Raw genomic sequence first — 121,896 nt, 5'->3', positions numbered from 1 at the left:
TTATTGTCGTGAACTACCAGCATCAGTTGCATCTCTTCAATGTCATTGGCCTCATGGGATAGTAAAGTGTCTTTGGATGCTCACTTCAGGATTTTGAGGGAAGTAGTAAGCCATCTTACATTTCGCAGACACTTTTATGAATACTGTGAATTCTGACATATGGGGTTACGAATGTAACCCTGGTACCCTGAGAAAGTGAAAGAGACGCTGTGTCAGTTACTGAAGCTATGTGGACCCGCCCCCTTTCGGAACCCGTTTCAGCACGTGTAATATCAGACCGTTTAATGCAGTGCGACGACATTGCAAGGTGCGCCCCAGCGTATAAGAAGGGCGCCTGAGAACACATTATCAGAGTTGTATTGTCTGAAGGTAGACACACAGGTATCCCCAAAGCATGGCAATGTGACGCAGCATCTCGTTTCCTTTCCCAGAGTTACATGCATCACCCCAAGACATTCCCTTTCGAGGGAACTCAACGCTGCATCAGTTACTGATTCAGCGGGGATGTTATTACCAACTACGCCATGCTGACCAATGCCTGCTTGTAGTTAGAACCAATCTAACAACCTAGGTACTAAAACCCAGAAGGCCTCAGCCCTGAGCCAATAACGTGTCAGTGGGCGAGCTGTACACACCTTGCTCAACTAATAAAGCGATGTTAGGAAAGGCCCTGAAGCTTTTACGCTCAATTGGAATCTCAATCTAGTCCAAGTCAAGCTCCAGGAAATTCTAGATCCCTTAGAGCAGAGTAATCAGTATCAGTAAATTGACACTGGCTCGGCTAAGTCCATGACCCATATCTAGCAGTCCAACCGCAGGCTGGGGCATAACCTTACTTAAAATCCAACCCTGTAGAAGGTGACAGAGATCGTATAGCTACTGTTGTTCAGCCATCCCAAACATCTGTCCAGACTGGAAGAAAGGGAGAATAATAAAAGAATGAATAAGGGGGCTAGAGCTCCTCTCTCTTTTTCGCCGCATCCACAGCCCTCAGATCTGTGCGCAGCTTCCTTCTATTATGGCGCATTTGTCCCACACTCCTCTTGGGCAGCCACAGTCGCCTTCTGCTCTTTTCTCCAGGAACTTGTTTCTGGTAAGGGTGCAGACGATTTAGCATGAATCTGAACCCGGCGAGGGATATAGTTTCCAAAGGTGGCCAACTGTGTTCTCGCCTCTCTAAACCTGTCCACCACCATCTCAACAGCAGTACCAAAAAGTCCAGAGGGCATCGAGATATCGAGGAGGACAGCCTTATCACACTCCTTGATGCCTGACAAATTAAGCCACAGATGCCTCACAATCTGTTACTATACGCAGTTCAGAGTCCGCCTCTGGGGATCAACCCTCCCCTTGATCCAGGTCTTTGAGCAAGCCTGCCTGGTAAGTTTGCAGTACTGCCATCGTGTGCAAAGCTCCACCAGTTTGATTGGCCACTGCATACGCTCTGCCCACTAACCTCGATGTTGCCTGACATGGTTTAGAGGGCAAAATGGGAGCCTTCAGTGATGAGGATGTCCCTGGGGGAAAGGTAATTTGTTAAATCCTTCCATAACCCTGTTTGCCAAGCCCCTCTACATTAGAATAACTCGAAGCTGATCAGACAGAACGTGTTTTTCAGGTTTGAAAACGCTAGGCACATCGCACTGCCTTTTTTTGGTTGATGTTTTTCAATTTAGAGAAGAGCAGTGCGCTGCGTTTTTTTTATGTTGCTAGGAATTCCCCAAATCAGCTGTCCTGTCAGTCTAATCAAGGTAACAGTCACCACAACGGAAGGCCCGCCTCTCCCTTCATTTGTTTGTACAATAGAAAAAAATGCGATAATGTCGGGCACTTTTCTGCTCAGAGTTGATTTTTTATTTCAACTTTATGTGCTCAGAGCGCTCCTTCAAAAATGCGAGGCACAGCAGGCGGTTAAAATGCGGGGCGCCCGGTTGTATAAGCAGTGCGCAAAGCGCTCACTGCCAACAGAAAACTATTTAAAAAAGGCGCCTCTCACTGCAAAAACGCAATCTGTCTGATCGGAGCCTTAACCATGCGAGTACTTCATGGATGTCTCCATGAACCTGACACCTCAGTGTGCAGGTCTGAGAGAAGAGGAAGGCTCACCAGAGCTGTACACTTATGACTCTGCAGATATCATTGGTCTAAGCGACAACCTGCAGTCTCACATTTTAAACCGGACCGGTTCAGGCTTACTCGAGCTGTGGCATGAATCACAAGCTCCATTAGCTAATCGTATTTTGTATCTTTTAGATATATACGTCTCTACTGACATCACACCTATTTTGTCAGAATCATGGATGAGCAATTAATCCTGGTTTTCCATGGGAGAAGCCACTGAGCTTCCACTTCAGGCAAATGGACAATGGAGCCCACAATCTCGCGCCTCTGCAAACGCGGGGCAAGAGCCTTGGGGCTCAGCGGCTTGACTCTTTTCACTCATGAAGGAAGCCAGCCGGGAGCAGAGCTTTCTTGGTGAGAAATCAACGCAATGAATGCATCCAACCCCCTCAAGGACTGAATGTGCATGTGCCGCTCCCAGACTGATAACACACAGCTTGTGACCATCTCCAGGTGTTATAAAACGAGGGCATGGAGGGACACTGTTTGAACTCTCTGCTCGCTATTATTCTGCTTTCCTTCTCCCTTCTTTACACATACTGATATCTTCACACAGCACACAAACAAGCGGCTTCCTGAAAACAAAGAAGCTGATGACGTGAATATTCTTATATGCTGGGGTGCACCTTGCAACATCATCACACTGCATCGGCCAATGAATAGTGTGATGTTACACGTGCCTCACACACTGGGTTCCAAAAGGGCACTTCCCCATAGTGTCAGTAACTGACACAACGCAGAGTTCCCTCGAAAGGGAATTACTCTTTTCACATACAGTTTGTCAAATAGTATATAGTTAGTATGTGATTTGGGATGCATCCAGAGATTTGATCAAGTGGTGTTCTCTAGATTCTGTATAGGTCATACAAGATTGACTGCTTTTCTGCTCTTTTTTATTGGACTGTCCCACTTTTATTTCAAATAGACAACATTTTTGGTAGTAAGCACTCTTAAGGACTTGATTAGTAATATTTTACCAGAAAAGGTTTTAGAATTTTTTATCATATGTAAATGTAAAAGATGAATTTAGCTTTTTGTTTCGTTTTAATTTTTATTACATTTATGCAACTCTTGTAACAGCCTAAAATGCGGACATGACATTAAAATCTACTACTACAACTTCTACTTTTCTAGTCTAGTCTAGCAACTCTCCGTTGGCGTGGGAGCTGGAAAAACCAAACACTGGTCAGGCCAATAACATCGTGTATAGAGTCGGTGGGCGGGCTTAAAAGGTTAGTTCACCCAAAAATGAAAATTCTGTCATTAATTACTTACCCTCATGTCGTTCAACACCCGTCAGACCTCCGTTCATCTTCGGAACAGAAATGAAGATATTTTAGTTGAAATCGGATGGCTCTGAAAGGCCTCCATTGGCTCAATGGCACTTTACACTCTCAAAACCCTTAAAAGGTACTAAAGACGTCTTTACAAAGTCCATCTCACTACAGTGGTTCTAAAATAACTTTATGAATTGGCGAGAATAGTTTTTGTGCGCAAAAAAACCCTAAATAACGACTTATATAGTGATGACGATTTCAAAACACGGCCTCATGAAGCTTCAAAGCGTTATGAATCAGTGAGTCGAATCATGATTCGGATCGCGTGTCAAACCGCCAAACTGCTGAAATTTGGCGATCCAAACTGCTCATTCGACTCACTGATTCATAACGCTTCGAAGCTTCATGAGGCCGTGTTTTGAAATCGTCATCACTATATAAGTCGTTATTTAGGGTTTTTTTTGCGCACAAAAACTATTCTCGTCACTCCATAACGTTATTGTAGAACCACTGTAGTGAGATGGACTTTGTAACGACGTCTTTAGTACCTTTTAAGGGTCTTGAGAGTGAACCGTGCATTGTGCCAATGGAGCCCTTTCAGAGCCATCAGATTTCAACTAAAATATCTTCATTTGTGTTCCGAAGACGAACGGAGGTCTTACGGGTGTCGAACGACATGAGGGTAAGTAATTAATGACAGAATTTTCATTTTTGGGTGAACTAATCCTTTAACATAATGACGGCAGAGTTGTGGCGGTTCCGTGTGCTACTTGTAAACAAATAAGCTGGCTAACAGCGGTCTTTCAAATCGGCTTTGGCCGCGACTCTGGAAGACTTGGAGTTAAGCTTTTCTTTGAGAAAAGAACAAAGAGCGGCACTGAAGTCATTCTTAAGAAAGGAAGATGTGTTCGGAGTTTTGCAGACCGGATACGGCGAAAGTTTAATCTATCAACTAGCTCCGCTTCACCTTCCTCGTTGCTCTGGTTGGTTGTGGCGCTATCCTATTGCGTGCAGAGGGAATTTGAAAGACAACCGTTTATCCCGCCCCTCGAATTGAGCCCTGCCAATGGTGTGTTCCCAGAACCAACATCTTGATGTGGGTTTGGCTTGTCAGTCTACTACTTTGGATGCATCCAGTGTATAAATCAGTGAAGAAACCTAAACCAGCCACTTTGGCAAAAAGAATCAAAAGAGTCAGTGGGATGAATCAAAACCACCACTACTAGCTGTTAAGGCTCTTTATAGTTTGTTAATCGAGCATGAACACATTAGTCATGTCACTCCGTGATCTTAGAGTGGAACTGATTCATTCCCATTGGAAACAAAGATTCAAGACTCCCACCCGGCCTATCTTAGAAAAGAATGGGAAAGCTTGAACGTTTGAGGTCCGGGACATATGTGCAAGGGCAACTGTAGAACATCCATCTATTACCAGTGTATTAGGAGAACCGATGCGAGATATATCTGTGCGAGAACCCTTTTCAGTTTGTGTATGTAAATCAAGGTGAATGCTTTCTGTCCCATGCTAATGTAGAGACTAGCTCGGCCATGGCATTTGTAATGGAGGATGACAGGTTATTTGTACTGGTGTATCAGCCAGTGATTATTACTTATCTGTGCGGTAAGAGAGCACCACCATCCCAGTGTTTGTGTGAATGCGGCTCTTTCTAGCATGCTCATTTACCTTCTGTCTTTAACATATTCTGCGAATGTTGATGAATATGCACCGAATATAAATTACAAACAGATAGGCAGATATATTTCAAATGAGAGACAATCGCTTTGCTTCGGCAGATCCATCCTTCATTGTGTGGTTTTCTTATGTCACACAGCAAAAATAGATGTTCATACATAATTCATTATTAACACGCTCTATTATTTTGTATTTATGTATGTGCATTTATCAACGCAGTGTTGGATTTCTGCTATGAGTCATACTCAAGCATTTATTACTATGCTAGGGATTTTAGGAACACGTTTGAATGCTCTAATATACATGTTACGGTACCTGCGACATGAGACATTGCCCATTGTGCAATTGCACTGAGATTGTGATGGTTGACCTTCATGTGACAGGGTGACCTTCGGCTCACCACTTTCAGCTCAAAAGCAGCAGTGTTTTTGTAATTGCTAATCATTTTGCAGACACGTTACTAATTTGGTTTCAGCCGTGCACAAATTAGCGCCTATGCCAAAGTGAAAACCAGATATATCACACCTCTCAGTTCTTAAGTGGGTTTTTTGGGGGGGCATAACTGCTAAGCGTCATCTTTCTTGTCCCTCCGTTCCCTTTCTGTGAGTTCATCATGAGGGGTTAACAGGACCTGACCGAGTTTGTTTTTGCTCCTCAGCAAGATTTCTACTAAATTTAGCCAAGATATGCCACATCTGGGACTTAAATAAAGTCAAAATTCACACTCTCTATCATTATGTTAGTCACATGCCAGCCTGTTATAAAACACCATCTGTAATAAAATGTTTTTTACTTTATAAGTAGATCCTTAAATCACAAGAAAAGGTCCGGTTGTGAACAATGCATTATAGTACATTAATTTTTTAATTTATATACGGTATATTATATATGGTATATGATTAAATACTGTAATAAAGTAAAATAATCTGCCAAATAAAACACTTTGTTTTGTGTGCAGAGTGGGCTATACATTGTGACGACAGGAATATTTTAAAACTGAGATTGATTTTTCCAAAACACATTTTTCTGACAGAACTCTGGAGGAGGCAGAACAGTAAAATATGAGTATATAGCATATCTCAGCACCAACTGGTCACGTACAAGCTCCCATGATGCTTTTTTTCTCCATTGTTTCCATAGTCAGTGCTGCAGCAAAGCTTTGATGATGGTGGTTTTTGTGCAGTTTTTCTGTTAGAATAGATACTTTTTCCTGACTAAACATTTTCTACTTTTTCTTTACCAGCATTCAACTTTTTTTTTTCTTCTTCTTCTTCTTCTTTGTGCATATAACAAAGATGATATGTATAACGGGGTTATGATTAATAATACGTTTTCACATGGATAAGTTCAATTACACAAATGTGTGTTTTTGTGTATTTTAACCGAAATTAGAACTGTGAATTTGATCCTGCAAGCTAAAATGTATAATAATTCATATTATAATGAATAACATAACCATTTATATGAAAGTATAATAATTTCTTATAATAATATTTTAATATAATAATATATTAGTTGTTGCTTAAACAAGTAGACACAATAAAACCACACAGGCAAACACACATTTCATTAATTATTTTGTGTTTCACAATTGCTTTACCGTAAATTCTGCTGATCATTTAGCCATGTTGACAGCAATATTTGTTGTTAGTCAAGATATCTCAGCAGATCCCAGTCTGATGTTATTGCTTTCTGTTCACTTCTTGCCAGGAGGCTAATTTTGTACAAATGGAAAGACTCTTCACCGTCAACATACGGACACTAAATTAAAGATGTCATGTGTAACATACAATTGAAAAGGTCTGATGCTCAAATAAGTCAAATAAGAGATTATTTACCACTTGCCTTTTCTGACCTTTGTGGAGAACACTGCTAAAGAATTGATCTGAATCTACATGTTTATGTATTATTATTATTATTATTATTGTTTTTGTATTGTTGTTTGCGGTCTAACATACATGGGGTAACTTGGGGGGTCTCGCTCTCTTTTTTTCTCATAAAGTTGGTGGGGTGTTCTATTATGTTGTTCTATCCTCTTTGGTTCTTAAAGTTTTGATATTTAATGGATATTTTTCTTGTTCTCTCTCTCTTAAAAAAAATAAAATTAAAAAAAAAAAAAAAACCTTGATTAAAAAAAAATTTGCTTTAATGCCAGGTTCAAGTTCTACTCGAGAACCGAATCACTAGTTGCGATTCTTTTGAAACAAATCATTTAGTCCTACTTTCTGAACTGGGTCAACCAATTCACCAAAAAGATTTGAATCAAAAGAATGACTCGTTTGTGAATCAAACATTGATCTTTTCACATGGACGCCATAAGAGAGGCTATTTCAGTCTGTTTCTTACACAAAGCTATCATAAGGACTTAGAATATAGTGCATTAGTCGTATGGACTGCTTTTATGGTAGGCCTATGTTAATGGTGACAATTTTGGAGCTTGAAAGTTACCGTCCTTAAATTCATCTTTTTTTGTGAAACACAAAACATATAAGGAAAAAAAAAACCTATACAGATTTAGATTAACATAATGGTGAGTAAATATAGTGCTCGTTTTAGGTTAACTATTCCTCTAAGTAATATGGCTATACAGAAAGTGACTTCAAAAATATTCACTTGTGACAGTCTGTGACAACTAGCCCCGGTGTCCTGTAACTTCTCTGCAGTTCTTCCTTCATCTTATCTTTTTACGAACTCACTATGCCGTTTCTCTTTTTTCATACATCATCCGTCTCTCTCCCTCTCCCTCTCTCTATCCCTCTCTCCTCAGCGCGCGCTCTCTCGTTAAATCTCAGCAGTACCGTAAGAGTGACAGATCAGTGAACACGGTGCGCAGAGAATTTAAAGAAAACGTCACGAGAGAGAGAGAGAGAGAGAGAGAGAGAGAGAGAGAGAGAGAGAGAGAGAGAGAGAGAGAGAGAGAGAGAGTGTGAGAGGAGGACAGAGAACGAGGGAGGATATATTGATACAAAACGACGGTGGTTTCTCTTCAGTGTGTGTGAGAGAGACCATGAGTGGAGACAAGATGGAGTGCTTGAACAGATGAAGACTGTCATTGGGTGAGTGTGAATATGTGGCTGAATGCCTTTGTTTTTGTCCACCTGATAATGCAGGTTTGTGTACCAGCTTGACCACCTGTTAGTTAGTGTGTGTGTGTGTGTCCACATGTACACATCTGCGTGTGTGCTAGTATGCATGTTGCCTGCAGGTGTATTTTCTTGTGAGTGTACATTTTAACACATTTCTGCGTATATATGTGTGTGTTTATAAGTCATTGTGCACTAGTAGCTGTGTTTATCTGCACTTCTGCTTAACTCTGCATAGGATGTGTCTGTTTGTGCCAACGTGTATGTTATTCAGCCTGACAGCCTTTGTGTGCACGTGACAGTGTTTTTGTATCTTAGTAGCCTCAAACGTCATGAAATACCTGTCTTGCTTCACACCTGTATGTGCAAAGCTCAATTATTGTTGATTATGTTTTTGTGCAACACTTCAGATTTAGTCCAATAATTGAAGAGGCAAAGTAAAAGTGTGTAGGACAGTATGTGTTTGATATGTTAGACTTACAATAACATTCATTAGTGTGGCATTGCTAGCAATCACACAAAACAGAAAGAAAAAAACTTTGTTTTGACTCCTAACAGTGCCATTTTATCTCGCTCATTCTATTTTTGTCTTGTTAGACGGTCTAGTTCATGAGACAAGAATCTTACGAACTACAGGGAAAGATGTGAAAAACAGAGGTTGAAAGAGAATGTGTGAGACAGAGATAGATCGCACAGAAGAGGACTCGTATGAAACAGACACTATATCTCTGTCCTTAGGGAAGTAGTGTAATCAAAACAGCCGCATTACTGGTAATGAAAGATATTATCTGCACAAAGTCTGTCACACATATTTATCTGTCTGGATCAGGGGCTGTGGGGCATTCTTCTGTTTCATTTGTGTCACATCAAATATTTAATTTCAGTTTTGCTTGGGACAAAAATTAGCACCACAAATTTAGTTGGAATTGTGTAAGATGATAGATCATATTTTGAATTAAAGTTCACCTCATGTCTTTCCAAACCTGTACTTTTGTTTTTGCAGAACATAAAAAAGATATTTAGTAGACTGTCCAAGCTGCTTTTTCCCCATAATGAAAGTATGGGGAAATTACCAATTACCAATTATTATTATTATTATTATTATTATTTATTTATTTATTTATTTATTTTTACATTTATTTTAAAGGAAATTATTAGAAATTATATATTTTAATAATATTAATTATTATTAAATTATTAACTAATGGTAATTAACTATTTTTCTTTTAAAAAAAAATTGTTTAAAAAAACTTTTTTTAAGGAAAGAGGAATTCATCATTTTTTGGTCTCAAGTTTTAAGGATCTGTTATCTTATATTTTTTATAAGACATCTAGACAAAAAACAAACAGATTTTTGTGCTGTTTTTGGGGTGGGAAAGATGTACAGGACAGTCAAATGGGTCAGTGTTATATTGTTCTCTTTCTCTCTCCACAGTTCTTTCCAGTGGTCCCGATGAGCGTGTCCAAACCACCTCCGCCCCATTCCCATTTCCCCCCCAGCAACCCTTCCTCCCATCTCACCCTGCCTCCATCCTCCTCTTCCTCCACCTCTCCCTCCAACCCTCCCTCCGCTGCGGGTCCCCCCAGTCCCGCTGTGCCTCCCCCTCCCTCCCCGGTGAAGATCTCCATGCAGGAGCATTTTGCCATCAATGTGTGCCCCGGCCCCATCCTCCCCATCCCACAGATCTCAGACTTCTTCCCTCGTTTCCACGACTTCCCCATCACCCCCCCTCCACCCCGGGAGAAGCAGATTCTAAAGGACAAAGACAAGGACGGAGACGGGGACGGAGAGAAAGACCGCAAGAGGGAGAGAGTGCAAGAGGAGAATGGAGAGTTCGTCGACTCGGATGACGATGACAGTGAGTTTGCCTCGTGGCTAGTGACTGTTTCACATTTTTTTCCCTTTGTGTGTTTTAGGCGCCGTTCTTCTTCTAAGTAATCATTTTGCAGATGCATTTTTCACAAAGCTACTGACATCCCTCTGGAACGACCTGAGGGTTAAGTGCTTTTCTCAAGGACACAATGGTAATAGTACCTGGAGGAGTCCTTGTGGGTTTCGAACCTACAACCTGTGTCATTACTAGCTCAAATCTTTAACCACTAGACCACATCAGCCCAATCACTTTCTTTCGTTGCATGCTTCTCTATTACATAACTCCCCACATTAATCCATTGATATTTCTTGTTCTGGGTTCCCTTTGTTTGATTGACTGATTTTATTCACCAGTAAGCTGCCAATGAGGCATGAGCATCTCACACTGTTCAGTATTGATTGCTTTGTGTGGTGTTGGCCGGATTGGTGTGAGTGCGTGAGATAACTGAGGTACGCGATCGGAGTGTTAAATACTTCATTAGTCTCTGTAATGCTGCATAAACACTACAAGCCCTCTCTATGTGCACAGCCCTGATTAGATCGTTACAGGCAAGACTGCTTCCCTGCTAAACCGTTTGGGTTGTTATCGGCCTCTATCTTCGCTAATGTGCGTGCAAGACATTGAGTTGTTATTTTGTTTCTTTCAGCCTACCTGGGAACTCTGGAGTTCAACCTGCTATTTGACCAAGAAAATAACTGCTTGCACTGCACCATCCACAAGGCCAAGGTAGGTTTACGCACATACAAACACTACTGGGTGTTTGTTCAACTATAGGCATTTTTGGGCTTGTGCACTTTTCAAAATAAACTCTCTTAAAGCACATTATCCACATATCATTCACACACATTCCAGCAGCCATATCGCCCTGTAGCCCAAGACTGGTTTCTCACTGAAGCTAAGCAGGGCTGAGCCTGGTCAGTACCTGGATGGGAGACCAATTGGAAAAACTAGGTTGCTGCTGGTAGAAGTGTTAGTGAGGCCAGCAGGGGGTGCTCGGTCTGTGTGGGTCCTAACGCCCCAGTATAGTGATGGGGACACTATACTGTAACAAGCACCGTCATGGCCTCCTATTCATCCCCATATATATATATATATATATATATATATATATATATATATATATATATATATATATATATATTACATGATTGGGTTCATCACTCTGTCTCCTCTCCACCAATCAGATGGTGTGTGGTGAGCGTTCTGTCGCAATATGGCTGCCGTCGCATCATCCAGGTGGTGCTGCACATTGGTGGTGGATCAGGAGATTCCCCCCTTCTATGTAAAGCGCTTTGAGTGCCTAGAAAAGTGCTATATATATTTTTATTTTTTTATTTAACAATAACACATTCACTCGTTCTCTTAATAATGTCTTAAATTTGACTTTTTTGTTATTTTCTTCTGAAACTAATGAACATTTTCACTACTTCTCCAATGATGTATTGTGTTTAACAATATTTGATGGTGGAAATATTTTTGGAAACATTTTTGAAATAAAACAGACTGCTGTCTTGCTATGGCAAATTTTGTAGCCAGCATTATATGTATCCTAAATAAAATGTAAATAATATATTTTTTTATATATTTTATAAAAAAAACACAAAATTACAGCTTGATTGAAAATGACACACAATAAAAATATTCTGATCACAAATTATGTTTAACGTAACTTTTCTTCACAAAGCAAACAAGTGATTTTGAAAAGCCAAGGGAAATAAGCGTAAAAGTGTAAAAGTGTTTATTGTGGTTAAAATGAATTGGAAATGGAGGAGCAGTCATAATTTAATGGGGTGGGGTGGGGGGGTTAAAATGACTACTTCACATTTGTTGTAGATTATAATGCAGTAGTGGTGAAAAATTTAGAATGTAATAATGTATATTTTAGTCTTGGTCTAGGACAAGAGTAGAATAATAAAATAAGTGTAGAATAATAAATAATAAAAAAAAGAAAGAAAAAATGCTTAAATCAACCACTGGAGCATAAAATTGCCTAAAGCTGAAGAAACCCTTTTGCAAAATTGACATTTTGTTGGTTTTAGTCCCTGTCTATTGGCTTTGCAAGGGTACTTCATGAACTTGATATATTTACAAATTGTACAAATAATTTGTGATGTGCTAATTATATATACAGTGTTAATATGCTAATTATATATGTGTATGTGTGTGTTTAATATTGATTACTCATTATGCAACCATTTGCAAAATATTGTCCACTAAAATGCTGTCTTTAATAAGTATGTCCATACGACTACTATTTAAACAGCGAATTTACTAAACGCAAAATGGTCTGGCTTATAATGTGCCAAATGAAAATAACATACACACATACCTAACATTTTAAACAAAAAACCTCTTTAAGTTAAACAGTCTCGACTCTAACGTCACACGTGTCAGTGTTTCGAGGATTCGCCTCTGGTCCAGAAAGAGAACCGTGCTCCCTAAAGTGTGCATATCACTGTAAGGATATGATCCATCAACCTGTTACCCTGTCAGGACATGTGTGAACATCTTATGTGACACGAAGTCTGTGTGCTTTTGTGTGTTTGTTTGTGCCCACAGGGACTGAAGGCCATGGACTCCAATGGACTGGCTGATCCATATGTGAAACTCCACCTCCTGCCTGGAGCAAGCAAGGTCACTGCAACCTTCTCACATGCACACAGCATTGTTCAACTCTCGCAGCACCATCAGCACAAGTTGCGATTCCCCGACACGCGCACACACACAGTTCAACACGTTCATTGCACAAAACACACAGGCGTTATGTGTGCATGCAATGCCGTAGGGCCGGCTGTGAGCGCTGAAGCTGTTCATGTGGAGAACGTGTGGTAGAAACGGATGGATTCAGTGAGCGCTTCGGCATTCTCTTTCATTTACTCTGCATGTAACAAAGGCATGGCGCTCTAATCTGTTCAAAGGAGGACAGGCTGAGACAGGAGCAGCCAGAAGCGTCCTGTCTTCTCTCCAGCGGTTTTTACTCTTCTCCATCCTCCCGCGCTCTCGTACAAATCTCTGCCGCTATCTCTCTGTCTATCGCCACATGACCCACTTTGACCTTGGAATACCGACACAGCGTTGAGTGCAGGATGGGAGGGAGGGATGGAAAAAAGAGAGAGACAGATGAGGGGGGACAGCAGCAGGTGGTTGTCATGGAAACAGCACAGATTGTTACACGACTCACGTCAACAGAGGAGCGTATATGTTCAAGAGGGAAAGAGAAAGCGAGTGGCGTCACGTCTTGCGTATGCTACCACGCGCCAGCCTGGTAAATATCGACCGCGAGGATTATATAGACACCTCTGGGCTTTTAAAAGGTGTGCGAGCCGGAGGTGATGGACGTGTACGCGTACGCCCACCCCTCAGACGTACAGACACGCATGCTAGTATGTGGGTGTGCAGGCATTAAAAGAGCTCTCCCTTTGTCCTTTTACACGCTTCATGGTTTCATATGCGTCCACGTGTGATCTATTAAAGGAATAGTTCTTGAACAATTTGTCCTTTACTCACCCTCATCATGTCTTGCCGTATGACTTTCCTTCCTTCTCTGGAAGATGAAGAGGTCTGTTTTGTCTGTGTAATGAACGTGAATGTTGACCATGACTGCTTAGCAAGATTTTCAGTAGTCACGTCTTAAATTTCAATCTGTTCCTCACATAAAGCGTTGTATGGCTTCAGAGTACTTGGAATATAGTGTGTTGTAGTAAAGTAATATTGGCTACTTTTATGATGTTGAAGAGATGAAGATGAAGGAGCTTGACCCAGTGCTGTTTACTAAGACTGCGTTTACTCTGGCACAAAAAAAAAAAAGTACTGTCTGAATTTTTTTGCACACGTGTAACTGTAAACACAAAAATCCACACAAGATCAGATTTTTTCGCATCCATTCTGAGCCACTTCCAAATGTGGTTTTAAATATATCCAAACGCGAATAGAGCGCCGTCTAGTTGGGCGCTTGAACATTTTGAATCCATTCGTGCGTCTACAGCGAATTGGTGTAAATTGAGCCTTTGAAGCGAAATAGACACGCGTTCAAGGCGCTCCAGGAGAAATATGCCATAAAACACCTCTCTGCCTTATTTATTTTCATTAAAAATATATATTAAGCATTAATAGCCACACAAATGTAGTCCAGGCAACTCCTACATGATCTTCAATGCATGTATATTTAAATATCCTTAAAAAAAATAAAGTTATGAAACTTCTCTTTGCCCTCAGTCAAAACGATTTGGCAGACAACAAATGATAGATTCATGAGAGAAAAGATCGCCCGTTAGATCCACACAAGACGAACCACTACAGGACATCAGAGCCAGAGGCAAACGTCAGAAGGACTAGCCGTGGAAAGGCTGCTCTCGCCGGGGTTAATGAGCACTGAGCACCCGGTGATCGCCTGGATCTCACAACTCCAAAAACGCAAGACTATTTTTTTTAAATAGGCGCTCACTTTATAAATAAACCACAGATTTGAGCTTTAAACAACTACATTCTCACCTGAACAAGTCTTAAAACCTCATTTTGTGACACAGTAGTAGTATTTTTAAATTATGCAGGGTTTCTCATCACATCACTTTACCACGTGACCGCAGCGAGCAGGCTCCTGATTGGTTAACGCGGTGCGAATTGACGCCAAAGTTCCAATTTTTCAACTCGGGCGTCAGACGCGAATTTGCTTCAAATGCGTGAATGCACAAAAGCACCACTCGCGTGTAATGTGCGTATCGCACAAGACGCTCAATTCACATCATTCGCGCGAATGAGGCGGAATCGCGTCCATCATGCCGCGCTATACTATCCAGCGTCCATCGCGCCGCAAGACCTCCAGACGCACGTCAACGCGCCTTTCCATTGACTTAACATTGAAATCACTCGCTCCTGACGCTCTATTCGCGTTTGGTGTGAACGCAGCATCAAACAAGCCGACTGTTAACTGTTAAAGATTGCATTCGGAACCGTTTGGTACACACATGCACCGAACCTAAAGCCCAGTTCCCGAAACGGTTCGATACAAATACATGTACCGTTACACCCCTAATATCCATTATCTGGACATCCGACCTACGTATAAACACATAGGCCTATCCCTGATTTCTCTTTGAATCCAAGCCACCACAAGGTGAGAAAGCTTTTGGATGTATTATGACCAAGCGTGCCGCACAAGTCCTGAAAAGTGAAGCCAAAGTGTCTCGATCACCCCCATGTGGAGTATAGGTCATAAACTCCGTCCTCTCTGTGTAATGTAATGGGACGTGATACAAACTAAACAATCAAATTACACTTCAAATCATTTTTTTCCAAAGATGGTTTCTGTCATTTTAGGTAGCTTTTATCACACTGACGTCTTCACATCTCACGTGTTCTTTTTTTAAAAATAAATTTGGTTTTAGTTAGTTATTTGATGCTATATAAACAAGAGTGTGGCGTCATGATTGACAGCTGAGATTGACAGCTTCTCTAAGTGAAGTAGTCACTGAGGCACTAACTTTCTACATTTCCATTACTGTTTATTTCACACCAGCATAATGAGTTGTTCTGCAGTAAACTGTGCTGCGGGACTGTGGACGGGGTCTTGATACTGCGGCCCCACTTCACGCTCACTACTGCGCAGACTCAGATCCCAAATCAGTGCAAGATGTCAGGGACACTCTCCATCTTTTTTTACGGTCTATGATTATGACGCAGATGTGCCTGTATGCACTCACTTGCAACTTTTTTATTGACGTGGGATCTTTATAAAGGAAAGAAATTGCGTACATAGAAACATTCAGGAGCTGGTTTCCAACATCTGCCCTGTGAGTTTTATAAATAAAACAGCTTCACTACTGAAAGCTACATTATATTTCTCAGCAATGAGATGATAACTTCGCCGTAATTAAACAACAAGCTTCACTGCTACTCTTTCTACTCTCTCTCTCTCTCTCTCTCTCTACTTTATTTCACTTCAGTATTCTAGATTTAACGAGCCATTGATAAAATAAAAAATGCAAATTTATTAATAAATGCTATATAAACGCTCATAATAAATTAATTTTACGGTCTATATCCGTTTGGTCACATTTTGCGTGGCAAAACATCCATGACAGCTGTTATCTTGTACATGCTGGCAAATAATCATGGCCTCCCGACATGATTTTAATTGCAGGGCCATTCAAAACCAATTAATGTAAACACAGATATCGGATACCAGTCGTGTCTAAAGTGAGGATATGGTCAAAAGATCCGATCTGTGTATTAAGACTTGCAGTGTAAATGCACAGAATGTGTTTTCCCATTCTACTGCACTACTTTTTCATTGTTTTTCATTGTAAACACACACTACACGGACGCACTTGACACGTCATTCTAAAAATGCAGTGCTCAAGTTAAAGGGGTCATGAACTGCATTATTTTATAATGTTTCCTGGGGTCCACTTATAATGTTAGTAAGATTTTTTTTACATTAAAAATGGGCATAATTTAGAAATAAAAGGCATTTTTCCTACTCTGATTTTAGCCTTCTGCTCTGAACGCTCTGTTTGAAGGGGCGTGTCTGCTGAGACTTCAGTGTAAACGCCCACTGCTGTGATTGGCTAACATCTTTGCATATGGAAATAGCTAAGTATTACATGTGGAATTCTCTCGAAAACATCTGACTGTAGGCCTACATGAATCATTACATATCAGAAATCATTGGTCTCTGGTGATTTTGGACATGTACACATAATCCGTACATATCAAACGATCTGTAACAAAGCAATAGTGACAGTAAAAACTTTTTTACTCCCATAAGTGTGTTGCGCTATTCCTGTCGGATCCAATATAGAAGGTACAGCATCGTTTTTATTTATTTCAGGGTTTCTGCAAATCCAATGCGGCTACTGTGTTTTTCCACAACCTGGTACCGCACAACATTTTGCGCACTTCCAAGGCATTTTAATCGCTAAGTTGCTCGATCCAGTGTTGGTCACATTTGTTATTTACCTACTACTACTTGTCGTACTCGAATCAGTGGGCGAGGCTACTGAACTTTAGGGTTTGTGATGTCACCAACACAGGAAGAAGCTCGTTGTAGTCCCCTACTAGCCGTTTGTAGTACTTAAAAATCGATTTCTGTAAAAGAAAATATCTCCCTTTGCATTGAACTTTGAGCGTCATAACTTTGCAGATGTTTATGCTCAAACAACATTACATTAACTAAAGGTAAAAAAGTGTAAAATGTTGCCTTGATCTTTTGGCATATAAGAGGTCTTTCTACCATCAAAACTTTCTGCAAGTTTGATAGCTTAAGACGTCCTCCCCATTATAAGCTAAGCATTTATTTACAACCCCAAATCAGAAAAAGTTGGGACAGTATGGAAAACGCAAAAAAAAAAAAGAAGTGATTTCTAAATTTACTTTGACTTGTATTTCATTGCAGACAATATGAACACAAAGTTTTGTCTGGTCAACTTCATGTCATTTGTAAATATGCGTCCTTTCCTGTCATTCAGACCTGCAACACATTTAAAAAAAATTGGGACAGGAGCAATTTAGGGCTAGTAATGAGGTAAAATGGTTAAATAATGATGTGATTTGAAACAGATGTCAACAGGTGATTGTAATTATGATTTGGTACAAAAGCAGCATCCAAGAAAGGTCTAATCCTTTAGGAGCAAAGTTGGGCAGAGGATCGCCAGTTTGCCAACAAATACGTGAGAAAATTATTGAAATGTTTAAAAACAATGTTCCTCAAAGAAAGATAGGAAGAGATTTGGATATTTCACATTCAACAGTGCATAACATAATTAAAAGATTCAAGGAATCTGGAGGAATTTCAGTGCGTAAAGGACAAGGGCGCAAGCCTAAGCTGAACAACCGTGATCTCCGATCCCTCAGGCGGCACTGCATCAAGAATCGTCATTCATCTATAAGCGATATCACCACATGGGCTCAGGACTACTTTGGCAAACCTTTGTCAAGTACCACAATACGTAGTTACATCCACAAATGCCAGTTAAAACTGTACTGTGCCAAAAGGAAGCCCTATGTTAACAGTGTCCAGAAGCGCCGTCGACTTCTCTGGGCTCGGAGGCATCTGGGATGGACCATCACACAGTGGAAACGTGTACTGTGGTCAGATGAATCAGTATTTGAGGTATTTTTTGGGAGGAATGGACGCCGTGTGCTCCAGACCAAAGAAGAAAAGGATCATCCAGACTGTTACCAGCAACAAGTCAGAAAGCCAGGGTCTGTCATGGTATTGGGTTATGTCAGTGCCCTTGGCAAAGGTAACTTGCACTTCTGTGAAGGCACCATTAATGCTGAAAAGTACATAGAGATTTTGGAGCATAATATGCTGCCTTCAAGAAGACATCTTTTCCAGGGATGTCCATGCATATTTCATCAAGACAATGCAAAACCACATTCTGCACACATTACAAAGTCCTGGCTGCGGGGGAAGAGGGTACGGGTACTTGACTGGCCTGCCTGCAGTCCCGACCTGTCTCCAATAGAGAATGTGTGGCGCATTTTGAAGCGCAAAATGCGACAATGAAGACCCCGTGCTGTTGCCCACCTTAAGACTTGTTTGCAGGAAGAATGGGACAAAATTACACCTGAAACACTTCATCACTTGGTGTCTTCAGTCCCTAAACGTCTTTTAAGTGTTGTGAAAAGGAATGGCAGCATTACAAAGTGGTAAATGCTTTTACTGTCCCAACTTTTTTTGAAATGTGTTGCAGGTCTGAATGACAGGAAAGGATGCATATTTACAAATGACATGAAGTTGACCAGACAAAACATGAACTATTTTATGTTCATATTGTCTGCAATGAGATACAAGTCAAAGTAAATTTAGAAATCACTTCTTTTTTTTTTTTGCGTTTTCCATACTGTCCCAACTTTTTCTGATTTGGGGTTGTATTCAAGCTCCAAATATGGCTCATTGTGGATCCTATGGGGCAAGGTGACGTCACCTAGCACCAGTCGTTTGCATATGACCGCCTCCAACGCAAGACAACTAAGCCTAATTTTGCATCATCGGCATCACATCGTTGTCACACCCACAGGTCACTCGATGTGCAGCGAGTGGGTCTGAAGAAGTAGCTGTGTGTTTACAATAAGATTTGCGATGCCACGCAAATGTGCCGTTCATGGCTGTGGAAAAACATCATCTTTGCATTAAGCTGCCGAATGATCCCGATGTCAGGCTTTACAGACAGACTTTTACTATTTCTACAGCACCGCCACAAACATGTAAGTAACAGTGTTCATTCTAATTCCTGATCTTTGATCAGTGATTTTTGATGTGTAATTATTCAAGTTCAGGCAGATTTTCTTAGTCTCAAAATAGTGCAATTCTATTTATGCATCAGTAAATCAAGCCAGTGACTAGACAAACTTCACATCGTTTCTCTCAGTTGGATGAAAATAATCTGATATTTAAACTGTGATTTAAACTACAGAGAGTGATCAAAGAATGCTCCCTTTATAATGGCTGAAGCTGTCAATCAAACAGCACGAGTTTATCTGGACACTTGCCAAAACTGCCGTTATAATGAATGACGCTGTTACACTGCACAACAAAGCTCTTACTGTATTCAAAACGATATTGTGTTTGCTGTTATGATGGAAGCATTTTGTGAGAGAAAACGCGCTGCAATGATGAGATCACTGCATTCACGCGATCAACAGACTGTCTGTCATCTCCTCAATGCTTATCAATGCAGCCTTTTATGTGATAGGAATAGATCTAAATATAATGCAATAATCAACACTTTTCACGATTCGTTAATCTCGACAGCTGTAATAGTAAAAAACGTTGTAAAAGTCTTCAAGAGGGTTCCACATGTAATACATATTTCAAATGCAAAGATGTCAGCCAATCACAGCAGTGGGCGTTTCCACTGAAGTCTCACAGCAGACACGCCCCTTCAAACGTCTCAGGTTACTTGCGTAACCTATGTTCTCTGAGTAGGGAACGAGACGCTGCGTCACTTTAATGACGTAATGGGACGCCCTCTGGGTGTGCCGATTGTCTGAAGCCCTTATAGAATCACGCCAATTGATTGGCTGATGGCGCGCACGTCGCCCCACCTGACGTAGTCACCTATATTAGCGCGCACGCGCCATCTGCTCCTCAGATTTCTCTGCCGAAAAGGAAAGCCTGTCGGCAGCGCGAGGAGCTTGGCAGCGTACGCAGCGTCTCGTTCCCTACTCAGAGAACATAGGTTACGCAAGTAACCTGAGACGTTCTCTTTCATAGGTTCACTCGACGCTGCGTCACTTTAATGACGTAATGGGAACGATATACCAAACACGCCAAGCTAAAGCGCTGCCGTATCTGGCTCAAAGAACACCAGATAACCTGCATGACTAGGTTAAGCAGACAGGACATGCGAACCCGGAGCCATGTCGAGATCCAAACTATAGAATCTCACAAAAGTGTGCGGAGAGGACCAACCTGCCGCCACACAAATATCTTCCAAAAGAGCCCATCTAAAAAGTGCTTGAGAGGAAGCCACACCTCTGGTAGAATGCGCTCTAATATCAAGAGGTGAAGGTAAACCACGCACCTCATAAGCTAAGGAAATAGCCTCTGTCACCCAATGGGAAACCCTTTGCTTCGAAGCGGCAAGCCCGCGGCGGCCAGCACCGAAGCACACCAACAGCTGGTTAGATTTCCTCCAGCCGTCTGAACGGTCAACATAACACTTCAACGCTCGAACTGGGCAGAGCAAATGAAGTTTCTCGTCTTCCTCCGAGTCAAACGGAGGGGGGTGAAAGGAGTGAAGAGTAATAACCTGAGAGCGAAATGACGTGGACAAAACTTTGGGCACATAACCCGGCCTAGGTCTTAAGGTAACCTTGACTAGGCCAGGGGCAAAATCCATACAGGTCCCGTTAACAGAGAGAGCCTGTAGATCGCCCACTCGTTTCAAAGAAGACAGAGCTAACAAAAGAGCAACTTTGAGAGTCAGAATTCGCTCAGGAGCTGACTCCAAAGGCTCAAATGGAGCCAAAGTTAGCCCTTCAAGGACCACGGAGAGGTCCCAAGAGGGAATACCAGGGGAGCGTGCTGGTCTCAGGCGCCTAACCCCTCGCATGAAAGATGAAACCAGTCTATGCTTGCCTAGAGGGATTTCGTCCGACTCCCTACCGGCAGCTATAGCTGCGACATAGACCCGAAGGGTGGTGGCCGCTGCTCCAGCAGCAAACTTCTCCTGCAGGAACTCCAGAACTGAACCAACCGGGCAGTTAACTGGATCTGCTGCATGAGTCGAGCACCACGACTCAAAGACCCTCCACTTGGAGGAATAGAGCTTCCTTGTGGAGGGGGCTCTCGCATTAGCAATGATCTCCTGAACGTCCGCAGAAAGACCAGCGTTTAGTGTCGTTGGCCCTTGATGGGCCATACCCACAACTTCCAAATCTCCGGGTGAGGGTGCCAAATCCTGCCCTGAAGTTGTGTCAAAAGGTCCTTCCTGACCGGTATCTCCCATGGGGAGGAGTCCAGGAGGAGAACCATCTCCGAGAACCAAGTCTGGGATGGCCAGTGTGGAGCCACCAGCAGGAGACTGGCCCCACTCTCCCTTACTCTGTACAGAACCGCCGGAATCAGCTTGATGGGCGGGAACACATAGAGTTTCAGATTGGGCCATGGATGCGCGAACGCATCTATCCCCAACGGGGCCGAAGAGCTCAGAGAAAACCAGAGCCGACACTGGGACGACTCCTTCGAGGCAAAGAGGTCCACTTCCGCTTTCCCGAACATCTCCCAAATCTGTGACACAGTTTGAGGGTTCAGCATCCATTCCCCCGACCGGAGCTTCTGTCTCGACAGATAATCTGCAGCGAGGTTTAAGACTCCGGGTACATGGACTGCTCTCAGGGACAAAAACTTGTCCTGAGACCACAGGAGGAGTCGGCGCACATGCCTGTCCAGGGTGCGCGACCGTGATCCTCCCTGGCGCTTCGTGAAGGCAGAGAAATCTGAGGAGCAGATGGCGCGCGCGCTAATATAGGTGACTACGTCAGGTGGGGCGACGTGCGCGCCATCAGCCAATCAATTGGCGTGATTCTATAAGGGCTTCAGACAATCGGCACACCCAGAGGGCGTCCCGTTACGTCATTAAAGTGACGCAGCGTCGAGTGAACCTATGAAAGAAAACAGAGTTTTTAAGCCATAGGGCTAAAATCAGGATAGACCATTGCCTTTTATTTATAAATTATGACATTTTATGAGGTAAAAATCTTGATAACAATATAAGGGCACCTCAGGAAACATTAAATAATTTAAAATATCTTTAGATGGATTTTTTTTTTAAATAACTGTTTAACTTTAAGTACTGAAACTAAACCTGAAATAAAAATTAAAGCTAACAATATATATTAAAAAAATGTACATACAATTACTAAAACAAACTAAAATGAAAATATAAAAATTAAAGCCAAATCAATATATTAATAAATACTACAATAGCTAGTCCCCATCCACTTTCATTGTATGGAAAGCCACCCTGAACATTCATCAGAACGTCTCCTTTTATGTTAAACAGGAGAAATTCACAAAGCTATAGGACGACATGGTGGTGAGTCAGTTTTGCATGAACTATCCCTTTAAACAACTTCCTCTCGTGCAGGGACTCCATCAGCATCCCATAAAAAGTGCAGGAAGCATAAGGAAAAAAAAGCGAGAGGAAGGGAGGGAGAGATTGTGGGGCTGGAGAGTGGCCCCTTCTTAGTCGAGTGTGTGTGTGTCATCATCACACAGCATGGAGAATGAGATATCTGAGTCACACACACTCTCCCAAGCTGCTGCTCTGGGAATCTCACTGCTCTGGGCCAGATGGAGGGAGGAAAGAAAGAGAGAGAGAGAGAGAGAGAGAGAGAGAGAGAGAGAGAGAGAGAGAGAGAGAGAGAGAGAGAGAGAGAGAGAGAGAGAGAGAGAGAGAGAGAGAGAGAGAGAGAGAGAGAGAGAGAGAGAGAGAGAGAGAGAGAGAGAGAGAGAGAGAGAGAGAGAGAGAGAGAGAGAGAGAGAGAGAGAGAGAGAGAGAGAGAGAGAGAAGGGGGATGAGAGAAGTGGAAGATGAGGATGAAATATTTAGAATAAAATGCGATAGCACCGATTTGGCAGGAGCAGAGAGAGACAGGTGAAACCATATGCTGTTGCAAAGATGAGATGTGAGTGAGGAAGTTGGAGAGAAAATAGATGGAAAACAAGCAGGGGTATTTAGCCATTTTTTGTCAATTGAATTAATATTTGAAGGGCAAAACCAGATCGTGAGTGATCAACTAATGATTTGTTTTTAATGGCTAACTCAGTACTGTCTAAAGTACCATGTTTTTAGTCCACTTAACATCACTGAAGCTTAAAGTCAACATGAAAATGAAGTTTACACCATTTTCTTTTTTAATCCACATTTCTAGTCTTATTGTGAATAATTAATTAAAACACACTACTATTCCAAAGTGGAAATAAAGCTGTGAAGACAGGTTGGGGCAGTCATGGCCTAAGTGTTAGATAGTCAGACTGGTAACCCGAAGGTCATGGGTTCGATTCTCAATATCGGCAGGAAATGACTGAGGTGCCCTTGAGCCCTTGACCTTGCCCTATTCACTCTCCGGGTGCCACAACAAAATGGCTGCCCACTGTTCCGGTTGTTTGTGTCCACGGTTTGCAGTGTATGTGTGTGTGTGTTCACTTCTCGTAATGTGTGTGCACTAACTTGGATGGGTTAAATGCAGAGGACCAATTAGGACCAAACTTCATGTGCCACTTAAATTTGGGGTCAGTGAAACAGCTTCTCGAACAAGAAAAAATGGAGGGCTGAAGTTTATTTTGTCCATCGGGAATTGATTGGATCATTGGATTCTTGTGGTTTGTTATCACTGTGATGTCTTTCGAGTGACAGGTTGTCCCGCCCTCACACCAGTAAACAGCTCATCAGAAGAGAAGAGACATCACTGCAAGAGGGAGGGGAAGTTATTTTCTTTAAAGAATACAAAAGCCCATGAAGGTGCAGTGTGTAAATTTTAGCAGCATCTAGTGGTGAGGTTGCGAATTGCAACCGCCCACTGCTCACCCCTCTCTTTCGAAGCATATAGAGAAGCTACGGTGGCTGACACAGAACAAAGATGTCGTCGTCTGTGACAGCAGAGAGGAGCTAGCGCTCTGTTGAGCAGTTTGTCCGTTTAGGGCTACTGTAGAAATATGGCGGCACAAAATGGCGATTTCACTGTAAGGGGACCCACGGTGTATGTAGATAGAAATGGCTCATTCTAAGGTAATAAAAACATAACGGTTCATTATGTAAGATATTTATACACCACTGAAAACATAGTTATGTATATTATATTGCATTTCTGTCAATAGATCCTCCTAAATATTACACAGTGCACCTTTAAGAAAATAAATAATGATGTGCACAGATAAATCATTTATAATAAATGCTGCTTTAAAAACAATGTCAATTTTGATTTTATGGAGACTTTTAATTGACTGTGGATTAAAAGTAATAATAAAGACATTTATAATGTTACAAAAGATTTCTATCCTTAATATATGCTGATCGTTTGAACTTTATATTAATCAAAACTCAGCTTTTCCATAGCCGGAATATATATAATTATATGTTAAATATATATATATATATATATATATATATATATATATATATATATATATATATATATATATATATATATATATATATATATATATATATATATATATATATATATATATATATATATATAGAAAACCTTTATTTTAAAGTGTAATAATATTTCACAATTTTACTATTTTTCTGTGTGATTAAATGCAGTCTTGGTGAGAGTAAGAATCGTCTTTCAAAAACATAAAGTTACAGACCCAAAACTTTTAAACAGTAGTGTTTGTGATATTATTTTACTGTACAACTGCCTCACCCCACCATGTTTTGTACTTTTTATGCTTTGAATGGCAAATGAATACATTAAACCCTCAGTACCATAGTCTTACAATCTGAGGCCATCACTGTACCATGGTACTGCCAGAGTAAGATCCGCTGATGCATCTCTCCCTCATTCAAGTCCCAGTAGCTATTTGCTCAGCTGGTGCTGTTTTAATGAATTGTTACATGTATTTTCCGCTGATGTCTGTTGGAGTTAAAGTGTGTTTATTCATTTGCCGAGCATCCTCAGGGGGCGAGAAAGAGGATAGCCAAGCTTGGCTGGTTCCAGCTTCAAATGCAGCAGTGCAGAGAGTAGAGCAGAGCGAGTGAGAGAGAAATGAAATATGCAGAGAAGCAACATGTTCTTCAGGCGATGAATGACGTGGACTCGCTCTGTCAGGAGAGCGCGCGAGAGAGAGTCTGCGGTTTGGGAGATTGTGTTTGGGTCTTCACAGCCAGAGCGTTTCTTTGATTTAACACTAATTTGCTAAACGAGCTGTTGGAGGGTAATTGCCCAGTTTGGGGAGTTTAGTGTGCATGTCAGGGTATTTGAATGGGGTGAGAGCAGATTTTTAGGGAAGAAACAGGGGGTAATGAACTGTGTGTTTGTGTGTGGGGTCAGATTTGGCCTACATTGTAGAGCAAACGTCCCCACAAGCAGCGGCATCATTTTTGAGGGTGTACTGTCTTACTCTGTGCTCTAGGCTGGATAAAGCATGACTAAAGGGGGAAAAACAGTATTTAACTTGCTCTGTGTAGGAGTGGTACAGCTTTTGTGTTGCGTGAAAGGGGACTAGGGTTCAAAACCCGACCTAATATGTAGTTGTTGTTGTTGTTGTTGTTGTTTTTTTATATACTATGCAAAATTTCAACTGACCTTGACAGCCAGTGATCATCATGCATTTTTGTTGTAAGGAAAAGAGCAGTTTTGACATTTTATTCTACAGGGGGAAAAGGTCATTTCTGGAGCACAATGGATGTACATGAATGATGACAGATTTTTTGGCTTGATTCATTGAACTGGCAACATTTAGACAAAACACTTTAAATAAAACTTAAAATAACCATACAACTTAATTTGCATATTTTTACAAGACACATTTTTGGATTTAAAATTGGCATGATGCATGAAATCACCTGCTTTGTGGAGAAAACTAAATAAACATATTGATTTATGAAAATAATAAACGTATGATATAAATATAATACATAATAACAAATGTAATAAAAACATTAAAACTATTTAATCTATCCATCTATCATCCATTTATCCATCCATCCATCTATCATCTATCTATCTATCATCTACAGTATCTATCTATCCATCATCTACAGTATCTATCTATCATCTATCTATGCATTCATCCATCTGTCTATATGTCTGTCTGTCTGTCTGTCTGTCTAATAAATCATGAAAAAGGTTATTTTAGGTTAGTCTTATTTAAAAATAAATACAGTAGAGGTTTATAGTATGTCCTCATTTAGATACTGTAGTTAGATAAACAAGTGTATGTTTGTTAGTATGGGGGAGCAGATTTTAGGGTAAGACACAGAAGGGGTGATGATTTTGTGTGTGTGCGCAAGACAGAGAGGAGGTGAGCTGGGGAAAGCCTCCTGTCCTTTCTATCTCTCCTTTGCAAAGTAGGTGAGCAGATGTCTGCCTTTCACCTGAGGGAGAAAAGATAAATGATGTTTCCCCCTCTGTCCTCCCTGACTGACTCTCTCTATTCATCTCTCCCACTGTCATCTCTACCCAGATGCGTCATGCCCATTCAAACCGGGGACATGTGCGTTCTCAGATTTTAAATCCAACTTGCATAAAATTATTTGTAGTAAATTATTGCAGGTATAAAAAACACGGGCACATTCACATATCTAAATTTGGATAGTCTAGCTGAGTTGCACCTGTGTCTGACACAAAAAAACTAAATAGTTAAAAAAAAGTTTTTTTTTCTGCATCTAATCTCACCTTGGCCACAAAGGGACTGCAAGTGGTGCATGACAACACTGTCAAACTATTTTTGTAGTTTAAAAACTCTTTAAAGTTTTTTGCTTCCTAAGTTTCTCTTTGTGCTTTCTGTAATTAAATATTTAAGAAAGGATTTTTTGTTGTTGTTGGTGAATAAAAATCGTACCACTCCTGTCATTGATGGGTGAAATAATAAATGATCTAGCCATAAATATTTTTAACCTTGCACAATAGTTTTTTGCATTATATTTTATTATCCAGTTGAAACTGTTCAAAAAATCTAGCATTTTTTATTTGTATTTTTTTATGAGTAATGATGTGCCATTCTCCTGCCGTGCCCTAACCAGGTGCAATGAGATAAGATTCCCTTAAAAAAATAAAAATAATGGTCTGTTCTCTCTGAACACAAACATGTGGTGCAAAATCACAGCCATTTGATGATTAATGTGTGATTCTGAATTTATAAATATTTCTGTGATGTTCATACAAGATCAACAAAGATCCTCTAGTGCAACCTGTGATTGAGTGCTTTGTTCAAGGACACAATGATGATGAATCGCGGGTTGTACCTTGTAGGAACTGAACCAGTTTCTAGCCCAGAGCCTTAACCACTACATCACCACCCACCTCACAAAACTAGCACGGCTGAGCAGCAGCCGATTCTAACAGATTCTTTAACTTGACAAACTATATACAGCAGTGGTAATTTCTGCACAGATGGAGCTTGGGGTGTTAATTATTTTCCCCGAAATGCTCTTAAGTTGTGAAATGTGAAAGAATGTTTATTTTGGGGATGATTGTGCTTCTGGTTTAGTGGTGAGATTAGAGATCAGTTTCTTCATTTAAGATGTACTGGGGTAATGTGGTATAGTGGTTAAGGCTCAGGCTGTTAACCGCAGGGTTGCTTGACCATACCATCATGCCCTTGAGCGAGGAACTTAACCCTTTCTCCAGGAATTTTCCCAGTAATAATCTCATGGTGCTGCCCTACGGTGACATTGAGTGACATTGAAGTGTTTCAACATCACCTGCACTGAAAAAAATGTATTGCCGTCTTCAGTATTTTTGTCTTGTGTTCTATTAAAAACATCTAAACATCATTACAACCAGATAAATTCTTGTTTTCAGAGATTATATCTTAAATTAAGTTTATTTTTCTTACATTAGTAAGTATTCTCTGAAATATCTTTTAGTAGATTTATGTTGTTTAGATGTTTAAATATTGTTTCCTTTGCTGGTAAACAAACAACATAGCTAGACCATTGACCATAGCTAGCTAGACCAGTGTGTGTGTGTGTGTTTGTGTTTATGTTTATGATTAATAACAATAATAACTAGCTACCCCACAATAAATCTTACTTCAATTACTTTGAGAGTAACAAAAATGATCCATTATAGCTCAGTCTGAGATGTATCCTGCATAAAAAGGCAGAAAATATTGCTGTATGTGCTCATAGATATTTATGAAAAATCTTTAGACTGTCTTGATTTTGGCTTGAGACACACTTTCACGCTTTTCAGGCGTCCGAAATTGCATACTCTCTTGAGTAGGTACTTATTTTGAATAAGTTATTGATCACGACTGCTAAAAAAGTATGTTCTATATAGTATGAATGTGTGTAGTATGAATGTAATCTGGACATAATACATTCGCCATGTTATCATTATCATGTTATCATGTTACCATTCATAAATCCTCTCCCGTGGCCTCATGGGATAGTAAAGTGTCCATCATATGCACACTTCAGAATCTCGCTGGAAGTAGTAGGTACTTTTTGCCTACTCTTTTATGAGTATTGTGAATTCAGACATACTTCTTTTGTCACATACTGTTTCTCGCCTACTATATAGTAGGGAAGTATGCAATTTCGTATGCAGCCTCTGTCTCATGTTCTCACGCTGCCCAAGTAAATCTCACGGCAAATTAAAAAAGCTTTCGAGTCGCTCTCGTGATATTTTGATGTCATATTCCGGTCAGTCTGCGCAGTGCCGTAAGGTATGGGTTTTATTTAAACCACTGAAGATCTGCTACTTCTTGATTGCATCAGTCTGTATCACATTTTCCCCACACTGTGCAAGGTCACTATATATAAACTATATACCTGTGCAACGATCACCGAAGAAGTTTAGGTGGCTTTGTGAAACGTAGCATTTGTGCACACAAAGCAGATATACACTTCTAAGACATAATTCTCACTCCAAGCTGAACTCAAAAGTTGGCAACCATGCTTTAGAGAGCGTAAGGATATGTTTCTGGAGAGTGATAAAAGGCTGCATATGAGAGGTTGTGCGATAGCCCTTAAATGGAAATGTGTTGGGTGTGTCTTATGCTAATTACTAACTGTGTGCACACGTTCCCTCATTTACAACAATCTGGATTCATCAACATTAGACTGATGGTAAGAACAGGTTTATGTGCGTGCACAGCTGTTGTAAACCCAGCAGAAATTCTGCACGAGCAGCTTTTCTGCACACTTGTTTTGACCCATTGTGTCTATAAATTAAATTCGTTATCATTCTCAATACACTCTACCTCTCTCTTTCAGGCAAACAAACTGCGCACTAAGACTTTAAAGAACACGCTGAATCCAGTGTGGAACGAGACGCTCATCTATCACGGCATCACGGCTGCTGATATGACCACCAAAACCCTCAGGTACAGTACAACCTCCCTTTCCCATGATTCTCACAAGGATTCAACTATTTTTGGCTTTACTCACCCTTCCGAATTCACCTTTTGAACATATGGCTTTCTGTGTCTCCATCCAGCTTATTAATGACATTGAGAACATGTGTGAGTCTCATTTGTGTGTGTGTGCATGTGTGAATTTCATTACTTCAAGATGTTCAGGTCAAGCCTTGTCACGTGGAGCATATTGTGTGTGGGCATGTGTGTATTTGCGCATATTTGACAGCATGTAGTGACCGTCTCTGTGGTGCAATAACAAACATTAGCCTTAAGGTAACACCCACACTTGGGTCTAACCTTCTGTGTAGAGGTATGCTACAATTTGAGCAATAAAACTCAGAGGACAGAGCGAGGTGGGAGCAATTTCTCTACAAATGTAATAGAAACCCTTCTGATGCACAGCTGGGAAACAAACCTAGCAGGAGCTCTCATAGGATGAGAGAGGGGGAGAGATAAAGAGAGAGCGAAGCTGTTTGCCTTACTTGTTCCACTTTTTGATTGAGACGGTGAAAAATGCGAGTTTCATGCTGAAAGGGTTTTGAACTCAACCCCGATTTACCTCAGCACTGGAGAAAGACCTTCAATCCAGAGATTTTCACCTCCGCAGTATGCTGAGATATTGTAGAAATTGTTTAAAACAGAGGATTCTTGTAGATTAAGAAACAATTAGATGCAGAAATTCTGCCAAAAGTGACACGAGCCGAACAGTTTCTCGTGGCAAACATGGATTCTTGCCACTTTTGAATCCCAAAGGATGAGTTTGATTTGATGAATCTTAACGCTCTGTTACGCTCTGTGACCATCATCCTGAAGAGCAGGTTGTTGGAGCCCAAGGCGTAGATGGAGTATGTCACCACGGGCAGCGTCAGCACCTTGTCACAGTGGCTGTGTCTGGGCTATGACAGCTGGCTAATCTCAAACCGACTGCAGTCGTTCAGTGCAAGGAGAGGCGGCAGGGATGAATATTTTTTAAACTACAAACATCGTAATTCAAGATTTTGGAGATTTATCCAGAGCAAGTATTTCCACATTTACTGTATTTCCTCCCGTATGGCCCCCTGTAAATAAACATCCTTTCTTTCATCAGCTTTTGTCATGTGAATGTCATTTCTCAATGAGAACAGAGAATATTTTTTAAGAATGGCTACGTTATCAATAGTGCTATTGTGCCATTATAGGAAAGATCCTATGCTATTCAGGGGAGTCATTATCATAATGGATGTCTCAGAAGCATACAGTATGTGGTGTTCATTGTTTAATAGTAGACGGTGTGTGTTGAGCCTAGCTGACAAATTTGTTTTGCCACATTTTTTAAAACACCCTAACCAGACGTGACATTTCCAGTGCCATTTTTCTGTCCTCACTGAAAGTGAAAATGCATGATGCAACAATTACAGCTAATCAGAACAATTTCATGTTTTATATATAGTTGTGAAGAAAGATTTTAGAGCAATGAGATTTTACTGTTGGTGGAGGAATTTGATTAATTGTAGTGAATTGAATCTTTGAATCTGTCACTATTGAATACTCTATTATAATGTGCATAGCAGATTTAAAATTTTGTTAGAGGACCTATTATGCCTTTTTACAAAGTCTTTTGTTTGTGGCTCTACTAGAATAGGTTGTCATGCTTGAATGTAAAAAAAAAAACCCATATTTTTCACATTTTACATGGTTTCAGCACCTCCCTTTCCAGTCTGAGTAACACTCTGTTTAGTTCCTGTCTCTATGAAGCCTAAAAAGCGCAATGTTCTCTGATTGGTCAACTGGACCAGTGTGTTGTGATTGGTCAACCGCTTCCAGCTTTTTTCGGAAATGTCACGGCCCTTACCATAAGGTGGAAAAAAAGGTGTCTCTTGGACATACACACTACTTGCACAACTCAACCAGACCTTGGTCCCTTCATTTTTCATTTGCCTTGGGTGGGAATTATTTAAATGAGAAATATTGTGATGGAAGAAACCTTGAGATGTTACAATCAAGGTGTTTTAGAGAGTTCAGAAACAGTGAACATTGATATAGAGAATACCTTTGGAGTAGGGCTGTGCGATATTGATGAAAAATGCGATATGCGATATCCTTGTTAAATAATGCGATATTCGATATGCGATACGAAATTTAGCTTTAAGTGTGTAAAATCTATTTCTTTCCCCAACTGATATCTTTCACATAAAGCATAACCGACTGTGTTTACATGAATACTCATCAAGACAGCCCTTTTGACATAACCGTGTGTATTTGACAGTTCGAGTGTGTTACAAGAGATGAAAAAAAGAACGGCTTGTTCGGTGTGTGTGTCAGACAGCAGACAGCGTGAGACTGCAAGGAGTTGTTTTTCGCAAGTTATTGCGTTTAATAACTATTTTTAACGACTAGCAAGTCACATAAGTAACAGTCGTGTGCCCAGTCTATTCTCTGCTATATGCGTCAACCTAAAACGTACACTTTTCACAATGTTGAAGTAGCCTATTATAATCATTCAGATATTGCGTACCCTTGCGATATGTACATTTGCGATATTTCGATAATTTCAATATATTGCGCAGCCCTACTTTGGAGTGGTCCTCACTTTGGCGTGGACTTTGTGTGCAACTTTGCAGACATTCTTCCATTCAGACATTCTCCATTCTTCAGACAGCAACATTATACACTAAAGAAAGTTGAAAATGAAAAAAAGCATAATAGGTCCTCTTTAAAGGCACAAAATTTAAGATTTTTTAAATTAAAATATCCAAAAATCACTAGAAAATGTGTATATATTTTGTTGACATGTGTACATACATTATCCCAAATGTTTCCAAGAATGTTTAAATCCAGAGAAATAAGCCATTTTAGCCATTTGTCTATGCGTCGCCTATCAATGACATCATACCTGGATTACCCTTGATTTTTTATTTTGTAGAAACCATGAAAACACCGTAATATATTATGTGTTTTATTAGACATGTGAGAAACTGTTAGGATACACTCATCGAAAGAAAACTAGTCTTATTGCTTAAATCTCGTTTTCTTGATTTACCCAGAATACCCAGTTTTACCATGCCTAATATCCTAGCATCTAACTTACTGCAGTGTGCAACAAGTGTAGCATTACAGCATAACTTTCAACACACTCAAATGTATCTAATATGATAAATCAGCGCTGCGTTACCCCACATATGGTTGATATATATATATGCCCCACATATACCCCTCCCATGATTCTGCGAAATCAAGGCGTCATCAAGATACCCATTTGTTTTGAATAAGCGACCTCTAGCGCCAAAAATTACATATTGTGCCTTCAATAGGAAGTTGAGTGTACCATGTTATTATTGGTAGCTGAAATCATTCATCAAATTAGCATATGAAATACTTAAACATGTGAGAAACTCTGAATGACGAGCGGTCAAATTCTGCAGAAACCTGTGGAGCTTTCTGCGAAATACTGCCAGCACAGATTCTGCGTGGGCCTGCCCATGACTCATCTGACTCACACCTCAGTACTGAATAAACACTGAAGAGTCCCTTTCTTTCGGATGTCCTGCATGTAGGTGTGACTTCCACATGCATGCAAACTCTCAGTGTCAGTGACTGACATTAACAAGGAAAAGCTCAACCCTGTGAGTAATAAATAGCAGCTTCAGGAAGAATGATCCCCAGAACAGGAAGTGGAGTGAACCTGTTATCCACCTCCACACCAGTGTGTGTGTGTGCATGTGTTTGTATTAGCATGTGTACACACCTGGCTGGAAGGTATGACTAATCGAGCCCTAGAAGAAAGCAAGAAGCCAACAAGATCATGATGTCAGTGGCATCTGCTTACGTGCAGGCTCTTGCTCTCTCGCTCTTTGACACCCACATTAACACTTCAGTTCTTCAGTTCTAACACTTCTACATTTGTCTCCTCACCCTGGTTATTCTCTCATATATTCTTTCCTCAGTTTTTTATTTCCGTTGCATCTTTGTCACTGACGTAAAACTCATCTGTCTTTTCTTACATTGTCCACTTTTCTCATTCTGTTATTGTTGTTGTTTCCTTTCCTTAATCTCTGTTCTTTGTCTGTGTCAATACTAGAGGTTGAATGATAAACGATTTTGCAGGTTACAATAACTAAGGTGGGGGAAAACGGATTAACAAGATTTTAAACTTAATATATTTGTGAAAAAATAATTTAGCCTATTTTATCTCATCTTAAATTATACATATATACAGTATACATTACATATATATTAGGTATCTTGTATTTCATGATGTCATCTATGGAGGATATGTCAGACATGAGTCAGACATGAATGAATTTGTGATGCGGTTCAGTGAGTCAGATGTTAATTCAGTCAATAATCTGTGGATTCACTGATTCGATTGAATGATTCAAAATGAGTCTCTGCAGTTGTGGAGTCTTTCGACACAGTTGTCAATTGAATTGAATCAAATAGACTCATGAATTATTCGTTTCAGAATCAGACTGGTTGCACTGTATTTGCCATTTGTTTTTACATGTGCATCTAGCAAGACAAAACAAGATTTTTTTTTTCAGTGACCATGTCTTTTAAATCATTATGATTCAATTAGTTTGCAAGCTCATTTATTTCGTCATGATGCTGTAAATTCAGTAGCTCTGACATTGAATAGCGATGCAGGAACTGCTTCAAAATTAATGGTGTGACTATTTTTACACAGCAGTCTAGTCTTGCAGATTTGCTCAATTCATATTCAGAAGTCATTTTAATCGGAATTATATTTGTCACACACATTTCTAAGTAATTATAGAAACGATATCTAATCTTTATCAGCACCAATTAAATGGTCAAAAATTATATTTTGTTCAACCTCTAGTCGATACCACCTACTCCTCAGCTCAGAGACTCTTCTCTTGACATACTCTCTCTCTCTCTCTCTCTTTCTCTCTCTCTCTCTCTCTGGCTGTGCGTGCAACATGCTTAACACATTCTGAAAGTTGAGCTGAGGAGTTCTGAGTGCCATCTCTCTCTCTGTCTCTCGCTCTCTTTGCAGGCTGTGTGTGTGTGATATGGATCGTTTAGGACGGAATGAGTTCATAGGTGAAGTCAGGGTGGCCCTCAAGAAACTAAAGGAGGGAGAGAGCAAGAAATACTACATGGGCCTTGAGAGAATTGCACAGGTGTGTGTATGTGTGAGTCATTTTAGCTGTTGTGAGGTTATGTCCATTGGAATTTGTTCAATGCATAATTTAGTGTTTGGGTGTTTGCTGTATTATTAATAACCGTTCTACGGTCTTACAGACCCGGGAGGGTAACAGTCAGGCTGTGGATCCTGGGTCTCTTGTTGCAGAAGAGGAGGTAAAGATCCCATACTTCAGGCCCCTGCAAACTCCCTATTTACACTGAAACTGCACCAGAATGTAAAACACTCACATTCAGGGTACAATGAGAATAAAGCCCCAAGGATAAAAGTTTTTTTTTTTTTTATCTCAGATTTAGTAATTAGCAAACAAAGCACTTTCCAGAACACTTGTTTGTCACTTTGGACTGATAAACTGTCCTGCTCAATGAGGTTATCATATTCAGTGGCAAATAGCTGATTGTGAGGCAATTACTTTTAAAATAAGATTTAACATTTTTCAGATGTACTGTCGCTAATGAGAATTTCAATAATTATAATGCATATTTTAGATAAAATTCTTATAATTTTTTGCCTGTACTAATATTGTGTACAGTGTTCACCTACTAAATATAGTACAAGAGGATATAAAAGCCAAAAGATAATTTGTATATCCTTTGCTGACAGAGTTTAAGTATATATTTACACTACTGTTCAAAAGTTTTGTTTTTGTTTTTAAAAGTAGACCTCTTACGTTCACCTGCATTCAATGCAAGGATGCTTTTTTTTTATTTTTTATATTACAATAATAAAAAAAAAAGTCTCTATTTGAATGTATGTAAAGTCATATTCCTGCGATGGCAAAGCTGAATTTTCAGTATCATTAGTCCAATCTTCAGTGTCACGTGTTCCTTCAGAAATCATCACGCTGAAAAAAACATTTATTTTTATTATCAATGTTGAAAAATTAATGCTGCTTAATATTTTTCTGGAAACTGATTTAATTGATTTTTTTGTTTTGTTTTGGATTCTTATGAACAGAACATAATTTATTTCTAATAGAAATCTCAAAACATTTCAAAAGTTAGACATTATGAATGTCTTACTGTCGCTTTTGATAAATTTGATGCATCCTTTGCAAAATAAAATAAAAATAAATTGAAATAAAAAAATCGTATTGACCCCAAAGATTTGAATGTTAGTGTTTTTTGAAACAACGATCTTATAATTTTTGCCTATTCTAACATTGTCACTCTAGTATGCGTACTGTTTGTTCACTAAAAGTAGTTCTAGTAGTATATATTTAAGTATATTCTTAAATGTTGCTCAAAAAAATCTTTCCATATCTGAAATATTTAAGACTTAAATTGCTATTGCCTCAACTAGGGTGGCCCTTATTTTGGGACTTTTGAAATATTCTGCTCTCACCTGCCCAGTCACCTCCACTTCATGAGAAATGGTAACCAAATTCTGCTGAGATTGGACTGCGTTTGGGGTGTGCTCAACAAAATTGAAATCTTGTCTTAATGACCATAACAGCAAATTAGTGAATTAGGTTAAAAACGAGAACAGTGTTGTTAGTAGAGCTCCTTCATGCTCCTGATGCTTCACTGTTCCCCCTTTTCCTATTCAGTGCAGACATACTCAAAGAAGGCCAAGTATGGTAACCCAAACTCGCATTTAGCCCATGGCGTGCATTTAACCCTCTTGCCCACAGGAGCACACATTAGGAGTAAGTACTCTGCATTTAACCCATCCAAGTTCCTGCACACAAATTAGGAGAAAAGTAGTAAGTAGTGCACACACAAACACACACAGCAAGTGGACAGCCATTATGCTGTGGAGCTGGGGAGCGATTAGGGGTGAGATGCCTTGCTCAGTCATTTTCTGCCAGTACTGGAATCGAACCAGCAACCTTTGGGTTACCAGTCTTGCTAACCATTAGGGCACAAATTCCCCCATGGAAGAGGGCAACCTGATAAACTTCTCCTTGCTTCCAAGCAAGTACACTTCATCCTGGTTATGCAAAGTGGCCATCTGATATCAGAAACAATCAAAAGTGTATCAGTGAACGAAACCTTGGCTAATTTCACATCAGATATTGAAGTACCTGCTGATAAAAAGAAGTATCTGGATGGTATTTTGCATACATTACATACTTTTAATGGAGAAACAAATGAGGGGGTGAGAGGTTAAACATTAAACATTTTTACCCCCCAATAATGGCCACCCTAATATCAACGCTATCAATATAGCCTTTACTCCACACTCGGGGTAAAATGTCCTTTTTATTAACTTTTTTTTTTACATACATTTTGTTACTCCATCTGTATACAATGAAAACAAATAATTTTTGAACCATCAAAACAGCCCCCTTGTGGGTTGTAGCCCCATTGTACCCTACTGACATATATTGTTTAATGCATTATTGATGGTCTGAATATTGATCAGTGGAAACAATCCGACTGCAGACTGTCTCTCTTTCTCTGTTTCTCTAGCGTGGCCGTATCCTGGTCTCTCTGATGTACGCCACAGAGAAGAGTTCTCTGGTTGTGGGAATTATTCGCTGTGCCCACCTGGCCGCCATGGATTCGAATGGCTACTCGGACCCCTTTGTCAAAATGTGAGTGTTTTTTTTTTTTGCCACGCTTTTTTTGAGTGGACAGTGGCAAAGTGACAGGAATTGATAAAAGAGGCGGATGGGGTTACACTTCCCTCCAGGCCAAAAATAAAGTGGAAGCTTTTAGTCCAAATGCCTGTTTTGGCATTGCGAAAGTTGCATAAAAAGCCAGCCAATCAGATTAAACCAGATTTAGAAAAAGGCTCTCCAGCTTTGGGCGCAATATGCATCAGATCATCAAACGGACTGTCGTTTTGTTTTGTTGTTATTTCAGAAGTTTGAGATGAGACTCGTGGGCTTTGTGTGTGATGATGTGAGTCGACAACCCAAGACGAGGGAAGCTAATGTTGTAATCAGTACCTCAAAGCACCAATGTTGTTCAAATAGAGTTAAAGCAAATTAGCACAATCCCCAAGGCTCCTGTAGTGAGTCAACGGTGGGCATGATTATCTTTTTCACAGCCTTTATTTAATTTTCACATTTATTACGATCAAAAAGGCAAGTTTTAACAAGCAGAATTTGGTTTCATCCTCCCTCGAATCATTGCACAGCACAGCATCAGACGAACGTAAGTGCGTGTAACTGCGTTATGGCTCAATTCATTGCCATCGCCCTCCTCCTAGTTAGCATCATGGATTTCATTTCAGGGTGATTTATTTCTCGCTGTACCTCCGGTTGATCATAATTTATCCCCCTGTGGGTTCTTGCGCAGAATAATTCAAAGTCCACCCACACAATGAGATTTTATTTGGAGGCAGAGAAAATTAATGGGGCATAGAGATGGATGCAGAGAGTCAAGAGGCAAGCGCAAAGTCCCAAAAAAAACTCGGTCGTTGCTTTTTAAAAAAAAATCTTGCTCTCTCAGCTTTAGCTTCCCACCCTCGGCTTCCTACACAGCAAGGCTCTTTTATCATTTGCCATACCTCTTTTTCTCTACTCTATCCATTCCTCGCTCTCTCTCTCTCTCTCCTCTCAAGTCTGATAAAGCATGCATAATCTCGGACCACTCTCTTTCTGTGGATGGGGTCCTGTTCATTCTTATCGTGGATATATTTTGATGTTTAGTGTGATGGAGAGGAGTTTTTTCCCGCTATCTGCTCTGAGGAGATAGGATTTCCTTGTTTATCGTGCCAGTTACAGGCACTGATGGGCTCACTAGAGCAGTGGAAATCTATTGTTGGAGAGTGGACTGCTTCTATCCAGCAGGATAGACTGCTGGGAGTGTGCGTGTGCGGTTGTGTGTGACAGGTGCTTTAGCGCTTGTTTAGGACTAGACTTGTCAATATAGTTTAGGATAAGGTGGAGATTTTGACTCTATCTCTCGTGACATGTGTGACGGTATGGCAGAGGCTTGTTTGGATGCTGGGTTGTTTGTGCATTGTGACCGCTGGACCAGATGTTATTTGTCTTTTTTGTCCGCTGAGATTGATTCCAGTTATGGCTGGATTTAGCTGGAATTTATTGAAGCAGCACTGTCGTTTTATTAGTCTGGATTTTCTGCATCAGTCACTCTTGTCTTTTTAATAGCAATAATTGTAATTATTAAATGGATTCTGGAAAACTAACATAAGATGACATAATTGGAATACAGCAATAAGTGTTTTCAGTGTCACTAATTAGCTCATTTATATGTATGTGCTTTTTAAAACGGGTCAGTAAAGCTTAAAGGCACAATATGTAATTTTCACCACTAGAGGTCGTTTATTCAAAACAAAGGTGTATCTAATGACCCCTTGATTTTGCGGAGTCTTCATCTCAACAGCCGGTGGAAAAGTATCCGACGGGACTTGGGCAGAAATCCTATTCATGACCAATGTATAAAGATTAGAGATGCACCGATTGATCGGCCAGGGATCGGAATTGGCCGATTTTTTGCATGATCGGCCTGATCGGTGATCGGCCGATCAGTCTCACGTGTCTCCGATTTTGAGCCGATCCGTCTACATGCGGCTGTGAGCACGAGCGTGGCCGCGCCGTTGACGTCAGAGCCACACTCGCGCTCACAGCCGCATGCAAACACTAGATGACACTAATTATGCCATTTGTAAAACTTGTAAGGCTAAACTAAACCGCGGGGGAACCACCAGGAAAGCGCACAACACGACAAACCTAATTAGACACTTAAAACTCCATCACCCCGCGGAACATGCCCAGTTTGAAGAAGGTAGCAAAGGTAAAACGGCTAAAGCTGGCCAGAGCTCAGAGCCAGCCACAGGTCTGCAGCCTCTCCTATCTTTTCTTGGTATAAGCAACGAAAAGACCAAAGCAATTACAAAGAAATTATGGACTTCATGGCGCTGGATGACCAGCCGATCGCATAAACCGTCACTTCATGAGAATTTACCGTTTCATTTGAGAGAACTCTCATATCATGAACACAGACACTTAAGGGCAACGGCAACCCGTCAAAATATCATCATCCCTAGCTGGCAACATTTATTACCCAAATTACTGAACTATTTGGAGGAGTACTGTACACTTCAGGTTTGTTCATTCATAGGATCTTTTGTACTTTAGTAAAAAAGAGAAAAAGGTCAATTTATAATGTTTTGTTTCATAAAGCAACTGATTTTCAGTTATTTGTTATTTCTATTTCTTTCCAGGCACAGAACACTTATTTTTTGAGAGTTGTTTAAGTGAGAGAAGATCCTGTTGTAATGTTTAATAATTTATTTTAGAATAAAAAAAATTTTGCTTTGATTTTTGTTTGTATATGCTGTCAATTATAGTTCTTAGAAAGAAAATCGGAATCGGCCAAAATCGGTATCGGCCGATCTCATTAACAAAAAATCGGAAATCGGAATCGGCCAAGAAAATTGTAATCGGTGCATCTCTAATAAAGATTTATTAAAGTTACTGTATATGAAGCAGGGTGGAGCGGAACGAGGCTGATGGAGCGATTGCTGATGAGCTTTTATTATAACGCAGATTAGCGCTTACATTTCTTCTGGTCATGCGTATGGGGGGTAATGCAGCGCTGATATTTGACAGGGCTGTACAGTGCGACATATATGCCTCACGTGCTACAAAAAAATTGCTCTGTGCAATGAATACATTTACCCCAGTAGCACGCGTGCGATACAGTTTATCATGTGAGACAGAGCTCGTTTGAGTGATGTGAGAAATTGTTTTGTGCTTGTGTGATGTTATCTAGGGCTGTACAATTGACTGAAATTAAACCAAAATCACGATTTGGCTTAGTGAGATTATGAAATCGCAAAGGCTTCAATTTATAAATAAATATATGTGCAGGTGAAGCGCAGCACTGTTCAGGGCGGATCGATCGGTTCACAGTACATCTCTTCAAGCACTGTGAGAAAGCAATCGGGCGCGTAGTTCTTCAGGAATAAAAGTAACCAGTACGTGTGTTTTAGCCAATTGCGATTGTATTTAGTTCAATAAAACACATGTAAGGGATGATAGTGTTGATGATTTACCTTAGTTACAAGCGAAAGTGAGTCTACAGTGTATTCGCGCATAGCGAGTGGAATCAGGGCAGCGAATCTTTCCTCTAAAGAGTCCGTTTGCAAGCAGCAGAAAGCCAACTTCATGCAATGCACGTACAGTAAACCCATGGGTTGTTCACTCAGCTGCGCATAATAGCACCACATTCATAAAAAACACAATATATTTACCCCGATTTCTATCATGCGCCGTGCACGTTTGTGACGAGATGAACGCAAATGCACCAGGGTTTGATAGAATCAAGTTGAGTGTGAAACAGACCAACGCTGCGAAAAGCCAAAGGCAACATGTGCCAAACATCTTTCCAAACTTGTTATGAGAAGCGTGTACAAACCTGTTGTCCAACCAAAGAGAACATTTAATCGAGTGTTTGAAATAACCTACTTTTAAAGATCAGATGTGCTTCACATCACAGAATGAGGCAGAAATTATATAATTTTACTGTTATTATGTAAAGTGATTCGCTGTGTAGAGAAATGTACAGTACTTTTTTTTCTCTCTCATTGAATGCATAAGGTTTCCTGACAAAATTAAGATATTAAAGTCACAGTTGTATTCATCATAATTTAATATTTTATAATAAAACCTTAGACCGTTCTAACGATTTGTTTTCTGTAAAATATAATAATAATAATTGTTATTATGTTTATTCTTATAGCAATTTTCAGACTTGGTAACAGACGTATTATACATGTGCTACAATTGACCTATCGTAAGCCCCTCCCCTCGAACGCAGATGAGCCAATAGAAGTCGAGTATCAGTTGCGCTGGGACCAGAACTCGGACATCTTTAGGCGTCAGCGCCATAGAGATGCATTGGAAAATCCGAAGCTCTCATCGGTTTGATGGTGTTTATGCTACAAAAATCCTAAAATGTCGTGCCTGAGGTACTATAACACTGATTCCAGGGATCCTGAGAGGATTTTCTGTTTGTCATGCTCTCGTTAAGTTACAATTAAAGTCCCTGCTAACATACAAACCGTAATAACTAACTGTTCTCATGTCATGTAACACTGTAGATCAAAAACACGAAGGTCTACATTTCCGTGCCTCTCCATATTAAACTGGTTATATGCAGAGATGTATAGTAACGAAGTAGAACTACTTCACTACTGTACTTAAGTACTAAAAGGCAGTATCTGTACTTTACTAGAGTATAATTTTTTTCTCATACTTCCACTTTTACTTCAGTACATATTTTCGATGAGTTTAATACTTTTACTCCGATATTTTCGTATGTGCTGCATCGTTACTCGTTACAATTATAAAAATGTTGTGAATCATTCCATTCCAAACCCACATTACCGCGCATGAGAGAGAGAGAGAGCGCGCGCGAGAGTGCGAAAGACAGAGCGCGAGAGAGAGAACGCGCGAGAGAGAGAGCGCGCGAGAGAGCCCCGCGAGCGCGCATTCACTGTCTTTAAAACAACACGAGCGTCTTGCGCTCAAATTGCTCTCTATTTGTTTACATAGTTAATGTGCACTGTGAAGTAACATATACAAACAATGAACAGCTGTATTTTTATTAACTAAGATTAACAAAGATTAATAAATACAGTAACAAATGTATTGATTATGGTTAGTTCATGTTAGTTATTAGTCTAATACATTAACTAATGTAATGTTAACAAATCAAACCATATTGTAAAGTGTTACAAACAAATCATTTACTCAGAACATCTCTTGAAATGAGAATATAAGTGTGCTTACCCCATTTTTTTTTTAGTAAGAGTGGTTATAGTAAGATTTAATCTTAATGAACTACAGTATTTTCAGGTTATTTATATGACAATATGTAGAAAAATTACCTACCAACATTGTGATTGTCCTTTAGCTTAATCATTTGAAATAATAAAAACAATATGATGTTCAAACGTTTGACTACTTTCTTTAATAACTACATAACACAATACTTGTACTTTTACTTTCAGTACTTGAGTAGTACATTTTAAAATAAACTACTTGCAATACTTAAGTACAAAAAATGTTGAATACTTTAGTACTTCTACTTAAGTGTGGTGCTTAAAGAGCACTTCAACTTCTACTCAAGTCACTTTTTTGATAAGGAACTTGTACTTTTACTCAAGTATGTGTCTCTAGTACTTTATACATCTCTGGTTATATGTAAATTAATTTAATTTTAGATATGTCTAAGGTCTACATTATCTGTCCTACTAAGGAGGACTCCTATTTTGATGGGTATTATAGTCTACGGGTGGTGAAAGGGAGCGATCGCACGCTGTTTATCGGAGTTGTTTTGTAGATCATACAAAGTGTACCAGTTATTAACTGCACCCTCGAAAAGGCATAAGCTCTGTGTATATGTTTGTTTACTGTTCGTTTTATGAGTGTTTTTGTGTAGTTTGCTGTGTATGTTAATGGTAATGCAACGGTGAGAGAAAGTTTGTGAATGAGACGTTAGTGCGCACTTCTTATGCTTTGTTTGTTCAGCTCTTACGATGATTTTTTTGGAGTGAAAAATGACATAATAAACTTGATAAACCATCAGAAAAGTCTGGCCATCATTTGGACGGGGTATACGCTACATTCTGTGTCCAAAAACATCTTGGGATAAGGTTTTCACACTGACGGCTGTCATTGTAAGATATAGCAACTCCGTTTGTTTGTCCGAGTTAGCAACAGTAACTAAGGGGGGCGGGGCTTACCGATAGCTCAATTGTGTGGCCAGTGCTCCAAAACTTTCAACCTCTGTAGCATCAGTGCTATGTGCAAAAAGAGTTAACTTACAGCCCTGAGATACATTTGAGTGTGTTGAAAGTTATGTTATGATGCTACTCTGTGCGTTCATTCGGCGACTACAATGAGACACTTGTTGCGCACTGCAGTAAGCTAGATTGATATTAGGCATGGTAAAACATGGTACAACTGTGTTGAGCTATATAAAAATGATTAGTTTTCTGTTAATTAATGTATCCAAACGTTGCCCACCTGTCTTATAAAAAACATAATATAATAAAGCATATTTGGTGTTTCCATGGTTTCTACAAAATAAAACCAGAACCGCGTTATTATGTCATTGATAAGCGACGCTTGGACATAGTTTGTGTCCTGGTTAAAATGAATAATTTATCTGGAATTCTTTATTCTTGAAACATTTGGGATGATGTAAGTAAACAAGTCAACAAAATATAACATTGTTTTAGTGGTTTTTGGATATTTAAACAATAACGTTTTTTTGTTTGTTTAGATATTTCTTTACCTATCCAAACTTTTTCCAATGTGTACATTGTGTACACTTTTTTTTCACGTGTTTTTATGTTTACATGATTTATATTTATATTTTTATTAACCATTTTCCTTATTAAAAACATTTATAAAAAACAATGAAAATGAATATTTTAAGGTTTTTAATAATATCTGGGAATTATACAGCTATAATTCAATGAATAAACTCCATTACCGTTATAAATTCCTAAATACACTTTTGTTTTAAAAAGATGGCATATGACTCAAAACATGACTAATTGGTTTGTAATTCTAACACATTTTTACAGATGCTTCTCAGTCGAGTTATTCTCTCAGCCTTCAAAACTTCATCAGCGTCAGTCAGCTAACTCTCTCAGTCTGGCCCCGGATCAGCAGGCCATTGTTATTGTTGAGGCCTGGACTGGCTTATTCTGTAATAGAGGGAACATGGAACTGGACACAAGTATGGATTAAGTGTAGAGGGGAACTGGGGGCCAATCAATACTGTAGTCATTCCGTAGGAGGAAAGAGAAACTAAATCTCTAGATTTGGAGGGGGGCTGCTAGTGACGTTCATATGTTTTTTCTCTGTTGAGATGTTTTTCTCAGACAACAGAGTGTCTGGTTTTAACAGAAGAAGCTTAGGCAGGGAAGCTTACCCACAACACTCTCTCTCTCTCTCTCTCTCTCTCTCTCTCTCTCTCTCTCTCTCTCTCTCTCTCTCTCTCTCTCTCTCTCGCTCTCTCTCGCTCTCTCTGCTCTCTGTATGTGAATGTAATCACCATATCCAGGTTGCTAGAAGGAAGACCATTTAATCAATGTGTAGCTAAGGCAAGGCTACAGGCATTTTCAGATAAATTCAGGAAAGAAATTTCGATATCTGAGATTTCAAATGTAATTTACCAAGCAACTAACTGGTAGACAGTGATTTTTAGAGCAAACAGTGATTTAGTTAATTATCTTCAGCAGAGATTATGTGTGTGCAGAGGCAAACACTTTCCACAAATTGCTAAATTCATCCCCTTTTTGGGAGATTATCTGTTGATCTAATGATTATACTTTAAAGAGGATTATTTTCTTAGGCTGCAAAGATGGAAAAAAAGAGTAAAATTATGAATTAAAAGTTGATGAAACACACTTGAAAACCATTTTTCTTCCATCGTGTGATTGATTTCCTTGTGAAACAGGATATTTTATGATACTTGATTAAATCATGATTTATGATTCATGACAGGTTATTTGATATGATTAGTTTGTTGACATTAGCCATAATTAAAAGATGTTTCAAAAGCAAGGTCTTGTTTAAAGATTTTTTTTTCATTTTGAATAACATGCACCAGTAAATAGAACAGGAATGTTTATCAAAAAGTAAATGGGGTAAATTATTATCTAATGTTGCAGAAGCATCCGTCAATCGGTTGCTTTGATAGTAAAGAAACACGCCAATGGTAACATCAATCCAGCTGAGGCTAGTATTCACGAACGTCTGCCTTTCAGCAAATCCATTTGGGCGAACATCACATAACATAATTAATATTCATGACTCAAGTACGGCTGGCACCGTTGCGCTGAGTTGCTGACAGAAAGTAAACTTCCTGAGGAGAGAAGAAAAGCCGTCTTTGACAAAAAAGAATATGCAGATTTATTTTATATGTTCACATCATATCTGCCGCTACAATGCTGTTTCTGGAAAGTTTAGTTTTATTCTTTTTTTTTAAAGTACTTTATCGCATGAGTGTATCCGTGGCAACTAGGCATTTAAAACTGATGATGTTTCTAATGTGATGAGATTTTAGATATGCCCCCACTTTTCAGATTGTGTGTGCGTGTGTATATGCAATGATTATGAATGAGACCCTGTAGAGTTCAGCTCTATTTTCATCTGGCCCTCGGCATCACCACATAATTAGAACAGACAAGGGAATGCAGATATTATTGCACATGCTCTAATTAATGTCATTACACGGGACACGATTTCAATGGTTCCGCTTTCATCTGAACTTGCGCAGCGAGACATTTAGGCTCACATTCGAATGTTTATTCAGACGCTTGGCGTCGTGCACAGACTTGAATGTGCGTTTTTCACTAATTGCAGAAACGATTTAGTCAAAATGTAATTAGTGACTAATTCACAGATATATAGATGCAGGTGCACATTAAAGCTGAAGTGTGTAATTTGCTTGATGTTCAAATACTCTCACATGTCAGTTTAATGTTCAGAGTCAACTATAGCAGGTTGATTTCCAGGAAAAATGTCAACACTGGGACTCTGTGCTGCTTTCAGAACATTGCTTTGTTTGTTTCAGCGATATGAGCATCCCAACAGAGCAACATTGGCTCAAGCAATGGTGTGAGCTAGGGGGAGGACTTTCAGTTTGATTAATGAAAGATGGGAGGAGTATTCGGGAAATGCGGTTGGAATATGTACTTCATTAATTAAACAACCATTAATAAGAGTTAAACTTTACCATTCAAAATTTTGGGGTCAATAAGATTTTTTTTTTTTTAAGAAATGTATACTTTTTATTCTGCAAGGATAAATTAAACTTAACAAAAATTACAGTCAAGACTTAGGCTGTTACCATATTCTATTTCAAATAAATACAAAGTTCTGTTATGAAACTCTAGATGGCACAGGTTTAACTCAAACTGCTCGCAATCACATTATTCTCTATAGGGCACAGCTGATTGGTTCCTGCTGTATCAGTAGCCAATGAGTTGATTGAGCACGCAGCTCAACCTTCAAATACTTGGTTAGCATTTGTCTTAGCAGTGCAGCTCGTTTTCAGAAACCCTCCACCTTCCCAAGTTTTCAATTGTGCTTATAAGAAATGTTTCTAGAGCTGCAAATCATCATATTAGAATGATTTCTGAAGGATCATGTGACACCGAAGACTGGAGTAATGAAGCAGAAAATTCAGCTTTGCCATCACAGGAAAAAATTACATTTTAAAATATATTTAATTAGAAAAAAATTTGTTTTAAATTGTAATAAATATGACCGTTATTACTGTATTTTTGATCAAATAAATACAGCCTTGGTGAGTGTTTAGTTTTATCACGTATAGTCAATAGCTATTGACTCTGCAGAAAGTTGCGACTTCTGCACAGTGTGCACCTCAGCATGTGCTGACCCCGCTCTGTGATTTTTACATGGCCTACCACTTCATGGCTGAGTTACTGTTGTTCCCAATTGCTTCTACTTTGTTATAATACCACTAACAGTTGATCGTGGAATATTTAGTGGTGAGGAAATTTCACAATTTCACATGGACTTATTGCACAGGTGGCAACCTATCACGGTACCAGGCTTGAATTTCACTGAGTTTTAAAGCAACACTAGGTAACTTTTGGCGCTCTAGCGGTTAACAAACAGAACTGCAGGCGTCTTGCAGAAGAACATTGTAGCCGGAGCTACTTCTCTGTGTTTATGTCTATGGCGAGTCACGCAGGTACTGGGTTACTCCGCAGTGGTGGCTACCCCGACCGGACTAAAGTAGTCCGAATATAAACACTTATTATAGGTGTACCGTACCGTATTATAGGTGATTCAAGATGAGACGACAACACAGTTTGAAAAATGGATTCATGATATACTCACTCATTATATACATTTTGTAAATCTTGAGCACAAAAAAATTACATAGTGTTGCTTTAAGTAATTACGCATGTGTATGAATTCAATATGGACATACTACAGTACAAACAACATGTTGGCATTGTCATGTGACCAGTATCTGCATCACTGTTTCCAACCATTTATAAATATGACGCTTCTCCCTTTGCCTCATTGGAGAGTAAAGTCGCACTTCTAAATTTCGGCGTTAGTGGTGGGTCTTTCAGAAATTATTTTATGAAAAATGTGTATTCGGTTATAATTTGATGATTTTTGAAGTTCACGCATTCTCCCATGGAATTGAACCCATGACCTTGGCTTTGCTACTGCTTTAGCTACACGGATGATAATTACATGCACTAATTTAATGCTTCTTGCACTAATTACAGATGACACACTTCAGCTTTAATATATGTAAATATTAAGTAAAATGTTTGTTTTTTTTCATCCGCCATGCATGTTATGAACCGAACTTGCTTCAAGAAAAACTGTAGGTCTGTATGCCTAGGACTGAATAGACAGGGGGTTAACATATTGAAAATGTCATTCTTATTGGTCTGAATTTGCCCTCACTACACATTGACTTTAAATACTCAAGACTCGTTATAGGCGTAAACATTCTGTCCATGCTAAATTCCTTCTTTCATTCAGGACTGACGTTTGTCATTGTAGACAGGCTCTTCTGAGATGACATTTATTCTTTTAATTATCAGATGATGACAGTTGTTTCTTTAGGGTTAGATCTGAAGTGAGCCCCATGGTGTCAAGAATGAAATTTCCTGCAGCTGTTCTTCAGAAGGACAGTATGTGCCTCATCATGTTTAATGTAATAACATGCTTCCCATCAGTTAGTTTTAAATTAAGTTTATCCACTTTATAACTCTTTCACAGTATGATAAATCAATGATGTCTTTATCACAACTTTCAACGTAGGAACATGTCCCAGGCCCTGTGAGAAGTGGTTCCCACTAAGGTCCTCTATAGTGTAGTCTACTCAGGGGTCCGTATAGACCAATTAATATCCAACACTTATTATGGGATATGTCAATAAAAAATTTATAGGATCACATTAAAAAGCCATTAGAGATGCAAAATCATCCTGTCAGTGACATAAAACTTGTCACACAGAAATAAAACATCATTAATATTCTGACTAAAAGTCATTAGGTGAAAGTTACTGATTAATTTCTGATTGATATCCAGACATGTACCAGAAAATCAGTCAATTAATATCTAAAGATTGGCTAATTTTATATCGGATCACCATTCAAGCATCTATGAATAGTTTCAATAGCGAGTCATTAGTCTAGTTGTTATCATCCAGTGATAAATCATTTCTGACACCAAACACACTCAGTGTTAAATGATAATCTGTCAATATTGTCCAGTTGTCATTATAATGGAAACCCAACAGCGCGATTGCAAGTGTGATATTGCTTTTAATTATATTGCTTTTAACAGTTCAATAAGTTGATATTAAGATATTAATTTAAGACATAGTTACAGGACCATTACGCATTTCTGAGCAATGCACAGTTGTGTAGTGAGAGTCGTTGAAGAATGATTTGTTCATTTTGACTTGGGAATAATGAGTTGTCTCAGAGACAAATTCGTTCATTTTGTCGTGACTGCGCATGCACAGCACCTTCAATCCGAAGATACATCTTCTTCGATCCAAAGACCTAGTAGGGACTTGGGATGTGAAAAAAATAATGTTTGTTTCTTGTAATTTATCTTTGGCTGAATGTATTCCTAATTCGGAATAAGATTGTGTATGTGGACGTTTTGTTTCTGAATGAATCAGTTTTCTGTGAAATGAACGTATGATTGACTCAATCCCTGAAAAACGTACTAGCATAAGTACTCTTACTACAGTATTCATCTTTCTATGGCAGAAATAGTAAGAATAGTTTGCAGGGACGTGGTTCAGAATTCAGCAAATGACTTTTGTGAGTTATATTATATTAGAATGAATTATTATTTTAATCATATAAAACATGATTAGATGTATGTATTATTCACCAAGTTCAGTGCTGTTTGCCTAACACAATTACTGTTGCATTATTTAAATGGATTTTACCTGAGAGATTTTTGTATTTGCATCGTGTATTTGTATATGCTCTGATAATTTTCTATTGATCATAACAGCATATATTCATCAAATGATGAAGAAAAGCACCACAACCAGCATTCTTCCAGACGTACGGTGTAGTCGAGTGTGCTTTCGTCATTCAGGTGTCTAAATTGCAGTTGCCTGATTTATCTCTGCCTCTAACAATGCAATGTCACGCAAATACACACCGGCATTTTTCTCAGTGAATCTTGTGTTGTTCAACCTTTTAAGTGCTGTTTGGGTATATTCAACTGTACTATGTAACTGCCTCTCTGCTTTGGTTCGTCATGTAGATGGCAATATGTCTCTTGCATCATATCCCCATGTGTTTTTTCACCTCAGACATCTCTCTCCTCTGTAACATGTTGTGTAGGTTGATACCTCCCATGAATAATAAATGATTATCCTGATTGATAATCCACTGACGACTCCATGAGCCACAGACCTTATGGATGCATCATCTGTCCTCCAACACCCTCTCAATCCATTCATTCCATCCATGCTCAATTAGAGATTATCATCTCTCAGTCTGTAATAGATTGAATGAATCACCAAAAACAACACCCCACTGTCACTATCTCACTCTCCAAGGTCTCTCTCTCTCTCTCTCTCTCTTTAAAATTGGTCATGCTCTAAAATGGGCTTGCCTGTGTTTTTTTCTGTTTTGATTGTGTCGTGGATGTTTCGAGAGCTTTAGACAAACCAGGCTAATGATGTGCTTTGATGTTTCAGAAGTTATCAAATTCTCACTGCAGAGCAATGATTCATTTCTGGTTATTTCTCTTTATCAGTATTTTGCAGCCTGACATGGGAAAAAAGTCCAAATACAAAACCACAGTGAAGAAGAAGACTCTAAACCCAGAGTTTAACGAGGTCAGCTATTCCCATTAAAGGTGTGGTCAAACAAAACTGTACAGTTAAATGATATTCTCACAATTAATTAATCGTAAAAAAAACCTGATTCCTTTGGGCCTACATTTAATTCTGATGAGACAAAATGTATTTTTTGAGCATTGTAACCAGTCACAGTCAAATGCAGTCATTTAAATCTAATAGATTCTATAGGTCTTATGAGAAAGTTAAAATTAGACTTTTTAATCAAAATGAAGAATCGCAATTAAAGTATCAGGGGTAAATACTAAACAATTAGAATATTGTCATAGTCATGCAGCCCTTTAGACTCTCTGTTCTACTCAATTACATTCATATTCATGTGAACGTGGGTGAGTGGAAACGCAAGCACAAGTGAAGATGTTTCTTCATTGGATGCATACCAAATTCAAGTTTGATGAACTTTGACCTATGAATTTGTATAGTCAGATTGATCTCTTGACTCAAAAGGAAGAATAAAAAACTTCAGCATGGTTTGCAATTCAAGCAGAGAAGCTGGTATATACAGTATGACCATTTGTAATGTATTCTTTTTTTGTTACTTACAATTTTATGATTTATTTAAAAACAGAAGCCCTAGAATGTGATATAATATCTTGTCGCTCATAATTGTGCATGCTCAAAAGTTGAATGTGACCACACCTTCACTCAATACAAATGTTGTTATGTTTGCCTCTGCCAAAACTGATTAATGCCCTTTTCAACCCAGGAGTTTTCCTATGAAGTCCCACATGATCAGCTCGCCAAGAAAACCCTGGAGATCTCAGTCTGGGACTATGACCTGGGCATGAGCAATGACTTCATAGGTGAGTTTTACAAGCAAAAATATAAGTCTTTGAGGCAAAGCAGTTCACTAATCGTTAAAGTACACACTGTTTCAAAATGAAAGCCACAAATCGTTGACCAGAAACAGTTGTTTACATGAAGAAAAATGCTAAAAGGATGATGTAAACAACTCTACCATTCAAATGTTCACCTTAAAAGTTGTTGTATTTCCTATACTAGTTATATTTTCTATATTTACACTATATATTTTTATTTCTATATTTACACAAAAAATTGATGCAACATTTATTTCCATCAAGAAGTGCATCGATTTTCGGTCAAGATTTTTCATCTTGACAATGAAAGAGTCCAGCACTCTGTAAAGTCTCCTCCAGCACATCCCAAAGACTTTCAATGAATTTAAGATCTGGACTCAGAGGCGCCAATTCATGTGTGAAAAAGATTCTTCATGCTTACTCCCAGCCATTCTTTCACAGTTTGAGCCTGATGAATCTTGACATTGTCATCCTGGAATATGGCCATGATCTGTCTTCCTACATGGTTGTTTAAGAAATGAAAAGCTACACACTCCATTAGTTAGGGTTAGAAGAACTGTTGCCAAACATATAACATGCTAGAAACATAATAATCACTGCAATAATGATCCAATCATAGATTCCTATTTAAATCCAAACCGTGAATCTTTTTTTTACCAGGCTGTGTGTGTGTGTGTGTGTGTGTGTGTGTGTGTGTGTGTGTGTGTGTGTGTGTGTGTGTGTGTGTGTGTGTGTGTGTGTGTGTGTGTGTGTGTGTGTGTGTGTGTGTGTGTGTGTGTGTGTGTGTGTGTGTGTGTGTGTGTGTGTGTGTGTGTGTGTGTGTGTGTGTGTGTGTGTGTGTGTACAGTACTGTAAATGCAAACATCAAGTCAAATTATTATCGCTGGAATTGTCACGGAGCTTAACTTATTTTGACGTGGATCTTTCCTTTAAGATGATGCTGTTTTGATGCTTTGCTCTTGTAGAACTGAATAATTTTTTTTTTTCATTTTATTTAAATAGATAGTTCACCCAAAAATCTTTTGCTCAACCTCGTGTCCTTCTAAACCTGTATGACTTTTTCGTCATTACAGGAGTTTAGCAGGAATGTCTACTTTCCATATAATTGAAAGTGGATGGGGGACCAGGACTGTCAAGCTCCAAAAAAACGGATCATAAAAGTAGTCCAATATGAACCATACCATAGCTTTGTGTGAGGAACAGACTGAATTGTAAGTTATTAATCACTGAAAATGTCACTTGACAGCTGCGGTCTCTGTTCACTTTTAATGAAAGCGCAGCTCAGACATTCTGCTATAAATTACTGCTTTTGTGCTCCACAAATACAGGTTTTGAAAGTCATGCAGGTGAGTAAATGATGACAGAATTTTCTGTTTTGGCTGAGCTAACCCTTAATGAAAAGAAACCGTGGAAGAGTCAATAACAGAAAAGCGCTTGAGCTTTGTGCTGCGACATGTTTATTTATGATTGAATGACACGTGTGCTGTGTAACGATTGGGACAGTGAGAGTAATTGATGTCAATGTTACTGATTTAGAGGGAATGGCTGAGGAGCGGATGAGGGGGGGATCAACAGAGAAGTGTGAAGAAATAAAGGGATGTGAATGAATCTAGGCTTGTGAGAGACATCCAGGCGTGAAGGCACATGGAGTACGTAGGTCTCGGATTGACAGGTGCAATGAAGCTTAGAATTTATTTAACATTTTCTTGGATCTTTTCAACACATTTTTTTCCCCCACTCCTGTCTATTTCCTTTCTTTTTCTTTCATTCCCCATAGTGGGGATGGCATGCGTAGGGTTCATTTGTCATGGCTTGCTCGTGGCCATGAACATGTGGTATTGATGCGAGGTGTGTGTGTGTGTAGGAGTGATCGAAGCGAGGCAAAATCTCAGTACGTGAGGGGCCTGATGAAATGAAACGCAGCTTGTGTCCACAGACACTCACATGCAATTTCATTATTTAGAGCAAGTTCAGGTATTAGACTAGGAGACATGTGTCTAGAGCAAAGGTACTCAACTTCAGAAGCCAAGAGAGTCACAGTCAAACTGCAACAGATGCAAAGCATAATATACTCTATATTCCAAAAAGTATTGGGACACCCCTCCAAATCATTGAATTCAGGTGTTCCAAAGGTGTATAAAATCAAGCACCTAGGCATGCACACGCACACGCTTCTACAAACATTTGTGAAAGAATGGGTCGCTCTCAGCAGTGGAGACGTGTTCTCTGGAGTGAAGATTCACGCTTCTCTGTCTGGCAATCCGATGGTCGGGTCTGGGTTTGACGGTTGCCAGGAGAACGGTACTTGCCTGACTGCATTGTGCCAAGTGTAAAGTTTGGTGGAGGGGGGATTATGGGGTGGGGTTGTTTTTCAAGGGTTTGTCTTTGCCTCTTAGTTCCAGTGAAAGGAACTCTTAATGCTTCAGCATACCAAGACATTTTGGACAATTTCATGCTCCCAACTTTGTGGGAACAGTTTGGGGATGGCCCCAAACAATAAAATATGTATTTTCACTGTAATTTTAGTTTTGTTTTTTTCAATTTGTTGTGCTTTTGTTTACTATTTTTCATTGATCATAATTATTCAATTATTCTTCTTCTTCTTCTTTTTTTTTTTTTTTTACAATATGTCCATATATTTCTTATGAATTATTGATTCGTTTTAGTTTATTTATTTTTATTTATTTGACTTCCAAGTTAAACTAAATGAAAATAAGAAATGTTGGTAACTAGCTGACAAAAATAATTTAATGTTTTTTCTTTATTTAATTTTTTTCAAGTAATGAAAATGCTTTTATGTGGTTTTAGCTTTAGTTAATGATAATAATGTTAATATTACTGATACAAAAATCTTACCTTTCAAAAAAGTTATATTTTATCAAGTGGAATGACACCAGAAAAAAGTATTGAACACACTAAGAAAAAGCAGTACACCTTTTGTAAGGAAAGGCAAGGCAGCAGCTGATTTCACTAATTAGTTCTACCTCCTACCTGTGCAAATTAGAATCAGCTGGGTTAATGCAAGTTGATAGGTTAGAAAAAGGCTTACCCACCTCTGAATGCAAGTATACAAACTCATGATGGGTACAGGCAAAGAGCTCTCCCAAGACCTTTGCAACAAGATTGTTGCGCTACTTACGGCACTGATTACCATCGGATTTCGCAAATCCAACTTCCTTTAAGCATCCTTGGGGCCAATATCCGCAAGTGGAAGGGACATCCCTCCACCATCAACCGGCATCAACAGGATCTTCTTGCAAAATTTCTGATCAAGGAATCAGAAGGTTAGTCAGAAGAGTAACCCACGAGCCAAGGACCACTCAGAAAAAGCTTGAGAAAGACTTGGAGGCAGCAGGTAAAGTTGTCACCGCCAAACCATGCACGCTTACGCCCCAAAGGCTCCATTATTGAAGAAAAGGCATATTGAAGCTCATTTGAAATTTGCTACACAACATTTGGGAAAGCCTGTGAATTACTGGGAGAATGTAGTCTGGTCAGACGAGACAAAAATCTAACTTTTTGGCAATAATACCACACGCCATGTTTAGAGGAGAAATGTCTCTGCATATGACAGTAAAGTTTGGAGGTGGAAGCATCATGGTATGGGGCTGTTTCTCTTCTCATGGTACTGCCAGAATCCATATTATTGAAGGGAAGATGAATGGAGCCATGTACCGGAAAAATCTTGAGATTAATCTGTTGTCATCCACCACGATGATGAGGATGAGACGCGATCCAAAACATTCTGCCCAGGAGACTGAATTGGTGCCAGAGGAAGAAAATAAAGTTTTTGGAACGGCCCAGTCAATCACCAGACTTAAACCCAGGCCCCCCCTGGAATATTCAAGATTTAAAGACAGTCTGTTTAGAAGAATGGACCAGAATCCCACCTGAGCACTGCGAGCAAGTAGTAATTACAGGAAGCATCTTGAAGCTGTCATTGCAAACAAAGGCTTTCCCACCAAGTATTAAATACACTATTGGTGTTTTCAATACTTTTTTCCTGTCATTTCACTTTATTATACATAATTTTTTTTTATGGATTGTAATATTGTGATTGATTTATTTAACTGGGTAGATTTCCTGAGTTAATTCCAATGTCTAGTCAAAATTTCTGTTTCACTTTATTTTGATGGTTCATTTAACACATTTTGTTGACTATAAGTAAGGTGCACCTACATGTCTACTAACACTCTAAGAGTTAGTAGACATGTAGGTGCAACGTTACTTGAGTTTTAGTAGACTGGTAGGGTTAGGGTTAGAATAAGTTGACTTGTACTTGCAAAGGTACTTATAGTCAACATAATTTTTAAAAGGGACCATCAAAATAAAGTGTAAATGTGAATTGCTGCATTGGAAATGTTTAAAGGAACACGCCAACTTTTTGGGACTTTATCTTATTCCCCATATCCCCCAGAGTTAGATAAGTCCATACAAACCATTCTCATCTCCGTGCGTGCCATAACTCTGCCTGACACACCCACCGCTAGCCTAGCTTAGCACAAAGACTGGAGGTAAATGGCTCCAGCTAGCCTACTGCTCAATAATTGTCAAAATAACGCCAACATTTTCCTATTTACATGTTGTGATGTGTATAGTTACATTGTATACTAAGACCGACAGAAAATTAAAAGTTGTGATTTTCTAGACCGATATGACTAGGAACTATACTTTCATTCCTGCGTAATGATCAAAGAATTTTACTGCCGTAACATGAGTGCAGCGGCGCAATGATATTATGCAGCACCTGAAAATAGGCTAACTTCCATCAACATAACCAACGTGTAACAGACTTCATTGTGATTTATCTTATAATTTGTTTTTTGTTTACATTTTTGACATTTCTGTGTGTTTAAATAGGTTTAAGGTCTGCATTATCTGTCTTAATAAGTAGGGACTTTTATTTTGACGGATGTTGTAGTCTACGGAAAGATACTGAGAGCTCGCGGTTCATCGGAGTGGTTAGGCAGTTTGCAGTTTGTTAAGCACCCCCCGAGAAGGCATAAGGTGTGTATGTGCTTTTTTACTGTCATCTGTAATGAGTATTTTTGTGTATTTCGCTGTATGTTAATGATAATGCAATGAAGAGAGAGAGTTTGTGTTCGAGGTGTTAATGCGCACTTCTTTGCTTTATTTGTTCAGCTCTTACAGTGATTTTTTTGGAGATCAAACGGTTTCAATAAACTCCATGAAACATCAGTAAAGTCTGGCCATCATTCGGACAGGGTCTGCTACACAACGTGACAATCTGCTTTTTTGTTGTTGTTGTTGTAACGTGACAATCTGCTTGCACAGAAAGCGCTGGGGACTATTTTCAGGTGCTGCATAATATCATTGCGCCGCTGCACTCATGGTACGGCTCAAAGTTCCTTGATCATTACACAGGAATGAGAGTATAGTGCCTAGCCATATCAGTCTAGAAAATCACAACTTTTCATTTTCCGTCAGTCTTAGTGCACGATGTAACTATACACATCACAACATAAATAGGAAAATGTTGGTGTTATTTTGTCACTTATTGAGCAGTAGGCTAGCTGGAGCCATTTACCTCCTGTCTTTGTGCTAAGCTAGGCTAGCAGTGAGCATGTCAGACAGAGTTATGGCACGCACGGAGATGAGAATGGTATGTATGGACTTATCTAACTCTGGGGGATACGGTGAATAAGCATAAGTCCCAAAAAGTTGGTGCGTTCCTTTAATAAAAAAATTAACATGTTGAGTATTTATTTCCCCCACTGTAGACAGATCAACAGTGATAGTAAAGAAAATTTCAGTTTAAAATAAATTGTTCTTTTGAATGTACTTTTTGAACTTCTTTTTTAACATCACAATCTGTTTTCAACGTTGATAATACACCCACCCCCCATCATGCAGCCATGCAATTTTTCAGTTGAGATCTTATTCTCTCTCTCTCTCTTTCTCAGGTGGAGTTGAATTGGGGATTAACGCAAAAGGAGATAGACTGAAACACTGGTTCGAGTGTCTGAAATACAAAGGAAAGAAAGTGGAATACTGGCACACACTGACACAGCAAGGAGCCCCTAGCAGTGACTAAAACAGACAATTCTCTGATAAGTAATACAAAAACAATGAAGTAATAATGATAAAGAAATGCAATAATGCTCAGTATGATGATGGTGATGATGTTCGATATTAATGCGTGAGAAAAAGCATAATAATCTATTGTACAGCTAAGTGTCACATTCTTTTGTGATGAGAAAGTTGTGACGCACAAATAATCGACCCCTTTTTCTGGTCTATACGTCACTTATGTGAAATCGTACTGTGTTGTGACTATGCCACAGGAGCTCATGCCATATTATAGTGTTATTGTTTATTACATGTTAAACGTGTAATAGCATCCTGGTGTTTGTTACAGTTGGTGGTGCCGTAATTTTGCACACTCGTCAAAGCACAACACATCCAGCTGACTGTAAATGTCTATGTGTGTACCTATGTATTTTGTGGTTTGTTACGTATGAAAGTTTACAGTCTCTTCCAGCCCGCCAAAAACATGAAGCACAGGAAAAGCACAAGGGACGGTGCACAAATAAACTTTAACGCAATGAAAGAAAACCTTGGGATTTCAACGCTCGCTCAAGAACTGCCGCCTGTCACTCCGAGCAGAACTAAACGACAGCCACCTCAACGATCTGCACAACGCGAATGTGCGCGTCTGTTCGTTCGTGTGTGTGTGTGTGTGTGTGTGTGTGTGTGTGTGTGAATGTCCTCGTCTATGTTTTTTGTCTTTGTACGTATCTCTGTTGAATGTGTGTACAGTCTCCTACAACAACAACAAAAAAAGAATCATTGACAGACTTTCTCTCCGGCGTCCTCTACTGGTTTAGAGGTCTAACCGCCAGGACAGTTCCAATATGGAGGGTGAATGGCCTCTGGCGGGCCTCATGCACAACTGCACGCCCCATTAGGGGTTAAATTAGCAATCAAACAAAGCCTTTAAAGGACGAACTACCTGTCGAAGGACATCTACAAAAGAGTCAGAACACAAAAACAGGGCTGTTAAGCAATTAGAGGACACACTTGCTTTGTAGTCCTGACAATGTGTTGCCATGAGCTCTGTGAAACGATGCATTTCTTGCCATGGGTTGGACTTCCGCCTATAATTGTATCCGTGTGATTGCATTCATTAGCTATTTATTAGATTCAAATCCTTTACCACCTACCCGGCTCTACTTTCCATCTGGTCTTAACATTTAATTGCACAACTTATTGTTAACCTCATCCTTCTGTGGCTCCCTCTGCCATTCTTGACCCAGAGTTCTGCTTTTTTCTTTTTGAACAAGTGGGTTTAATGGCCTAAACGGTGTATAATTATCAAATGCTATTATAAGCAGCTGCATGCCAAGTGAATGTCACATATGCTTTGATGGACCACCGATCTGCAGTGCTGATGTTTGTCCTAATATCCATCATCGGCCCCATTATTTGTTTTTGCTCAGTGAACTGGGACAATCCATGCTACCTTTTTAATGAAACAGCATGGCGTTTAGATAATGGACTAGCACCACCTGCCAGCCAAGATGGGACTCCAGGGTGAGCGTTAACGAATGAGGGGTCAAACTGAAGGAGGATTATTCAAGTCTCGCTCACTTGTCCTCGTTGACTGTCTGTGTGGAACATGTGATGTGACTGCCATCGTGTGTCGGTCTTTGTAACTGCGTCTCCGAAATAAATTGGTGCAACAGTGGCTGTTGGAAACGACAGCGAGTTTTGTGCGTTTGAGCCCCCTTTCATTCGTGCAATGGATTTCTTGATTTCATGTAATGGAAAAAAGGATGAACAGCATTAAACCACGAATGCATGATGTAAAGTACATCTTTATTGACAGAGATTCTGCATGCATTCTTACTCTATGCATAACATGATATTGTTACATTTGCATTTGTTTGTGATAAATGAATGAATGTACAACAGAACGTTTCAGTATTTTTTTTTTGTGGCAGAACACTGCTGTGATGTCTTTTTTTCCTCTCTCTCTCTTTATGGATCGATAATTCTTCCCATGAAAAGAGGAGCGCCAGCTTCGTCGTTCCACAGAATCAGAACGAAGGGCCGCAGAGCCGAGAAGGTAGAGAAGGAGCGAGAAAAAGAGATGCTTGTGGCTGCGGCGGCCTCCACTCCCTTCTCCGTGAGCGAGAGAAAGGCGCTGTGACGAACATCTGAGATGAATGATTCAGAGTCCTCCGGAAACATTCCACACAAGTTAGGCTTTGAGAAGAGATCTGACAAACCTGAGGAGAGGAGAGGTGAGGAGAATTCTGTCATGATTTACAAAAAATACAAAATAAGAAATTTTGAAGTATACAATGACAGTTCATTGCTCCAAAAAGCACCATAACATATCATAAACCTATGATAAAAGTGCTCCATTTGATTCCTGCAAAAAAATTTCAGGTATGTTTTCTGTCTTTCCCTCACATGAAGTTACTGTAGTGCATCATTTTCGGATAATATTTTCATTGTATGTAAAATAAATCTGCATATTTGAACAAAATGTCTCCGACTGAGACAGGCTTGGAATGACATGAAGATGAGTAAATGATGACAGAATTTTTATTTGTGTGTGAACTATCCCTTTAGACATTACATTCTAGCTCCCCACAGCATTGTGAAGTAAATAAAGCAACATTCTTACCCAGACTTCTCAGTAAATCCTCCAATGGCGTGGTCTCGGCCAGTTTAATTATGGGCAGTGTGACCTCAGCAGTTTGGACTGGGCTTTTGTTAATTTCAGAAACCATGTCTTCAATAGTTGAGTGGTTTATGTTGTTCTCCATCAATAAGAAGTCTTTTTCTGACGATGTAGGCGGGAGCAGTATGTACAGGCTGTTTTTGCCTGTAAGAGGGAACTTTCCAACCTGGAGAAATAGTTCTGCAATTCATGTGTTTGTACAAATACAGTGCACATGCTAGTTGTTTATTGCAGGAAATTGTGCATATAAAATGTTATTCAAAAAAAGTATTATTTATTATTTGTAATCCTTTGCTATTGGTTGGATTTTTATTATTTGTTTATTCATTTCTCAATCTATTTAGAATATATCATTTAAATTTAATTCTTCATTTTATTAATTTGTTTTTTATTTTATCTATTGGCTGATACTTAAACTATTCAAAGCTATATGATAAAAACTGTAAAAACAAAATCATACCACACAGATTGTATCTAGTAAGTATTACTACAAATACTACAAAAAAACCTGGAGAAAATCACTTTCATTTTTCCCATAAGTTTGTAATACATTACATACCTTTCTATCAAAGTTATCTGACATTAAGATAGACTTAACTCTTAAATATGTAATATAACAAGGATCAAGCTGATCATTCTTTATCTCTCTAAATACACAGTCGAACCAAAATGACCTTCAACATTTTCTGACATTATCACTGTTTATTTGCTGTCGTTTAGAAAATGGTAATTAAATATCACAACAACTTTGTCAGAACAAATTCATCTTGATAATGTCAGATAACTTTGATAGAAAGGAATGTAATGGATTACAATCAACCAATCAGCTGACAGCTGATACATTTAAGTACACAATTAGATAATACCAATGTAGGTCAACCAATGACCAAGCAATGCTTCATTTTGTTCAGTCAGTGGTGTAAACGGTCGCATTAGCAATTAAAGAAAAAACACTGAATCAAAACACGGTCAGGTCAAAGTGTCTGAATCATTTTGGTCCCAAATTTGTATACATTTTACTGGTAGTCCACTGTATGAAGAATTTTTGGGAATTATATGTCACAGTTTACTTTATTTTGCTATCCTCATTCCTCACTTACATAGATGAACTATAGTGTCCTGCAGTAAAAGATTATATCTGATGTCTGAATAATTTTTGGTTTGATTGCATATAAATATTATTTTATATTGTGAAGGCGAAGAATGTTTTACTTTGCATTATAGACTAAACAAGATAAATCTATAAAATATTGTGATTTAAGTACAGTATCCTGTTAATAATATCAGGATCAAATGACCTTTGGTTTCCTGAGAATGACCCGTGTGCATTCAGTGTGACACTTACCTCAGCCTTTAGATTTTTGACGTAGCCCATTTGAAGGTTGTATTTAGAGCTGTAGAGAATCATCACATCTTTGGTCTGATCTGAAAACATAGTGAACTTCTCCCATTTGTTTGTGAACTCAAATACTGTCTTCCATTTACCTGTAAAGCACAACGAAACACAAACACAGTCTCATAAAAAAATAAATGGGTACAGTATTCAGAAGCCCATATAGTGTCACTTACCATTGAAGTAGACGGCATTTAACAGAATAAACGAGGTGGAGGAATCCACATCTTCAATTAAGTCAGTGATTTTTGTGTTCGTCTTATCTGCCACCCAATCATTGATGAGCTTCACGTTAAGATTGCTGTCATTGGTCAGCTTCTGTGGTATGGCATCATAGAACTCCAGTGATTGGTTAATAAAAGCTTCTCCCAACTGTTGCTCTATATGGAAATAAAACTTTTCAGTGCTATGATGAACATGATAATCAAGCAGATATGTTATGACATCTTGCTATATTAAATTAGGCAGTATCAAAATGAAATCCAGAATAAATGATTCTGATTTTACTACAGCAAAAGAAGTTTGCTTAACTGTTATTTTAAAAGTATATTTGGTAACACTATTTTAGTGTCCTTTCCTTGTTACATAGTTACTGTAGTAATAACTATAAATTAAGCAGAATTACATGCAACTAAACAAAATCCTACAGTAAGTGCATGTATTTTTACACTTCTTTTGTGTACAATTAATATTACTCATTACAGTGTAATTATACATTTAAGTACTAAGTACACTTTAAAAAAGTGTAACCGTATACGTTTAAAAAAAACTGTACTTGCACGGAATATAATAATAAAATAAAAGATCACTTAAGTGGTCTTAAAGAGTACACTTTCATGACTGTTAACATACTTACATAATTGTAATAATCAAATAATTTTTTTTACTGTAAATAATCTTTTGTCATGCTTTAAAGTGGATTTATTTTGATATTGACGAACATACTAAAGCACATGTTAAGTATTTGATAATAATTTTAACTGAAATGTTATTTGATATTACATTTAAATATAATTTATATGTATTAACATTAAAGTATATTTTAGTTTACAATAAATGTATAGTTTAAGTGCAGTGTACCATATTTCAAAGATAACTGAATTATGGAACGTATAAATATGTAAGTGGGTCAGAAAAGCACTAATTGCATTTAATATAAATGTAAACTATAATACTATACATACTGGACATTTTCATTTCATTGTAAATAATAACATGCAATTCAGTGTCAGAAAACAATACATTCATCTCGCACTTAAGAATATTCTTTTAAAGTATATTATTTCTGTAATAAGTTCTCTTTTTAAAAGTGTGCTTATTTGTCACAAGTGGAGTGCTTATCTAAGCCGATCGGTATCAGTGTGTACTGTGGCTACCTGGGGAATAAAACATGGCTGAGGCCATTTTCAGTGTGTCCATCACTTGTTTCAGTTTCTTTACTTCAGAATGCAGGCAGGAGAATTTTGGAGGAAGCTTGAGAGCATCTTCCAACTGTGTTCTGGTCTCAGCTCGAGCACCTTGAAAAGAGGGCAAAAGAAAGAAGAGGCTCAGCAGGTCAACAAAGAACAATGTGTAGCCTTTTGATGATTGTTTGATGTTCTTTGAACATTCTTACCCAATAGCAAGTTATAAAGAGCTGCGGCAATGCTGACTGGGGAGAAGATCAAGTTGGTGTTGGGTTTTGAACCTTTAAGTTCGCTGTACACAGAGGCGGAGAATTCTCTGAGTGATTCCTGCAGAATTGCCCTCCCTGATCTGCTGTCTTGATCCAAACAGTCTTCCCATGGGTCAGTGTGGCCATGGCAGAAGGGCGGAGGAGGGGCTAAAGAATAAAACAGTGGGAAAAGGTTACCTTGATGAGAAAAATAAGGGATTTTATTCTAAAAGGATGTGATTTAAGATTCAAAATGCTCTGCTCTGAAACTCATATGCCCAAAAGAAAAACTGATTCCAGTTATAAACCGATATTCTTATATAACATCGATTTTTAACTAATACTTTTAAACTAACTAAATAAATATTTTACTGCTAAATAGTAAGAATAATATTAAAGCACACAATTTATAAATACAATTTATTTTAAAATGAATGTCTATTTTATTCTTAAGTAAAATGTAAGAAAAATAAAACAGACTTTTATAAATGTTCTTAATTAAATTATTTATTACTAAATAAAACGTAAGAATAAAGTTAAAACAATTTATATAGATTTTATTTTAAAAATTGTTAATTAAGTTAAATGTAAGAATAATATTAAAACTGACAATAAATACAATTTATTTTATAATTTATTTAATTTATTCTTAACTAAAATGGAAGAAACAGACTTTTCTTTGCATTTTCTTGCATTCTTTGCAACAGTCATTTCTTTATTCCTAAATAAAGTGTAAGAATAAATTAATTTATGCACATTTTATTTTAAAAATGTGTTGTTATATGTAAGAATATTTAAACAGACATGATTTATTTAAAAAATGTGTCTTAAAGGAGTACCTTGCACTTGCAATTTATGAATAAAATTTATTTAATTTAAATAAATATTTTTATTTTATTCTTAAGTTAAATTGAGATTAATATTTAAACAAACAGAATTTATCAATATTTTTTAAATAAATATTTAAAATGAGTACCTTGCACTTACAATTTATGAATAAAATATTTTTTATTTTATTGTATTATTCTTAAGTTAAATTAAGAATAAATATTTAAACAGACAGAATTTATAATATTTTTCTAAAAAAAAATCTTAAAGGAGTACCTTTCATTTGCAATTTATGAAACAATTAATTTTTTTAAAGAAAGTATTCTTAAATTAAATTGAGATTAATATTTAAACAGACAGAATTTTATAAATATTTTTTGAATAGATATCTAAAATGAGTAGGCCTACCTTGCACTTACAATTCATGAATATATATATTTATTATTATTAAGTTAAATTAATGTTTTAATTAATTTATATATATATATTATATCTTAAAGGAGTACCTTTCATTTGCAATTTATGAATAAACATTTTTTTAAGTATTCTTAAATTAAATTGAGATTAATATTTAAACAGACAGAATTTATACATTTTTTAAATAGATAGCCTATTAGATTTTAAATAGATATCTAAAATGAGTACCTTGCACTTACAATTCGTGAATATATATATATATTATTAAGTTAAATTAAGAATAATATTTAAACAGACAGGATTTATAATAAAAAAATGAAAAAAAATGTATGTGTCTAAAAGGAATACCTTGCACTTCCAGCTCGACCAACAGTGTCTGAGATGAATTTATGACACAATGGTACATCCCAGCATCATCTTCTCTGACCTGACTAATTTTAATCGCCCAGTCCTGTTCCTCAGGCCTGTCCCAGAAAACCCTCTGAGGTGTCGTTTCATGGCGGTCTGTGTCTTTGTCAGGCTTGAGAAGCACCAAACCTTCTTTCTCTCGTTTCCAGACAGGGGTTGAGTTTGTTTCTCTGGAAGAGACCTGGCACGGAAGCGTCACATCACTCCCAGCTTCTATTTTGATGACCTGCCATTCCTGATAGGGTGGGGGTGCTGAGAAGAAGAAAACAAGTTTTGTTTATTAATTGACCTCAGATTAAAATTCACTAATGAACTGCAAAGAAAACCGTCTGACCTTCCACACGTATGGTGAATGTTCTGCTCAACCTCACACGATCCTCTCCTTTATAGCCTTCCTGCACACACTTGTACTGTCCGCTGTCAGAGTTATTTATGCTTCTGAAGTTCAAGATGTTACCCTTCTCCTCCAGTGTGTGCTGCTGCTGTGTCTGAGCAGACGTGAAGCTCCAGGTGTATTTAGAGTCAACCAGCTTAGGGGCATTGTCAGGAAGACATGGAAGGGAAATACTGGAGTTCAGCAGAACAGCGATGTCGCAGGTAGACAGGGAAAGCTGAAGAAAGGGGAGATTGTAAAAGCACAATTACAGTATCATAGTGATCCATATGTTTTGTGATAGGCTATGTAAGTCCTATGAAGCCAATAAGGAACAGGCTGAAATTGAAATAAATTTCCACTGAACAAAGTCAAACTAGTTTGTAACAACAAACTGAGGTGAGTACATGACAAGAGTAACGTTTATTTTAGGGGCTTCCCTTGTTAGCGACACCGGTGGCGGTTAAGTGAACTGCAGCCAGCAACTTTACTGCTCGTGCTCCCACACGTAACGTGAACTTGATTCAAGGCCCCGAGATACTCACTGCGAAGGTTGTTTTTCGTTCTTCACTTCTTAGAAGTTATAAGAAGTTGGTAATACCTTTGCAGCGATAACCTTCCCGATGGCGTCCACGCGGCTGAAAGCTGACCGTATGTAAATATGTAACGTTAGGTTACTGCGCAATTTCCTCTCAATAACAAAATAAACAACAAAAATGGCAGGTGGAGAAAGTGTCTTCAAAGCGATGTGGATAGCCTATGTTTGCACCAACTCAATTTACTGACATCATGTCGACAGAAGCAGGTAAAATTACACTATGATATTTTGACTCTAAAGTATTTTGCCTAGATCTGGCTATTAATCCCTTTTCTTTTCATGACACATTGCCATTACAGTCTTTATGCATTTTCCTCAAAATGCTAATACTGCCTTAAAGTGGTATCGCGATATGAACGCCCTCGAGTCAAAATTGGATGTGATGAGCTCGTAATCACAGAAGTGGGACATTTCCAATAGCACGTGAAGGCAGCATAAGCATGCGTTTGTGTCAGGTCAGAACCAGTGCTCGCAGTGGGGCGGTACTCACCGCTATTCTACATTTTACTCTTAAAGGGGGGGTGAAATGCTGTTTCATGCATACTGATCTTTTGGCACTGTTAAAGACTTGGATTCCCATGCTAAACATGGACACCGTTTCATAAGCTAAGGTGGACGTTTGATGGGAGTATTTCTTTGCAAAAATTAGTACTTCCTGTTAGTCATAAGTTTCGGAAAGTTTTTTTCGATCATGGGTCCGCTTGACGTCAACAGGGCGGAATTTCCTTGTATGGGCCGTATGGACAATTCTACCGGAAGAGCGCGCGCGAGAGAGAGAGAGAGAGAGCGTGAAAGCAATAGGCAACGCCCATCAAAGCGCTGGCTCGTACAGATGGAATTTGCTTTTCCGGATCAACAACTGAGTTGCGCAAATATTTATGTCTGTTCCCTGCATTTCGGTGCCGATTGTTTTATAAACAAGGCCCAGTTCGACGCCGGATTTTCAGATCCCTAATACTGAAGGATGGAGCGGTCCCAACGATAAAGGTCCCAACGTTGGAACCGCAGGTTTGACTGCTTCAAATGTCTGTTTTTGCCTATGCCCATCAAGTAGCCCAAACATGATCACGTATTGATCAATGGAGCATGCGATGTATAGTGTGTGTACATTTGTTTAGCTGGCCACTATATGTGTATGTTTGTGTATTGTAAAAGCACTCCAAACAACAATACACAAAGAATGGGGAAATATGTTGAACTAAATAAGCGCGCTTCTTCATTCAAATGCGCTACTATTCCATGTCTTTCTATGTAAACACTAGCCTGACGCGCAAAACCAGTCCGCTTACTACAAATCATGTCTACACAAACCACGCGTAAACACACACACACACACACACACACACTGTAACACTCGCGCTTGACATGGTGTTCTAAATAACACAAGCCGCTAAACATATTATATAGTTAGTGTAACTTATACCACATAGTTGACGTCCTGCTCTAGTCGTTTTTGCTGCTGCTCCTGTTCAACTTCAGCCTCTGGGTCTGATTCCGGATCATAGATGTATGGATGTATCCGATTAAAAGCCATTTTTTATGTTGAATAAAGTTTTTCCCCGCTTTTAGGGATGACGCAGCTTTCAGACGAACTCAACACAGTAACAGCGGCGCGCGCTCGACATTCTTTAGCTCCGCCCACACGATACGCCCCCAGCCGCACGGCTTTTTCCGGAAAGACTCGGAACAGCGCATCTTTCTTTTATAATTATAATAAAAATAAAGACTTTTCGGAGATATGCAGGATGCAGTGCTACTCTATAGGTACTCAAGATTGACATGAGACTGACTGAAACTGAGTGTCCCCCCCCCCCCCTTTAAAAGGTTAGTTCTCCCAAAAAGAAAATAATGTCATTTATTACTGACCCTCATGCCGTTCCACACCCGTAAGACCTACAGTGGTTCAAACATTAGTAGGCTACAGTGGTTCAATATTAATATTATAAAGCAACTATAATATTTTTGGTGTGCCAAAAAACCCGAAATAACGACTTATATTGGGATAACCGATGATTCGACTCGCTGATTCGATACACTCCGAAGCTTCATGAAGCAGTGTTTTGAAATCGGTTATCTCTATATAAGTCGTTATCTTGTCTTTTTTGGCGCACCAACAATATTATCGTCACTTTTTAATATTAATATTGAACCACTGTACTCACATGAACTGATTTAAATATGTTTTTAGTACATTCATGGATCTTGAGAGTGTAAATTGCTTTGGTCCCTATGGAGGCCTCACTGAGCCTTCGGATTTCAACAAACATATCTTAATTTGTGTGTTGTTGTTATTGTTTGTTCAAGTGCGAAAGAAAACTCTGTGTGTTCTCTTCTGTCTTGTCGCGCTTAGATGGTTTAAAAGCATTTAAATGAATAAGAGCGTGATCATATAATGTAACGCTAGGCAAAAATAGATATAAAAACGAACGTTTACAGTTGAAACGTTTACAGCCTGGTACAAATTGTGGTTTTGGTCTATACAGCAAATTTTGCCCTTCATGACAACTGTGAGGGGGTGAATTTTTTTTGCAACTCATTAGTTTACATTATATAAAGCATTAAAGTTCTGCATAATTACGGTCATGGCCACTTCGAGTGACAGGTGGATAGCCATTTATCTGCTGTCTGTTAGTCATTGCGTCACTTCAGCTCTGCCCAAGTCCCGCCTTTTTGCCCATTTTCTGTTATCAGGGAGTGACGCGCGATGACGCACTGCCAAGATGGCAACAGCCAGCTCGACCCTACTTTACGCTTCAAAACTGCTCTTCAGAATCCTATGGGTGACGTCACGGACACTGCGTCCATATTTTTTTACAGTCTATGGTTAAAATGAGAAAATTCATCGCCCGCGTTAATTTACAAACAATCCCCCATAACCACACAATTCACTGACTGGCCACTAGGGACAGGCTCCAGAAGGGAGCAGAATCTCATTGAGCTCATGTTAAAACGCCCAATTTTACAGCAGAATAAAACATGTTTACAGCCTGGTACAAATTGTGGTTTTGGTCTATACAGCTAATTTTGCCCTTCATGACAACTGTGAGGGGGGGTGAATTTTTTTACAACTTATTCATTTAAATTGTATAAAGCCTTAAAGTTATGCATAATTAAAGGGTTAGTTCACCCAAAAATGAAAATTCTGTCATTAATTACTTACCCTCATGTCGTTCGACACCCGTAAGACCTCCGTTCATCTTCGGAACAGAAATTACGATATTTTAGTTGAAATCTGATGGCTCTGAAAGTCCTCCATTGGCTCAATGGCACCGTTCACTCTCAAGACCCTTAAAAGGTACTAAAGACGTCATTACAAAGTCCATCTCACTACAGTGGTTCTAAAATAACTTTATGAATCGGCGACAATAGTTTTTGTGTGCAAAAAAAACCCTAAATAACGACTTACATAGTGATGACGATTTCAAAACAAAGCATCATGAAGCTTCGAAGCGTTATGAATCAATGAGCCGAATGATGATTCGGATCGCGTGTCAAACCACCAAACTGCTGAAATTTGGCGATTCAAACCGCTGAATCGACTCAGTGATTCATAACGCTTCGAAGCTTCATGATGCTTTGTTTTGAAATCGTCATCACTATGTAAGTCGTTATTTAGGGTTTTTTTGCGCACAAAAACTATTGTCGCCGATTCATAAAGTTATTTTAGAACCACTGTAGTGAGATGGACTTTGTAATGACGTCTTTAGTACCTTTTAAGGGTCTTGAGAGTGAACAGTGCCATTGAGCCAATGGAGGCCTTTCAGAGCCATCAGATTTCAACTAAAATATCTTAATTTCTGTTCCGAAGATGAACGGAAGTCTGACGGGTGTCGAACGACATGAGGGTAAGTCATTAATGACAGAATTTTCATTTTTGGGTGAACTAACCCTTTAAGAGCGTGGCCCCTTTGAGTGACAGGTGGATTGTCGGTTGTCTGCTGTCTGTTAGTCATCACGTCACCTCAGTTCCAGCCACGTCCCGCCTCTTTGCCCATTTTCTGTCATCTTGGAGTGACGTGCGGTGACGCACTGCCAAGATGGCCGACTTTGAGGCTTCAAAAACTCTATTCAGAAACGTATGGGTGACGTCACGGACACTACGTCAGTGTGACACTATGTACAATATGTGTCTGACATAATTGTACCTCTGTGCAGCGTTTACTCCAGTAAAGTTCGAGTGGATCAGGTGTTGTGGTGTGATTGAGTGGAGGCGGGGCTAATTTGCATATTCATTAATCCACATATAGGCTACTAAATGAAGAAAGGGTGTAGAGTTATATTCAAGCTATTTTAAGGCATGAAGAAATTATTTTCACAGGAAAAAACGTATAAATATGTAATTTTGGTTATAAAAGATGAGTTTTAAAATGATTGACTACAGTCAATAACGATAATAACTCTGGTCGGAAGAAGCGCATGGACAAGGCTAGGTCTGAAATAGAAGGCTGCGGGTCATCCTGTGTTCTGTCTTTGCTACACAACGCTACGCAGCGAGAATCTCAATTCATCTGATATGGGATGGTCCTACTGGCTTTTGACGCAACACAATGCTCCGCTTGCACCTGTAGGCTGAGCGATAGAAAACTGCTTCATCAAATAGTAAAAATAGTCACTTGATTAGTCAAATTTCGTAAGAAGTCACACAGAAACATTGAATTGTTCTACTAAAAATACTGAGTAAAAAGTTATTTACTTACACCTGCACAGAGCAACAGGAGGATGCGGTACATAGTGTTGGATTCAGTCCTAGAGAGAAAAGAAAAACACATAAGTTATACACACACACACACATCTAATGTTCACCGTGTTTATTCTCTGAATAACCTTCCAAGTAAGAAGAGAGCATGGACAAACAGTTTTTATTCATAACAAATGTACATATGTATGAGTAATTCTTCCTAATATAAATCCAGTTTAAGAAAAGGGAAAATATATAAAGCAAATGTCCTTGTAAGCAATAAAGAAAAGCAACTTACGCAGATTTACGTTCAAATGGAAGAGGCTTCAAGCCCATGAAATGTCTGTCTGTTTGGTGTTTCTGTCTAGTCCCCGTGCTGTTTTCGTCCCACTGATAATTGATCAATCATTACACAGATATTTGCTAACATGTTGATTCTGTATTTACATAGATCCCGGATCAAAATCTGACTGATTTACGGAAAATCATATGTCCAAAGTCTCTTTAACAGATAAAAAATACAAGTAGGTCATGTTCGTTTTAAACAGCTAATTCATTAATAGCCTAAACTCTAAACAGTCAAATCCGCACACCATGATATTGTTGTTTACTCAATAATATTTTCTATTTAGGATGAATATATGTGACTTTCTTAGCTTTTTCTCATTTAGCTGCTGTCTCAGAATGGTTTTTGGCCTATAAAAGGACCTTGAGAGGTCATCTTTTTCTTTTTAATTTGCTCACAAGGTTAAGATTTTTCAGTCAGTTTTGTCTATTTACATGCTTTGACTTTCCCCGTGGAGCTGGGAGGTGACAATGAATAGATTGTTAAAATGCTAATTAATTCAAATGTTTCATACGATTCAGATAAAAATCTGCCATTTATGTCCCTGCACCTCTGTCTGAAAACTTTCTCAAAGAATAATTAGTCATGAACATATTTATTAGTTTTCTAGCAGTTTATTTCTTCAAATACCATTTCACCAATGCTAATGATATTAAATGCAAAAAGTGGCCAATGTTACCTGGTCATTTTTTTTTCCAGAGTTAAAAGGGCATGTTTATCCTGGCCACAGTGGTCAGTGAGTTGGTCCGTCTCCAGAACGGGAGAGTGAGCGCTGTTATCAGACTCTGACGCAGGAGAGAAAATTGAGGATTGTGATGCGGCTGTATTTCTTATCTAAGACTGAAGCAGCTGTAAGTTTGTTTCAGCGTTATAAAACCATCTCCAGCAATCGCATCTGAAAAAAAAAATGTGATGCTGATATCGCAAAAATGGTCAAGGCCTGGGAAACACATTTGTTGAAATACTACTCTGATGATTACAGGCTTCAGCCTCTTCCTGACAAATCAAGATTGACATTTACACATGAAAATTATATATTTATTTTAAATAATGCTTTTATTCAGCAAGGATGCATTAAAGTCAAATAAATGCTGATCTTTTGAACTTTTTGTTCATCAAAGAATCCACAAAAAATATTAAGCACAACTTAACTGTTATCAACGTTGATAATAAGAAATGTTTCTTGAGCAGAAAATCGGCATATTAGAATATGATCTAATATTAGATGATCATGTGACACTGAAGACTGGAGTAATGATGCTGAAAATTCAGCTTTGACATCCCAGGAATAAATGACTCTTTAAAATAGTATTATAGAAAATAGTTTATTTTAAATTGTAATACTATTTCACAATATTGCTGTTTTTACTGTATTCTTAACCAAATAAATGCAGCCTAGGTGAGCATTAGGGACTTCTTTCAAAAGCACATTACAAACTTGCCAACCTCAAGTGTGTAAGTAGTGTGAGTTCAGCTCCAGAAAACTAGTAGATCCCACGCAGTAATCAGAGGTGACGAATTTAGACACAAATGATGTCAGAGCTCTTAGATTATGCAAATCTTTTTTGATATGCAAAGAAAACGCAACTTCATAAATTGATAAACTGAACAGACTGTATGTCACTTAATGATAACTTTTACTGTTACAATTATGGATTTAGCAGATTGTGTGTGTGTGTGTGTGTGTGTGTGTGTGTGTGTGTGTGTGTGTGTGTGTGTAGTATGTGTGTAGTATGTGTGTTGTGTGTGTGTGTGTGTGTGTGTGTGTGTGTGTGTGTGTGTGTGTGTGTGTGTGTGTGTGTGTGTGTGTGTGTGTGTGTGTGTGTACTGTATGTATGTGTGTGTATGGATGGATGTGTGTGTATGTACTGTATGTATGTGTGTATGGATGTATGTATGTGTGTGTATGTATGTATGTAGCTACCAGTAAGTATGGATGGATGTGTGTGTGTGTGTGTGTGTATGTACTGTATGTATGTGTGTATGTATGTATGTGTGTGTATGTATGTATGTAGCTACCAGTATGTATGTATGTATGGATGTGTGTGTGTGTGTGTGTGTGTGTGTGTGTGTGTGTGTGTGTGTGTGTGTGTGTGTGTGTGTGTGTGTGTGTGTGTGTGTGTGTGTGTGTGTGTGTGTGTGTGTGTGTGTGTGTGTGTGTGTGTGTGTGTGTGTGTGTGTGTGTGTGTGTGTGTGTGTGTGTGTGTGTGTGTGTGTGTGTGTGGATGGATGCGTGCGTGCGTGTGTGTGTGTGTATGTAATTATGTATGTGTATATGCGTGTGTGTTTGTGTGTGTGTGTGTGTGTGTGTGTGTGTGTGTGTGTGTGTCTTAGAAGGCTGGAGATTTGTCACCTGTGAAGCTCCAGATAAACTCTAGCAGTCCTCTTATCACTGCTCAAGGGCAGAGGAAGTGCGTTTTCAGCTGGACAAACCTCACATAAAACGATACATGACTAACTTTGTATCTCTGCAGTGTTACATTAATTGAGTTCCTCTCATCAATGAAATGACATGCAGCGTTTCCTGTCCTTGGGGAGTAATTCCAGTTTTTATTAGCAAATGACAGACGCTAATACTGTCACCAACAGCAACTTATGAGCAGCAACTGTAACATTTAAAAAAATGTGAAAAAATTTATTTTGAACATTAAATAATTAAATATGAATATAATTTAAAGTATCTATTTGATGACTTTGTAAAAGCTGATTTGAGTATTTCTCTTGAAACATTAGGTGTGTTCGACTTCAAGTGGCGCTGTCCATATCAGTTAAAGTACAGCGAGAGCGATTCAAAAGCAAAGAGTTGCCTTCTCTCGAATCGTTCTCGCTGTACTTTGATGTCTGATCTGCACAGCGCCACTTTAAGTCGAACACACCTAAAGTACTGCGAGAGCAATTAGAGAGAAGGCAACTCTTTGCTTTTGAATCGCTTTCACTGTACTTTGATGTCATACACCAATCGGTCTGTGCAGCGCCACTTCAAGTCGAACACACTTAAAGATGTGCTGAAGACTTGACGCATTCTACGGAGCCACTAAAGGGACATGGTGATGGAAGAAAGATTTAAATGCTTTCACATTCTCTTGCAATTATATTGATGGGTAATTATTAGGGGTGTAACGGTACATGTATTCGTACCGAACCGTTTCGGTACAGGGCTTTCGGTTCGGTGCGCGTGTGTACTGAAAGGTTACGAATGCAATCTTTAACAGTCGGCTTGTTTTAAGCGCGGAATACACTTCAATCCGAGTTTCCACACAAAATATTAAGTATTCTGTCCATTTTATCACGAAATTCAAACGATAAATGCCGTTTTGACGCTCTTTAATGTGTGGACTGATCACTGTAGGCACGTCAGTTGAAGCGGCCGCGGCGCGCGCGCGTGTGAACGCGATCACCTCTTCCTAAAGAATAAACATGAATTAATATCTTACGGTATGTTGAGGATATATTAACACTTACTGAAAGAAACGTATCATATGTCATGTAATGGTTCAATCAGTGTTTCAACGGCGGAAAGACCTCAATATTAAAACAGCTTGTAAATAATGTCACGCAGCATTACAGGAGTCATTCAGTGTGCACAGCTGTTAGTTCACTAGAGAAATTTCGCTAAATATATGCACTATATTAGCCTATATATTAATTCTACTTAACCTGTTAGGGATGTCTTGATTATTTAATGTATGTTTAAATAAATCTGTCATGAAAATGACAGCCACTGTGTATAAATGATTATATTTCAACAACGAATTGGAGAAAAAACATAATTTTATAATTAGATTTAGGAGTTAATGCAAAACTGCTATGTGAAGTTTACATGTTTGCATGCAATGTGTTACTTGAGTGTTGATTATTACATCGTAAAATATATAGCAACTGAATTTAGGCTAATAGTTTGGGCTCTGTTGTTAACCTTTAATATTAATGTGCAAGTAAGGGCTCCCTATATAGGCTACAGCATTATCTTTAAGAACATTTTAGTTATAATTTAATTAATTTAAAGACAGACAATTTTTTACAGTAAACCACTGTTTAATAAAAAGAAATAAAAAGCAATTTTGTAAAACTGCTGTACCGAACCCATACCGAACCGTGACTTCAAAACCGAGGTATGTACCAAACCGTCAGTTTTGTGTACTGCTACACCCCTAGTAATTATATTATATTTGCTGGCATCATGGAGTGGCTATCAATATGCAGGGTATTGGAATCGCTTTTGAATGCTCGCTCGCTTTTTACTTTCACTTTCCAAGTCGAGATCACAGGTAATCTGTGTACAGCAAGCGGTAGTACTACTGACCACATATTTTACAAGATCAGATATTTGTCAATGACGCTCAGGATCTGTTGCGTATTAAATCCTCCGCCATCCTCATCTCTGATGTACTGTAATGTAACTGTCTACCACAGTAAGCCTAACCATATCACTTTAGGGGCCGCATAGAAAGTGTAATTTATTTTCAGTGCCTTTCCAAATTCGGATTTAGCACATCCTTAAAGTCAATCTTGGGGTACAGTTTTACTCAACATGATGTAATAAAACAGAAGAGTTTTTCCTTAAAGGGGTACTTCAGCGCTGGGAAGATGAATGTGTATTTAAACTGTGTCCTTTATGTAGTAGAAATGTGAAATTATTTTTGAATTTGGTGCCTTCTAGACTGAGAAAAGACAGAATATGTATTTTTGTCTCATGGATGAAAGACAACAACTCCCAGAATGCACTTGCTTTGCTGCCCTACTAGGCCACTCCCTACACCGCCCCAGTGTCGTTTTGATCTTCATAATAATACAATAATTTTGTTCAGTTAGAGAATAAACACTACAATTCAAAACTGAATGTGTCTTTTCAATAAAGTGTGAGTGAGCCGAACGAAAGTACGGCACGGGAAAACGCAGCAGGAGTCTGAGCAGAGCTGAGGTAAGCGCGGCTGTCATTCTCAGTGCGTGTCTTGTCTGGCGCGTTTTCAGATCGCATATGGAAGCTTAACTTTCATAGGAATTCATTGAAAAGTTGAAACACTCACTTTGCTCTGCACCGCTCCGTTATGAATGCCAGAGGCAGAGCCGAGCGCATTTACATTCTGTGCGTGAGATCTCTTCCCTGTGGGTGAGTTGAAAACATGCGGAACAGCTCCTACTACTGGCTGTAGTTTTTAGTCTCTGGCCAAAAAAACCTCAGATGACACAAAATGACGATATTTGCGTCATCGGAGGAATTTTTCCAGAAATAAAATGCATAATTCTCTCGTCTCAGGGGGATATGAGGGGGGAAAATACCATAATTCAAATATACTACGGGGTTTATACTGATGCAAAGCTTAATGCTAAATCACTGAAGTTACCCTTTAATAAAGTGTTACCAAATGATCCAGCTCACATGGATCCACAAAAAAGGTTAAAAACCCTGTATTATTCATGCCAGGCCAGTAGTTGGCGATGTCACTGTGTAAAGAAACACTACGCGCCTATAGACTGAACACGTAATACGCATGCGCATGACGTCACCGTTTTCAAACATTCGCGTTTTCATAGTTTACTGTGAGACGATTACGGTAACACTTTGAAACAAAAGTTTACATTTTCATGCCCCCAAAACACTGTTGTCTTGTAAATGAACGGCCAGAAAAAAAGTGTGCCATTTTTTGTTTATAACAGTGTTGTGTAAATGGCCCCTTAGACTTGCTCTAAACACGTTATTCCTTGCAATTATAGACTTAAAGGAGCTGTATGTAGGACTGTGGCCAAAACTGGTACTGCAATCACTTTCAAATTACTGTAGAGCGGTGTATCCCCTCCCCCTGACTCGAGGTTGCCAGCTAGGCTGCAGGATCCAGCAGGAACGTAGGCTGCTACACGGAGCTTTCAATGGCAAGTGACGTGTCGTACACAGTAAGTTTTTTTTCTTTCTGTTAATTATGTTTATGCTTCAAGAGCGATGTTTTGTGAAGTAATTATGAATCGCAAAAATGTACTAATGGCGATTAGCCAAATATAATCGTAAGAAGGCTCGTATGTGACAGTACATTCCCACATGAAAAAATACTATAGTAAAATTACAGCAAAGCTAAATAACATTAGCAATGGTCATACAGGTCCACTTGCAGCATGTTTTGTCCACTATATATGCGAAGAACGAATGAGGAATAATTTTTACTGTGGTAACGTTAGGCTACAGTCTCAAATACGTTTTCACATTGCCATATATAGGCGTGCTAATGTTGTTTTCCTCAGCGTCCCAGCATCATGACAGAGAAACGGGCTCTGATAATGCATTACTAATGTTAGCAATGACGACTCGCCGTTTTTATTTACCAAACAATTCCTTAACATTACCTTTTCAATTCAATGACCCACCTCCTCCATCTGCGCTAACCTAATGTTACTTTGCACGAACATGCATAACTTTGTTCGACTGTCATGAATATTTGAAATGTCCATTTACATTAAGTACAAGTTAGCCAAACATAGATGAACCTTACCTGGCTGTCCAGGAGAAAATTAGCAACATTGGCATCAGTCTTCAAATTATTCTCCGTTTTCAGCCGTCTCCATCTTTCAAAGGCATCTCTTATACAAATCCTTGTTTTATCTCGGACACTGTCACGACGTTTTTATGATTCATAACGAGGCCGTTTAGGTTTCGTAAAGTTAGACATTGTTTATCCAAAAAGTTTGTAGCTGCAGCTGTGGTAACTAGAGCAGAGCTGGCAACCCGAATGCAGAAACACTGACTTCGTGATTGGTAGATAGGTGGAGGGTGGCGCTTCAGGCATGACACAACATGTCAACATCAACATCAGTTGAGGGCTGCAACTTCATTTTTAAAATGACAATATCTTGGCCTGACAACTGTTGTCAGTGATATAAGTATTTGAAATTAACATGATTTCTTAATGTCTAGTGACATATCTGGGCCATTTTATGATTAATTGAAATGCATTTCTTACATACAGTTCCTTTAAGAAATAAAGTGTTATAAAACAAAAGTTATTGCACATATGTTTCTTATGTTTCCCCGCGTTTCACCGCAGGAACTTTCCCCAGGAACTAGGAACTTTGGGGTGGTACTCAGTGTGTTTCCACCGCAGGAACCAGGGTCTAAATGAAGTTACGGGTAAATATTTCCCCCTCCAACCGGCCCTGTTCGCGAGGTAGTACTTTTTTTTTTAAAGTTCAGGAACTTTCGGGGGTGGGACTTGGGTGCTGATTGGTTGAGTTCACGCAGCATTTTATTTCAACCGGCATTTTTAAAAGTCTTGCGAGGTTCGTTCTGCGTTCAGTAAATATCAGTCTTGCTCTTTCTGTCTGATGGCGCGCGTTTGTCTCAGCCATCTCACGGTCAATGTCCATAATAGCTGATAATAACATACGTTGTCTTATTTTAAATCTAGCTTTAGGAGCTTTCAGAATATGCTTTAGTATCAGTGCTCATCTCTTTTTCCGCCATTTTGTTAATTACCTCTTTAGTAAACCAATACATAACTAGCAAAAGCAGCGCAGCTTGCATCTCCTCCATACTTGTTATTGTTGCAGACAGTAGCCGCGTTTCCGCAAAACTGCAATGGAAACCGTTTTTCCGAATTTACAGGTCACCTGGTACGGTCATGCATTGCTCTCACATAGGGCCTACATATAATTTTTCCACTCAAGTATGTACGAGATCTTATGTCGTTAAAACGACATATATAAGTGGCGTAACTTTATAATGACGGACCCCGGTGCAACCACAAATATCATAACTATCTATAGGCCTACTGTAATTATGACATATATTCAAGAATTGATTAAAACAGAAAGACGCTATAGTTTCAGCCTTGCTCAAAGACTAGGTCAATCCATTCCCGACGATCTTGGTTTGCTTCTTATTTATTAAATTTAGCCTACAGCCAAATAGTTGATTAAACATTGATCAAAATTAAAATACAATTTATACAAAACAAAATTAATTTTAAAGAAAGACTTTCTAGAAAACAATTCAATTGTGCTCAAAATCCATGTCTCCAGACATATGCGCATCTGATTATGTAGCCTTACTCATGCTGCTCACTTTTCATAATAAACATATGAAATTAAAAGATTATAATATTTAGACATAGCCTAACTATATGAAACTAAATAGGCTACGTTTTCTTTAACCCTCTTTCCGACGAAGTCGTTGTCGCCTTTTGATGAATTTTTTCCTTAGGCTATTCCAGCGGAAACTTAAAATACTCCGTCATTTTTAGCCATACAGATGAGTGCAAGACATAATTATAAACTATAAACTGTCTACTTTTATTTACCCCTTATTACTCACTAACTTATTACTCCCTTTTATTACTCATGATAACAGCAAAGGCCGTGGACTCAGGGAACAGATTATTTTGCACTCCACTCCAAACACTGTCTTCATTTCAAAAATATATTTTGTTTATTAAACGCAAAGTTTTTCATTTCAAAAGCATTTCTAAACTCAGTTTATATTTCCAAAAAAGAAATTCCGAGCCAAAATAACGAAGTGGTAAAAAAAACGTTGAGTTACCACCATGCAAATTCAAACTTTTCGTTCGTCTCTGTATGTGGCAATGCGTCACAATAACCTGACTTATGTAAAAGTCGATCATTCTTTACAGATGATGGTATGTTTGGACAGAAGACGAGTTCTTTATTAAACTCATAAAAAAACAATAGAAAATAAAATGCCACAATTTATCATAACACCTCATATGTGCCGCTCAAGTATAAGGTGCTTTCCTTGCCATCAGTGCTACAACACGCACGTCTCTTTCCATTAAAAATAATGGCGTGCGGTGGCTGGGATATACATAAACCTAACAACATACGTAGCATGATTTTTGGAATGATTTATCGCGAGAGGAAAAACATTTTTTTAGTCGTATAACATCAGTTAATGGAAACGCGGTCATTTCGCAATATTTTTTTGTCGACTTTTAGAAAATATCGCAAACGTTTTGCGCAAATCTGTAATGGAAAAGCGGCTACTGTCACACAAAAATGATTACTGTCCGTCGGTGACTGGTAGGAACAGTCGCACGCAGTCCCACATCTCTGGACTAATTTGCCTAATCTTCACGGTACTTTAGACCGCAGTGGAAACACAGACAGTAGCAGGTCTGGGGGAAAAAAAGTTCCTGGTACAAACTGTTCGGGGTAATTTCGAGACTATACTAAAAGATGGCAAATGTAAAAATACTCTCAGTTCCTTTCTATTCCTTAATGGAACACAGCGACTTTTTGGGACTTTAGCTTATTCACCCTATCCCCCAGAGTTAGACAAGTCCATACATAACATTCTCATCTCCGTGCGTGCCATAACTCTGTCTGACGCACCCACCGCTAGCCTAGCTTAGCACAAAGACTGGAGGTAAAGGGCTCCAGCTAGCCTAATGCTCAATAAGTGACAAAATAACGCCAACATTTTCCTATTTCCTAGTGCCATGCTCTACTGTTTGAGCTACAGGAAAGCCTACAGGAAATTGTCCCCAGCACGCTCTCTGTGCAAGCAGGTTGTCACGTTGGTTATGTTGACGGACGTTAGCCTATTTTCAGGCACTGCATAATATCATTATATCATAGAGGAAAATGTTGCCGTTATTTTGTCACTTATTGAGCAGTAGGCTAGATGGTGGAATAAAAGAGCCAATTTCCATTTGGTAAAGTCATTGTGTCACTGCAGATGCTTTGAGAAGCTCTGGTTGCTACAAAAAAAGTCAACTCTTAGGACTGCAAGTTTTTAGACACGATTTGAGCATTGACAAACAACATTTATGAGACCATTGGTGATGTCAAATATAAAACATAATAGTAAGTTTGGTGAACAGCTTTAGAGAATGTGATATTTCCCCATTCAAAGAGATAGGAGCTGCACTTGCCTGACTGAAATAGCTGTCCAAGAGGCGTTTCAAAGATGGCCGACGAGTGAAATTAATTACCTTAAAGGGACTTTGTTTACACATCTTTGAACTGTTTTTTTTTTTTTTTTTTGCCCTGTCCTTGTTCTTCTTGCGTGTTTAACTCTCTTATTGTTGCTGTGTGCTGCTCTCCTGCAATGTCAAAAATGCCTCAGCTTTGCTGACTGCACTCTTACTAAAGACCTTTGTGAAGAACATCCAAGTCATAACACCAAACTGCACCAATGCATACCAAAAAGAAACGTATTCCATGTTTAAAGAGTGATAACACACCAAGGCTGTGATGATATTATTTATTCACCGTAAACAGACTAATGTTCTTTTCTTAGAGGTCATTGGGACGATGTATAATACTCCAAAAGAACCTTAGAAAGCTTTCAGGATTCTACAGCTCTCACTATAAAATCTGGGGTCTCGTTTTTCAAATGCTGTGTAGAAACCATCCTACATTTATCAAATGTGCGTACGTGTTTCAAACAAACAAACGTACACACACAAAAACTTACATTCGCCACTCTTTCAGAAGTGAACTGTATCAATTGCAAATGACTTTGAAATGGTGCCCAGAATGTTTTCAGATCTCTGCCTTGTAAACACCGCCAAATTAATGTCATTAACATAAAAAGAGCCACAGTCAACATCCAAATCCATTTCTAGAGAATGGAGAGCGGAAAGAATAGCTCAGATTTCCAAATGCCTGCAGAACTCTGGCTCTCTGCCACTAGAAAAAGTGTGTACATCTGCTTAGACCATGACGTGGCGCTAAGCACTTTTTTATGTCAAAGACCATTTTTATGAATATAAATGTTGCTGTGGATTTTAGTGTACGCACACACTGGGCCCTATTTTAACGATCTAAGCACATGGTCTAAAGCACACGGCGCAAGTGCACTTAGGGTGTGTCCGAATCTACTTTTACTAGTTCAACTGCGGGAAAAATGGTCTGCGCGCACGGCCCATGGTCTAAAAGGGTTGTCTCTATTCTCACAGTCTCATCTCCCATTCCCTTTAAAAGCCAGTTGCACTTGCACCATGGCGGATTCGCTATTTACATGGCGGAATTTGTAAGCTGAAAAACTGAACACTTCTCTAGCAAATCTGCTTGTCGCCTGCTTGCACGTCATTACTGCAAATTAGTGCTGGGAATCCATAAAAAAAACAAAACGAATTAATCACATTTTTTCTGTAATTAATCACGATTAATCACAAGTTTTTAATATTTCGATATTGTATTCATTTCAGTTCCTCTCCAAATTAATGAAGCAACAATTTAAAGACAGCATATTTTAAATATGTGTTGTAATGGGATCTTTTTATGAATGAAGGCCAGTATCGCTGATACTTATTTCTCTATGAAACATCAACGACATTGCATTACAGTATAACTGAAAGCTACCAATTTCAACATTAATTAGGCTTTAAAAAAACAATAACTTGTCATTTAATTGAACTTAAAACAATCTTTAGATAAACCCATTATAATAAATGTTATATTTACTTGTGGCCTTCCCTTTTAGACATATACAGAAATGTAATAGTTATCAAACACCTGTCTTAACTGCATAAATAATAAATTAAATATGGATTAATCATCATTAAAGCTATACTTTTCTCTGTTCCCTTTGTTCTTTAATGAACATTAATGGCAGACATCATTGTTGACTGCTGTGACTTTAAGATCGGCCGCTGCAGAACATGATGCGGATCTGACGCCCTCTCACGCCAAGGGGGTAGTCCAGCACCCGGAAAGCGTACCTTCCATAGGGGCAGCCATTGCTAACCGAGCCATCACCTACTGTTAGCATCCCATTGACTCCCATTCATTTTGGCGTCACTTTGGCAGCGAATAACTTTACATCTGAGGCTTTTAAAGACTCCATTTGTCCATTGTTTATTTCTAAAGAAACACGACAATGTATAAAAGGCTCCATTACATTGTATCTTACACTATCGCCCCGTAGAAGCCGTTTTTGTAAAAATAGGCTAACGATTGAGTCATAACCACGCGACAACCATCGCACAGTAGAGAAATTACCGTATAGACCCGTATAGACAGGAGGAGAAGCTTGCAGGCAATCTTTTACTGTCTATGAGGCAGTTTATTAAAATAAATAAATACTATGCAAAATGACAAAATAATTAATCAGAATACTTACCAAAAGCTCTCCGTCTCTGCAAGATTCGGTGATTCAGATTTGACTTTGCACAACTACTAGAAGGCTTACAACTGTCAGACAGGTTGCTCACGTCACATCTACGCCGTCAAGCTAGTCTGAGGCAGCGCAGTACATCAGCCATCAGGAAGTGAGTGCTTCTAACTGACTTCACTTTTCACAGTGGAAGTCTATGGGGTCACTGTGTCCATTTATTTTACTGTCTATGTGTCACCTGCATATCATTTTCTCATGTTCATTTCTCAAGGTCATTTAAGAGGCTATTTAACTCATTTAAGACTCCTAATATGCGACAAAACTGGCATTTTGGCAACATTCTCTGTGTTTTTGTTATTGTTTGTTCAAGAACAAAAGAGAACTCGATGTGTGCACGAGACTTGTGTGTGTGTGTGTGTGTGTGTGTGTGTGTGTGTGTAAAAAAAAAGGATAACTGCGTCGGGATGAAACTAGCAAAAACACTTGCGTCGCGCCTGGTGCCACATTGCACCGGGTGTATGATGGGGTCCTTTAAGTTCAAACGGCTGTGAACTTAAAATGGCATTTTATAAATGAGGCCCCTGGAATCTGTCAGTGCATCGTTTAAACTTATAAAATATTGCCATAAAGCATGTAGTCCTCACAATTGTTTTTAATTTAAATTTATTTTCCAAATCTGCTTTGATTTGAATATTTCACAAGTATTAGAAAAACCTAATTATATAGAAATATACAGACCATAAATTAAACATAAAAAACATTTACGAAAATATATTCACTGATATCAGTAATCTTTCATAAAAACACACGTCACATTTACATTCAAAATGACTTGCTTAAGCCGTCAGTGTTCCCATATAGAGTCTTTCAAGACTATAAGAGTAGCATACAAACACTTTCAACTTGCACCCTCAACTTGCTTTGAACCCATTTACCCAAATACAGAAGTCAATGCTAGAAGGGAAGCTGAAAACAAAATGAAAAAATACAATTCATGTTGTATTTGACACATGTGAAACTAATACAACCCATGTTCAGGTACACACACACACACACTCTTCACGTTCATGGCACCTTGTCTTCTAGTTTCTTTTAAATAGTCCTCAGTTTATACTTGTGCAAGGACGGAAAAGTCTTTCTTAGAAAAGGATGATTCATAGAGATCCCAAAATGAGCCATGACTATCGGATGTGGGAGATAAATGTTGGCCTTGATGACGTTCTCTCAGTTGAAGGATGTCGGTGTGTTGAAGGGGGTCGGTTGGGTGTGTTGGTGTTTAGTAATATTGAATCTCTGTTGCTCCACTGGTAGAGCGCCCGCTCTCTGAGTCTTTGAGACGCGGCTTCCTCATCTCTCTTCATCTCTGCATGCTTCTGGTATCGCCGCTGAAACACCAGCCTAAACTGATCTTCCTGGAACAAACAAAAAATGGATAGTGTATAATTCTCATTGAATTTGCTGTTTTACTTGCTGAAACTATTGGCTATGTTAATGCATGTGACTTTCTTTCTCCCTTCAAATACCACACAAAAGTAAAAATTTTGAACAATATCTTGAACACTGTTTTTTAAACGTAATCGAAATAAAATGACTATGAAGCATCATATGACTCATGCGCTGTATTGCAAGTCATGATGATCACCCTCAATCGAACTTTAATGATGGGCTTCAGATAGCATATAAACAACTTAAATGACACTATAATTTAACGGACAAGAGTGACCAGTATATATATATATGTATATATATATATATATGTTCACACTTTAGGGTCCAATTCTCACTATTGACTATTAACTACAAATTTTGCCTTAATAAACTCCTAATTACTGCTTATTAATAGTTAGTAAGGTAGTTGTTAAAGTCCCTGTAAAGTCAAAACTAAACATGTGTTCTGAGTTTCTCACACCACAGATAAATGTGTTATTAACCACCCAGCCAAATTTGAATCATTAAAAAATCCGCCAAGTACATAAAATAGCTTATCAAAAACTGATGCGAATGTGCTCTAGTTATGATCGTGTTAGGGGAGGAGCCAGGCTCGGGGGCTCCAGTGCGTCATCGAGCCACCGTTTTAGCCCCGCCCAGAAAATCCTGAACACAGCAACGGTGAAAAACAGTTTAACGGTCTAACATCTGAATTCAGTACTACATAGTTCAGAGTCTTTGTAATTTGTTTCAGCAATACATTTCTAACATTTATAATGTGTTTAGAAAAAAATCTCAGAATTGCCTTTACAGGGACTTTAAGTTTTGGTTAGGATTAAAGGATGTAGAATATGGTCATGCAGAATAAGAATAAGGCATTAATATATGATTTATTATGTTTTTGTAATATGCATGCTAATAAGCAACTAGTTAATAGTGAGAATTGGACCCTAAACTAAAGTGTTACCATATATATATTTTTAAATGTCTCATTTTCACAGAAGAAAGGAAGTCAAATGGGATTTTTATTTTAGCCAGAAGCCTTCAACCCTGGTCCTGGGGACCCACTGTCCTGCAGAGTTTAGTTCCCACCTCGTTTAAACACCTGAAGTAGCTAATCAAGGTCTTCGGGATCGCTTGAAATAAACTTTGCAGGACAGCGAGTCTCCAGGAGAAGGGTTGAGGACCTCTGCTCTAAGCTTTACAAAGGCAAACTCAGTTATGTCTGTCTATAGAGTTGAAGTCTCACCAAAGTCTGTTGCAGAGATGCTGGGACGTCACGGCGCACCCTCTTGGGTTTGGCACAGTACGACTCCAAATGCTGGAGGTCACATCCCCGCACGCAACACTGCTCGACGATCCCTTTCCCACGAGAGCGAGGACCGCCGCTACGGGCTGCTCCAGGTTTGCCTAACCACCAACAGACACAAAGGACAATATTGAAGGTTTTAATGGCAGTTATGTTAATGAGAGTTAGTTGCGACTGTTAAAATGGGGTGAACACGCTTACACTACCATTCAAATGTTTGAGGTCAGTACTTTAGTATACATTTTTTTTTTTTTTTTAAACAATGTATCACAAATTATTCCACAAAATATTAAGCTGGCAAACTGTTTTTTAACATTAATAATAATAAGAAATGTTTCTTGAGTCACAAATTAGCATGATTTCTGAAGGATTATGTGACATGTGAAAATTCAGCTTTGCCATCACAGGAATACATTACATTTTAAAACATTAAAAAGGAAAAAAAGTTGTTTTGAATTATAATAATATTTCACAATATTACTGATTTTATGGTATTTTTTTTATTAAATAAATGCATACTTGGTGAGCAGTAGAGACTTAAAAATATAAAAACCTTACCAACCTCAAACTTTTTGAATGGTAGTGTATGTACGTCTGTAAATGACAAACAATTCCATTTTTTTATGAAATTGTTGAAATAAGAGTCACTGAGTCCATGTCAGATTGTTCCTTTTAAGAAAAGGAGTGAATGAGAAAATGGGAGAGAAAAGTATCAAGGTGGCCTTGGATATGGAACAGGGTGAAAGGGTCTCAGAAAATGTTGATATCAACAACCGCAAATCAAGAGTACATGTTGGTGCGGTAACTTGTATTGTCATTTATGGAGTGTTTATTATAAATAACTATAACTTCAGGCCACCCACAATAGAAGACGGTTACTGTTTGCTATTGGTTATGATAATGATAATGGCTTGACTTGATACCGCTGTCTGTATCTTCAGGGCAAGGCCACTTTTAATACACTGATATTCATTGTTATGAATATGATATGATGGTGCGAGTTAGATTAAAGATTTAGAGACATGCAAGTCACTTCTATATCACCATGTCCACACCAAACGGTTTGTCCGCTTTGACCCACACAATCATCACACACAACTTTGAATTAGTTACTGCAGTATCCAAATACAGGACATCAGAAATGCAAGATAAAGATTGTAGGCGACTCTCACCTCTGTAAAAGCCACGGTCTCCACACACAAACTCCAGGTCAGCAACTAGTTCCCGTCCACATCGCGCTTTGGCCGCTTCGCCGGCGTCTGGCAGAATCAGGACGCAGTATAGGGAGTAGAGGACGCACACACTTCGCCAGCTGGGCACCTGCTTCACCAGAAACAACAAACTCTCAGCCACCTGCATCTTATCAGAGATGCACTCCTTTTTTTCAAAGCAATGAATACAGCTCTTGACGCATGACGTTCGAAATAAATTTTGTTTTGCAAACTACTGATTTGAGAGCATGTAGGAAAAGTCCAGATGGCAGTGCTCTGCAAGATCTTTTGAAAGGCCTGTCTTATTAAAAAAAGAAGTAAGCTTTGAGAGTGATGCCATACACTTAAAAATAAAGGTTCTTTATTGGCATCTCTGGTTCCGTGAAGAACTTTTAACATCCATGGAAACTTTTCATTGCACAAATGGTTCACCGAAGGGTTCAAAATTGGTTGTTCTATGGCATCCCTGTGAAACCTCCCTTTCAGGGCCTATATTTAAGAGGGTAGAAGAACCAATCAAAAGACCCTTTCAGAGAACATTTTAATAAGCTCTTCCACTATAAAGAACCTTTTGTGCAATGGGAAGGTTCCATGGATGTTAAAGGTTCTTCGTGGAACCACAGTGTGTCCACAAAAACCTGCTGACTCAGAAAATGGCTTTACAAAAGCATTAACCGCTTTGACCTTTTGATACAATGGCGTGCATTACAGATCTATATTTTCCTACAACCCACACGACGAAGCAACGTCATAATAGCTCCCTAACATGCAAACCTGCATTGGAGGCAGTAATTGTTGGTCACAAAAAGGTAATTTGACTCATCCATGGAAACTAGTCATTTAGCACACAAAAAAAAGGAAAGTTGTTTTCACCATCTTTTATGGAGTCTTACTGTCAGTGGAGTCTTTCTAAACACCTCAAAACAAAAAAGCAGCATGATGTGGTCTTTCCCCCTTAAATCCTACATCCAGATAACATGCAACAGGTGTAATGGGCTTTGATTTGAAAGCCTGATTCTGGTGCATCCCATACATGTTTCTAGATAAGTGCATGCAGAATCTTACCTTCAGCATGAATCCTCGAAGAACCTGCAGGCGTCTGGCATGACAGGCTGGCATTCCGTCTGATGGCATGTCTATTTTTTTGGGTTTGGTCTCTCTAAAGAGCTACTGACGTTCTTACTCCCGTGTGCTCTTATAGGAGGGACCAGGAGGGGACGGGCCAACTGCACGCACCCGGACACATCCTACTCCCTTCCCTCTACACACAGACGACACCTAATCGCAAAGCTTGTCTTTTGCTGAAGCATAAAACTACAAAAGAAATCTGATTAATAAAACAACAACAAATCAACATTGACGTGTCTATCTGAATGTTAATACCGAAGTAATGTAAAAGGAAGGTGGTGCATGAATTTATCTGACAGATATTGTCCTTTTTGAAATCCTTCATTATGTGCAAGCATGTATAAATTGAATTGTCATCATTATCTTATATAACGCCGGTTTTGAGATTCCCTGCAGCATGACTTTGAAATCCATCTTAAGAGTGACGGCAAGAGAGAAGTTATCAGAAGTATATATCAGCAAAAAGCCGGTTCAGTGATTTTGGAGTGTGTAGGCTTCAGCTGAAACGATAAAACAAAGGAACGCATTCACAGCCATAAAGATAAAATAAAGACAAAACGTTATGTTACCAGTCAGATGTGTGGGTACAATTGGAGTTACATTGTACTGCAATCGGTTCACAAAATAAAACGACCAATTCTTAGTTTGACACAAAACCTTTTTATTTGAACTATGAAACAATAAATGAACCAACTGACTCAGAGCCATTTTAATTTTAGCAGCTAAAGTACATACAAAACGATTTTGTGATGCCTGTGCAAAAGCAAACACTACTAAATTTGTAATTTATTTTACTGCACAAAAACATGTCTGGCAATTTTTTTTGCCATTATTATTTTATTTAAATTACAATATCTGAGTTATCAAATAATGAACAACTAAAAGGTTAGTTCACCCAAAAATTAAACTTATGTCATTATTTTCTCACCCTCATGTCGTTTCAAACCCGTAAGACTTTCGTTCATCTTCGGAACACAAATTAAGATATTTTTGATGAAATCTGAGAGCTCTCTGTCCCTCCATTGACAGCTACGCAACTACCACTTTGACGCTTCCAAAAGTTCATAAAGATCGTAAAACTAATGTAAATTGAATGGTTTAGTCCAAATTTTCTGAAGAGACTCGATCGCTTTATATGGTGAACAGAATTAATTTAGCCTTTAACATTTATTAGGGAACATAAACAGAAGCTCAACTGAACCTGTTTAACGTGGGAGAACAAACCTCATTAGTTCTCGCACGTCAAGCAACTGATGTGTGAGTTGATGAATGTTTATACGTGAATAAAGCCTAAATTTAATCTGTTCACCATATAATGCAATTGTGTCTCTTCAGAAATGTTGGACTAAACCGCTCATTTCATGTGGATTAGTTTTACGATCTTTTTGAAGCGTCCAAGTGGTAGTTGCGTAGCTGTTAATGGAGGGACAAAAATCTCTCAGATTTCATCAAAAAGATCTTCATCTGTGTTCCGAAGATGAACGAAAGTCTAACAGGTTTGGAACGACATGATGGTGAGTAAATAACAGAATTTTCTTTTTTGGGGGAAGTATCCCTTTAAATTAATGAACTTCCTCAAAAAAGTTTTCAATATTTCTTCTGCCGCTCGAATGAAATTATGCTCAAGGAACTTTGACACCGCTTGGACAGACATCTTTGGCAAAGTCCGATCCTCTAAATCTGATCCGTCGGCTTTGAATTAAAGATGCTGAGGGCGGCTTCCTTCTGTCTCAGCCGAGCACGTAGGTTGTTGATTCTTTCCTCCTGGGCCAGTTGTTCAAAATCAAACGCAAGACCGCTTTCAGCTCTGGGGAGCAATGCGGCCTCTAAACACTCATTGATATCCTCGTGCATCTCTGTTTCTTCACCTGCTGCTTTGGGCTGGTCTGAGACGCTAGGCGATGCCTGGATGATCTGGGACTGCAGAAGGATATCGGGCTCCTGACTGGACTCCAGATCCTCAGGAGGTTTGGGTGGGCTACTCGCTGACCTGGACTCTGAAGTTGCCTCACCTTCCTGTTAATTCAAAGGCAAAATTAATTAATAAACATCAATAAAATGGTTTCTGAAATATTTTAAACTGCACCTAATCATGATCAATTTGTTTTTTACACAGATTTAAAGATACTGTAAGGGATTTCAGTTATTTTGCAAGTGACCCACAATCATGGTTTAGCTGGTTAGCATGGTCTAGTTAGTTCATTGACAACCGTTTAAAAGCCGTGTATTCTAGAGAACTTTTAAAAAGTAATTTTCTATAAAGTAATTGGCTCAAAAACAAGAAATGCTACCAGGGGTGCCACCAAATAACCAGGTTAAATGATTGACAGGCAGTGAACATTTGTGATTGGCTAAGTTTTTCAATTAGCCACAAAAGGCTGGACCGCCAATGTGGATTTTTCAGGACACGTTTTAGTTCTTAGGACATTTTCTGCATGGCCTTTACAGCACTTTTAATCATGTACAATTATCATGCCAATCTTCAAGACTTGCTTTACACAGAGTAAAATTAGAAAGATTAAAGCTTGACCTTTTGACACTCTACGCCTGTACAGCATTCCTCAGGCATTTCTTCAGAGACTTTGTGCAATTTTGGTGAAATGTGCTGGTTAATGTCAAGATCCGTTAGTGGAGCCTGGTCATCCTGAGTCTGTGGATTGGAAAGAGGCACGCAACAATCAGAAATCCAATAAAGGACAAAAACAAAGGCCTGAAGCAAATAATGCTCAATATACCACAAAAAATGAAGAGAAGAATATTTTTATTTTGGTAACTTTATTAGCTATTAGTTAATGTATTGACTAACATGAACTAACAATGAGCAATACATTTGTTAAAGTATTTATTCATCTTTTTTAATGTTAGTCAATAAAAATTGTAATAATGTATTAGTAAATGTTAAAATGAACATTAACTAAGATAAATAAATGCTGTAACTAAAGTAGTTAACTAATGAAACCTTATTGTAAAGTGTCACCTTTATTTTCTAAACGTTTATAGCTAAGTAATGCAATAGGGATGTTGAATTTATCGGACAGATATTGTCCCTTTAGAGATCCTTCATTATGTAAAAGCATATACAGCTTTGAATTGTCATCATTATATTATATAACGCCACTTTCGAGATTCCCTGCAGCATGATATTGAAATTCATCTTAAGAGTGATGATGACAACAGAGAAAGAGGTTATCACAAGTATATCTCAGCAAGAAGCCAGTTAAGTGATTTTGGAGTGTCATATTCTTTAAAAAAAAAAAAACATCTTTGAGTATCAATGAACCATTATAGTTTTATTTTATTCATTTTCTTTACTTTGAATATCAATAAACTGATTTCAATTTAACCATGCATCTACAATTAATCCAAATAGGTTTAAATTTCAAAATATTTGAAATTTAAAGTCAATTTGTTACAATGAAACAAACCTGACCCAAGAATTTCATTTAATTTCCTGTTTATTTATTTAGAGCTTTATACAATATAGATTGTTTCAAAGCAGCTTCACATTAATAAAGATTAAAATAACAGTGTTAATGTTGTAAAATTCAGCTTTACAGAAGATAATAGTGCCATAATTAATCTGTATTTAGTTGAATGTTGTTTAAAATCAGTTCAATAACTGTTAATGTTGCTCTGTGCAGAAGGCAATGGTGTCGTTATTCCGCTCAAATCAGTTCAATAACAGAGTGGATGTTGCAAAGATTGTGTGTTTGAGTGTTGTTATTCAGTTCAAATCTGTTCAAATTTTGTTCTCATCCGATAGTGTCAGTGCAGTGCAATATTACTGAATAGGAATTGTTTTCTAAACCTAACTGAGAATCATCACAAATCGATCACTTTTGGCATTCATAGCTTCTTCAGGACCATAACAAAAGAGAGAAAATGTCCTACCCTGCTCTGTTGTGAAGTGTCCGGGAGCGGCTGTGCTTGACAACTAGATGAAGAGTTTATCTGTTGACTGGGAGAAACCGCACACACACCTGAAGGTGCCGAGGGAGAGTTTTGCGGTCTCACTCGCCTGCAATGTGACTTCCTCACTGAGAGGAAGATCTGGCCGTTAAAAACGATGATGGCGTTTCGCTGAAGAGGATCCCTGATGGTGGGCTGAGAGGCCGCTTCAGTCTCCAGCCCTGAAAACTGTATTTTAGGCTTATGTGTTTTTAAAATCGTTCTTAAGACCTTAAAGGCAGTGATGCTGGAACTCACAACAGGCAGCAAAAACTGGCCTGGAGTTATTTTGGTGACCAGCGGCCTCTGGCCCAGTGGAAGCGTTTCTCTGCTGTCCTTGCCCACGGCCACTTCTTTTTCCCGCAGCTCAACTGGGCAGATCCACGTCACTGTCTGAGGCGTCTGTTTCTCTGATTCATGCTGAGACAGAGCCACACGGATCTTCTTGGCCGTGGAGTTGGACAGGGACTGCACGGGGATGTTTTTGACACACGTTCCTTTGGGAATGTAAACAACAATGTTCTCCATGCAGGACATGCTGAATCACGGAAGAGTTTGAACCTGTGGGACTGGTTGAATAAAGCTTTCATATTATTGCAGTCTGCTGAGCTTTTATATATGTCTCTGCATTTCATTATTACTAAACAACTAAATTGCCTACTCAACATACAGAGGTCGTAAACTTAAGATTTTAGCTCATAAAATACTTATGTTCAATAAAATAGCTTTTAAAGAAAGGTTACGATTGTAACTAGCTTCATCCAACATTCTAGCTAGCTACTTCCGTTTTTGTTACTATATTACTACTACCATTAAAGGGGCTATATGTAAGAATTGTCATGTATTAAAGCCACCCTATGTAGTTTTCATCGCTAGAGGTCGCCTATTCAAAACAAAGGTGTAGCTTGATGACGCCGAGATTGAGCACGGATTCATGGGAGATGTCGTCTTCACCTCAGAGCCGGTGGAAAAGAATCGGGATGGGATGCGGACAAAAATCATGTCCATGGATGAATTTATTAACATTAGTGTAGTATGAAGCAGAGCAGGGCCGAGTGTTGTGGGAGCTGATCGAGGCCGCTGGAGCGATAACACTGTTCTAGTGGTTTTGGGATATTTTAATCCAAAAAATCTTATATAGTGTGCCTTTAATGCCAATGTGTAAACGAAAATTTAAAAAATAAGACCTCCTATATTTTCTATGAAAGCCTTTTGACTTGATTAATATGTGAAGGACTCGGGACGTTTTTGCTGGGAAAGGCTAAAGGATGTTAGGTATATGCGCGCTACTGAGTTCAATGACATACAGTGCATCCAGAAAGTATACGCAGCACTTTACATTTTCCACATTTTGTTATGTTACAGCCTTATATATTATTTTTTTCCTCAATTCTACAAATAATACCCCATAATGACAACGTGAAAGAAGTTTGTTTGAAATCTTTGACATGATTTTTGTCGTTTTTTATTTTTAATGAATTTGCAATGTCAGAGCACAAACCAAGCCATGAAGTCTAAGGAATTGTCTGTAGACCTCTGAGACAGGATTGTATCGAGGCACAGATCTGGGGAAGGGTACAGAAAATGTCCGCAGCATTGAAGGTCCCAATGAGCACAGTGGCCTCCATCATCCATAAATGGAAGAAGTTTGGAACCACCAGGACTCTTCCTAGGATGACCACGAGGTGACCAAGAACCCGATGGTCACTCTGACAGAGCTCCAGCGTTTGTGGAGACAGGAGAACCTTCCAGAAGAACAACCATCACTACAGCATTCAACCAATCAGGCCTGTATGGAGTTTGCCAAAAGGCACCTGAAGGACTCTCAGGAAAAACAAAATTCTCTGGTCTGATTAACCCTTTAACTGTCACCCCCCTTTTTGAGAATACACATGAAAATGCACTATCCAAACTGAAGGGCTGTAATTCAAGAATGCTTTGGAATATAGACCAAAGTTTGGTCTCGTTTTAAAGACGACATTCTGCAGATTATTGCTGAAGTGAAAGCAATTCAAAATATGAAAGTATGAAATAGTTATGGAAGTTTAAATTTACTGTAAATGAAAAATACTGTACTAAATATTTTTTATTTCATATAAAATATATATTTTACAAAAAAGAATTTACTCTAAAATTACTATAAAATCAAAGCCATATGTCTAACCAATTTGTGTTCCAAATTTGAAGTTGATATCACAAAAATTGAAGTCCCCATGAGATTTTGTTTAGGGTGCTGTACCAAAAATAGCCACCGGGTGTCATTCAAATTCCATTTATTGTTGTTTTGATGCATTTTCCTGTAAATTTCTGTCCAAATATTACTTCCATCACAAAACAGTCACCAAATATGGACCCTTGAGACTCAGACCTTTCCGACAATATGCGTTTTGTCAAGATTGGAAAAGATTTTGAATATAAAGTAGTTAAAATAATTGTTGTAATATGAAACATGACAGCGCCCACTAGGGGAGGAGCCAACTAGAATAATTTAGAGTAACGTTTCCATGGCAACACAATGTCCGATTTCAAAACGGTTTTCACAGGATGAATTTTGAGTTTGTAAGCTTTCAAATGATACCTAATTTGTGATAATTACTTAAATATATGATATGAAAAAAAGGCGATCAAAAAAAGAGCACCAGGCGTCCCACCTGTGGGACGGTGACAGTTAAGAGGTTAAACAAATCAGACTCTTTGGCCTGAATGGCAAGCGTCATGTCTGGAGGACACCCAGCACCGCTCATCCCCTGGCCAATCCCTACAGTGAAGCATGGTGGTGGCAGCATCATGCTGTGGGGATGTTTCTCAGCGGCAGGAACTGGGAGACTAGTCAGGATTGAGGGAAATATGAATGCAGCAATGTACAGAGACATCCTTGATGAAAACCTGCTCCAGAGCGCTCTGGACCTCAGACTGGGGTGAAGGTTCATCTTCCAACAGGACAATGACCCTAAGCACACAGCCAAGATAACAAAGTGGCTACGGGACAACTCTGTGAATGTCCTTGAGTCACCTAGCCAGAGCCTAGACTTAAACCAGATTGAAAATCTCCGGAGAGATCTGAAAATGGCCGTGCACTGACGCTCCCCATCCAACCTGATGGAGCTTGAGAGGTCCTGCAAAGAAGAATGGGAGAAACTGCCCAAAAATGTGCCAAGCTGTAGAATCATACTCAAAAAACACTTGAGGCTGTAATTGGTGCCAAAGGTGCTTCAACAAAGTATGGGGCAAAGGCTGTGAATATTTATGTACATGGGAAAAATAAATTTTATTTTTTGTAAATAATTTGCAAAGATTTCAAACAAACTTCTTTCACATTGTCATTATGGGGTATTGTTTGTAGAATTGAGGAAAAAAATATGAATTGAATCCATTTTGGAATAAGGCTGCAACTTAACAAAATGTGCAAAAAGTGAAGTGCTGTGAATATTTTCCGGATACACTGTATGAAACAGAATAATGCTGAAAGAGAGAGCCTACTCTGCACTTTAATGTCAATATCTTGCGCACAGAAACATAATTAATTCAAACTATAGTCTCACATAGCCAGATATATAGTCTATGGTCTCAAATATAGTCTTTATAATCAAACTATCATAAGAGTGTAATTGTAATTACCTCTTCTGTCCACATGATGAGTGAGAATTGCAGAGCTTGTGAAAAAAAAAGTGTGCAGCAAATTTACATATTCATTCAAGCATCGCTCTCAGCAGCGTGGACAGTGTCGGGATTTCCGTTAACAGTTTATTGCTACAGGTATTTCCAACTTCTATTTACCCCTAAATGAAGAACGAAAAATAACTTTGCAGTGAGTATAATATGTCGGGGCATTGAATCATGACGTTCAGTCTAATGTGCTTTAAAGCTGATTTAAACTTATGCATCTGACCTGTGCCATAGCCTCTACGCCGTAGGCTACGCGTCGATGAACGTACGTTAAATTTTCATTTATACTTTTGCGTCCTTGTCCGCGACGTGCCGAGGGAGCATGTGTACCCCAGAAATATAAATTGGGCTTTACGTGTGTACGAGCGTGCACGAGCAGCAAGTTGCTGGCTGCAGTTCACTTAATGGCCGCCGGTGTCGCTAAAAATAAGGGTTTCTGAATTCTACATATAGCTCCTTTAAACAATAAATACAATGACAGAGAGACTGTAAACGACCTAAACACTTTTAAAAACGATGCTGTGTAAACTTATTAAGTATTTCTACAGCGTTAACTGAAGGTATTTTGTCGGGAAATGATTGTTACCATTATGAATTTAATGGATTCTGTCATTCAGCTGACAAACGTAAACAGGAAACGTTTACCAAATCAAACTAAAAGCAAAAGTTGCCATATACCTAAAATTGGTCACTTCAATCGTGGCAAAAGCGGTACAGTTGTGTCTCCACAGCAAATATCACAAATGAAATTCATACGTTTTAATTTTTAAATGAAATAAACCTGTTATTGAACCTCTGCAGGTAACGTTAGAACTCTCAGCGCTCAGCGAAGACTTCCGGAGAAAACTTCCGCAGTTTGATCTTTAGTGTCAAAATAAAAGTCCTTGTTAGATAAAAGTTTAATGCAATTCGATATAGAAGCTGACAAAAATAAATCATCTGGTATCGTTTAAATGAATTGTTAATTTAAAATATAACTCCTGTTATATAGCCCTTTACTCGCTGATTAATCATTCCAAATAACTATATAAACTTTCTGTTTATAATAAAGGAGCGCTCTGCTGATGTCATCTGGTGCTTTAAATGCTCGAGCTCTTTTTATAGTCGGGCACTTATGATGTTACAAACATCAATGGGAGCTATTAGCTCTTTCGATTTTCTTCCATACATTAGTGCTCTTTATAAATTACTTTTTTACAACAATAATTGTAGAATAGTTTAATTCTGGCTATGATGTTTTTTTTTAAATGGGAAATTAGTTTTCATTTTTGCTTTAAATTGCACAATTGTACTAGCTTTCAGTTAAAATCTGATGGATGGAATAAATAACTTCAGATACCAAGTCAATCTCTGGCAGAGTATGTGCACTTTTCTAAGAAAGAACTGGAATAATGCAGTGAGATGCATAAACAAATTAATGGTAAATGATGCAAATGCTTTGTGAATTTGTATGCAAGTAAAAACGGGAAAAGGGCTCCACGTGATCTGATTTGGTCAAAAATCTTTGCTTGTGTGTCTGAAAATCTATACCGACAAACATCATACTGTATTTTGGACACCTGTACTACTGACAGTATAAGTTATATTTCCAGTCAAGGTTGTGTCTCGTATTTCTTTTCCAATCTGCCATTTGACCATATTTGTCATTTTTGTCCTTTTAGGGTTTGCTGATCTGCTTCACTGACATAATACACCATACTGGATGACTTACAACCATCATCTTTGAAAAATGTAAGTCTCTTTTCTTTCTTTTTAAACAGTGGATTATGTGGTAAATGATGCTTTTTAAAGACAACACAATGCGCTTGCACCATTGCCTGTCATTTCCAGGAAGTATTGTAAGATTTCCCTCCAATGGTTAGATTTTATTTTATTTATGCTGCTGATATATGTTCTTTAATTTCTTTTTTTTTTCTCAAATTGGACATACACATCACACTCTAACACAGAAAACAGAGAGAGGGCCACGTGTGGAACCAATGAGAACATAGACACGGATTTTAACAACAGCAAACAAACAAACAAATACACATACATACAGACGTCCGTCATACATACAAACGTAGTTATATAAAGCTAAACGATGAAGTATCATAACTGGAGTATAGCAACTGTAGTATTAATTGTCGTAGTTTTAGCAGAAATGTAACCACTATAATAATTGGAACAATTATGTTATTAATTAAAAGGTGAAAGGAGTTATCCCCAAATAAACTTTTTTTTTCTCTTCTCCATTTGTACACTTTCTATAGGCTCACAGTCTTTTGAAAATTCTTTAGTCAGAGTCCAATCCTACACACACGTAGATCCTCCTCGTCATTTTGGGTGCTTGTTCAAGTGCAACATACTGTATGAGAACATAATCGGTCACTTTCATGCGGAGCGGGATTGTCTTTGGGTCACACAAGATACTGTAAAGAACCACTGAAACATTTTGAAGCAGTGAATCTGTGATAGTGATAGGAACAAAGATTAGGTACAGAAACATCCTAACTGTTTCTCGGCCACACCAGTCCATCTGGCTGGCAGTCTCGACTCGCCGACCTCTGACCTTCCTTCAGAGGCATGTCTCCAAGCTGTGCAGAGGGCTCGCGGGGCAGGGGGAAACGTGCGGCGCCCCGTTGTTGCTCGAGCCCAGGTAGACGCGGCTCTCGGTTGCGGCGTTGTTGTTGCAGTTGAGGGTGACCGGCAGACTCTGCTGCCTCAGCGGGCGGGACGGGTAGCGGGATCGCGGGGGCCTCTGGGGCTGAGAGTGAGGGACGGGGTGACGAAGCGCCACACGCACGTGGTTATGGTTGGAGCGTTCCGATTCGTCGTCCACGTCCGTCTCGTCGATCAGGGGGATGTTGTGGACTGAGTCCGTGATGATGAACTCCGGGTGAGCCTGGAAGTCGTGAATGGAATTCCGCGACTCCGGCCGCTCGATGCCGTCATACAGGGAGCTACGGAAAGCTTTCACCACCCGGATCTATACGTCAAGGGTGCGGGGTAGGAGATGTCAAAGGGAAGAAAATGGAGGGATCGAAAGGGACAGAGAGGTGGAGAGAAGTTTAGTCCCCCTTTTGAACCACTCGCACACTTTCAGCTGGCTGACCTGCGAGAGCTGAAAGTTTCACATCCATTAAGGCCTTTGGTGCAGTAGGCCTTTGAAAAGAAACAAAACTCCACAGCCATTCTATAGGCCTCTATAGAATGATGCCCAAAAACATAATCGAAATCCGAGTTGTAATTACAAGAGGAAAAGGAAAATCTCAAGATGATACAGTCAAGCTAACACAAGACGGCAAACACAAATCGTTCCAATACCATAAATATCGAGAATGTGGTCTGTCAAAGCAGCCTTAGCCCCCTGTCTGCTTCTCATTTAATGCGTGGATCTAATGAATGACACACCAATTTCAGCTTTTTTAAGTTAATTTCTTTTCTTTAACCTCTGATGCGAGACATGCCGAATTAGTGAGTACAAAAAAATTACTAAATAAAAATCAATAAAATAATACAAATTCCAAAATAGATTTACAACTTTCACTGTTGCCAGTTCAATACCAGGTGATTCAAATTCATGGAACACAAAGAAACATGCGGACACCAAAAAAAAACAATGATTTTGAAGGCACACACATACACACAGTGTAGACAGTACACACACACACAGGAAACACACGTTTAGAACATAAAAAGTGAGGTTTACACAACACGGCTGTGCATAGAACGCACAAACACAAAAACAACATACAGGAAATAAAGACATGCGTATTCACATACTGTTGGTGTTGACAAACTCTGTAATATGGATTCAACATTCTTGAAAAAACAGATTGCATTAGTGACTGTAAGCATTATTTATTGTTCTGACATCATCAGTTTTCTATTCGTTACATTTATAGGGTATAGGTCTTTTTTTAAATCCACTTTCAATAAATCAATGGAAAAAAATGATATAACAAAGCAAGGTATCTGATTATATTAGCTCAGTCTAATATGAGGACATTTAGAAGTTCTTGATTGCCTTGCTGTTTTTGAAAGAAAAAGAAAAACCAAACTCTCTATGCCCTCAAAAGTATAAACACATTAAATGGGACTTGTCTCCCATGCACCCATGCACAATAATTCAAGTTTCCTCTTCCCGTTCATGCATGGCATGCAAGTACACATTCAATAGGAAAGAAAAAAAAAATCAATAATTGTTCCATATTCGTTTTTTCTGACGTCCTCGTTCTCGTCATGTGTGGTTTTACAGCAGCCGTGGTGAAAATGCATCTTCTTGAAAATAAACCATTCGTGTGTGTGTGTGACCATGCATGTTGGACCGTTACATTCATCGGACAGGATTTTTTTTCCCCCGCTCTCCGCATTCTACATGCATAGCCAAACCACGCTTGGGAATGACCACAAAGCAATGTGACTGACAGAGGGAGGGGACTTCACAACAATGGACACAACAGCACTTCTGCGGCTTTGTTTTTCCAAAGAGCCATTCGTTTTGTGGTTCCTGCTTAATTTAAAGCCGTTTTCTTTGCTACGCAGCAATGACATTGTAAACTTTCGAGTATAAGGCCCAGAATTCATAATGGCGTAATGGTTATGATATCAAAGAGGAAAAAAAAAAAAACCATTGTAAATTAACTGCACTGAGGAATCGGCTAGTCTTTTGGAATTCAGGCACTGGATGGAAAAACAGAAAAGGGATCGTGTTTGAACAGCTCCAAACACATCACATCAGAACTCCTCATGACAGACGGCAGGAGAAGGGAGGTGAAACACAGACGTTTGATGGATGGAGGTCTAATCCTACGGCACAAAGTCATTTTCTTTTGTTGTGGCGCGACGGCCCAACAAAAGCTTTTGAGAAGCAGCCCTCTTGTGCAACAACATCACTTAAGAATGTCTACATTATTACTATTAACTATAAAACATATTGAATGAAAGTCATTTAGCTGGATCTTTCCTTTCTCTGTTGGATAACATAGCACAAAATGCTACAAGACGATGAAACGAAGACAAACGGAAAAGAAACGCTGGACAAGACAGGATAAGACAATAAAAAAACCTCAGGAGGACAAAATAGAAACTCGTTCATTTTTAAAGGTTCATAAATAAAAGCAACAGAAGATTAACACCGAAGGGGAAGTGATAATGAAACCGAGGGGGTTCCAGCTGGGCTAATGCTTGGTGGTCTCTTTGAAGGGATTTGGAAACGCTAAGATGCAGCTGTTTTCTTTGGACCACGGAAAAGATCGCTTCTGGCACCTGGAGGGCAATGTTGATGTTATACTTGGTGCATTAAACCCTCATAAACAAATCTCTGTCTGTGGGAATGACTTTCAAGAAGATTGCGTCCAAACCTACAGCTGTTTTGTGACAATAAATCATAGCAGCAGACCGTAAGAAAGATTTTCTAATGTGTAGAAACTCAAGCAGCAACAATTATAGCAGGACATTTTCATTAGATGACAAGTGTGGCGGGTTATGACGCGAAACCTGTGAAGAGAGAGAGGAGAATCTGAAAAAGGCGCACAAAGACAGTGCAAAAAAGACATGAGCAAAAAACATGGCTGCTTTTAGTCCTGAACGGGATAGAAAAAATGTTAGCACTATTAATGCTAATATCCCTAATATGAAAATGGCAGCAGAAACCATTTTGGGCTTATACTCGCAGGTTTACAACAGTCAAACATTGCTTTTGTTGTTCCCGTGTTGTCAGCTTTTGATTTAGCAAACAGATGAATCATCTCCACTTTAGTTTCTCAATTGTTTGGCTCTTTCGAGTGAAATCCTGGTAGCCCTTTATGGCAACATTGATTTGAGGGTGAATTATTGGCAAATCAAGCAATGGGAGAATAAAAAAGGCAACAAGAAAAAGAAAACCATATTTGCAGCATTAAGCCAGAATAAACAGCAAGAGCAAGAAATAAGTTATGAGGTAGCAAGTAAGGAGGAAAGAAACTAATAAGCAAAACAAACTAAAAATGCACAAGTAGAGAGATAAAGCAGATGCTCTGATGATAATCTGCTCTCTCTCTCTCTCTCGCTCGCTCGTTCGCTCTCACACACACTCAACATTCAGCAGACTAGGTGCGTTTGAAGGCAGGCAACAATGCACGTGTGTGTGACCGTATATATGCTAAGCCATCTGAGTGCACGGGCTCTACGAGGTGCCGTTAACGGAATGTAAGGACTCACTCCCGGGGGCACCAGTTGCATTGGCAGTGGAGAGAACTACGTGAGAGGGAGTAGAATTATTGGTTACGTCATGGAGTTGGCTGAGCACTGAAGAGCGGCGTCTCACTGCACCCTGAAACGAACCACTTCTCTTGAAGGTACTCACTACCTCCATCTGCAGGAGAGAGAGAAGGACATCACACAGACAGGCGAATGAGCTCAATGAAATGAACAGGACTGACTGGGGGTTTTGGGGAGGAAGGTCTTGCAGGAAAAGCAGCATTTCATAAACTGTTAATGTGCATGCCAACCGTGTTTAAGGGTGTTTCTTCAACTATGAGCACTTTATTTGATTAAAAACCAATGGATTAAAATTGTCTTTTTGTTAAATGAAACGCGCATTAAAACTGGATTGGAATGTATTTTTAAAAACAGAAATTGCATTGTTCTATCCTTGAAAGACCCCAACTCCTTCATTAATCTAATCTAAGTGAAGTAATCATAAATCATTTTTGAATATTTATATATTTTCAATTATACAGATTATGACTGTCCCTCAAGTAGTGGATTAATTTCCATCGCAACCAACAAATTTGTCACTAGTTAGCAAGGAGACAACAGTGTCAGTCAAAAGCATGCTTAAAGGGGCACTTCAGTGCTGGGAAGATGAATGTGTATTTAAACTGGGTCATTTATGTAGTAGAAATGTGAATTTGTTTTAAATTTGGTGCCTTCTAGACTGAGAAAAGATGGATGAAAGACAACATCTCCCAGAATGCACTTGCTTTGCTGCCCTACACCGCCCCCACCGTCGTTTTGATCTTCATAATAATACAATAATTTCGTTCAGTTAGAGAATAAACACTACAATTAAAAACTGAACGTGTCTTTTCAATAAAGTGTGAGTGAGCCAAACCAAAGTCACGGGACAGACGCAACAGGAGTCAGATTTCATTCATCACGAGAGCGAAGTGAGAGCTGATGTAAGCGCGGCTGTCATTCTTGGCGCGTGTCCAGTCTTTCAGATCACATATGGAAGCTAAACTTTCATAGGAATTCATTGAAAAGTTGAAACACTCACTTTGCTCCGCACCGCTCCGTTATTAATGCCTGATCCGAGCGGCCGTGCGCATTTACATTCTGTGAGTGAGATCCCTCCGCTGTGGGTGGGTTTATAACATGAGGAATAGCTCCTTCTACTGGCTGTAGTCTTTAGCCTCTGGCCAAAAAATCCTCCGACGATATTTGCGTCATCGGAGGATTTTTTCCAGAAATAAAATGCATAATTATCTCGTCTCGGGGGGATATGAGGGGGGAAAGTACCATAATTCAAATATACTACCGGGTTTCTACTGATACAAAGCTTAATGCTAAATCGCTGAAGTAACCCTTTAAAATAATGAGAAATACGAGACATAAACAGAAACATTTTAGTGTTACTTATTACAAGCTGTAGTTTTGTGAAATTGTGTAAAAAGTAAGAAAATATTATTTAATTCTGTCTATTTAACAAGGAAGTCTCCGGTTTGAGTCCTTTCTGTGTGGTGTTTGCATGTTTTCCCTGTGTCATTGTGGGTTTCCTCTGGGTTTAATCCAAAAACATGCAATATAGGTGAATCAGAAATGCTAAATTGTCCATAGGTGTGAATGTGTGAGTTCCAAGCCATGTATTAGGGAGGGTTAAGGAAAGACCTTGCGACCTACACCGGAAAAATCATCGCCAAGATGGCCCATAGAATCACCATTCACCAAGTCTGATATGACAGAAATGGTTAATGAATGTATGAATTTAGGATACATAAATTGCTAGCCATGACATTTTTATTATTAAAATATTTTGAGATGTGGAGGAAATTACATTTGTTGGTTCAGAAAGTAAATGCAAAACTTAAGTGCCTATACTTGAAGAAACATTGTGCATACAAACCACATTAATATTTAAAAATTCAAAAAGTCCAATAATAGTTACCAAGGACTGACATAATACATGGAGACGCAAGTAGAAGAGCAAAAAGGACTGAATAAAACAGCGTGATCAAGCAGCAGAGAGAATAAAGGATGAAGTGAGGGAGAGAGAGATTTACAGCACAGAAAGCTTGTTAAATATTAATATTTCATCAATTTATAAAGGCTGAAGAAAGAAGAAAGAAAAATATGTTTGAGTTATGAGGAAAGTAAAGTTTGAAAAAAGTGCGCAAACTAGAGCATGTGGCACAGAAGGCATTTGGTATATTTTAAGGCAGTATGTGTCTACGCGGGAGCAGCTGTCCCTGTCAGAAACGATGGAAAAGCAACATTAAAACAGACAGGAAAAGACAGAGACTGAACGTCACCTGCGTCTGAATTCGGTTGAGTCCTCGGAACCACAGGATCTGTCCTCGTCTCAGCTCTCTCTCGGCATGGTCAATCTCATCCTCATCATCAGCTAGATCTTCATCCATCATCTCGTCTGGAGCCGGCCCGTGGCCCGCTTCTTTCAGACACCTCAGCTGATGTGTTGGCACCGATGATATCACCTATTAAAAAAACAGTACACTAAAGTCAAACAAAAGCTGATATTTTTGAAACTCTTTCTGTTTTTGAGAGCATCTAGAATGGCAAAGCGGTCACTGCAGAACTTACCTGTCCCCAGAGCAGCTCTCCCATTCCCACAAACAGGCACCAAAGCCACTGCTCCACATTTAAGGGGGAACAGCTAAAGGGTTTCCCACCAAACTGCACAATCACAATCTACAAATCACAAACAGAGATATAGGAGTGGAGTGGTTTACTTTCATCTGTGTGTATAGTACAAATGCATCGTATATAATAGATACAACGCCCGGCCAAAAAAAGTTTCTGTTTGGATTTAAGGCAAATGCTTAAAAGTCTATTATTGAAACATTATTGCAGTGATTATTACGTTTCTAGCATGTTATATGTTTGGCAACAGTTCTTCTAAACCTAATTGATGGAGTGTGTAGCTTTTCATTTCTTAAATAACCATGTAGGAAGACACATCATGGCCATATTCCAGGATAACAATGTCAAGATTCATCAGGCTCAAACTGTGAAAGAATGGTTGGGAGGGATTGCCAAAACAAGATCTTAACCAAAAATGTATGCACTTTTTGATGGAAATAACATCACATTCACAACATTTATTTCCATCAAGAGGTGCATCAATTTAAATATTAATAGTTTATTTCTTAATTCATGTGAGACCATAAACATGGCATTTACATATTAAAATGTATGATTCATAATGCTATACTTTTAAAAGAAGTATAGCATACCACACTCCTTAAGATTTTATTTCAGCTACCTAAACTATCGTTCAAAGATTTGGGGTGAGCACAATTTTTTTCAAAGCTTTTTTTTCAGTACTTTTATTAAGCAAGGACACATTAAAATGGTCAGAAAAGGGATTAGAAAAACTATTTTTAAGAAATGTTTCTTGAGTAGCAAATCTGTGTATTAGAATGATTTTTGAAGGATCATGTGACATTGAAGACTGTAGTAATGATGCTGATATTCAGCTGTCATCACAGGATTAAATTACATTTTAAAATATATTATAATAGAAAACTGTTTTTTTTAACTATATATTACTGTTTTTACTGTATTTTTGATCAAATAAATGCAGTTTTGGTGAACATAAGAAACTGCTTTTTAAAAATCTTTTAAAGATTCCAAACTAAACATTTCAATGGTAGTGTGTATAGATTGCATTCAATTTATAAAGACCAATTGACAAGTAGAAATTGAAATAAAAGTTAAATATCTATTTGTATGTGTTCACCTGTATTGCAAAGGTCCCCAGTACGATTGAACAGAAGATGGGGTTTGAGAAGATTCCATCGAACACGTTCCTCTCTCCGTGGATCTTACGGGCATTGATCTCATTAAAGAGTTGCATGAGGACAAATGTGTTAAAGATGATGGTGTAATGTTCGGAGGGAGGAGAGTGAAGCGGAGCATTACGGCCGCTGTCTATATCAAAGATCCTCTCCCCTGCACAAAAGGTCAGGGAAAGATGAAATGAATATCCAAAGACAGTATACAATATCAGCCAATGCTGATAAATAAAAACGGCAGATAACAGAGTATGATCCTTGTAGATGTTAAAAGATAGAACAGAACTTATGTGTGCAAAGGAACGTACCTACGAACAGCAGAGAGAAGATGATGATGAGCTGGTAGACTGCATGTCCGAGGATGTTTTTCATCATGGTTCTCGATATGAGGGGGTTGTTTCGGCCGTAGGGCTTCCTCAGGAGCAGCGATTCAGTGGGCGGCTCCGTGGCAAGAGCCAGAGAAGCAAACGTGTCCATGATCAGATTGACCCACAGCATCTGCACAGCCTTAAGAGGTGAATCCTACACACAAAGAGAACAAAAATAAATAAAATCACAGATTAAATATCAGGTTTTATATATTCCCACCAAGGCTGAATATCTTTGATCATAAATACTGTAAAAACAGTAATATTGTGAAATATTCTCACAATTGAAAATAACTTTTTTTATTCCTGTGATGGCAAAGCTCACATGATCCTTCAGAAATCATTCTAATATGCTGATTTGGTGCTCAAAAAACATTTCTTAATATAAATATTGAAAAAAGTTGAGCTGCATAATATTTTTGTGGAAACCATGATTTTCGAAAGTTCGAAATGTATTTATTTTAATCCATTTAATGCAACCTCTCTGAATGAAAGTATAATATAATGTAGTATGTAAGTATGAATATAATACAAAAAAAAAATAAGAATGGAAGTGCGTACACATAAGTGTATGCATGTACCTGCGTGATGCAGGCACCAGTGAAGGCTACTATGACAGCCACCACATTCACTGTGAGCTGAAACTGTAAGAACTTGGAGATGCTGTCATACACGTTCCGTCCCCACATCACGGCCTTTACTATGCTGGAAAAGTTATCATCTGTCAGGATGATGTCAGAGGCCTCCTTGGCCACATCTGTACCAGCAATGCCCTATGCAAGCAGAAAAAGAGCATTCACACATCTATTAATCTGGTTTGTTTCATTTTAATAGTGAATTTTAAAAATAAATATCACACCTTTGTTTTCACACTTGGGGCCAGATTTACTAATAGCTTGCACCAGCGCTTAGTGTTAAAAAATTACTGTCAGGATTTACTAAAGACTGAAAAGGTGTGGAGGGGCTGACCTTGCATATGCATTTGTAGGAGTTTCCCTTTCAGACAAAAAATTATGGGAGGAGAGTATTTAAATGAATCATGAAAGGTGATTTGCTAACGTTTGCGCTTGACAATTTACTGGTGTTGCGACCATTATTTACCACCCCAAAAAAAGCATGTCTTAAAGGTGCAGAGTGTAGTATTTATGAGGATCTATTGACAGAAATGCAATATAATATACACAACTATGTTTTCAGTGGTGTATAAATACCTTACATAATGAACCGTTATGTTTTTATTACCTTAGAATGAGCCATTTCTATCTACATTCACCGCAGGTCTCCCTCTGGCTTGGCGTGCTCAGTTGGGGACACTACATTTTTCAACTTAATATTGAAATAAATCTAATGATTAAACTATATTAACCATATAAACTAAATTACTGATCTAAAGCCCACACTGCCACTGTATGATAATTGAAATGAACTGATGACATAACCGTTTTCTCCAGAATGGCTAGACGTCTGAATAAAGTTTTGCTGCATTATTCTCCTGTTTAACACTGTAAAGCTGCCTTGAAACAATCTGCATTGTTAAAAGCAACATATAAATAAAGTTGACTTCACTTGACTTACAGTGAAGTCACCATTTTGTGCCGCATATTTCTACAGTAGCCTTAAAAGGACAAACTTCTCTACAGAGCGCTAGCTCCTCTCTGCTGTCACAGACGACATCTTTGTCCTGTGTCGGCCACCGTAGCTTCTATATGTGCTTCGAAAGGGAGGGGTGAGCCGTGGGCGGTTGCATTTCGCAAGCTCACCACTAGATGCCGCTAAAATTTACACAGTGCACCTTTAAATTAGATGCTAATTTTCACTGCTCTTGGTAGATTGTGTTGGTCATTATGGAAATTATCCATCTACGTCTGTGTTCTTTAATCTGTGCGTCGTCAGTAGATCACACGCAGAACTTTCCACTCCCATCTTTGCTTTTTTGGAATTATACTCTTACTAAAATTTGCCCTGTTTTGTAAATCTGGCCCTTGGTATATTCCCATTCTTAAATTTCCCAGTTGAAATGCTTTGATGAAATGCACTGCAGTTAGTTCATATGAACTTTTCAAATGAACTTGAAGTGAGGTTTAGAAGATGGCTTTTAAACTAATCAAAGAAATAAACCTTACTGTCACTCAAATCTGAGCCCCACAAAAAAACGTAAGTGTTCACTGAATGTCTCATATTTAGCTGCATTTGGGTTTATCATTACACTTTGTGTAACAGAAACAGAGCCTCAAAAATATATGGACTTCTCGCAATTTTTATATATTTAGTGGATGGATCTTCTCACCATTGCAAACCCCACATCAGCTTTCTTCAGAGCAGGTCCGTCATTTGTGCCGTCACCGGTGACTGCAACCACCTGCCTTTGTTCTAAAACGGTGCTGTCTATGATACCTGAACACAAGGCACACACGAAATAAACATAAAAATCTTAATAATCAAGATCAAAACATTTGTTCATCCTCATCAACATCAGTAAAAGCTCTCTGCTCAAGTCACCATAAATGTCATCATATCATTTTTGCAATGTCCTGCATATGATTATGAGAGATGTAGTCATGTCCAGAGGTACAAAGGATGAACGCAACTGAGGGGGAGACTCACCTTTGACAAGTGTGTGTTTGTCTGTGGGGGAAGAACGAGCAAGAACTCTGAGCTTGGGCCAAATTTTATCAATGCGCTCTTGCTCAATCTGAAAAAAAATTGAAAAGAAAATTAGATATATCTACACTACCATTCTAAAGCTTGGGGATGGAAGGAATTTTTTTTTTTCAATGTTTTTTCAATGCATTCAGAATGCATTTGTTTGAGGAAATCTTTTGTAACATTATTAATGTCTACTGTCACTAAATTTATTGCATCCTTGCTGAATAAAAGTATTAATTTCTTTATAAAAAAAACGTACTGACCACAAATTTTTGAAAGGTAATGTATGTAACAACATGTATCGTCACTCATCTAGACATTTTTCACTGGCTGTTATGTATTCCATTGTTAATTTTGTGCATGTTGTGTTTTGAGAATGAATCTTGGCAATAAGGTAAAGATTTATAGTAATAATTCCTGTATAAGCTCTGTACATAACTATAAAACCTGGAAGCACGGTATACCTCTCCTTTCTCATTCCTGATTCGCCTATTGAATTCCTTCCCATCTATACACAGGAAGTCATCGCCAGGACTGATGATGCCACACTTGGCAGCAATGGCACGCGCAGTGTTTATGTTGTCCCCCGTCACCATACGCACAGTGATGCCTGCTCGTTGGCACTTTTTGATGGCATCTGGGACCTGATTAGAATTACAATTAGAACAGATATCAGATATCTGAACAGATATCGGTGTCATAAATATCCTTCATATACAGCATGATTATGATTAAAGATTTTTAGAGGTTATAGAGGTAGGTGTAGTATCTTAGATAAGAGAACTGCAGACTGCAAACAGAGAAAACACAAACTACTATCTAAGACAGGTCTGCATACCTCCGGTCGAACAGGGTCTTCAATGCCGACCACGGTGATGCAGGTAAGGTTGGAGACAATGTCTGTCTCGTTTTCCCAATCTGGCATGGGGTCAGCTGGAAGCTCCCGGTAAGCGACGCAAATCGTACGAAGGCCATCGCATGCCATCGGTTCAATCACTTTCTTCACCATCTCATCTTTGTCCCGTGGCTTAAAAACACGAACCTCACCGTCGCGGCCTAAGATGAACGAGCACCTGGGATGAAGGCAGAACGGTTTAATTTCTTTTTACACTGCATTTTTTGCATTCCTTTTAACACTATATTTATTTCAAGCACTCTCTTTAGACAAACTGCAGTCAGTAGAAAAAGAAAACTTTGTTTAAAAGGGATTAATAATCAAATGAATGGCAACCTTAATGCCACATGCAGAACACAACATTTAAACCTCCGAACACTCATACTCTCCATTCTGAGAGCAGTGTGGGGTTAAAATAGTCTCTGAATTAAATATTTATTGATCAAGGCTATTTTTTCTGTTCTATTTGGCACTTTTCACAAATTAGGTTCAGATTAGGCCTTAAAGAAACATAGTCCTTAGTTTTTAACTTTATCAAATGGCCAGTGAAATAAGCTTTACAAAATGTTGATTATCAATATCAGAACTAAATATACTATAACTATTATGCCTTTCAAAGTAATATACCAATCAAAAGTAATATTTGATAAAAAAAATACAGTAATTGTGAAATATTATAAGTTAAATTACTTTTTTAAACCCCTTAACTGTCACCGTCCCACTGGCGGGACACCTGGCACTCTTTTTTTGATTGCCTTTTTTTTGTATCATATATTTTAGAAATTATCATAAATTAGGTATCATTCGAAAGCTTACAAACTCAAAATTCATCCTGTGAAAACCATTTTGAAATTGGAAGTTGCGTTACCATGGAAATGGTACTTTAAATTCTTCTAGCGGGCTCCTCCCCCTAGTGGGCGGTGTCATGTTTCATATTACGGTACAACATTTATTTTAACTACTTTATTATCAAAATCTTTTCTAATCTTGACAAAACACATTGTCGGAAAGGTCTAAGTCTCAAGGTTCCATATTTGGTGACTGTTTTGTGATGGAAGTGACATTTGGACAGAAATGTACAGGAAAATGCATTAAAAAAAACAATCAATGGAATTTCAATGACATCCGGTGGCTATTTTTGGTACAGCGCCTAAACAAAATCTCATGGGAACTTCAATTTTTGTGATAACTTCAAATTTGGAACACAACTTGGTTAGACATATGGCTTTGATTTTATAGTAATTTTAGATTAAAACATTTTTGTAAAATATATATTTTATATTAAATAAAAAATATTTAGTACAGTATTTTTTATTTACAGTAAATTTAGACTTCCATAACTTTTTCATCCTTTCATATTTTGAATGCTTTTACTTCAGCAACAATCCGCCGAGTGTCTGCTTTAAAACAAGACCAAACTTAGGTCTATATTCCAAAACATTCCAGAATTACAGCCCTTTAAGTTTGGATAGTGCATTTTCATGTGTATTCTCAAAAAGGGGGGTGACAGTTAAGGGGTGTTAAAAACATTTAAAATATAATTTATTCCTGTGATGGCAAAGCTGAATTTTCAGCATCATTACACCAGCCTTCAGTGTCACATGATCATTTAGAAATCATTCTAATATGCTGATTTGGCGCTCAAGAAACATTTCTTACCGCATTTAAAAATAGCTAGGCTGATTATTTAAGTGGGGAAACAGTGATATAGTTTTCTTAGTGATCTTAAACAAAAATTTTGAATAGTAGTATAGCATAAATATGTTTGAATAGTTTTTAGTACATTGAATTTCATATCAGTCCAACTTCATTTTATCATTACAATTTAATTATTGTGATTTTTAAAAACACAGGTAGGACAGGACAAATTCACCACGTACACAAAGACAACGGAACGTACTTTTTGAGCAGGATCTCAGAGGCTCCTTTGCTGTATAAGCGGAAGCTTCCATTAGGCATCTGAATGACTGTGCTCATGGATTTTCTAACAGAATTAAAGGTGTAGACTTTATAGAGCTTCTCTTCAGGGATCTGTTCCCTTACAGCTTGGTAGTCCTGTTTCAGATCCAGCACGAGTGCCAGCAGAGCACACTCGGTCTTATTACCCACCTGTTTGGGCAGCCCACCTTCCTTATCTGCAGCCTAGGGGAAGAGGTGAAGAGAGAGGAAGGAATGTGAATGAAAGGATGAAATGAGGGTTGTAAAACGTATTAAAATCACTGTAATGCATGGGCTTTCTTGCTTTATAGCTTTAGTAAAATCCTCTCACCATTATTTTGGAGGTGTAGGCGCAGTTCACAGCAATAGCACTGCTGATGAGCTCCAGTGTGCGGGGGTAAATCTGATCTGGTGTTGGGATGTCACGGAAGTGCTGGTCCAGTATATAAATCTGCACCACTGTCATCCGGTTTGTGGTGAGGGTCCCTGTTTTATCTGAGCAAATAGCCGTGGCATTGCCCATAGTCTCGCAGGCATCCAAATGACGCACCAGGTTATTGTCCTTCATCATTTTCTGTGGAAAGACATTAATAGGAAGTGTTCAAATGTGCATTCTTCGACATAACGTTACAGAAAATGCCAATTATTAATTTGTAACTAACCTTTACGGAATAGGCCAGTGATATGGTGACAGCCAGTGGCAAACCCTCTGGCACAGCCACCACCAGAACTGTAACTCCGATGATGAAGAATTTGACAAAGTACTGCACATAAATAGGTGTGCACTCCGTCAGCCACACCCGTCCCTGAATGACGAATGTTTCGATCACGAAGTACAGCATCAGGATAATCACAGTGATGGCGGACATCACCAGACCTGGAATAAATCATACATCTGTTTGCTTAGAAATTATTGGCACACCTTCTCTTCAAAGAGGCGAAAATAACTGAAGACCAAAATGTACACTGCCGTTCAAAAACTTTGGGTCGGTACAATTTATTAATGCTTTTGAAAGAGTCTCCTATGCTCACCAAGACTGTAATTATTTGATCAAAATCCAATAAAAACTAATATTGTGAAATATTATTACAATTTAAAATAACTGTTTTATATTTTAATATATTTTAAAATGCAATTTATTCCTGTGATGGCAAAGCTGAATTTTCAGCATCATTACTCTATCAGTGTCACATGGTCCTTCAGAAATCATTCTAATATGCTGATTTGGTTCTCAAGAAACATTTCTTATTATCAATCAATATTTTTGTGTAAACTGTGATATGCTTTTTCAGGATTCTTTGATAAATTGAAGTTGAAAAGAACAGCATTTATTTGAAATAGAAATAATTTGCATCATTATAAATGTCTTTACTGTCACCTTCTAAAAAGAAAATCTTACTGACCCCAAACTTTTAAAATGGTAGTGCATCACATCAGAAATTATGAAAGTGACATAAATGTGGTAACTGAAATAACACCATTCTTTATCATGGAAACAACTTATATACACATAACATAACAAAATATTAATTTATACTTTGGGTGATTTTTTTTTTTAAACGATGGATTTGTTTACAAAAAGTATTAATTTCTTTAAAAAAAAAAAATCTTGCTAACCCCAAACTTTTGAACGGTAGTGTGTAATTTAGAGGTTCGGTGAAACATTTGACTCTAAGTATGAGCAAAAGTAATAGTGAAGAACTAATAGTAGACCTCCCCACCTGCTTTCCCGATTTGCACTGCCAGCTTGGTGAGTTTTCCCTGAAGAACTGATTTCTCCTTCTTGGGCACACTGGCTTTTTTCTTCTCTTTCTCCTCCACTTCCCCACCTTCTGCACTCTTCAGAGGCTGCATCTCCATGGCAACAGCCTCATCCTGTTTCTTAGCTATAGTGGGTGGAGACGAAGTGATCAGGCAGTCAGAATTGCAGGTAACTGTTGGAAATGTTTAGAATAGCACTTATGGCTCATTTGCACCGAGCGGTACTGTTCAGTACAGAACAGAACAGTACGGTACACAATTATTTGCATTTTGATTGACAGAAGTTGTGAATGGTACCAAAAACTTGTCTGGCTATCAGCAGACCAAGCTCAATCTTTTAGATTGAACATTGGTCTGGGGAGTCTGCTCTGTATTTTCTACTGCACAAGAGGCGTGATCAACAGACATAGTTCAAATGACTCTGTACGCAACTGGATAGTCCTTCAACCAATCAGACAACAAGAGGTGTGATCAACGGGCATAGTTCAAATGACTCTGTACGCAATTGGATAGTCCTTCAACCAATCAGACCACAAGAGGTGTGATCAACGGGCATAGTCAAATGACTCTGTACGCAATTGGATATTCCTTCAACCAATCAGACCACAAGAGGTGTGATCAGCGAGCATAGTTCAAATGACTCTGTACGCAATTGGATAGTCCTTCAACCAATCAGACCACAAGAGGCGTGATCAACAGGCATAGTTCAAATGACTCTGTACGCAATTGGATAGTCCTTCAACCAATCAGACCACAAGAGGTGTGATCAACAGGCATAGTTCAAATGACTCTGTACGCAATTGGATATTCCTTCAACCAATCAGACCACAAGAGGGGTGATCAACAGGCATAGTTCAAATGACTCTGTACGCAATTGGATAGTCCTTCAACCAATCAGACCACAAGAGGTGTGATCAACAGGCATAGTTCAAATGACTCTGTACACAACTGGATAGTCCTTCGAACCAATCAGACCTCAAGAGGTGTGATCATGGGCGCCGTATAGGGGGGAAAAGTTAGGACAATTCCAAGGGCCCCTGACAGAGAGGGGCCCCAACAAATAGGTAAAAACTAATTCATTTTTTTATTATATTATACACTATATAAACTATCATCATTGAGTATATTTCAAATAATAATACAATTAATGATGTCTTTGATTTTACTTATTTTGGCAATAAGTTAAATATCCCCATTGACCAAAAAATAAAACATTAATATTGACCGACCACACCCCCCTGTATCTGCATGAAATGGTTTGGTCCTGCCTTAGCGCACTCATCAGAGACGGTCGGACGGACGGTGATTAGTTAGTCCCAGACAGTCAATCACGGCGCGCTAAAAATACAGAGCGATCATAATGTTGAGAAGCAAAATAAAATCTGGTTTTCAGAAAAGGAAAGAGAGAAAGGAGAGAGAGGAAAGACGAAAGACAGGGTGTCGTTCTGTATCCCAGTTTTTCCACCAAGAAAGGTGGGTAGCCTTTAGTCTGTGAGTGGTATTATTAACCTGTTGTCCATAATGAAATAAGCTAGCTAGCTGCATGCTAGTGTTAGCCTAGTAAGCCTACATTTCATCAACATTTAATCAGTGCAGGGAAACGTTTAGCAAGATATTCATATTAAATCATTGTCCATGCCCCTTTTAGCAGACTTAACAACAGAGGAGTCACCAGCACCCCAGTCTCCCCATAACTGCACCCCTCCCTGTCCCAGTGAAGAAGGTGAGCAATACTGTGGTAATGACTTAGCATCATTACAGGGAGACTGTGTGTGGTTCTCTGTCTCTAATCTATTGCTCTTTTTTTACCATAACAAAAATGAAAATGAAATATTTATTAATGACAGAAATCAAACACAAATTATTTTCTCACATAATGACCATTATGACATAAAAACAAAACTCCTGTCTGTACTGGATGCAGTTAGAAACAATGAGTAAGTTAGCTTACCTCAACCTGCATGTAAATTACAGACAATATTAAAATAATCCAGTTTGATGCGTTCATTTAGACTGAATTTTGGCCGTTGAATGACATCTATAATACAGACTTTATTATTCCCATCATGAAGGACAATTTATTTGAGAAGCTTACACACACACACACACACACACACACACACACACACACACACACAAATCTATTTAATGTATGTAATCAAGTCGTGGTGATACTATAGGTCATTTATGTCATTGTTCTTTAGTGTTAGTGTCATTTATTGGTATATGGTATATTTTAATATCCTGTATATATCACAAATAATGACTATTGTAACGCTTGCCGTAAAGCAAGTCAAATTTGTAGTTTCTTATGTCTTATTCGAACTACAGAAACGCGACCCGATCTGGCAATCTTACATAGTGTGGTAATAGCAAATATAGAGACGCAAAGCAGAGGCATAAGTGCCTTTCACCCTGTTACAACTTGATGAACCACTGAAACGATTTTGGAAACATTATTTTAAGGTAAAAATGTTTACATACTGTTGCTTTAAGGACATTTTTATGGTTGCTTTTAATCTTGCATCAAATAGTGAACTGCATAATGTATGCAGACTTGCATTTACAAATCACCAGCAGTAAATATTGTGCTAGTACTAGTATTGAACTACAAGAAGCAAGACAGTTGCAAGCCTTTGATTAGAGTTATGTAAAGCTTTTGATGGGACAGTTAGGTCCTAGAGATTTGGTGACAACAGCTGCGCAGAGGGGGCCCAATTAGATTTTTTTGTCATGGGGCCCAAAATTCCTGGCGGCGCCCCTGGGTGTGATCAACGGGCATAGTCAAATGACTCTGTATGCAATTGGATATTCCTTCAACCAATCAGACCACAAGAGGCGTGATCAACAGGCATAGTTCAAATGACTCTGTACGCAATTGGATAGTCCTTCAACCAATCAGACCACAAGAGGTGTGATCAGCGAGCATAGTTCAAATGACTCTGTACGCAATTGGATAGTCCTTCAACCAATCAGACCACAAGAGGTGTGATCAACAGGCATAGTTCAAATGACTCTGTACGCAACTGGATAGTCCTTCGAACCAATCAGACCTCAAGAGGTGTGATCAACGGGCATAGTCAAATGAATCTGTATGCAATTGGATATTCCTTCAACCAATCAGACCACAAGAGGCGTGATCAACAGGCATAGTTCAAATGACTCTGTACGCAATTGGATAGTCCTTCAACCAATCAGACCACAAGAGGTGTGATCAGCGAGCATAGTTCAAATGACTCTGTACGCAATTGGATAGTCCTTCAACCAATCAGACCACAAGAGGCGTGATCAACAGGCATAGTTCAAATGACTCTGTACGCAATTGGATAGTCCTTCAACCAATCAGACCACAAGAGGTGTGATCAACAGGCATAGTTCAAATGACTCTGTACGCAATTGGATATTCCTTCAACCAATCAGACCACAAGAGGGGTGATCAACAGGCATAGTTCAAATGACTCTGTACGCAATTGGAAAGTCCTTCAACCAATCAGACCACAAGAGGTGTGATCAACAGGCATAGTTCAAATGACTCTGTACGCAACTGGATAGTCCTTCAACCAATCAGACCTCAAGAGGTGTGATCAACGGGCATAGTCAAATGACTCTGTACGCAATTGGATAGTCCTTCAACCAATCAGACCACAAGAGGTGTGATCAACAGGCATAGTTCAAATGACTCTGTACGCAATTGGATAGTCCTTCAACCAATCAGACCACAAGAGGTGTGATCAGCGAGCATAGTTCAAATGACTCTGTACGCAATTGGATAGTCCTTCAACCAATCAGACCACAAGAGGTGTGATCAACAGGCATAGTTCAAATGACTCTGTACGCAATTGGATAGTCCTTCAACCAATCAGACCACAAGAGGTGTGATCAACAGGCATAGTTCAAATGACTCTGTACGCAATTGGAAAGTCCTTCAACCAATCAGACCACAAGAGGTGTGATCAACAGGCATAGTTCAAATGACTCTGTACGCAACTGGATAGTCCTTCAACCAATCAGACCTCAAGAGGTGTGATCAACGGGCATAGTCAAATGACTCTGTACGCAATTGGATATTCCTTCAACCAATCAGACCACAAGAGGCGTGATCAACAGGCATAGTTCAAATGACTCTGTACGCAATTGGATAGTCCTTCAACCAATCAGACCACAAGAGGTGTGATCAGCGAGCATAGTTCAAATGACTCTGTACGCAATTGGATAGTCCTTCAACCAATCAGACCACAAGAGGCGTGATCAACAGGCATAGTTCAAATGACTCTGTACGCAATTGGATAGTCCTTCAACCAATCAGACCACAGGAGGCGTGATAAACGAGCATAATTCAAATGACTCTGTACGCAATTGGATATTCCTTCAACCAATCATACCACAAGAGGCGTGATCAACAGGCATAGTTCAAAAGACTTTGTACGCAATTGGATAGTCCTTCAACCAATCAGACCACAAGAGGCGTGATTAATGGGCATAGTTCAAATGACTCTGTACGCAATTGGATAGTCCTTCAACCAGACTAATGATCCATCACTTCTCTATCCGTCATTGTGTTAAACACGGCAATAGCACGCCAGGTGGATAAGCCGGTTTGTGATTGGTCCCCGCAAATTTGTATCAGAAACAGGATAGAACAATGTACAGGTTTCCAGCCTGAGCTGCAGGGCGAAATCAAATTACCAGCAGATCGGGCTTGGTTTACCCAGTCCAACCAAAATTGCGAGCCGTACCACTTTTTTGGGACCCTTCCATTGGGGCAGTGGTTCCCAACCACGTTCCTGGAGGACCCCCAACAGTGCACATTTTGGATGTGTCCTTTGTCTGACACACCCACATCAGGTCTTGGAGTAGCTACTAATGAGCTGATGACCTGAATCAGGTGTGTTTGATTGAGGAGATGTGCACTGTCGGGGGTCCTCCAGGAACGTGGTTGGGAACCACTGCATTGGGGTACCTAGCACAGTAGTCCGGTATCTAAAGGGAGGAGCTAGACTCACTGCAGAACGTTGATTGGTTGACAGAGAATCGCCACTTGCGCATGCTTTTTAGGATGTGTATTTCCTTGCAGCCTGAGCTCAACAAAGATTGTCTTCTTCTTGTGACAAACAGCCACATACTGAGAAGCAAGAACAAGATCTGCTGTATGTCCTCCATTGTTGTTTAACTGTGTCGCTTTCTTCTTTGCGCGAGAATGACGTCACTACACCACGCCTATCATAAGGGTACTGTTGGCAATGCAATCCCTCCAGAAAAACGCGATTATGTGATCGCATGATTTAATGCATAATCAGCCAAAGTCCGCATATTTATGCGGGGGCCGCATTTTTTCAAATACACCGCACTTTCGCAGCGTAAATTGCCTATTTCCGCGTGCAAAATATGCGGGGCTAGCATGATTTCATAATCCCCGCATTTTCGTTGCAAAAAAGTGGAAAAATGTTTGTTTACTTCACACAAGAGCCGCCATTTCCCCCTATTGCCATGGGAACGTTTTGAAGTGACGTAATTACCCGACGTGAACGTCATCAAAAAGCTGCAAACCCCGTGGTGAAACCATAGATATCAGTGAAACCATGATGAAGCACGCAAATTCCCATTTGCCAACAAAATAACAGCAAAAGACCACGCAAAGCAGTTTCCCGAAGTGTTGACCGATTTCAAAACACAGCATCATGAAGCTTCGAAGCGTTATGAATCAGTGAGTCGATTCAGCGGTTTGGATCACCTCACGTACCTATTTCAGCAGTTTGTTTATTTATAAATTTTTTCAGAAGTTAAACAATTTTTTCAGAAACAAGATGAGAACTTAAATATTCCCAGCACTTTCTGTGATGTAGTGCTTTTTTTCTCTTTTTCATCAAACCGCAGTTTTTGCAAGTTCCCGCAATTTTATCGCATAAAATTGCATAAATATCTTGCATTTTCCATCGCCTTTTTTAAGAAAATGTGCCGCATAATCAAGGATTTTTGCCCGCAAAAATCACACAAAAAAAGCCGCATTTTTCTGGAAGGACTGGCAATGGAAACGCAAGCCGAATCCGGGTTTATGGTCCCGAATCGTACTGTACTGTAAAATGGTAAATGGTAAATGGACTGCATTTATATAGCGCTTTTAACAGACCAATGGCCATCCAAAGCGCTTTACACATTGCCTCACATTCACCCATTCACACACCGACGGCGGTGTCAGCCATGCAAGGCGCCATCCAGCTCGTCGGGAGCAGCTGGGGTTAGGTGTCTTGCTCATGGACACCTCGACACTTGGTCAGGTGGAACCGGGGATCGAACCACCAACCTTCCGGTTTGTAGACAACCTACATGAACCACTGAACCACTGCCGCCCACCACTGAACCACTGCCCCCTGTACCGTACCACACGGTGGAAATGAGCCATTACAATACTACACACACTATTGTATATATACTGTATCCTGCTCACAATATTATTATTTGATCTGACTGACATGAGACATTTTACAAAATAATTACAAATGTTAATAATGATAACGATAAAATATTTTACATACCATAATAGCAGGATGACACTCAATACATTCAAAGTGATGGTCAATCTGACAATAATGTACAGTTGCATGCTACAATCGGAAGTGCCTATTACTACACTATTTCATATTCAACTTTGTTCAAATAAATAGTAGGCAGTATACAGTATATACTGTGCATTGTTCAGTTTTTATAAAATAGCCTGCATAATGACTTCATCTTATCATAAATCTATCTGAACTCATTTCTACATCGGTCTTGAAAGTCACCTTTATTTTGATTGTTCTCCAGGGTCCCATCTTGTTTCCCTGTGAAAGGTAATAGAGACATTTAAACAAAACAAATAGTGTTTCCGCTGCTTGAGGTCAATGTAGCTGACATGAGAGAACAATAAAGTGCATGAGAAAGAAAACATAAAACATGGAGGGATAATATTTGACAGATATGGAGAGTTAAAACCAGGATGTCTGTTTATGAGTCATCTCTCTATTATGAATGTCACCTACCATTTATGATGTTGTGTTCTTTGGCTTCAACACTGGGGAACTGCATGGATGAATTACTATTGACCTCTGATAGAATTGTTGGATAGGACAAAAACGAAGGTGGTATGTAAAGACATAAAATAAAAACCTAAATGCTGAATAAAAACAATGAAAAATCAACCCAAATGAGTGAGCAACATTTCAGTGCATCGAAATAGAATTGACCCAGAACATTAGACATTTTGTATCTGGATCATTCTATGTGGGTATTCAAGCAAAATTATTTTCTTTTACAATGTTCATGTTTATTCATGCTCAGTTTTTAATCATATATAAAATAGTTCTAAAGAACTATCTGACACCAACCTTTCTTGCAGTCTTTCTTCTCTTCCTCCATCTCTCCGGCCCCCAGGAGGGTGAAGATGATTCCCGTTTGAGAGTTGACACCAACAGCGGTCACCACCATTTTCCCTGACCCCTCCATTACATGAGTGCCTGAAAATTGAGGGGCACAGAGAAGACTTTTACAGGAAATATATTTTTATAGCTCTTCCCTTAAAAAGCTCAGACACCAGTTACTACATACGTTCATGTCTCTCGTATCACTCTGCACAGTCTGCAGTCTCTCAATTTTCATACCAACGCATATTAAAATAGCTTATTGACGACATCTTGTGATTTAAAAGAGTTAGCTAGTGACTAAAATACTTATTTTCAATTTTCAATTTAAAGGTGTCGTTTTTGAAAAACGCTGTTGAAAAGTGGATCTGACCCGAGCACTAAAACATACTTGTAGCCAATCCGCAGTAAGGGGCGTATATACTCATGATGGGGGAGGAGAGAGTGCACAAGACAGACATTAGAAGAACGGCTATAACAAGAGAAAGATGGCAGAGAAAATACAAAATAAGGAAAGGGCCAGGGGAATATAACTTTAAAAAGAAGGGTTACGATTAAGCAAGAGGTAGAACCCGCATTAATATGGAGAAGCTTTCCAGCGTGGGAGAAACCTTAAGGAGTGTGTAGGCCTGAAAATATAAACCCTAAATGGTGTCACATTCAGGGCCGGATTAACAGATAATCTACTGCCCACTAACATGGTTTTGAAAGCTATTTATTATTTTAAAAAAAGCCTTCAAACTTCTTAAAATGCACATATGTAGATCAGAGAAATCAACATTTTCTTGGGGGACCATGCCCCCCGAACCCCCCAAAATACCTCAAATTTGGGGCCTCACAGGCTTTAAAACTCCTTAAGGCAGTTGCATGCCCAAAAGTTGTTGTTGTGTCTGGAAACCTGTTTGCTTTGGCCTCATATCTGGAGTTAATGCATGTATGCTGTTAATGTGTTGCAGCCTGGAATATTTATATATAGGCCTACTTAATATTAAAATTGAATATTCAGACAGTATTTATTGTATCTTTGTGCTTTGAAGATTTTGTTTTAAAAAAAATACTAATATTTCTGTGGTAGAAAACGTTGTGGCATCAAGATCGGCTACTATGGGGGCCCTTGGGTTTGTTATAGCCCCAGGGCCCAACGTGTTCTTAATCCGGGCCTGGTCACATTTATAATATATTATAAACTTTGACTATCATGTTATGTAGGGAGTTGCGGGGTATTCCAGAAAGACCTGAACTCTCGGTTGATTAACCCAAACCATGCTTCCTCGAGGTATGCTGGTTCCAAAAGTGGATCCGTGAGTAAGTTCAGACAACTCAGTGTATGTTCCCAGATAACACA

At 38.8% G+C, this 121,896-nt stretch overlaps 5 protein-coding genes across 12 annotated transcripts in view; 1 reads left to right on the top strand and 4 right to left on the bottom strand.

The window, feature by feature from the left end:
• The first annotated feature begins 7,859 nt into the window (after nucleotides 1-7,859).
• Nucleotides 7,860-59,318, top strand: doc2g (double C2-like domains, gamma). Its single transcript, XM_079827957.1, has 11 exons — nucleotides 7,860-8,147; nucleotides 9,610-10,033; nucleotides 10,695-10,774; nucleotides 12,608-12,682; nucleotides 29,452-29,561; nucleotides 34,591-34,717; nucleotides 34,839-34,895; nucleotides 37,155-37,279; nucleotides 50,468-50,549; nucleotides 51,277-51,373; nucleotides 57,313-59,318. The coding sequence occupies exons 2-11, from the start codon at nucleotides 9,628-9,630 to the stop codon at nucleotides 57,441-57,443; spliced, it is 1,290 nt and encodes a 429-aa protein (XP_079684083.1). The 5' UTR covers nucleotides 7,860-8,147; nucleotides 9,610-9,627; the 3' UTR covers nucleotides 57,444-59,318.
• serping1 (serpin peptidase inhibitor, clade G (C1 inhibitor), member 1) lies at nucleotides 59,197-71,638 on the bottom strand. 2 transcript variants are annotated; one of them, XM_079827955.1, is made up of 11 exons: nucleotides 71,476-71,638; nucleotides 70,749-70,840; nucleotides 70,470-70,518; nucleotides 65,136-65,412; nucleotides 64,742-65,053; nucleotides 63,110-63,316; nucleotides 62,871-63,011; nucleotides 61,671-61,874; nucleotides 61,447-61,586; nucleotides 60,045-60,267; nucleotides 59,197-59,640 (listed from the first exon to the last, which is right to left on the bottom strand). In XM_079827955.1, the coding sequence occupies exons 2-11, from the start codon at nucleotides 70,784-70,786 to the stop codon at nucleotides 59,390-59,392; spliced, it is 1,842 nt and encodes a 613-aa protein (XP_079684081.1). In that variant the 5' UTR covers nucleotides 70,787-70,840; nucleotides 71,476-71,638; the 3' UTR covers nucleotides 59,197-59,389. The 2 variants fall into 2 exon arrangements, with proteins under 2 accessions (XP_079684081.1, XP_079684082.1); XM_079827956.1 differs by lacking the exon at nucleotides 71,476-71,638 and having other exon boundaries at nucleotides 59,208-59,640; nucleotides 61,447-61,526; nucleotides 70,749-70,868.
• A 12,283-nt stretch (nucleotides 71,639-83,921) lies between these two features.
• Nucleotides 83,922-88,057, bottom strand: igf3 (insulin-like growth factor 3). The gene is made up of 4 exons (XM_079827506.1): nucleotides 87,874-88,057; nucleotides 86,770-86,917; nucleotides 85,538-85,698; nucleotides 83,922-84,272 (listed from the first exon to the last, which is right to left on the bottom strand). Exons 1-4 carry the CDS (start codon nucleotides 87,940-87,942, stop codon nucleotides 84,042-84,044), a joined length of 609 nt encoding a protein of 202 aa, XP_079683632.1. The 5' UTR covers nucleotides 87,943-88,057; the 3' UTR covers nucleotides 83,922-84,041.
• A 521-nt stretch (nucleotides 88,058-88,578) lies between these two features.
• On the bottom strand, nucleotides 88,579-96,434 carry LOC307132900 (uncharacterized protein). Of its 3 annotated transcripts, none has more exons than XM_079827505.1 (4): nucleotides 96,344-96,434; nucleotides 91,828-92,453; nucleotides 90,467-90,586; nucleotides 88,579-89,952 (listed from the first exon to the last, which is right to left on the bottom strand). In XM_079827505.1, the coding sequence occupies exons 2-4, from the start codon at nucleotides 92,419-92,421 to the stop codon at nucleotides 89,611-89,613; spliced, it is 1,056 nt and encodes a 351-aa protein (XP_079683631.1). In that variant the 5' UTR covers nucleotides 92,422-92,453; nucleotides 96,344-96,434; the 3' UTR covers nucleotides 88,579-89,610. The 3 variants fall into 3 exon arrangements, with proteins under 3 accessions (XP_079683631.1, XP_079683629.1, XP_079683630.1); XM_079827503.1 differs by having other exon boundaries at nucleotides 96,332-96,408; XM_079827504.1 differs by having other exon boundaries at nucleotides 96,229-96,391.
• A 956-nt stretch (nucleotides 96,435-97,390) lies between these two features.
• atp2b3a (ATPase plasma membrane Ca2+ transporting 3a) overlaps nucleotides 97,391-121,896 on the bottom strand; it is a 40,533-nt gene continuing 16,027 nt past the window's right edge. The window contains exons 6-23 of one of the 5 annotated variants that reach the window (XM_079827189.1): nucleotides 120,519-120,647; nucleotides 120,174-120,239; nucleotides 119,937-119,975; nucleotides 113,118-113,282; nucleotides 112,058-112,272; nucleotides 111,727-111,969; nucleotides 111,358-111,599; nucleotides 109,401-109,635; nucleotides 109,027-109,206; nucleotides 108,521-108,608; nucleotides 108,204-108,310; nucleotides 106,498-106,689; nucleotides 105,857-106,070; nucleotides 105,494-105,705; nucleotides 104,335-104,442; nucleotides 104,046-104,228; nucleotides 101,801-101,887; nucleotides 97,391-98,518 (exon numbers count right to left, since the gene is read on the bottom strand). In XM_079827189.1, coding sequence (XP_079683315.1) covers nucleotides 98,108-98,518; nucleotides 101,801-101,887; nucleotides 104,046-104,228; nucleotides 104,335-104,442; nucleotides 105,494-105,705; nucleotides 105,857-106,070; nucleotides 106,498-106,689; nucleotides 108,204-108,310; nucleotides 108,521-108,608; nucleotides 109,027-109,206; nucleotides 109,401-109,635; nucleotides 111,358-111,599; nucleotides 111,727-111,969; nucleotides 112,058-112,272; nucleotides 113,118-113,282; nucleotides 119,937-119,975; nucleotides 120,174-120,239; nucleotides 120,519-120,647 — 3,116 coding nt within the window. In that variant the 3' untranslated portion in view covers nucleotides 97,391-98,107. Of the gene's footprint in view, nucleotides 98,519-101,733; nucleotides 101,888-104,045; nucleotides 104,229-104,334; nucleotides 104,443-105,493; nucleotides 105,706-105,856; nucleotides 106,071-106,497; nucleotides 106,690-108,203; nucleotides 108,311-108,520; nucleotides 108,609-109,026; nucleotides 109,207-109,400; nucleotides 109,636-111,357; nucleotides 111,600-111,726; nucleotides 111,970-112,057; nucleotides 112,273-113,117; nucleotides 113,283-119,936; nucleotides 119,976-120,173; nucleotides 120,240-120,518; nucleotides 120,648-121,896 lie in introns of all 5 variants that reach the window. The other 4 variants (XM_079827190.1, XM_079827191.1, XM_079827193.1 and 1 more) reach the window with 4 other exon arrangements.

The sequence above is a fragment of the Gobio gobio genome (assembly GCF_949357685.1).
Source record: "Gobio gobio genome assembly, chromosome: 10".
Taxonomy (NCBI): Eukaryota; Metazoa; Chordata; class Actinopteri; order Cypriniformes; family Gobionidae; genus Gobio; species Gobio gobio.
Note: the sequence above shows the minus strand (reverse complement) of the source record. Positions and strands in the feature narration are given on the sequence as shown.

What these genes read in the sequence shown, in the direction of transcription:
- igf3 (XM_079827506.1), bottom strand. Translation starts at nt 87,942, where the DNA reads ATGCCATCAGACGGAATGCCAGCCTGTCATGCCAGACGCCTGCAGGTT. An exon ending in TTCGAGGATTCATGCTGAAG is followed by an intron (nt 86,918 to 87,873) that starts GTAAGATTCTGC and finishes CTGGTGAAGCAG; the next exon opens with GTGCCCAGCTGGCGAAGTGT. An exon ending in AGACCGTGGCTTTTACAGAG is followed by an intron (nt 85,699 to 86,769) that starts GTGAGAGTCGCC and finishes GTTGGTGGTTAG; the next exon opens with GCAAACCTGGAGCAGCCCGT.
- LOC307132900 (XM_079827505.1), bottom strand. Translation starts at nt 92,421, where the DNA reads ATGTCCTGCATGGAGAACATTGTTGTTTACATTCCCAAAGGAACGTGT. An exon ending in ACACTTCACAACAGAGCAGG is followed by an intron (nt 90,587 to 91,827) that starts GTAGGACATTTT and finishes TCCAATCCACAG; the next exon opens with ACTCAGGATGACCAGGCTCC. An exon ending in CAGGCGTAGAGTGTCAAAAG is followed by an intron (nt 89,953 to 90,466) that starts GTCAAGCTTTAA and finishes TTGAATTAACAG; the next exon opens with GAAGGTGAGGCAACTTCAGA.
- doc2g (XM_079827957.1), top strand. Translation starts at nt 9,628, where the DNA reads ATGAGCGTGTCCAAACCACCTCCGCCCCATTCCCATTTCCCCCCCAGC. An exon ending in TAAACCCAGAGTTTAACGAG is followed by an intron (nt 50,550 to 51,276) that starts GTCAGCTATTCC and finishes TTTTCAACCCAG; the next exon opens with GAGTTTTCCTATGAAGTCCC. An exon ending in CATGAGCAATGACTTCATAG is followed by an intron (nt 51,374 to 57,312) that starts GTGAGTTTTACA and finishes TCTCTTTCTCAG; the next exon opens with GTGGAGTTGAATTGGGGATT.
- serping1 (XM_079827955.1), bottom strand. Translation starts at nt 70,786, where the DNA reads ATGGGCTTGAAGCCTCTTCCATTTGAACGTAAATCTGC. An exon ending in CCATTTGAACGTAAATCTGC is followed by an intron (nt 70,519 to 70,748) that starts GTAAGTTGCTTT and finishes TTTTCTCTCTAG; the next exon opens with GACTGAATCCAACACTATGT. An exon ending in TCTTTATAACTTGCTATTGG is followed by an intron (nt 63,012 to 63,109) that starts GTAAGAATGTTC and finishes CCTCTTTTCAAG; the next exon opens with GTGCTCGAGCTGAGACCAGA.